General features: G+C 34.5%; 18 protein-coding genes, 3 non-coding genes and 1 pseudogene across 38 annotated transcripts; 9 read left to right on the plus strand and 13 right to left on the minus strand.

The window, feature by feature from the left end:
* The first annotated feature begins 5,551 nt into the window (after nucleotides 1-5,551).
* Nucleotides 5,552-11,735, plus strand: LOC8258519 (homeobox-leucine zipper protein ANTHOCYANINLESS 2). Of its 2 annotated transcripts, none has more exons than XM_015729014.2 (9): nucleotides 5,552-6,557; nucleotides 6,673-6,893; nucleotides 6,994-7,111; nucleotides 7,174-7,863; nucleotides 7,960-8,061; nucleotides 8,171-8,383; nucleotides 9,620-9,794; nucleotides 9,916-10,283; nucleotides 10,774-11,735. In XM_015729014.2, the coding sequence occupies exons 1-9, from the start codon at nucleotides 6,363-6,365 to the stop codon at nucleotides 11,164-11,166; spliced, it is 2,475 nt and encodes an 824-aa protein (XP_015584500.2). In that variant the 5' UTR covers nucleotides 5,552-6,362; the 3' UTR covers nucleotides 11,167-11,735. The 2 variants fall into 2 exon arrangements, with proteins under 2 accessions (XP_015584500.2, XP_002511801.2); XM_002511755.4 differs by having other exon boundaries at nucleotides 5,554-6,557; nucleotides 9,913-10,283.
* Nucleotides 11,736-19,143: 7,408 nt separating this feature from the next.
* LOC112536715 lies at nucleotides 19,144-37,299 on the minus strand (annotated as a pseudogene).
* A 149-nt stretch (nucleotides 37,300-37,448) lies between these two features.
* LOC8258521 (shaggy-related protein kinase epsilon) lies at nucleotides 37,449-43,241 on the plus strand. Of its 2 annotated transcripts, none has more exons than XM_002511757.4 (13): nucleotides 37,449-37,897; nucleotides 39,325-39,579; nucleotides 39,750-39,842; nucleotides 40,140-40,199; nucleotides 40,306-40,581; nucleotides 40,717-40,791; nucleotides 41,336-41,392; nucleotides 41,489-41,629; nucleotides 41,892-41,942; nucleotides 42,034-42,129; nucleotides 42,229-42,312; nucleotides 42,488-42,590; nucleotides 42,665-43,241. In XM_002511757.4, the coding sequence occupies exons 1-13, from the start codon at nucleotides 37,835-37,837 to the stop codon at nucleotides 42,733-42,735; spliced, it is 1,425 nt and encodes a 474-aa protein (XP_002511803.1). In that variant the 5' UTR covers nucleotides 37,449-37,834; the 3' UTR covers nucleotides 42,736-43,241. The 2 variants fall into 2 exon arrangements, with proteins under 2 accessions (XP_002511803.1, XP_048226435.1); XM_048370478.1 differs by lacking the exon at nucleotides 37,449-37,897 and adding an exon at nucleotides 38,951-39,100.
* A 319-nt stretch (nucleotides 43,242-43,560) lies between these two features.
* Nucleotides 43,561-47,106, minus strand: LOC8258522 (pentatricopeptide repeat-containing protein At2g03880, mitochondrial). The gene has a single exon (XM_015728835.3). It carries the CDS (start codon nucleotides 46,662-46,664, stop codon nucleotides 44,235-44,237), a length of 2,430 nt encoding a protein of 809 aa, XP_015584321.2. The 5' UTR covers nucleotides 46,665-47,106; the 3' UTR covers nucleotides 43,561-44,234.
* A 465-nt stretch (nucleotides 47,107-47,571) lies between these two features.
* Nucleotides 47,572-51,424, plus strand: LOC8258523 (E3 ubiquitin-protein ligase At1g63170). 2 transcript variants are annotated; one of them, XR_003081060.2, is made up of 6 exons: nucleotides 47,572-48,595; nucleotides 48,677-48,796; nucleotides 48,893-49,025; nucleotides 50,354-50,518; nucleotides 50,681-50,744; nucleotides 50,989-51,128. XR_003081060.2 is itself a non-coding variant. In XM_002511759.4 (5 exons), exons 1-5 carry the CDS (start codon nucleotides 48,063-48,065, stop codon nucleotides 51,163-51,165), a joined length of 1,128 nt encoding a protein of 375 aa, XP_002511805.1. In that variant the 5' UTR covers nucleotides 47,572-48,062; the 3' UTR covers nucleotides 51,166-51,424. The 2 variants fall into 2 exon arrangements, 1 of the variants encoding a protein (XP_002511805.1); XM_002511759.4 differs by lacking the exon at nucleotides 50,681-50,744 and having other exon boundaries at nucleotides 50,989-51,424.
* Nucleotides 51,425-51,605: 181 nt separating this feature from the next.
* On the minus strand, nucleotides 51,606-51,695 carry LOC112538419. The gene has a single exon (XR_003081619.1). It is a non-coding gene; the product is annotated as a small nucleolar RNA snoR114 (small nucleolar RNA).
* Nucleotides 51,696-52,304: 609 nt separating this feature from the next.
* On the minus strand, nucleotides 52,305-52,392 carry LOC112538418. The gene has a single exon (XR_003081618.1). It is a non-coding gene; the product is annotated as a small nucleolar RNA snoR114 (small nucleolar RNA).
* Nucleotides 52,393-52,400: 8 nt separating this feature from the next.
* On the minus strand, nucleotides 52,401-52,471 carry TRNAG-GCC. The gene has a single exon. It is a non-coding gene; the product is annotated as a tRNA-Gly (tRNA).
* Nucleotides 52,472-53,265: 794 nt separating this feature from the next.
* LOC8289170 (BON1-associated protein 2) lies at nucleotides 53,266-55,977 on the minus strand. 2 transcript variants are annotated; one of them, XM_002511760.4, is made up of 2 exons: nucleotides 55,164-55,929; nucleotides 53,266-53,607 (listed from the first exon to the last, which is right to left on the minus strand). In XM_002511760.4, exons 1-2 carry the CDS (start codon nucleotides 55,697-55,699, stop codon nucleotides 53,598-53,600), a joined length of 546 nt encoding a protein of 181 aa, XP_002511806.3. In that variant the 5' UTR covers nucleotides 55,700-55,929; the 3' UTR covers nucleotides 53,266-53,597. The 2 variants fall into 2 exon arrangements, with proteins under 2 accessions (XP_002511806.3, XP_048229385.1); XM_048373428.1 differs by lacking the exon at nucleotides 53,266-53,607 and adding an exon at nucleotides 53,818-54,010 and having other exon boundaries at nucleotides 55,164-55,977.
* A 6,641-nt stretch (nucleotides 55,978-62,618) lies between these two features.
* Nucleotides 62,619-64,087, minus strand: LOC8258525 (BON1-associated protein 2). Of its 2 annotated transcripts, XM_025160057.2 has the most exons (2): nucleotides 63,423-64,087; nucleotides 62,619-63,119 (listed from the first exon to the last, which is right to left on the minus strand). In XM_025160057.2, exons 1-2 carry the CDS (start codon nucleotides 63,992-63,994, stop codon nucleotides 63,083-63,085), a joined length of 609 nt encoding a protein of 202 aa, XP_025015825.2. In that variant the 5' UTR covers nucleotides 63,995-64,087; the 3' UTR covers nucleotides 62,619-63,082. The 2 variants fall into 2 exon arrangements, with proteins under 2 accessions (XP_025015825.2, XP_002511807.2); XM_002511761.4 differs by lacking the exon at nucleotides 62,619-63,119 and having other exon boundaries at nucleotides 63,244-64,087.
* Nucleotides 64,088-66,830: 2,743 nt separating this feature from the next.
* LOC8258526 (cell division protein FtsY homolog, chloroplastic) lies at nucleotides 66,831-69,941 on the plus strand. Its single transcript, XM_002511762.4, has 12 exons — nucleotides 66,831-67,181; nucleotides 67,269-67,373; nucleotides 67,457-67,530; nucleotides 67,623-67,681; nucleotides 67,789-67,826; nucleotides 67,997-68,117; nucleotides 68,221-68,289; nucleotides 68,383-68,465; nucleotides 68,866-68,934; nucleotides 69,200-69,262; nucleotides 69,332-69,458; nucleotides 69,580-69,941. The coding sequence occupies exons 1-11, from the start codon at nucleotides 66,888-66,890 to the stop codon at nucleotides 69,443-69,445; spliced, it is 1,089 nt and encodes a 362-aa protein (XP_002511808.1). The 5' UTR covers nucleotides 66,831-66,887; the 3' UTR covers nucleotides 69,446-69,458; nucleotides 69,580-69,941.
* Nucleotides 69,942-70,201: 260 nt separating this feature from the next.
* LOC8258527 lies at nucleotides 70,202-71,080 on the minus strand. The gene is made up of 3 exons (XM_002511763.4): nucleotides 70,734-71,080; nucleotides 70,507-70,653; nucleotides 70,202-70,388 (listed from the first exon to the last, which is right to left on the minus strand). The coding sequence occupies exons 1-3, from the start codon at nucleotides 70,989-70,991 to the stop codon at nucleotides 70,245-70,247; spliced, it is 549 nt and encodes a 182-aa protein (XP_002511809.1). The 5' UTR covers nucleotides 70,992-71,080; the 3' UTR covers nucleotides 70,202-70,244.
* A 149-nt stretch (nucleotides 71,081-71,229) lies between these two features.
* On the minus strand, nucleotides 71,230-74,380 carry LOC8258528. 2 transcript variants are annotated; one of them, XR_007215735.1, is made up of 5 exons: nucleotides 74,246-74,380; nucleotides 72,604-73,350; nucleotides 72,353-72,499; nucleotides 71,762-72,079; nucleotides 71,230-71,609 (listed from the first exon to the last, which is right to left on the minus strand). XR_007215735.1 is itself a non-coding variant. In XM_002511764.4 (5 exons), exons 2-4 carry the CDS (start codon nucleotides 72,865-72,867, stop codon nucleotides 71,936-71,938), a joined length of 555 nt encoding a protein of 184 aa, XP_002511810.1. In that variant the 5' UTR covers nucleotides 72,868-73,350; nucleotides 74,246-74,380; the 3' UTR covers nucleotides 71,230-71,609; nucleotides 71,915-71,935. The 2 variants fall into 2 exon arrangements, 1 of the variants encoding a protein (XP_002511810.1); XM_002511764.4 differs by having other exon boundaries at nucleotides 71,915-72,079.
* Nucleotides 74,189-76,394, minus strand: LOC8258529 (acyl-coenzyme A thioesterase 13). 4 transcript variants are annotated; one of them, XM_025159707.2, is made up of 5 exons: nucleotides 75,956-76,394; nucleotides 75,751-75,764; nucleotides 75,030-75,310; nucleotides 74,687-74,833; nucleotides 74,189-74,539 (listed from the first exon to the last, which is right to left on the minus strand). In XM_025159707.2, exons 2-5 carry the CDS (start codon nucleotides 75,758-75,760, stop codon nucleotides 74,396-74,398), a joined length of 582 nt encoding a protein of 193 aa, XP_025015475.2. In that variant the 5' UTR covers nucleotides 75,761-75,764; nucleotides 75,956-76,394; the 3' UTR covers nucleotides 74,189-74,395. The 4 variants fall into 4 exon arrangements, with proteins under 4 accessions (XP_025015475.2, XP_025015476.2, XP_048229627.1 ...); XM_025159708.2 differs by having other exon boundaries at nucleotides 75,702-75,764; XM_048373670.1 differs by having other exon boundaries at nucleotides 75,751-75,842.
* A 173-nt stretch (nucleotides 76,395-76,567) lies between these two features.
* LOC8258530 lies at nucleotides 76,568-77,574 on the minus strand. The gene is made up of 3 exons (XM_002511766.4): nucleotides 77,274-77,574; nucleotides 77,045-77,191; nucleotides 76,568-76,939 (listed from the first exon to the last, which is right to left on the minus strand). Exons 1-3 carry the CDS (start codon nucleotides 77,538-77,540, stop codon nucleotides 76,796-76,798), a joined length of 558 nt encoding a protein of 185 aa, XP_002511812.1. The 5' UTR covers nucleotides 77,541-77,574; the 3' UTR covers nucleotides 76,568-76,795.
* An 849-nt stretch (nucleotides 77,575-78,423) lies between these two features.
* Nucleotides 78,424-79,995, plus strand: LOC8258531 (elicitor-responsive protein 3). Its single transcript, XM_025160122.2, has 5 exons — nucleotides 78,424-78,764; nucleotides 78,867-78,932; nucleotides 79,081-79,207; nucleotides 79,310-79,415; nucleotides 79,590-79,995. The coding sequence occupies exons 1-5, from the start codon at nucleotides 78,698-78,700 to the stop codon at nucleotides 79,644-79,646; spliced, it is 423 nt and encodes a 140-aa protein (XP_025015890.2). The 5' UTR covers nucleotides 78,424-78,697; the 3' UTR covers nucleotides 79,647-79,995.
* A 189-nt stretch (nucleotides 79,996-80,184) lies between these two features.
* LOC8258532 (digalactosyldiacylglycerol synthase 2, chloroplastic) lies at nucleotides 80,185-83,695 on the minus strand. Of its 2 annotated transcripts, none has more exons than XM_015729108.3 (5): nucleotides 83,483-83,695; nucleotides 82,474-82,877; nucleotides 82,129-82,395; nucleotides 81,294-81,643; nucleotides 80,185-80,909 (listed from the first exon to the last, which is right to left on the minus strand). In XM_015729108.3, the coding sequence occupies exons 2-5, from the start codon at nucleotides 82,756-82,758 to the stop codon at nucleotides 80,399-80,401; spliced, it is 1,413 nt and encodes a 470-aa protein (XP_015584594.2). In that variant the 5' UTR covers nucleotides 82,759-82,877; nucleotides 83,483-83,695; the 3' UTR covers nucleotides 80,185-80,398. The 2 variants fall into 2 exon arrangements, with proteins under 2 accessions (XP_015584594.2, XP_002511814.2); XM_002511768.4 differs by having other exon boundaries at nucleotides 82,474-82,872; nucleotides 83,483-83,694.
* Nucleotides 83,696-88,879: 5,184 nt separating this feature from the next.
* LOC8258533 lies at nucleotides 88,880-92,627 on the plus strand. 8 transcript variants are annotated; one of them, XM_048377660.1, is made up of 7 exons: nucleotides 88,880-89,181; nucleotides 89,665-89,846; nucleotides 89,937-90,006; nucleotides 90,129-90,222; nucleotides 90,682-90,803; nucleotides 90,897-91,058; nucleotides 91,638-91,996. In XM_048377660.1, exons 2-7 carry the CDS (start codon nucleotides 89,680-89,682, stop codon nucleotides 91,863-91,865), a joined length of 843 nt encoding a protein of 280 aa, XP_048233617.1. In that variant the 5' UTR covers nucleotides 88,880-89,181; nucleotides 89,665-89,679; the 3' UTR covers nucleotides 91,866-91,996. The 8 variants fall into 8 exon arrangements, 7 of the variants coding, with proteins under 7 accessions (XP_048233617.1, XP_015584342.2, XP_048233619.1 ...); XR_001536454.3 differs by adding an exon at nucleotides 92,070-92,627 and having other exon boundaries at nucleotides 88,891-89,181; nucleotides 89,665-90,006; nucleotides 90,897-91,062; nucleotides 91,638-91,736; XM_015728865.3 differs by adding an exon at nucleotides 92,070-92,627 and having other exon boundaries at nucleotides 88,895-89,181; nucleotides 89,665-90,006; nucleotides 91,638-91,736.
* Nucleotides 92,628-92,869: 242 nt separating this feature from the next.
* Nucleotides 92,870-95,015, minus strand: LOC8258534 (pentatricopeptide repeat-containing protein At3g42630). Its single transcript, XM_002511770.4, has 2 exons — nucleotides 94,833-95,015; nucleotides 92,870-94,632 (listed from the first exon to the last, which is right to left on the minus strand). The coding sequence occupies exons 1-2, from the start codon at nucleotides 94,962-94,964 to the stop codon at nucleotides 93,481-93,483; spliced, it is 1,284 nt and encodes a 427-aa protein (XP_002511816.1). The 5' UTR covers nucleotides 94,965-95,015; the 3' UTR covers nucleotides 92,870-93,480.
* Nucleotides 95,016-95,258: 243 nt separating this feature from the next.
* On the plus strand, nucleotides 95,259-97,795 carry LOC8258535 (methionine adenosyltransferase 2 subunit beta). The gene is made up of 6 exons (XM_002511771.4): nucleotides 95,259-95,489; nucleotides 95,577-95,736; nucleotides 95,844-96,031; nucleotides 96,108-96,231; nucleotides 96,728-96,858; nucleotides 97,410-97,795. The coding sequence occupies exons 1-6, from the start codon at nucleotides 95,259-95,261 to the stop codon at nucleotides 97,530-97,532; spliced, it is 957 nt and encodes a 318-aa protein (XP_002511817.1). The 3' UTR covers nucleotides 97,533-97,795.
* A 171-nt stretch (nucleotides 97,796-97,966) lies between these two features.
* On the plus strand, nucleotides 97,967-100,286 carry LOC8258536. Its single transcript, XM_015728871.3, has 3 exons — nucleotides 97,967-98,125; nucleotides 98,288-98,516; nucleotides 100,028-100,286. Exons 2-3 carry the CDS (start codon nucleotides 98,337-98,339, stop codon nucleotides 100,112-100,114), a joined length of 267 nt encoding a protein of 88 aa, XP_015584357.1. The 5' UTR covers nucleotides 97,967-98,125; nucleotides 98,288-98,336; the 3' UTR covers nucleotides 100,115-100,286.
* Nucleotides 100,287-101,777: 1,491 nt separating this feature from the next.
* Nucleotides 101,778-109,932, plus strand: LOC8258537 (NAD-dependent malic enzyme 59 kDa isoform, mitochondrial). Its single transcript, XM_002511773.4, has 19 exons — nucleotides 101,778-102,277; nucleotides 102,465-102,561; nucleotides 103,160-103,278; nucleotides 103,364-103,531; nucleotides 104,177-104,305; nucleotides 104,676-104,736; nucleotides 104,883-104,986; nucleotides 105,073-105,156; nucleotides 105,265-105,371; nucleotides 105,477-105,579; nucleotides 105,931-106,038; nucleotides 106,217-106,282; nucleotides 106,796-106,868; nucleotides 106,957-107,043; nucleotides 107,416-107,470; nucleotides 107,552-107,623; nucleotides 108,207-108,269; nucleotides 109,232-109,346; nucleotides 109,653-109,932. Exons 1-19 carry the CDS (start codon nucleotides 102,152-102,154, stop codon nucleotides 109,722-109,724), a joined length of 1,809 nt encoding a protein of 602 aa, XP_002511819.1. The 5' UTR covers nucleotides 101,778-102,151; the 3' UTR covers nucleotides 109,725-109,932.
* The last annotated feature ends 287 nt before the right edge of the window (nucleotides 109,933-110,219 follow it).

The following is a 110,219-nucleotide window of genomic DNA, read 5'->3' on the forward strand; positions in this document are numbered from 1 at the left end:
GTTTGGAACTTTAGGTATGTTTGATTGTTGAGTTCAGTTTGGTTTTAATTTTAGTAATCAGAAAAAAACTACAAACCAATGATGAGATACATACATATAGGGAGATTGCTTATGAGATCAATTTCTACAATTAAAATTGAAAAAAGAAAATATATTTCTAATAAATTTTAGTTCTGTTTCGATTTTTCGATTTAGCACTGACCGATTGCTGGCCTGTAATAGGATGAGTAGGAGCAAGGCAAATTGAGTATTATCTAACTATTTTGACCTCACAACAGAGAATTTGAGAAAAACATAAAAATAATAAAGTTAAGAGGCAAGAAGCAGTCAAGTCTGGCGAGGAACTTCAGCAGATAAGATGGTTGTCAAATGGGAAAAAAGGTGAAGTCCCCCACCACCCTTTACTTTCACATCCATTTGGTTTGGGTCCTTCTGCCCTCGCAAAAACTATGGACCCACCATTGAGAAGGAGCATTTCAGCTTTTAAGACATCTAGTTTATGAACTCTGCCGATCCTCATTTCAATTCATTACTTCAACCCGCACTGCCTTCATGATCTCTTGTTCTACAACAAAGAAAGAAAGAAAGAAGACTTCACTTATATGGATCAATAATCTATTTTATTTTTACTCATTTCTTGATTTTATCGAATAACAGTACCAAAATATATTCACATCTACTGTGAAGTGGTTATTTAATTTTCATGCTTTAGATCTATAAAATAATTTTTGAATGCGATATTAACGTGCATATAAAGCTCATCAAAACTTCCAATTGGACCCAAATTAGCAAAAGGCCAAAAAAAAAAAAGAAGAAGAAGAATGAATGAATGAATTGAAATGAGAATGACGGGTTGAAAAACTATTTGTCCAAATTCATGGAGGTAGTGTAAACCAGCACCAATTGAAACTACAAATAGATATATATATATATATATATGTATATGAGTTGGAGATCAAAAGATACATTTCTTTCTTTTCCCATAATGCAGACTCGTCAAACAAAGAGGCGGCTCACCTTAATGTAAACAAGAGGAAGAAAGAGGTTATGGGCTGCAAAAAGAAGAAAAATAATGGCATTATTTTTTGTCTTTCTTTTTCTTTTTCTATATAATTAATTTGCTTCGGTTCTAAATTTTACAGTCTGACTTGAAGATCAACTAAGTTACGCTTATTAATGGAACAGCAAAAGAAATAGAAATGGTGGGCCTGAGTTTACCCTGTCGAAATTAATAAAAGAAAATTAATAAAATTGGCACTGTCAATATATCTTCTCTTCCTCTACCTGGAATCGTGGAATTAATTAAGGCTTTGTTGGCATTCATACATGGGAAGAAAAATTAAAGGAATTACGGTTTCTTGTTCAGATTACAACCTAATGAGAGTGAAAGGTCATGTGGGTTGTGGGCCTGTAAATCGGAACATAACCCTTTACCCACTCCTTCCTCTACTCATATGCCATTTTCATTGCTCTTTAGGAGCTTTACATTTGGACTTGTTTCTTAGCTCCCATTTTTCCTTACTTTTATTGCAATATGCCAGTTCTTATGACACTTTGGTTCCTCGTTTACATTTATATTTATACAAATAGCAACTTCTTGGTATTTTCTCAAAATCTGAAACATGCTTTTGCCTTGTCCAGCATCTACAAAAAAGTTACACCCTCTGCTTGCTCTTTTGTGCTTATAAAGAAGAGACAAATAGATAAGGTTCACAACTAAACAAGTGGCTCAGTATTTCAGTAAAGTTAATCAAGCAGATTGCCTAAACTTGAAAATGTCACAAGCAAGAATGACAGTTTTATTCAATATGATGCATTTTCTTTTCGTTTATTCTTTTTAATAGATAAATGGAATAACCAATCAAATAAATTTAAGAGCCTATAATATATAAACTCTTATGTGTATTCATTAAATTTCTTTTAATTATCATACATAAACCATCGACCAATCTAAATTTTCAATTTTGAGCAGTTGGGTTGTCTTATTAGATAAAATGAATTAGTGGTAAGCATATGATGACTAAAACTAGTAAATAATAAATTGCCCTAAATACACAGGACACAGTGAAAATAAGTAAACCAGGTTGTCAATAAGGCAATTGCAAGAACATTCATTGCTAATTTTGAGAAATAAAATTGCATAAATTACTTTATCTAGAAAAATCAAAAAATTTCATGAAAAAAAGCTCCATGACAGAAATATATGGAGTTGGTGTTTCTGTGTATATGCACATATAGCAAATTTCTCTTTCAATTTATGATGGTTGAATGATACAGCTAGCTACTTTTAATTTCCCAAAATTTGTTCTTTTTTTTTTCTTTTGGTTCCCATTAATGGTGACAGTTTTCAAGTTTCTACTGCTTAAAAATGAAGTAAGGTACTGTTTGATGGATAATGGGTGCTGTGTGCAGTTACAGAGAGCATTCAAGTTTCAATTCAGTTCTTCCAATCAAATTCTTGGTATCCAGTTGTGTAATACAAATTGAGATCATGTGTTTGGTTCATTCTCATTGTAAAAATAAATGAATCAGTTATGTGTTTTCTCAACAGTGCAATTTATTTTGCAATCAAAATGCCAGCAGCTAGTTGGCTTGTTGATCTTTCAGCTTTGTATTAAATAATTTGGTCTTACTTCATTGTTCAACATTTCTGTCAACTAATTAGACCACACTTAATTTGATTCTCCACTAACCCATCTTTTTTACCCCTTAAACTTTATTAACTTTAACAAAAATTTCACTAAAAACACAAAGAAGTAAATAATAATAATAATAAATTCCACACACACTTGTTTAACATCCACTAAAGAATCACAAAAGAAAAATACAAGTATAAGGGTTCAATTTAACCCAGTAGAATATTATAGGGACCCTGTAGAAAAACAACAAAATTCAAGGGCGATTTAGCCATTTGAACAATTACGTCGTCGCTTCAGTGAAATGCAAACTGAAATTCTCCTTTGTTTTATATTTTTTCAAAATGAGGAAAGACAGGGGTAAAGATTGTAATTTTCCACGCCCCAAAACTTGTATTTGGCTAATAATTTCACAAATTATTTATTAGTTTATTTGAGAGAGTGACTTACTTAGTTTCAAATTTTTAATTGATAAATCAAAATATTCACTTTTCACTTATTCTATTATATATGGGATAACAATTGTTATTCATTATATTATTATTGACTTGATATCAATACCCTTCCATCCTCCTGACCTATTGGATCGAAAGTCGTTGATATTTAATGGCACAGCATGCTTGTTTACAAATCACTTATTACTGTGAGAGACATTAACATATCTAATCTTACTTAATTAACCCTAATTCGTTGCATTCAGTAATTCCTAATTACAGCTTCTTTGAATCACTATCACCTTCTTCTTTTTTTCGAGAATAAATCACTATCTCTTTTTATTAAAAAAAAAGAAAAAAAGAAAATTGAAAATCGATTATGATCCGACAGTCAAATCTGTTAATCATATCATACTAATGCTCCAACTAAATTTTCTTTAATCATTTGTCATCATTGCTTATTTGTCTTAGAATATAAATACAATTTCTAATAGCAAAATGCTTCTGTCAGCCTATAATACTCTTTTTTAGGGTTTTCTAATCAAATTGCTACATAACACATTTCTATCTTTATTTATTTATTTATTTATTAATTGACTCAATTACTAATTAAATTATTATTTTTAGTAATTTTATTCAATAATTTTATAATTTTAGAATAAATATTCATATATTATCTATTTTTAAAATAATTTTTAATAATATTTTTAAAATTTCATAACAACAAAAAATAATCAAATAAATTGATTGTCCTTACTAAAAGAATAATAATTGTGAATCAATAAAAACGTTTGTCCTAAACTTAACATTCTAACCATTAAAGATTTTATGTGTTTGTATTCTTTTACACATCCTCCGTCTAAATGCAATAATTTTTGCTAACTCACTAATTTTTCTTCTTCTTAAGCATAATTGACTTAATTGTCATCTTTCTAATTATAAAATTTCAAAAGTTATTAGGGTGTTTTTAAAGATAAATAAAACAATAAATACTTGCATTTAAAATTTTGAAATGACTAGATAAAATTATTAAAAAATATATATTTCATAATTTAATTAATAATTAGACTTTATTAATTTGTTTTGGGTTAATCAAATTAGTGCCATAAACTGATAAATAGTACCAACAACTAATAATCCTCGCCATTATAAGTTTGTTCTTATGTTAAATATTCTGACATGTTTTGATATTTATTTTGAAGAAAAAGAATGTTATTAATGTTAAATGTTTTTACAAAAAATAAAATGCAAAATTTTAATTCAAAAGCAATTGAACATAAAAGGATATATTACTATCACTCTCGACAATTAGTCATTATATTCTTAACACTTTAATTATCGTTATAACACATAAATATTTATATACAATTCATAGTGGATTTAAATAAAAGAAAATTTAGTTGAATCAATTATTTTTATTTTTTTTTGAATTTCAATTGAGAAAATATTAATCCCTCTTATTACAAGCAAGTAGTATTTTATTAGTATTTTTTGTTTGCATTTGAAACGCAACACTTCAAATTTGTATTTGTTTTAAATATTATTTATTATTTGTTATTTTTAGAGGGTACGGATGTGAAACGAGTGTAAAAAAGTAAGTAAATATTTTGGTTTTTAACTGATGTACGGTCTGATTGGAAAAGGTGAATTCATGAATTTCTTGTACGCGAACGCGAACACGGCTGCACCAACTGTACGTCTTTCATATCAATTACCCATTTTCCTTAATTTGGATTCTGCCCAACCAAATCCTTCATTTTAAACTCAATAAACTTTAATTAAATATGTTCCAATTTTTTAATTTTTACAATACATTTCATGTGTTTCTTATTAGATTCAGTTAGCTTCATCTTTTATTCTTAGATTTCATTAAGGATCTTTAATTTTAATTTTAATATGCTCCTTCAACATATGACCTGTGATGACATATTTAATATATTTAAAATTAATGAGTTGAAGTAAAATAAAATGATAAAAGTGAAACTTAAAATTAAAAAAGATAAAATATATATTTTTTTCTAAATAAAATTAATAAATATAGACTAAAATAGGATGGAAGGAGTATAATAGGTAAACTCTAAAATGTCATAATTTATAATATTACATTTCTTTTAATGCATTTATATATTTATTCAATAAAGGTTTTACAAAATTTAAATTTTTAATATGTTTACGTACATAATGTTTTTCTCTGAATTGTTCAAATTTTTTAATATAAATTAAATTTAATAAATATATAAAAATATTAAAAAGAATTAAATCAGTATAAAGTAGAGCGTGGAAAAAATTACCAAATATTAAATATAAATAACTAAGTATGTGTTAGCAGGAGAATTCTTCTGCTTATTATTACTTTGAGAGAGAGAGAGTCAACCGATCCTTTTTGGAGGTATGTATTTGTAGGGCTTCGAAGAGTCCACCACACATTTCGTTTTATCTTCACCCTTTTCTTTTATCCTTTTTTTTTTTTTTTTTGTTTTCCTTTCCCATCTTCTTCTTCTTCTTCTTCTCTCTCTGCCTTTTCTTTTATTTTTTATTTCCCTATCTTTTTCTCTGCAAATCTTTCGTTTTCTTCCCTTTTATCATATTTTCCTGTTACATGCTAAAATCTTTTTGAAGCTCTCCCAGTATCGTAAAGCATGCACACAACTGAATATTATATTACTTTGCCTTTCTTTAGCTGCTAGGGCTCCTCATTTTTCTTTCTAGTACTGCTAACTTCTGTATAATTTTTCGGTCCCTTCTCTCTTTTACTATTTATTTTTCTTTTAAGGGAATAGAGTGACAAGCCTTTAGAGGAGGAAAACCAGGGTTTTGCTCTAGAGAGAGAAACAGAAGAAAGGAGAGAGATAGAGAGAGGGATAGAGAACGAAGTGCTAAGCAGGAGTTACAAGGGTGTTTTTTGCTTGCCTTCTTTCTCTTTCTTTCTCTCTGAAAAAAAATAGGTTTCCATAGAGAGGAAGTTGGAGACATTTGGACAGTATTTACCTTCTGTCTCCTCTACCTCTCTATACTTCTTTATTTCCCTTCTCTGTTAATTATTTCTGTTCTTCTAAAATACTGTTGGTGAAGTGTAGAGATATCCGTTTTTGGTGGTACTTTTTGATTTTGTAGTTGTGGGTTGGGTGCTACTTTCATGTGCCTCATTGTAAGAAAGATGGAAGCAAATCTGCTTGATGAGTGCCGTGGAATAATAAGAAGCAAGCAAATCTAGAGGGGGAATAATAAGTGCTGGTGATCTATTTACAAGGAGAAGATACAGGAAATTGAAAAGAAGGCAAGAATCAAGTTCATGAGTTTTGGGGGTTTCCTTGAAAACGGTAGTCCAGGTGGTGGAGGTGCAAGAATCGTGGCAGATATACCATTCAACAACAACAGCAGCAGCAGCAGTACCAATATGCCCACTGGTGCAATAGCTCAGCCACGCCTTCTCTCTCCATCTTTCACCAAATCCATGTTCAACTCTCCTGGCCTCTCCCTTGCTCTTGTACACACCCTTTCTTCTTCTTTTTCCTTCCTTTTCAGTAGGTATCCTTTTATGAGCACTCGGCCTCTCGAAGCTTAGCTTATGTATTCTTGTTTTATTTTTACTTTTCTCTCAGCAACAACCAAACATAGATGGCCAAGGTGATCATGTAGCAAGGATGGCCGAGAACTTCGAAACAATCGGTGGTAGAAGGAGCAGAGAAGAAGAACATGAGAGTAGATCTGGAAGTGATAATATGGATGGAGCTTCTGGTGATGATCAAGACGCAGCCGATAATCCTCCAAGAAAGAAAAGATATCACCGACACACTCCTCAACAAATTCAAGAACTTGAAGCGTACTGTTTGCTATTCTTTTTCTTTATATTTTCTAAACAAGTGAAATTATTGTACTGGATTACAGTGATGATTTTATTATTTCTTTGTTTTTCCTTTCAGTCTGTTCAAGGAGTGTCCTCATCCTGACGAAAAACAAAGATTGGAGCTTAGCAAAAGGCTTTGCTTGGAAACTAGGCAAGTCAAGTTCTGGTTTCAAAATCGGCGAACCCAAATGAAGGTACAATAATTATATGTCATTTGCAACCCATGGGTTGGGTTTTTACCTTTTAATTGCTTCAGACCCAACTGGAACGCCACGAGAACTCATTACTCAGGCAAGAGAACGACAAGCTTAGAGCAGAAAACATGACCATCAGAGATGCTATGAGAAACCCGATTTGTTCTAATTGTGGAGGTCCTGCAATAATCGGTGATATTTCACTTGAAGAGCAGCATTTAAGGATTGAGAATGCTCGATTGAAAGATGAGCTAGATCGCGTTTGTGCTCTAGCTGGCAAGTTCTTGGGTCGCCCCATTTCTTCATTAGCGAGTTCGATTGGTCCTCCGATGCCCAATTCAAGCTTGGAGCTTGGTGTTGGTAACAATGGTTTTGCTGGGTTAAGTACTGTGGCTACAACATTGCCTTTAGGGCCTGATTTTGGTGGTGGGATTTCAACTTTGAATGTAGTGACTCAAACTAGACCAGGAAACACTGGGGTCACTGGGCTTGATAGATCACTGGAGAGATCTATGTTCTTGGAGCTAGCTTTAGCTGCTATGGATGAGTTGGTTAAGATGGCACAAACTGATAACCCTCTTTGGATCAGAAGCTTAGAGGGTGGTAGAGAAATGTTGAACCATGAAGAGTACATGAGAACATTCACTCCTTGCATTGGGATGAAACCTAGTGGGTTTGTTTTTGAGGCTTCCAGAGAGACTGGCATGGTTATCATCAACAGCCTAGCGCTTGTTGAGACTCTGATGGACTCCGTAATCTCTCTAATCCCTAATCATTCACTTTAAAATTTTTGTTCCTAAAGAAAATTTAGGGAGTATTAATTTTTAATTTGGTTACTCTGTGTCAAGAATCGATGGGCAGAAATGTTTCCTTGCGTGATTGCCAGGACTTCTACCACTGATGTGATATCCAGTGGAATGGGGGGAACTAGAAATGGTTCACTACAATTGGTAAGCCGAGCCACTGTTTCAGTCCTCTGGTACTATTTAACCAACCTTTCCCATTATTAAAAATAGCTGCTAATTAACACTAATTGCATTCCGTAATCACTATCTTCAGATGCATGCTGAACTCCAAGTGCTATCTCCTTTGGTCCCCGTCCGCGAGGTCAATTTCCTCCGTTTCTGCAAGCAGCACGCGGAGGGTGTTTGGGCTGTTGTTGATGTGTCTATTGACACTATCCGGGAAACTTCCGGTGGACCTGCATTTGCTAACTGCAGGAGGCTTCCTTCTGGCTGTGTAGTTCAAGATATGCCTAATGGGTACTCAAAGGTAATCAGCACATTTTGGTCAGTAGACTGTTTCTATTTTACATTTATTGCATTTCTCCAGGTGGGTGTTCTTCCTCTTTAGTCATTAATGAGAGTTTGCTGAGTTACATAAGGTCAAAAATCATGAGCATTTTGCATTCCCAAGCCAACTTAGGGCTCATGCATCTAAGAGTTTTGTTTTTGTCTAGTGATTACTCACTGAATCCCCAAATTGTCATATGAGTCTCAAAATTGCTTACTTTATCAACGAATCTGAACTTTCCTACAGCCTTTATTTTATTGAATTGGATGCTTCTTTCGGTCTCAGAATTTTTATTGTTTACATTTCAAGTTTCAACAACTGGGGTTCCTTAATCAAATTAAAAAAGAACTATCAATTCGAGAATACCGCATTATTTTTATCCTTAGCAGCTTCCATCGCTCATATATTGGTGCCTTGAACACATTGATTTCATATACTTTGGAAGTAAATGCCTAGTTATCTTCAACTTCGATTGGATAAACAATTCATTTGATGTTTCTATTCCAATCTTTGATGCTGTCTTGGTTATCCCTATTACTCGTATTTATTGTTAAATATATATATATATATATATCTTGAAATGTGATCTGCTTCCAGCTTTATGCTGTGTTTCTCTTTTAATATTTTTTTTCTTAACTAATTACAGACCCATATAGTCAAACTTCAAGACTGGCTATTTTGTTTCCACGTGAATATCTAATCCATATATTACACTCTATGCACAACAGTACACATCTCGATGTCACCTTCTACGTATTGTACCTTGTTCTTTCAAATCTCGCATTCCTTCCTTTTTTTTAATCTATTTGATGCCAATCCTTTCATTGAGCCCAACCTCGAGCTATGCTATTTCCGAGATTTGCCTACATTTTTCTTGAGTTTTTATACATTTTGACATTGTAATGACCCAGAAGAAGGTTTATTAGTATTAATTTATATTGTTTTAATAATACTATGAACCTCTCCTTTCAACTTTTGTTTGTTTTTATATTCAATGTTTGACTAGCAGCTGCCCTCTAATGAAGCCACATTTCTCATCTTCTCTATCATGATTTTTAATCTCTAATCATTAGCTGACAAAATAAAAGAACATCAGATATAATAATAATATCTAGTAGCTATCAATAATCAATGATGATGCCTTTTTCTTCTTTACCAACTAAGAATAATCGGTCCGAGCATGGTATCTAACAAAAATTAATAACTAAATTGCAGGTTACTTGGGTTGAGCATGCAGAGTATGATGAAAGTCCAATCCACCAACTCTACCGGCCATTGATAAGTTCGGGTATGGGCTTCGGCGCGCAACGATGGGTGGCCACCCTTCAACGGCAGTGCGAGTGTCTGGCAATTCTCATGTCCTCAACAGTGCCGGCAAGAGATCACACAGGTTTACACATATAAAATCAAATTATCCCCGTTGATTTTGAGTAATTGGTTAATAGAGAAGACTTATTTACGTGAAAGAAAGAAAGAAAGAAGCATAATAAAAGAAAGTGTTAATGCAGCAGCGATTACTGCAAGCGGACGAAGAAGCATGCTGAAGCTGGCTCAAAGAATGACTGATAACTTCTGCGCTGGTGTGTGCGCTTCCACAGTCCATAAATGGAACAAACTGAATGCAGGAAACGTGGATGAAGATGTTAGGGTTATGACCAGAAAGAGCGTTGATGATCCAGGCGAACCACCGGGCATTGTATTGAGCGCTGCCACATCAGTTTGGCTACCTGTTTCTCCACAAAGACTCTTTGATTTTCTACGTGATGAACGCCTCCGAAGCGAGTGGGATATTCTATCCAACGGTGGACCTATGCAGGAGATGGCCCACATCGCCAAAGGCCAAGATCACGGCAATTGCGTTTCCCTTCTTCGTGCAAGCGTAAGTATATAATTTCTATTAATATTTTTGGAAAAGAAATATTGTCACATGGAGATAATATATATGCAAGTCTTTTGAAAAATGTCTGATGTAACCCTGGATGTGGGGTCAAAATGAAAGTTAAAAAAGGTGAATTAGAAAGGACGAGTTTGGAATTTTGGAAGTATCTAAATGGACAGGCATGAGGCAGATTTTAAGGGACAGTTGTTTTGTTTTGTTTAGCTTTTTTAAAAAGTCAAAATATAATAAAACACCTGTCACCTTTCTGAGATGAATCTGATCTCATTTTCATCTTTTCCTTTTTGATTGATTATTATGTAAAAAGAAAAAATAAAAATAAAAAAGTTGTTTGTCACAGAGTTTGACTCTGTCCTCTGACAACACATGAAATTGGCAAAAAAGATAGATGGCACCTCTTGTAATTTCCTAGCAAATGTAAGGCCACTGTCTTAATTTGCAATTCTTTTGATAATTTTGTGTTATTAAGCAGGCAATGAACGCCAACCAGAGCAGCATGCTGATATTGCAGGAGACATGCATCGATGCGGCGGGCTCGCTTGTAGTCTACGCTCCCGTTGACATTCCAGCCATGCACGTGGTGATGAACGGTGGAGATTCTGCTTACGTTGCATTATTACCATCGGGATTCGCTATTGTACCTGACGGTCCCGGGTCCCGTGGGTCACCTACTAACCAAAATGGAGGAGGTAACAACGGTGGTGGCCCTAACAGAGTTAGCGGGTCCCTCTTGACGGTAGCATTCCAAATATTAGTTAATAGTCTCCCTACGGCCAAGCTCACAGTAGAGTCGGTGGAGACAGTCAATAATCTGATCTCATGCACTGTCCAAAAGATCAAAGCAGCCCTTCAATGTGAAAGCTAGCTGATTGATGATAATCTTTTTGTTTTTTTCTTTTCTTTCTTTTCTCTTTCTTTTAACAAGAGCTGTGTGTTTACTTATGTATTGGGTGTTGAGTTGTGTGATTTGTGGCGGTGGCGGTGGCGAAGGATGTGTGAAAAAAGAGACAGAAAATGTTTTTTTGTGTGTGGGTGTTGAGTCAAGAACGAACCGCGCGTGAAGACTCCTTGCATGGTGGTGAAAAGGGTTTTAGGAGTGTGTCGGTGACTCGGTTGCATTTACATGCATGCAGAAGCTAGGTAGCAGCTAGAGTTTTCTTAACACAAAAGGCAAGGGTGGTGGTTCGGGTATTGACTCAGGTCGACCCCTCTTGATGAGTTATTGGCTCAGTTAGTAAAAGACTGAAAAACAAGAAGCCGGAAAGAAAAAACTTCTAAAACAGTGTCTTTTATTAATTATTCGATCCCCTCTTCTTGAATTTCATTAAGTTAATTTCTTTGAACTGGGAAAACTGTGAATTACTTGTCGGTTTTCAGGTTTTGTATTAATCTAATGTTTGAGCTTTACTAAGAATATATAACCCTTCTCCTTAATTACATCTTTCTTTATTTCATTGCAATTTTAGCAATAAAAATAATGTATAACACATCTAGTGTTACAACTTTATTGCATGTAATACACGCGCCACCTGTGCTCGGGATATGAAGTGATGTGAGAGAAGGGTTGCTTTTTTTTTTTGTGGTGGTGGTGGGAGCGAAAGGAAGAGCTGGGATCTGAATCTGATAGCAAGCTGAGAGCTGAAAGAGCATTAAATGAGAAGGCAGAAGTTGTTAGGAGAAAGCGTTGCTATCATTTAATGCTATGATTTTGGCTGTCTCTAGGCTACGTGTACAAACCAATCAGAGGCAGACACGTTTTCTTCTGTATACGAAGAGGTTAATAGCTGACGGACAATAGAGTGTGAAAGAAACGGTGCTGGTGTTGGTGTATTGATTGGTCATTTTGGATGAGTGCGTTTATGGATTGTGGGTAAGAGCTAAGATCCCTTCCCTTGTGATGATGATGGAGATGGACAGAGGCGGAGCTGTGGCTCTTAAAGATTTTCGGGTTGGAGAGGTTATGTCTTCTAATTGGAGCTCTTTGCTTCCATTCTATTGATATAAGATTATATGGCTGATTCATAAGATAGCAGCAGAATTACTTCGATTGATTAAGAGATCAGGTTAGACATTATGGATTTAATATCTAAGTTGTTTATCTTCAGAACTTTACGCAGGAAATTGTGAGCTCTCTTCAACAGAACATGCATTAGTGTAGCAATTAGACGTTAAACTGTAGATGATCACAAGTTTAAGGGAAGATTATGGATATACAATTTGTTCTTTTTAGAAACGTACATATACATATAAATATGGTCCCTGCTTTGTTATTACATAGGCAGCACGCAAGTTGTGTATTAAACTTGTGTAAGACAAAGCATATTGAGAAAAAGGACATTACCCATGTCCTTAGTAGCTGTTCAGTCTAGTCGTGTCTCTTAAAACAAATCAAATGGTCCACCTTAGATTTTGAATATCATCATATAACAACTGATATTTGTTGATTTTAAAAGAAAACTAACAGCTTCCACTTTCCAGGAATGTGTGATCTGATGTTATGAATTTGCTGCTTTTCCATTATCGCTAATGCAGAGATGAAGTTTGGTCCGAAAGAGAAACGGCTGGATTGATGCACCGCGTAGCTTATTATTTAATATAGGAGAGGATGGGAAATGGAAGCAGAGATAAAAGAGAAAAAGTAATTGCATGGAGACGCACGTGAGAAAGAAATGGCTTCCATAGAAGTAGGTGTGGACGAAGGCAATAAAGTCAAGACAGTGAAAGGGTATCCGAAAGTGGGAATAGGATAGAGGAGTGGGGAAGGTTAATAGTTAATGGTCCCCAAGAAAAGTGGTGGTTTAGGGACATTGTTTTGGGACCTTATAATGCTATTACAATACGAAACAATACACCCTTTTATAGTCCAAAAAGTCCTCCTGCGACAGATCTCTTCTCTTCACTTTTTCCCCGTCCTTCTCCCTCCCATCACCTGCATGTGAGTGGGTTCCACTCCTTCAATTCAAAGCTTGCTTGCTTTCTTTCTTTCATGGTGCCTGAGATGGATCTGTGGGTTTTAATCCTTGTAATTTTATATCTACAGTGCCTATTTTTGCATTATTATTCGTGGGTCCATTTCAATTCCAAAGTATGGGGTGGGGTGGGGACTAATCTTTCTGCAACACAGTACCCCTATCTTTCTCTATAACATCATCAACTAGCGGTCGGCTGCAATTATATACGAACACAAGTTTCATCTTTTACTTTTCTTTCTCTTTTTCATCCCCTCTATTCTCTGTGACCAGAGATGGATTTCTAATCTCTTCAATATGTATTTTAACACTTAAGACTTAGCATTGGACGCCAATTTGTTGCACCATCTTATTAAATGATTTGATAAGAAATAATAGGTAATTATACGAGTTAAAAAGAAAAAAGACAAATATTAGTTTATTTAAACTTAAAATTTAAATACAACTCATTTGGTTTAATACGACATGCTGACTCAAACTGTAGATAGTTTTTAATTCTGTAATTACTGTAATTTCATTATTCTCTTTCTCGTTCTCACTCTTAGATACGAATTTAGCATCATAAACAAATCCAAAGCTCCATTGGTTTATGTCAGAAAGATAAAAAAAAGTACAAATAGTACTCTAATATATATAATATTTATTTATTTATTATGTTAAAATAGCACAGTAAGGAGAGAGGGAAGAAAAATAAAAGGTTCCTTGAGAAAATGCACTGAATTTTCTCTATTTTTAAAAAGAAATTTTTTTTACGATTTTTTATATTTTATTTGTATAATTTCTTTTGAGACTAAATTATATTATCATTTAAAAATATTAATATTTTTTATTAATTCTAAAATATTTTTAAAAAGTTACCTAATATTTCTATGTTATACTCTGTCTGACCATGATCCAATTATGACCCACCAACTCGAATTGCCACTCTTAAGTTCAAGCTATAGACGGGACCCTCTTATTAATTGGTATCTCTTTACTCTTTTAAAAGAATATAAATCATGTGAAAATTTTAGAATTTATAAATTTACCTAAATCTGTAAATTTAAAAAATTTATATCATTTAAATTAAATAAATAAATATATTTTAAAATTAAAAATACATGTAAATGATACAAATTTAGTAAGAATAATATTTAAATAAAAAATAAAAAAACATTATAACAATTTATCATTTTTTAAATATATAGATTTTAGAATTTCCCTATTTAGTAGGTAAGATATTAAAACTCTCAAGACATTAAAAATTAAAAAGTGAAAGTTTTCTTAAAATTTATAAGTTTTTATTTTTTATTTACCTGTCAAAATGATAAATTTTTTGTAAAATTTTTCATTTAAAATCTGTTAATTCAAACCACCCTAAAGAAGTTTTTCAATATAATAAAAAATTATTTTCACTATAAATGAGAATTACTTAATAATTAGTCGTATATCTATACGTTCGATGATTATTTTTATTATTTAATTATAAAACTAAGTCGATAAATATAATTTAATATATTTTTAATATTTGACATTAATTTACAATATTTTAAAAAATAATAACAACCTAACTATTTTCTTAAATATTTTTTTTTAATTTTTTAAAATTTTATTAGTAAAATAATATAAAAATTATTTTAAAAATATTAATTAATTAATTTTATATCATATAAATTAATATTATCAATATAATTGATATTACTATTTTTAAAATTAAAAATTTAATTAAAAATTAATTTATTATCAAAATAATATTAAAAATATAGTTTAAGATATTATTTTTTAAAATTAGAATAATTATCTAATTAGAAAATTAATATATTAATTAATATAATATTAAAATAAAATCAATATACTATTTTTAGGGTAGAATTAATATCATTATCTTATTAGAAAATTATTTATTAGTTCTTATTTTTTAGGATTAGAGTCAATATTTAATTAAGAATAAAAATTATAAAATTATATATAAAATTAAATTTCATGTGTTAAAAATAGACATATATCAAAATAAAAATTCTATATATATATCAAAAAATTTAGATTTTAAAAATTAATATATAGAGTTATCGTATTACTACGGTCAAAATTAATACTCAAAGCTAAACCCTAAAAGAAAAACCATAAAAATGTGAAGCCTTAATCCAATCAAGTTTCTTGTTGCGTGCATATAACGTGTAAACGGAAAATTAAAAAAAAAAAAGTGCAAAGGAAATTGTAAAAATTAAGAGCCCTATTTTGAGGTGTTTAACGTTGGCATCGATAATAAAAATATAAAGATACAAATGCTTGAATTGGGAAAGTCATGGATGTCTTGTTTAGCGTGCCGTGGGCTTGATGTGATTTTGTAGTTTATAAGTTAGAAATGCCAAAGGAACACCTTTCTTTTTTCTCCTTGAATAATCAACTTTTCATAGGAACCCAAAAACAGCATTTGTTGATAAGTTGAAAAGGGCAAAACTTCCTCTATTAGACTAGACCAAAGCTTTCAGGAGCAATCAATGGGGAAATTCATTATATGGTGTCCCATTAAGCAAAGTTTATGATTTGATGCGCTAATCTTTGTGTTTATCAATCATATCTCTACTTAAATTGAAGGATTATGCTAAACTTTGCTATAAAAGGTCGATTTTGAAGTGGGTTTAGAGAAGCCCATGCACACTAATTACTGTAAAGCACATATCAAGGAAACACAAGGTTTATTTCCAAATCATGATTAACTAGGTTCTAGAAGTAAATAATTCTAGATAATTCTTACTTATACCAAATGTATAACCCGCAATGATTAAGATAGAAATGAATATTTTAAATTTTAAATTAAATAATTAACATATGTTGAATTATTTAAAATTAATAAATATATATTAAATTTAATGTTTAGATAAAAACATATAGATAAACTATACAACAATCCTTCAGAAACTCTGTGTATATCGCTTAACAATTGTCACGTGCAGCACACAAGATGTTGAAATTCAACTAGCAAATTTAGGTGCTAATGTGCCTCATGGATCACGTAAGAGACGTCTTCCATATTTAGAAAAATTACTTGGATATTACGGCAAGCTAAAAGTAGGGTAGACCTATTTTGTTCAACCTTCACTTGGTAATCGGTCATCCATTTATATGTCTAATTGTACCCTATTGCATATATATCCTGCCCAAACAATCTCGAAGATAATTTCAACTGGTGCACGCTAGCTAAGAGTGGACCCTTTTATTTAAAAAGTAACAAAATTCATGCATACCAAACAGCTAAGAACATCACATGTGTGTCAAGTGCAAATCTGGAGTTTCTCTCCATTTTATTTCGAGTTCCCTTAATTAGAAACTGGGGAGGCGCCAGTTCAGGTATCATGGTGGATTTGGCATTGCCGAGGGCATAGTATCCCATAGATTATTTGGACTTGGGTGATGGGTTAGATAGCTGTCATGCTTTCGTTTCAGAATCTCTTACAAGTTACACATGTATCAGGTATCTGCATTAGGATGAGACATGTTAGATAGAAGTGTTACATGCATGGCTACTACATGTTTCTAGTCTTGAAAACTACTGCCAAAGCCATACAAAAAGAGAGGGCAGAGTTATTCTTGTTGAAACTACAGAAACATTAATTGCCTTGATTTCAACGGAGTGACCCTTTTGGGCTTTGGGCATTTAACAACAGGATTCAAGAAAGAGATAGTTAAGTAGAGAATAGTGAGGAGAGACATTCACAGAAGCATAATAGAATGGGAAGAAGAGGAGATAGTACCACTTGGATGCATTAAATGAGTAGGACCGATACCTAATGGAAAATGGAGAGAATTTTGTCCGGCCAACAAGAAGGCTCTATTTCTTCAAAACAAAAGGCTAAAAATTGATCATGATGAAAAGCTCATTCATTAGTCGTGCCTATAGTTCCTTTCCAATACTGATATTAATGATTTTGTAATATAAACCTTTCTTTTTCAAAGAATTAATTTAAGAGTAAACAATATGTTGTAGGTGAAAAGATTCAAGCTAAGCAAATAGACCATCTATTTTTATTAGATAAAGATAATAAATTTAATATCATTTAATAAAATCATACAGTTATTGCAAAAAATACATTATTATATTCTTTTTGTTGATATTTTACAGCGTACGGATATGATTAAATATAAAAATAGTACAAAGAATATGCAATTTAAAGTGCATTAATGTATTCTCTTCCCTCCTTTTCCTTTATAAATAAAAACCAGATTTTGAATTTATTAACTCGAATGGAAACAAGAACAAAGGGACGTTGTCTGGATGTATTGCTGAGCTGAAAGAGCTGGTGTGAAACAAAAAATAAAAGGATCAAAAGTTTACTTCATTTTTGGGAATAACTTTCTTCATTTACTTTGATGGTACAGATGCTTTTAAAGTGGTGGACCATTGCCAATCAATCATGAACCCTTCATTGGAAATTGTGTATATTGTCAATAACTTTTAGTCTTTTTCTAGTACTAAAATATATTTAGATACAAAAGCAACATTAGATCTTTGCTTTATTTCTCTGCTTTTTTTGTTCTATTTTTCAAAAAGTGTTTTGAGCGAAAAATAAAATAATTTTGTTTTAATGAAAAATATGTTGAAGCAACCATGAAAGGTCGACGGGTTTCGGCTCTCCAAGGCTAAAAGGCCTAGTCGAAGCACCAAAAGGAAAAAGAAATAAATAATGCAAAATTAGGGTTACGCTTCGACTGGGTGAAAATTCTGATAAACATGTTGATTTCAATTTGTTTAGCAGCACAAGTTTTCCTTCCCGTGGCTAGTTTTTTGGTTGGGTACGTGAATATTGTACAAAATTGTGGTAAAGAAAAGGCATAAAATCACATTACAGCCCAAGTGCAAAGCCTGAAAATGGGTATGCGCCCAGCCCAGCAGATCATTCCACTCCTTGACACAAGTCCAATTATGATAGAACTAGGAAATGCGCTTTTAATCTCTGATTTAAGATTTGTGCTGGAGTTAACCCAATTTCTAAATTTGTCTTTATTTTAATTTTTCTAAGAAAAATAACAAAAATATCTATATGTTTTTGTTTCTTATTAAATTTACTGGGTTATCTTTTTTGTTTCTACTATATTAAAATATCAAAAATATATTTTTTTAATATTTTTCTAATATATAATTTCAATTTTTATAAATAAAATTAAAAAATAACTACAGAGTATTCTTAAAAAAAAAAAAATTAAACAGTAAAAAACGTTACTTTTATTGATTTTAAAATATTTTTAAGAAGTTGGCATTTTTTTAATTTATAAGGATGTCAAAACTCAATGCCTCGACTCAGTGTTCGTTATTGTCCCGAGCCTGAAAAAAATATTCCTGTTGTCTGTCTGTCCGTCTGTGGTCCGCGTGCAAGATTGAGTCGGCCCCTCCCGTCGCTATTTGCACAAAATTAAATGTGTTTTTTATTCTCACTATATTGTGTATGTATTGAAATACATTACTTTTCTCTTAAAATGTATTAATAAGTTTATATTTTTCAAATATTAATTAATAATATATAAAATATTTTGTCAAAATATATAAATCATGAATTTTTAGTATCAATAATACTGTAAAAGAATAATACAAGAATTCCTGTACTGGCAGTAATAATTATTTACCCATCCTTCTTAATCTTTTGTGGATTGATTGGATATGAGAGATCTCAAAACCAACCAGTCGTATTGCCATTCCTATTTTTAATAGCCTTATTTCAATAAGTTGGGATGAAGACTGCTTTATAAGTATTTATGTCATATATCTAACAGGGGATATTTTAAAATCTGTATAATTGGTTCACATTTTAGAATTGGACTTGGAAATCTCATGTCTCTTACGGATATAATTTTCCAGAAATGCAGGTGACTTCAGGTCAAATGGTCTTCCCCAACTTCTGGACAAAGATGCGCCAAGTATCAGCTTATGTAGTCTGCTCGCTCTTTTTTCTTTCGGCTCTTAAAAGTTTGTTCCGGCCTTTTGCGCTTCTCCGTTACATTTTCTGTTGGGCTTGACACTGACAATGCTAGGGGATTTTGCACTACATTTTGGAAGAGCTTGCTGAAATTCAGCATCTCTATCCCTGATGGAGTATTGTTGGAGCGATTCTGGATTCAGCATATTCATATTTTCCATTCTCATCTTCTCCTGCATTCATCGTCAAAGCTGCGTCCATTAATCATGATAGGCAAGTTTCTCTGAGACGAGCTGAAATACTTACCAGCACTTGCCGTGCTGTGCGCCATCATTTAGATCTTCATCAACTGACACATTATGAGGCTCCAACACAACCTAATTCCATATAATAGATCAAGATCACTAGTTCTTAGAAATGATAGGGCAACAGTAGGAAGATGCTCCCAGCTTACCTTCCTATCTTGAGGCAAGCTTGCACCCAATTCTTTGGTTCGAACAATCGTAAAAGTTTTTGTAAAATTTAACCATAACCTTGTGAAATATATGCAGGATTTGCTGCCTCTCGATCTTCATTTGATCCTGGATTGACATGATTTGACATGTGCACAAATGCACACAGTAGGAGTGAGACAGAGACATCAGCACAATGCAAGAAATATAAGGCATACATGCAATTAACTTTCTATAAACAGAAGAAACAAATGATTCATAATATAAGCTCTTGGAGGGGAAAAACTTCTACATACACATCTGAACATAAGCTATGTCATGATGCTGCAAGCCCATGCATAACAGAAGAGATACTTAGTGATATGAAAGTTGATGGTATATTCATGGAGAAATCTTTAGTACAAAAGGTGAACAAAAGTCACTGTTATTAGCAATAGTATCCTCAAATTGATTTAGAATAGCGCTATGACATGTTTCTTTTAGGCCATTTAATTGTCAAGCGTTGTTCTTCAAGTGCTTTTTATTCATTGCCTTGAAAATGTTCTCCTATTTTCTATATCTGACATCTATGCTCGTATCTATTAATAACAATAAAGCTGAATAAAAGTCACTGTTTTCAGCAATAGTACTTCCAAATTGCTATATAATAGTGCTGTGACATGTTCCTTTTCTTGCAACTATATGATTCATTGTCACAATATGAATGATTAAATAAGCAGAAGGCAACAAAGCAGATATAATAGAAATTAACACTCTACTTATGCTAATTTTCAAAGTCAATTGGCAAGTAAATTGTTCAAGAATAAAACTGAAAAGCTTATTGACATTGACTAGGAAAAGAGTTGAATAACTAAATGTAACACAAAAGGACCTAGGAGAAATTAAGATGGCAAATAGAAAATCATCATTGCTCTTGGAAGAACTAGTATCACATAATTATGATCAACGCAATTTCGCAATTACTCAGTGTCTCATTTTTCAGAAAGTCTCATAACAAGTAACACAAACTTCATATTTTCAGATTGTGACTATTGCTAGCTTAAATTTTTGGTGACTCAAAAGTGAAGCTCATATATCTAAAAGTCGTTGCAAATTATTATTTAGTTATATCATTACATGCAACGCATGGTGGCCTTTGGTCAGTAAAATACATGTCCAGACTTACCAAGAGGGTCATAAGACAAAAAAAAGCTAAACAACAAAATTTGACATGAATACCAAAATAAGATACAATACAGATATGTTCAGCCAGTTAATCTGACGTAAAATTATAAAAGCAAATACATACTGTGTTGTGCGTGTGCGTGCATATGCTCATCTTTACACACAGAAAGATAAAAAGGAATTGATCTACATGGTAAAAGCACTACGACTTGATAACAGTAAGAAGGGTTACACACCTCATAATTCAATGCATGCAGTCCCCTACAAATGAAGTCAAACAGTGATTTCAAGTTTTCTGGGGAAGGAGCGGTAACAAAAATACGAGAATACCTGCATAATGTTATAGTTGTTTAAAATTAATTGTATAGATAATATTTAATTATAGCAAACTCTTATGAAGTGTCTGACCCACCCTGAAGCTATAGCTCCTGCAATTGCCAAGCCCAAAGCTGCAGATTTACCTCGCCCGCGAGAAGAGATCAGTGCAATAGTACTTTGAAATGCCTTATCTAAAATGGCATCAAGGAAAGTCGAAACAGCTTTTCCCTAAATGACACCAAACACAAAACTAGCATACTACTAAAAATTCACTAGAACATGACCAGCATAAATTTATATTTAAGTATAAAGAGACATGACCAGCATGAGAGAACATACAAACCTGATCCAATGTTGTGCATATCGCTAATAAAGGACCAGGAGGTAAAACATCATGAAGTTGTTCCTTCAAACTCCTTAGTTCTTCTTGTGTTCTCATAGAATCATGACCCTTTCAAAGGCATTATATGGTGTGGTATGAAATTGAAGACATTGATTAAAGCAAATAAAATTGATAATTGAATTTAAATGTAAAAGTTTCCCTTAATCCAAAGACATTCACAATTATCTATAGCGGGCAATCAGGAGAATTTCCCATGGCTATTGAGCTCTCACAACCACATACAAGAACCTTTTTTCTGACAGCAAAGTTTCTCAAATATTTTTGAAGAAGAAAATTGATCAAGTTTATTTCTTTCATAAAGAAATGAAGATAAGAGATTACCTCAGAAACAGAAGGTGCAACAATGGACTTTACATGGGATGAGATTGGCAAGATGTTAAGCTCATCATCCATGACCATGCATGCTTTACACGATGCAAGAGATAACAGAAATCGTTCATTGAACCGAGAAACTACTTCAGAATGTGACTGTTCTAGACCTTGCATGAATATCCTGAGCATATCATCAAACAAAGGAAGTGCATGCAAGTGAATAAAGAGCAGGGACATAGGTGACAAAACATGTTTAAAACAAAGGTTGTTTACAGAAACACTCTAGATGAAAATGCTAAGTACGTAAATGGCCCCTGTGTACCTCTTTGTCTCTCACCACAAACCAGAGAAAATGGTCAAAGGGATCAAAGAATGATCTCCTCGCTTGTAAGATATACATACATACATACATATATATATATATATACACATATATCCCCTTTAAGCCCCTAATATTTCCACAGGCCAAGATATACCTAAAACTGAATCTATGCCAATTCACTATCTAGGTCACTCAAAGACCTTTCTTTATAGATTCCCCATCACTCTTGTAAAGAAACCATTGGATCAATAGCATATTTCCCTGATTTGAAAACTATTGATCATCCTAATATTCCTGGCCAAAAATAAAAAAGGAAAAAAAAAGAAAAGAAAAGCAATAATGGGGGGAGCCTTATTTTCAAAATACCCTTGACGGAAAGTTAATGCCATCTAGCATGTTCACTTGAATTAAAACAGAAATATTTAACCTCAAAGCATGAGTTTACCAAACTGAAATTTGATGCAAACATTAGTATGTCAAACTGTATCAACCCCACTTTTATGCCATAAATAAATATATCAACACAGCCAACCATTAGCAAATGCAAGTTTGAGGCTAAAAATCAGAGACACTAAGACACACAGAAGTGCATATCAAGTTGTTGTCTGGCATTGAGATATAAAACAGTGATAGATAGACAAACCATAACCATTGTGCACAGACTAGTAAGTGAAGAGAGTGTGCGAAGAAGCAAAACCACCAAACCACCACCTTGCCAGTCTCCATGGTTCTGGCAAGAATATTTGGTGTTGATGCTTCAAAAAAGTCCTAGACAATGACAAACATAGAAAAGAATAAGAACAGCTTAACAAAAGGTAGAGTAGGGAATTCAATTACAAGGAAAGAGAATGAAACTGAACCTGTAGAGTACACATGCCATGTATTCCCAAGTACTCTCTCTGTTCCCTATATAAGCAATAAGAAACTACTCCCCTTTCAACAAACAAAGAAAAAGGGTCAGCCTTTTCAGGATCAAGCAGTCCCCTTTGCATTAGCTTCTTGACCTGCTTTGCGCGTTTTTTGTTGTGGCTGAATTACACAAGCATCATAATTAAAACTTACATGAAAACCCAACTACTTCATAACCATATAAGTAGCCTCAAAAAATTTTGGAGATTAACTAGGAAAAAAAGGATAATTTGGTGTACATTATCAATCAAGGTCATCACCAGAATGATTTCAATTACACAACTGAATTTTCAAGCAAACAATGAAATTGCCTACTGACATTGTAATTAGTGAAAGAAATCATCCGTGTCTTTCTCATTCATTTTGTATCATAATATACAAGTGTTTAATGCTAATCATAAGGCTATAATTTAGGCTACAGATAAGATAACTACCTTAGGATATACATGACAGAAGATATATGCTAAATATAGAAGATAAGATAAATAATATTTACATAATCTAACACACCCCCGCAGTCGAAACGGGAGGTAGACGGACGCTGAGACTGTCCCGAAAATCATTAAAGAGTATGCGCAGAAGCCCTTTAGTGAAAATATCTGCAATTTAATAACGAGAGGGGACATGAAGAACTCTAACTTGTCCACGTGCTACTTTTTCGCGAACAAAACGTATATCCATCTCAATATGTTTAGTGCGCTGATGTTGTATGGGGTTACCAGAAAGGTAAATGGCACTAACATTATCACAGTAAACCAATGTAGCCTTTTGAACCGGACAATGTAATTCCAAGAGAAGGTTCCGAATCCAACAAGATTCAGAGACAACATTAGCTACCCTCACCGACGGCCCAAAGACTAGACCGAGAGAGTGGGTTGTCTCTTAGAAGACCAGGATACCAAGTTGTCTCCAAAAAATACACAATAACCAGAGGTGGATCTTCGGGTATCTGGGCATCCACCCCAATCAGCATCAGTATAAGAGATGAGATCAAAAACTGAGGAGTTACAGAGATGTAGACCATAATCAAGAGTGCCCTGAATATATCACAGAATTCGTTTGAGAGCAACCATATGTTTATCTTTTGGGTCATGCATATGTAAACAAACTTGTTGCACAGCATAGAATATATCCGGTCTTGTAAAAGTAAGATACTGCAATACTTCAGCTAGACTGCGATAATGGGTAGGATCTTTATAAGGGGAACCTGCTGATGTACTCAATTTAGCCTTGGTATCAACTGGTGTGGGAGCTGGTGATACGAACTCTAACCGGATACGTTCAAACACCAAGATAAGTAATGGTGAGAAAATCAAACTGATAAACGCTCTCCCTATTTAAGAGGAAGCACCCTTACCAATAAGTTCGAATTTGTCGCCCCAAGATCTAACTTGAAAGTTTGCAATTGATTATGAAACTAACAAACTTAGCAATAGAACTACTAAGCCCTTTAGTTATAAATAGATGAAGAATGTTCAAACAACTCAAGAAACTAATAAAAAGTTAATTGATTGATCAAACATGTAGATGTGAAACTAAATCAAACAAGTTAATTTAATCTCAAGAAATTCAATAAGGAACACCTTAAGGAATAAGAGTTAACAACTCAAATAAAACTTCATTCAGAAATGTATATTGATCTTGTGTATTTTAGCCGAAATACATAGCTCTATTTATAGAGTCTTGAAATGATTTTAACCCTAAAAAAAGGACTAAGAGATAAGCAATAAAGAATCAAACCCTAAAAGACTTCTAATGTCGCCTCCTTCTCTAAGCATAAGTGGTGGTACGCCCTAGGGTTAAAGTGAGACCTCCAATGCTTCTAGAAACCCTAATGTGCGCTTAGGTGCGGCCCAATGCTTAGAAACCCTAATGCGCCCAATGCAAGTTTAAGCTTCATTAATAGCAATTAATGTCACTATCTTTAAGGCTTTGTTATCTTCATTAAAAGCACCATCATTAGCCATCTTCAAACACATGCTCCAAGTAAGAATTTAAGGCTTGCTTGAACTTTTTACTCCTTGCTCGTGTCATTGGTCCTTCATAGGCTAGTGGATCCATGCTAGTTGACTTAGATGTATCCTTGATTGCATCATTCCCCCCCTCTTTGAAAGGATTCGACCTCGAATCAACGACTTCATCAAAATCAAAAGGAGACAAATTAGCAATATTAAAAGTAGCACTAACATTATACTCACCAGGTAAGTCAACTTTGTATGCATTATCGTTGATGCGCTCTATTACTTCAAATGGACCATCACCACGTGGCATCAACTTGGATTTTCTTTGATTAGGAAACCTTTCCTTCCTGAAGTGCACCCAAACCCAATCACCGACTTCAAATACCATCCTTTTGCGGCCCTTATTGCGTTGTTTGGTGATTTGTTCATTGCGTCTTTCCAAATTTGCACGCGCTTGCTCATGCAACTTCAACACAAATTCAGCCTTCTGTGCACCATCTAAATTCACTTGTTCACTCAAAGGTAAAGCAATCAAATCTAAAGGACTCAAAGGGATAAAGCCATAAACAATCTCAAATGGGAAAAATTGAGTAGAAGAATGCATACTACGATTATATGCAAATTCAACATACGGCAAACAATCTTCCCATGTTCTCAAGTTTCGTTTAACTATGGTCCTAAGTAATTGTGACAAAGTTCTATTTACTACCTCAGTTTGACCATCGGTTTGGGGATGACATGTAGTAGAAAAAAGTAATTTAGTTCCCAATTTACCCCATAAGGTCTTCCAAAAATAGCTCAAAAACTTGGTGTCCCTATCACTGACAATAGTTCTAGGCATACCATGTAAACGTACAATTTCCCTAAAGAACAATTCAGCAACATGTTGTGCATCATCGGTTTTCCTATATGCATTAAAGTGTGACATCTTTGAAAACCTATCCACCACAACAAAAATACTATCATGCCCATGCTTAGACCTAGGTAATCCAAGCACAAAATCCATAGATATGTCAATCCAAGGAGAATTAGGTATGGGCAAAGGCATGTATAACCCATTAGGTTGTGATTTAGACTTAGCTTGCTTGCATACAATACAGTTAGCACATAATCTATTCACATCAGATTTCATTTTAGGCCAAAAGAAATGATCATGCAAAACATCTAAAGTCTTTTGAACACCAAAGTGTCCCATCAAACCACCTTCATATGATTCTCTCACAAGCAATTCACGCATAGAACACATAGGAATGCATAGACGTTTTTCTTTGAACAAAAATCCATCATGTCTATAAAATTTATCAATAGCACCATGTTCACAAGCATGAAAAATAGAACCAAAATCGTGGTCATCAACATACAAGTCTTTGATATACTCAAAACCAAGCAATTTTGTTTTTAGAGAAGCAAGTAAAGCATACCTTCTAGATAATGCATCGGCAACTACATTTTCTTTACCTTGCTTGTACTTAATGACATAGGGAAATGCTTCAATGAATTCACTCCATTTAGCATGGCGCTTATTCAACTTGTTCTGTCCCTTCAAGTGCTTTAATGCTTCATGATCCGTGTGAATCACAAACTCCTTAGGTAGCAAATAATGTTGCCAAACATTGAGTGCACGCACAAGAGCATACAATTCCTTGTCATAAGTTGGATATTTCAAGCTAGCTCCATTCAACTTTTCACTAAAATAGGCTATTGGCTTCCCATCTTGCATTAAAACAGCTCCAATACCTACACCAGAAGCATCACAATCAATTTCAAAAGTTTTAAAAAAATTCGGAAGTGAAAGAATGGGAGATGAAGTAAGTTTGTCCTTTAGCATATTAAATGCGTTTTCTTGTTGTTCTCCCCAATGAAACTTCACGTTCTTCTTTACAAGCTCGTTAAGTGGTGCGGCAGGGCATCAAGTCCTTGACAAACCTCCCATAGAAGCTTGCAAGCCCATGAAAGCTCCTCACATCACTAACATTCTTTGGTGTTGGCCACTCCTTAATTGCTTTTACCTTATCTTCATCGACCTGAATTCTATTTTCACTAACAACAAAACCAAGAAACACAAGTTTGTTTGTGCAAAAATCACACTTAGCAAGGTTAGCATATAAAGAATTCTCACGCAAAACCATCAATACCATCCGAACATGTTCAACATGCTCACTAAAGCTCTTACTATAAATCAAAATATCATCAAAGTATACTACCACAAATTTACCAATATACGCACGCAAAACATGGTTCATTAGTCTCATAAAAGTACTTGGTGCGTTAGTTAAGCCAAAAGGCATGACCAACCACTCATACAAACCAAATTTAGTTTTGAATGCTGTTTTCCACTCATCACCTATATTCATTCTAATTTGGTGATAGCCACTTCTCAAATCAATTTTAGTAAAGATAACACTTCCATGCAATTCATCTAATATATCATCTAACCGAGGAATAGGATGACGATATTTAATGGTAATCTTGTTAATTGCACAACAATCAACACACATACGCCAAGACCCATATTTCTTAGGGACTAACAAAACAGGAACAACACATGGGCTAAGACTTTCCCTAACATAACCTTTACTTAGTAGTTCTTCAACTTGGCGTTGCAGGTCTTTGGTCTCCTCTGGATTGACTCTATAGGCTGGTCTATTTGGAATGGATGACCCCGGCACAAAGTCAATTTGGTGCTCTATCCCCCTTAGTGGTGGCAACCCACTAGGTAACTCCTTGGGAAACACATCGTCATATTCCTGCAAAACACTTACAAACACACTAGGAAGAGAAGAGTTAAGATTATTAGTGTTAAATAAAGTCTCCTTGTACATAAGTACAAGTACTTGCCTATTTTCACTCAAAGCCTTTCTCATGTCTCGCTCTCTAACTAAGAAACTCACTTTTTTCTCGCTTGCCTCCCCTTTTTCTTGCGCCTTACTCGTTCTTTTGCTCACATTCTTGCACAAACCCTCGCTAAACTCTCCTTTTACCACTCGTTGCTCTCCCCCCTCATTATTTTCCACACAACTCCCCTTTTGCTTGTGCACCTTTTCTTTTTCATATACACTCTCACACTTTCTTTTTTCTTTCTCATATGCTTCCATTCGGTCCTTTACAACTTTTTATAATTCACAAACTTCTTTAAGACTTAATGGTGCCAAAACATACGGTTTTCCATCCATTACAAGAGAATATGCATTGGTTCGACCATTATGAATTACAGATCTATCATATAACCATGGTCTACCTAGCAACATATGACATGCTTGCATGGGAACAACATCACATAATACCTCATCATTATACTTCTTTACACTAAATGCAATCCGTACTTGCTTAGTAACTCTAATCCCACTTTGATCATTAAGCCATTGCAAGGTGTATGGCTTAGGATGCTTAATAGTTGGAAGTCTAAGTTTATCAACCATCATAGCACTGGCTACATTAGTACAACTACCCCCATCAATGATTAAACTACAATTAGCATCATGGTTTTGTACTTTACATGTAGTATGAAATATGTTTTCCCTTTCGAGCGCCATCATTAATAGGTTGTAAATTAAGAGCTCTAAAAGTTATAAGTACATTACTAACCTCACCCAATTGCACATCATCACATTCTTCCAACTCGGGCATGTATAGGTAATCCTCCTCACTTGGTTCGGATTCTTCATCACTCTCAAAGACCACTTCACCACCTCGAATTGCCATGGTTCGCTTGTTTGGACATTGGGAAGATATATGTCCATACCCCAAACACTTGAAGCATTGCACTTTCTTTGATTTGAGGTCACTTTGCGTCGTTGGTTTAGTGTTAACATCAAATTTAGGGGCTGGCTTGATGTCCTTTGATGCCTCATGACCCTTGTTAGGGGGCTGGTTGCTCCCTTTCCATGCGTTACTCCATTTTGAGCTAGGGGCAGCACTTCTGCTCTTGGTTTTTAATTGCTTTTCCACCTTTATGGCCATGTGCAACATATCCTCCATCTCTACATAATGCTGCAATTCAATTATGTTAGCAATATCACGATTCAAACCATGCAAAAATCTTTCCATTGTGGCTTCCCTATCCTCATATATATTGGCTCTAATCATAGCTATCTCCATAGATTGCTAATACTCCTCAACACTCTTACTACCTTGTACTAGATTTTGTAACTTGTTGTACAAATCCCTTTGGTAGTGCGATGGCACAAACCTTTTACGCATAATGCGTTTAACCTCATCCCATGAACCAACTTCGTGTTGCCCATGACGCCTACGACCACTCACCAATTGATCCCACCAAATGGCAGCATAATCACAAAATTCAACAACAAGTTTAACCTTTTTAGACTCACTGTAGTTATGACATTCAAAAACCCTTTCAACCTTCTTTTCCCACTCCAAATAAACTTCAGGGTCACTCTTACCATGAAAAGATGGTATTTTCATCTTAATGCTACCTAAATTAGTGTCAATTTTGGGTTGGAGATTATGTCTAGACCCTTTAGACTCACTTTCTTGGTCATTATCAGAACCATCCCCTTTAGACGTTTTAGGCATATCATTCAATAACCTAGTTAATTTATCATCTTGTTTTTGAAATTGTTTTGTCATATGTTCTACTACATCTCTCAATGTATAAGCTAAATTTTCCAAAGTCAATGATGGTTCAGATGACATGGTTAAACCAAAAGACTAGGAAAGAAAAAAAAAAAGGACGTGATCAAGTGTTATACTCTGGAGGCTTCTTATAGTTAAAGGCAAAACAAGAAAAGATCACTCCCTCACGTGTTTCACTCACAAAGAATTGAATTCCTTATAGAAATTAAATCAAATTGTTCTAGTAATCACAAGAACAAGTTTTTCACAACCTCTTAACGTTTATTAATTCTGAAGTTCAATAGAACACTCGTGAATCAATAAAACGAATTATAAGCGTGTGAACAAAACAAGCTTACAACTAATCGAACAAGACTCAATTAACCCAAAAGAAAAGCTTTTTAAGAGAAAACAAACAAAATTACCCAAATCAGAATTATAAGAATGAAGAACAGCTCCAATTAATTAAAAGGAATTGCGGAATGAATTAATCAAGAGTCAATTCTTCGAGAACTACCCAACACAAATGGTTAGGGTTAGTTTTCCGTTCCTTCCCTTTTTTTTTTTTTGGAAATCTGCCTTGGTATGCAGGTAGAATGAAAATAGTATACTTTCTTTTTATTTATAATGATGCGGTGAAATTGAGATGAAATAGAAGAAAGACTCTTTAATTGAAAAAAAATGAACCAACTAACAAGTTTGGCTCCGATACCAAATGATACGAACTCGAACCGGATACGTTCAAACACCAAGATAAGTAATGGTGAGAAAATCAAACTGATAAACGCTCTCCCTATTTAAGAGGAAGCACCCTTACCAATAAGTTCGAATTTGTCGCCCCAAGATCTAACTTGAAAGTTTGTAATTGATTATGGAACTAACAAACTTAGCAATAGAACTACTAAGCCCTTTAGTTATAAATAGATGAAGAATGTTCAAACAACTCAAGAAACTAATAAAAAGTTAATTGATTGATCAAACATGTAGATGTGAAACTAAATCAAACAAGTAATTTAATCTCAAGAAATTCAATAAGGAACACCTTAAGGAATAAGAGTTAACAACTCAAATAAAACTTCATTCAGAAATGTATATTGATCTTGTGTGTTTTAGCCGAAATACATAGCTCTATTTATAGAGTCTTGAAATGATTTTAACCCTAAAAAAAGGACTAAGAGATAAGCAATAAAGAATCAAACCCTAAAAGACTTCTAATGCGGCCGCCTCCTTCTCTAAGCATAAGTGGTGGCCGCCCTAGGGTTAGGTGAGACCTCCAATGCTTCTAGAAACCCTAATGTGTTGCCCAATGCTTAGGGTGCGCCCAATGCTTCTAGAAACCCTAATGTGCGGCCCAATGCTTAGGGTGCGGCCCAATGCTTCTAGAAACCCTAATGTGCGGCCCAATGCAAGTTTAAGCTTCATTAATAGCAATTAATGTCACTATCTTTAAGGCGTTGTTATCTTCATTAAAAGCACCATCATTAGCCATCTTCAAAACATGCTCCAAGTAAGAATTTAAGGCTTGCTTGAACTTTTTACTCCTTGCTCGTGTCATTGGTCCTTCATAGGCTAGTGGATCCATGCTAGTTGACTTAGATGCATCCTTGGTTGCATCAGCTGGCTTACATGAGGTCATACCTACTCGGTTAATAATCTCGGCTGCATATTTTCTTTGATAGAGAAATATTCCTCCTGCATGTCTGGTGACTGCAATGCCCAAAAAATAGCTCAAAGGGCCCAAATCTTTCATAGCAAACTCATAAGCAAGGAGTGACATGATAGATAGTCGAAGAATGTCAGAGGATGCAGTGAGAATGATGTTGTCAACATAAAGTAGTATGTATGCCATGTCATTTCCCTTCCGATAAATAAATAAAGAATGATCACATTTGCTATGTGAGAAACCAATAGCAGAAGAGACAAAATCAGCAAACCATTAATACCAGGCACGATGAGCTTGTTTAAGGCCATATAAGGATTTTTGAAGCAAACATACATAATCTGGATGTACTGGATCTCAGAATCCCATAGGCTGATGCATGTAAACGGTCTTATGAAGCTGACCATGCAAAAAAATATTTTTGACATCGAGCTGATGAATGGGCCATGATTTTGACAGAGCAAGACTAAAAACAGTCTGAATAGTAGCAAGCTTTACCACCGGGCTGAATGTTTTATCACAATCGACACCAATCTGTTGAGACCTGCCATCACCAACAAGACAGGCTTTGTGCCTCTCAAAAGAACCATCAAAATTCATTTTATGAAAAAAAATCCATATAGAAAGAATTACATTCACATCAACAGGACGGGGTACCAAATCCCAGGTCTTATTTTGAATAAAAGCATTAAATTCATCGGTCATGGCTGCTTTCCAATTTGGGTCGGACAAAGCAACTTTGGGGTTATTTGGTAAATGGGAAGGTGTAGCTGTAACAGATAAATTAAATTGATGTTTAGGCTTAAATATCCCATGCATACTGCGAGTGGCTATGGACCGAGAATTATTTTGGACAGACGGGGTCTGATGTGAGCTTGGGGTTATATGGGTTGATCTGATGAGAGGAGAGTGTTGGTCAAGAGAGGGTTGGGGAGAGTTGTGAGTTGGTCTAGTACGTCGGGAGTAAACAAGGGATATTTTTTATGCGGAGGGAGGCTGTGGTGAGCTAGGCTCAGACGCTATAGGAGTGTGAGATGATATTGGGTCAGAAGAGGAGTGGAAAGTAGGAGAAGAAATAGGCTCCGGTTCATAGTGAAGTGGAACTATGTGATTTTGAAGATGATGGTGTAAGAGAGGATGCAGAGCATCATTTAAAAAATCATAGGTGTTGGAGGTGGGAGTATGTAATTTGGTAAACGGAAATTGTGATTCATCAAAGACGACATGTCGAGATACAATAATTTTTTCGCTAGATAAATCATAACACTTATATCCTCTATGGTTAGGTGGGTATCCCAAAAAGACACATGAAGTGGAACGAGCATGAAGCTTATGTATAGTAGTTGAAGGAAAAAGAGGATAGCATAAGCACCCGAAAACTCTTAGATGTGTGTATGAAGGATTCTGATGATAGAGAATTTGAGTGAGGGAGCACTGAGAGAGAATCTTGCTAGGTAGAATGTTTAGGAGATAAATTGCCATTTGGAGAGCATGATGCCAAAATGATGGTGGCAGAGAGGAGTGAGCAAGAAAAGTTCGAATTAAATTGTTGATGACTCGAATTTTACGTTCAGCTTTTCCATTTTGAGGAGAAGTACGAGGGTAAGAAAAATGGAAAACCATCCTATTGTTATAACAAAAAGACTTAAATTGGTTATTATCGTATTCCCTACCATTATCGCATTGAAAACATTTTATTTTATGCTCAAATTGAGTGCGGATAAATGCACTAAAGGACAAGAAAATAGAATAAACTTATGATTTCTTGCCAATAGGAAAAGTTTATAGAAAATTGGAGTAATCATCTAAAAATAGAATGTAATACTTATGACCTGCCGAACTTAAAATAGGAGATGTCCATAAATCACTATGCAAAATATCAAAAGACATTGTAGTACAAGAAGATGAGTCATAAAAAGGTAACCTGACTTGTTTCCAAAAAATACAAGACTGACAAACTAAGGTGCAAGAAAAATGCTTACAATCAATAAACTGATTATTCCGAAGAGAGCGTAAAACAGGTGGTCCTGGGTGTCCTAAGCGATTATGCCATAGAATCGGAGAAAAAACGGCAAAGGTGGATGGGGAGGTGGCACGATAGGTTGGGGTTGTAGTGATAGGATAGAGACCCCCAGTGCTATTACATCTCATTATTGGCATCCCCGTCTGAAAATCCTTCACAGAAAATCCAAAAGGATCAAAAGCAATAGATACATTATTGTCGATTGTGAAATGACGCACAGATATTAAGTTTTTAATGGGTTTAGGTGCATGAAGGACATTGTTTCAATGTAAAAGGGGTGAAGAGGAGGTAGGTTAGTTTGTCCATAACCACGAATTGGAATTTTCTGGCCACTACCAACAATAATATTTTTGGAATTGCTCATATTAAAATAAGATGAAAGGTTACCTGGAGAGGCCGTCATGTGTGAGGTTGCACTGGTGTCCATGTACCAATTCGTATCAGGAGTATTAAGAGTCATAGTATGCATTGCTTGTTCAATTTTAGTTGGATCATAACTTGAAGAAGTTGGTACAGAGCTGATAAACTTCTTCTGTGGACGATTGCAAGGATACCGGTGGTGGCTGAGTCCAAGAAGAAGTAGGGTACGGACATGGAGGGGCTGCCCAAGGCTGCGGTGCCCAACCCCATGGTGGATACTGTCCCCATTGCTGTGGTTGTTGTTGCCATGTTCGCTATTGCGACTACTGTGTGTGGTTGTTGCCACCATTAGCATGATTATTGCCACTACGACCACGCCCTCTATTGCCATTATTTTTGCCCCGATTGTTATTGTGATTATGTCCAAGTTTCCGAGTAGTGTTATGACGGTTTGGTGCATTGCCTGAGCTAGAATATGAACCCTTGGATTCATTAGCAGAATTATTGGCAGTGAAAAGGGTTGTACCTGCAGCGCTGGAAGAGGCTGCAGTTTATTTGGCCTTACGGGTTTCTTCGAGAATCAATCACGAACGAGCCTCATAGAAAGGAGGCAAAGGATTGCTTTGTTGAATGAATGTAGCAACACCATCATAATTTTCATTTAAACCCGTAATTAATTGGAGAACTAACCGTTGATTCGATACTAGTGCACCAACATTTGATAGTTGATTGACAAACATTTTGAGTTCTTGACAATAGGCAGAAACAGTTTGAAAATCATCTAGATGAACATGAGTGAATTGATTTTCCAGGTAGACAGCTCGAGAATTCTTGTTGTCTTGAAAAATATTCTGCAATCGCTCCCATGCTTGTTGAGCAGTAGAATCTGGTTCTAAGATGGTGCGCAATAGATCATGTGAGATCGTGCCGTAAATCCATTGAAGGACTATAGCATCCAGGCGTGACCAAAGTTCTTCATCACGTGCGACTGCCTTTTCCTTGGCTGCCTTAGAAGTCCGTTGAGTAGGAGGGATGATGTGGTCGATGACTTGGTATGCTCGGAAATGAATTTTAAATAACTCTGCCCAGGAAGAGTAGTGGCCTTTTTCCATCTCGAGAGTGATAGAAATGAAGTTCTTGACGTTGTTAACGGCAAGAGGATGAAATTTAGTTTCTGTCATTGGTATTGATAGAGAGGAAGAAAATAAAAAAGAAGGAGAGAAGAAAGTGGGAAAGAGGCAGAAATTATTTTACAGCAGAGGCACAGCTAGGGTTTGAGGCTCTAATACTATGAAAGAAATCATCCGTGTCTTTCTCATTGATTTTATATCATAATATACAAGTGTTTAATGCTAATCATAAGGCTATAATTTAGGCTACAAATAAGATAACTACCTTAAGATATACATGACAGAAGATAAGATAAATAATATTTACATAATCTAACAATTAGTTTTGTCAGAGGAACATGCAAATGCTATTATCAACTGCAGAAATGAATGCAAAAGTTTGGTTAATAAAAATTCACTGCGGGACTCCAGGCTCAAAATAATGTCCTTGACAAAGTAGCAAACGTTCCGTAATTCAAGCCAAAGTAGTGGTTTGAGTTTGTCATTATAAAATGAACATGATCCCACAGTCACCACATAACAGAGAATTATCCTATTCTTATTCCCTTTTCAAATTTCCAATTGCAAAATCTTGAAGAGTGATAAATGTATTTACTGTGGTTATCAGGCGGTATGGGCCCTTTAGATACCATGCTATTCCAGTTCAAATAGAAACATAATGCATATGTCAGAGTTAGTATACTTATGAGGAACAGGTCTCATTGTTTTGTGGCTTAACTTTATTACAGAGACAACTTTTACTCATAGAGTCAAATTTTAAGCAAAAGCATAGCGCCTCTGCCAGTTAGAATTCTTCTTGAGCACATGAAATTAAGTTTTCTTTACAAGCCCCATCGCACTACCAAATTTATTTATTTCATATACCAATACGCGTTTCACATCGTTTCAGAAATATCTACATCGTTTTGACTTTACATTTTTCTTTTTCGAGTAACGGAACTGTAATTGATTGCCAATATAATGATGACAAAAAAATCAAAAAAATTAAGCCAAGGATTACCTGCTGAGTTCCAGTTTTTCCTTATAGCACCACAAGACAGTTGGCCTGGCTCTGATGACAGCCTTGCTCAGCATGTAGTGTAGGTTCACTATCTGCAACATTTTAAGAAATTAAAAACGAGAATCATAATTATTTAAAAAAAAAAGAAAAGAACCGGATAGAATATCTAAAGCAAATAAAGACCTGGTCACGAGACTTGTCGCCAATAAGAACAAACATAGACCGATGCCTAGCTTTTACTCCATTCTCAATCAAACTCCTAATGCGATCATCAACTTTGATCTTTCATTGTGCACCTAACAACAAGAAAGCAGACAAATAAACATCTTGCAATTCTTTTTCTTTCTAAAAGTGTTGTACGCTTGAATTGCATTAGTAGTAATCTCCTCCCAAATACTCAAAACCGAAAAAAGAGATTTAAAAATTTATTAATAAGCAATTGGCATATATTACAGGCACACTCATGTAGGAGCAGGACTATTTTAGATCATGGGAAAGGAAACCAATATACACTGCTTAACTAGTTTTATGTTTGTAAAGCGTGCTTAGAGACTCCGTAATTCTTGGATACTGAGGAAGAATGGAGTTGCAGATTGTGCTCCCTTTCTAATAGGAATTGCAGAGTGGCAAAGCCCGCGCAAGCAAATTTTTCGATCTCAAACCTATAAGTACTCTTGCTTTTTATATAACTGGGATAATTTTTTATTCTTTTAATAAAGAATGGAGATAATCACTTTTAACTCCTTAAGTTTGTACGCTTTGCACTAATAAATCCCCATAGTTTCAATTCTAAATTACAGATGAACTTGAATGTGATAGTTAGTAGTGACATAATTTTTTCCTAACTAGTCATTTGTCCTTATTTTATATGGTGATTATTAATATTATTTTGATTATAAATATTAGTTTATAAATAAAAATTAATTTTTTTATTAAATATATTTTTAATTAAAATAAAATTAATATATACAATAAAAGTTCAATAAAGATGAAAAATCAGAATTAGTATATTAATTATACTTATATAATATAATATTAAATATACTTATATAATATAATATTAAATATATAATAATTACATTAATTTTATCATTCATAATTATTATTTAATTAACTTGTAATGTATTAATTACAATAATGATAAAGAGTTGTAAAAATTAAATTTATTTATTTTATATTTTAAAAATAAAAAATGTATTTAAATTTTATTTTATTAAATAGTTTTTTATAATAATAAGTTTCATCATTTAGAGATGCTTTCGGTGGTGCTGTTGAAAAAATAAAATAAAAAGAATTGATGTCTTTGTGAAGGGTGGCCGTGAGGAGTTGCCGATTCTATTTCTGAAAATTTCTTATAAGAGTTGCAGAGAGGCAAGCCAGCCCAGCCCAGTTTAAGAGAAGCCCAGACTCTGATCACTTGTTACTAGCAGTTATTATCAGCCTAGCCCAATTTATATAAGCTCAGCCCAACAGGGTCAATAATTGCGCAGTCCAGAACCGTCAATGACCAGTCAAATCCATCCGAATATTCTTCTCGCATGGCATCCATCTTTGTCTCAAAATCCCTTTCTCGTAAATACTCTAAAAAATTTCATCAAAAACATTACACAAAAGCATCACTAACCGTCCGATCACCATAATGGGAGATCAACGGTTATAAATCTCCATTTGACTAAAGTACAAAAAAAGTTGAAGCTTGGAATGATTGGCCTTTGGTCGAGCTTTGACCACGAGAAAAAATCAAAACCAGGAAAAAACGGAGAAAAAGAAAAAGAAAAGAAGAGAGAGAGAGAGAGAGAGAACGTAAAATCAAGGGAATTTGTTGTGCTTGCTTGAATTTTTCTTTTTGGGTTTCATAATTTTTTGTTTGTGTTTCAAAATTCCTTCTCTCTCACTCTGTTCAACGCGGAGGAGAGAGAAGGCTTTTGAGTTTGTAATTCTCTTCTGCATGTGAACCGGGTTTTAAAATTATTATTTTTTTGTTGAGAAATTTTGAGCTCTTTTTTCTTTTTTTCTGTTGTGTGTGTGTGTGGTTTGGGGATTGAAAGCGAAATTAGGGTTCGGGTTTTGGGGAGACAGAAAAGATGAATATGATGCGTCGGTTAAAGAGCATTGCCTCTGGTCGCACTTCTATATCCTCTGATCCTGTAAGTTCACATTTCTTTTCATTATCTTAATATTAGATTTGTTAGATTACTATTACTTTTCAATGTTGATTGATAGCTCAGAAACGGGCATATTGTTATTGAGATTTTTTCCTTTTCTTTAAAAAAATAATTTATTTAATACTTTTTTCTGGTTGGGGGAACTGATAGGATTCCTGATCGTGTAGCTCAATCGTGTTTTGTGTATTTTGATGGTTATCTTTCGTTCGGATTTGTAACTTATTATCAGTTTTTGGGAAAATTGTTCTTCTTTTACTGATTTATCTGTTAAGAATCAAGTTTTTGGCTTTATATATTTTTTTTTAAAATTTTTGAGCCTTTATCTGGGAGGCAAGAATTTAAATCAAGCCTGTTTCACGTTAATTTTGTTTGAAGTTGAAAAGCTCTTTAGTGGTGAAAACATGATAGTTGAAAAGCTTAGAATTAGTTTCTTTTCAGTTTTAATTTATGGGGTTACTTGCATCATATGTTGTCTGTTTCTTTCAACTGTTAAGGATTTTTATCGTTTGGACGGGAATTTTTGTCTGTAGTTCCTCAGGTGCACGGCGTACTTATGTTATCACAAGTGATACTCATATTGGTTTAATTTTGCTTGTAATTTTCTAGAATTGATGCATTATCTCTGTTTAAAAATTACTGTACTTAGGTAATTGATGTGGAAACCATAAATTAGTGGTTGGCTTTTCTGAAGAGTATTGTTGTTGCGGTTGTTGGTAGGTCTATTCACAATTATTGGTTCTTTCCTGAGAATGGTTCATATGTATCTTTATTATCTTTTTCCTTTTATAAATAAGCTGAAGGTGAGAGAAAGAGAAAGATTGATGCTAGCTTCAGGATTGAGAAAAGTGTTGGATAACTTATTTGTGTAAGGTGTTGTATCATCATGCGATGTTGACTATGAAATCTTATGATTAATTTGCACTTAAAGAGGAGAAGTTAGTGCAAAAAGAGAATCACATGTAATCTTACAAATCATTTGTGTTTGTTAAGTGTTGTATCTCTTAAGTGCCAAAACAGAATGACATTTGATCTTATAAATTAGCAGTGCCTTCTAAATGCTTATGGGAGCAAGTTAAATCATAGTGCAACTTGAACTATATCCTTGTCTTTATGGGTTTCTGGAATCAGCGTATAAGTCAGTTTTTGCTCCAGTATTATTGGTCCAACACTGAGGGAAAATTCCAAGTAATAACTTCAGATTCATGCATAAATATGTGAAAAAGTATATAGGCCTGAGCCTACAAACTCAGTAATGAGCTAGTTGTTTGTGCATATTAATGTGGTGTTTCGGACATTTCTCTGAATCTGATTACTGGGACTTTATTTTGTAATTGGATTTATCATGGTTAAAGAACATGTGATCAATTGCATGGTGAAAAGTCTGATTTTTGCTTTTATTTCCCTTACAGGGCGGTGACTCCTTGACAAAAAGAGTGAAAGTTGATCAAGAAACAGAGCAGAAGATCGATGGTGAGGTATATTCAGATGAGAGAAATGCCACGGGTTTGGAGCAGCATATGGCTTCTACATCATTGGAAAATCCTGCGAGCACATCCAACTCAGCTTCTGTGGTCAAAACAGAAAAATCAGGATTTGATCAACTTCCCAAAGAAATGCATGAAATGAGGATCAAGGATGACAAAACCACCAGCCATGATGAAAAGGTTTTCTTTTTTTCCTTTTATTTCTTTATGTTTAAGCCCCTCAACGTCAACAAGGTTGGAAGATACTTGCATGGATTATTTTAGTGATATACTATTATGGCAAGCATGAACACTAGAAATAGTTTCAATTGACATCTATAGTCATTAGATTTGTCACTTGTGCACTTCAGGACATGGAGGCTGCCATTGTGAGTGGTACTGGAACAGAAACTGGTCATATAATTGCAACTACATTGGGTGGTCGGAATGGACAACCAAAACAGGTAGTTATTTATTATTTTAAGTTGCTCTCATGTTTACTGAATTTCTGTTTTATTGCATGCTTTTTTCCTTGCTTGCAACTGTTTATTTACTTATTTTAAATGTTTTTGTTTTTAAACCTCATTTGCAGGGGTGGATTTGAGCAAATACTTTGCTTTTCTTTTATTTTATTCTTCTTTTTGCCTTACCATTACTTGCTTTACTTGAGGATATTTGACCTATATTTTAGATTATGTACTGTGTGAACTTTATGGGAGATTGCTGCTTACAATTTTATATTATTATTTCTTTTGTCCCAGACAATCTCATTTATGGCAGAGCGTGTGGTTGGCACAGGATCATTTGGCGTTGTCTATCAGGTATGTTGAATTGATCAGTGCATGGGTTCAGATTGATTTGCGGTTATGCCAATACTGATAACATGTTTTTTTTTTTCTTCTTTTGCATGTCATATTTATGCTATAGGCTAAGTGCTTAGAAACCGGTGAAGCAGTTGCAATAAAGAAGGTGCTTCAGGATAGGAGATACAAGAATAGAGAACTTCAGATCATGCGCTTACTCGGCCATCCAAATGTTGTTGAACTGAAGCATTGTTTCATCTCAACTACTGAAAAAGATGAATTGTATCTTAACCTTGTGCTGGAGTATATACCTGAGACTGTCTACCGAGTGTCTAGGCACTATAACAAGATGAATCACCAACATATGCCTATTATCTATGTGCAACTGTATGCATATCAGGTAATCTTTGCAATAGTTCTTGGGTTTGTATAATTTTTGGTTGGTTGTTATATTCTTATGATGTAGAGTCAATTCTTTTGACTAAATTGATATAGTTTTTGCATGATATAAGTATTTTGCTCTTTGTTTTTGTAGATATGCCGTGGTCTAAGTTACTTGCATCATGTGGTTGGTGTGTGTCATCGCGATATCAAGCCACAGAACTTACTGGTAAGATATTCTTGTAGTCTTTAACCTATCATTTTTCTTTTTGTATCTTGAAGAATTATCCTCAAATGCACAAATTTTATTTACCAGTTACCATTTGACATTTTAAATTATCATGAATGCTTTAATGGTGGCTATCTTAACCTCGTTATGTTGTAGAGTACCACATCTTATGTATTATTGATGTTTTCGTAACTTGAGGCAAAAAAATATTAGCCACTGCAATCAAAAAGGAGAAAGATTAGGCAGACTGGTTACTAGATTCTTTCTGGAGCAATTAAATTCTATTGGACTTGAAACAAATAAAGGGAACGGGAGCTTGTCGGTGCCTCACTATGTTCCTGTTACTAATGATTAATGTGATCCGTCTCATGGATTGATGCTTGTAGAAGTGAAAATGACTTTCCATCAAAGGGGAAGGCCTTGAAAGCAACTTGTCATCATCCCTCTTTTATGCCTGTTACTAATGATTAATGATATTTATCTTGTGAGATGGTTATGTCTTTTGTTAAAAAACATTGGCTTGAAGTTATGATGCATTCTGCAGGTCAATCCCCAAACACATGAGCTAAAAATTTGTGATTTTGGAAGCGCAAAGATGCTGGTAACTTTTTTTTTTTTTTTTTTCTTTTTCCTCAAGTTGGAGTTAAGGTATGCCATGTAATATGGAAAGCAATAACATTATTCATTGTTTCTTTAGGTGCCAGGTGAACCCAATATATCTTATATTTGCTCACGATATTATAGGGCACCAGAGCTCATATTTGGGGCTACTACATACACAAATGCTATAGATATGTGGTCTGCTGGTTGTGTTTTGGCTGAACTTCTTCTCGGTCAGGTGGGTGTTTCTCCCTCTTCACTGATGGTTCTTTCATTTTGTGAGTTTGATTACTCGACACAAATTGATGCCAAAAATTTCCATGTCGTTAATTTCCTTCCTGGTCATCATGATGTCCAGGGGGTGGACTTGCCCATTTGTAATAGTTGTCCAGCATTTTTGGCTTTTGTATTTTTCTTTTTCAGTATCAGACCCTTTAAGATATTTATTCATAACAGCTATTGATGCCAATCGGGTTTTACTTTTCTTATTTTTTTTTCAGCCACTGTTTCCTGGGGAAAGTGGTGTTGATCAGCTGGTGGAAATTATTAAGGTGTTTTATCTAGTAGCTTTTATGTTCTAGTTATACTTCATAATGCTTTCAGCAAATATCTGAGTTTTACCCTGTTTGCCCCTAAAACCAGGTATTGGGAACGCCAACCAGAGAAGAAATTAAGTGCATGAATCCAAATTACACAGAATTTAAGTTTCCTCAGATTAAAGCTCACCCTTGGCACAAGGTCTGATTACAAATTTATCTGGATCTGCTTTCTGTTTATCATAAATATTGGCATTAGTTTGTGTAATAGTGGATGACTTGTTAACATTTCAAAATGCAGTTATTTCACAAGCGAATGCCCCCAGAGGCAGTGGATCTTGTATCAAGGCTGCTGCAGTATTCACCTAATCTACGTTGCACTGCTGTAAGAACATACTATTAATCAGATGGAGTTTGGTTAACTAACATGTCACTGCTAATTGTTCTGTTGAATCACCACTTCCTTAACATTTAGTATTATTGTTTTGTAGATTATATACATGTTTAAAACTTGCTTTTGTCAGAAACCTAATAGCTACTTTGGATTTCCTGGCTTTCAGCTGGAGGCATGTGCTCACCCGTTCTTCGATGATTTAAGAGACCCCAATGCATGCTTGCCTAATGGACGGGCACTCCCTCCCTTGTTCAATTTTACAGCTCAAGGTATGCTAGTAGACCATTTTTATAAGCATTTTTTCTCTTTTCTATTTGTTTAGCTCATTCTAATTGCCCTGCAGAGCTGGCTGGTGCATCTGCTGAACTACGACAACGGCTCATTCCAGAGCATGCAAGAAAAGAAGATTATTGAATCTGAAAAGTTGAAATCTGTAGAGGTTGCAACATGAGTTTTTGTATGCTTAGACACCGAAGCACGCCATTCTGCCTGCACCATATCTTGAGGCTCGAGCATTTTTCGACCTTCACTTGGGTGGTTAAGTATAGATAATAGAGAGTTTTGACACATCATTGGCTGGTGGATAGAGATGTCCATAAGACATCGTGATGTAGCTGCAGATTGTAGTATCCAGTTGTGGATGGGGTTGCATGGCAATGAAGTTCCAACTTCTGAGATTTGATTTATTTAGAATATGGTGTGTTATAGGCCTCCGAGGAGTGTAAGATGAGTCACGATTACGTTTACCATGCTTCTCAAAAATAGTGTATGGGCATTCCTTAAGGATAACAGCTAATTAGATCATTTAGATGAATCAGGATGTCTTTGTACATCTTCCCCGTGTCCATTTTTTCTTTTCTAATTTTTATTTTGGTTGTATATTGAAATTCAAATGACTGGGTTCCATGCCGTTTTTCTAACCATTTCCACTTTATCAGTGCCTTCTTTAGGCTATTCAGATGTAGGAAAAATGAGAATGCACTTCTCAAGTGAAAGTTAGCGTCAATTTAAGGGGGTAGTATGCACTGCTGTCTGTTCAGCATAGACAAGTATCAAAAATGATGGATGGCTATATGTTTTATGGCCTCTCAGATTTAAGACAACCTGTGAAGTTCTTCAATGGTACAGCAATACTACATCTTACAATCCTGGTGATTGGAGGAAGTCATACATTTATCTGCTCTGGTTCAATTCCTTGTGTGCCCTTTTTCCTCTTAACTGACAATAAACTAAAAGAAGTCGAAGAACAAATTTTTATACTTAATATGCACATCTTGGAACTCAAAACAATGTCTCAGATTGAATTCTATTGTGGAACAAATATTGTCGAACAACAATCACTTTGGTCAGAAATATGAGTCTAATTACTATGATATAACCAAAGCTACAAGTTGGAAAGATGAGAGAGTTTCTCAAGCATGAACAAGAATCCCAGTCTTCGCCTTTTGTAGAGCAACAGTTGGAGAAATAATTGCAATAGAACAACAATTTGCTGAATCTTAGACGAGATGCGTTTATACTGGAGGCCAGTGAATTTAATATAAGAAAATTTCGAACCAGCTAGGGAGATTCTCCAAGCAGTAGCATCCAAGATTGCTGTCATTATCTTATCCAATCAGCTGTCCAGTGATCTGTCGGAGCACTAATTCTCCGGGAGGTTGTATTGGATTTTAATGAGTCGACGTTTGTTGGTTGTTGTTCAACCCTAACGCACTGAAATATATGTGAAGATGGCAGCTGCTTAAACCATTTGTGTGATGCACCTTACCAAATTATACATAATAGACAAACGGTTTTGAGAATGGCTGGAGGTGCAGGATTAAAGCGGCCTAAATAGCACCAGGAATCATCTTTTCGATTTCCAGTCCATAAAATGGCAGGCGGAGAGGAGAAAATAATAAAGGATCAACCTCCTACCAGTAATCTCCACATGAACATTTTCCTTCCCTGAAATGATGGAAACAATTCGAGTCCCTTAAAATGATATGGCGAAGATATGCCCTTGATATGTATTTCATGGCAGTATGGCAATCACCGCAAACCCTGAGATTCTTGAAAATACGAATTGGTGCTCCCTGTGGCACAGTGAGAAGCCCAAATGCAATAGCCAACTTCTCACTGTGATAAGCTAGACCGAGCTCTTTACCTTCTTTATCCAAGTCATGAAGTGCAAAATTCATGTCTGGCATATAACCAGCTTCCTTGATCAACATAATTATCTCATCTATCTTCAAATAGATCCGGGTCATCATTGGATGACTTCTATCTTCTGACATAAAGGTGTATACTTTGCTGTGCAACTCTATCCAACTGCACCCCGGTTCCTTACTAATCCCTTTGGATTTCATCAATCTCCTGACTTTTGCAGCCTCTTCCCATCTGCCAGCAAGGGCATACATATTAGATAACATTACATAAGGCATGGAATTCGTGGGTTCCAATTCAAAGAGGTTGTTTGCAGCCATCTCTCCCAGGTCAAGCTCCCCATGTACTCTGCACGCAGCAAGAATCGCCTTCCAAACAGTTGCGTCTGGTTCCACAACCATTTGATTAAGTAATTGCTTGGCCTCAGCAAGTTTTCCCGAGCGTCCATAAAGGTCAATCATACAAGCATAGTGTTGAGGACCCGGTTTGATACCATATTCTTTGTCCATAGATTCAAAATAGCGGCGACCATCTTCCACAAGACCAGTATGGCTGCAAGCAAATAGTAAACCAATAAATGTAATGAAGTCTGGTTTTGTGCCAGTTGCAATCATTTGATCATAAAAATGTAGAGAATCCTTTCCTCTACCATTCTGTGCATATCCAACTATTAGAGCAGTCCAACTGATGACGTCCCGTATTTGCATGGAGTCAAAGACATAATTGGCATCTTCTATGCCTCCGCACTTTGCATACATTGTCACAAGAGAGTTATCTATTGATAAGGAAGAACAAAGACCAGATTTAAGAATAGTTGCATGAACCTGCTGACCAAATTCCGTAACTGTCAGTTCCGCACAAGCACTTAAAACACTGGCAAGGACAATTTGGTCAGGACAGACACCTGCAATTCTCATGTCACAAAACAGCTTGATAGCGTCTTCATAAGAGCCATTATATGAGTATCCTGTAACCAGGGAGGTCCAAGAGACAACATCCTTGTCTGGCATCTGGTTAAATACCGTAAATGCATAATCTAAGTTTCCTTGCTTAGCATACATGTCAACAAGGGCATTGTTCACAAGCGTGTATGCCCCGAATCCGGTTTTGATAATCAAACAATGGGCAGACTTTGCACTTTGTATATCCTTCATCGACGCAAAAGAATTTAACACTGATGGATATGTGTAGTCATCAATCTTTATATCTCTTGCATGCATCTCGTTAAACAAAGATAAAGCTTCCGCTTCAAATCCCTCCCTCACACACCCCACTATCATCGAGTTCCAGGAAACCACATCATTAACCTCCATATTCTCCAATACTCTGTTTGCGCTATTCAAGTCTCGACATTTTGCATACATATCAACCAATGCACTTTGGACAAAAATATTAGCACCGAAACCACTTCTAACTATGCAACCATGCACTTGAACCCCAAAAACATGATCCGAAACTGCCCCACAAGCTGTCAAAATGCTAGGAAATGTAAATTGGTTGGACTCAACCCCTTCAGCTCTCATGTCCCGAAAACACTTGATTGCTCTGAATCCATCTCCATTATGAGAATACCCAGTAAGCATAGCTGTCCATGTTGCATGATTCTTGCTATCAGCCACCATTTCAAAAATATATTCAGCTTCTGAAATGCATTCACACTTAGCATACAAATCAACAAGACTGGTGACAACAAAAACATTCGCATCAAGTCGAGTTTTTATAGCATAGCCATGTATCCGCTCCCCTTTTTGAAGAAATCCCGTTCTTGAGCACAATCTAAGAATACTCCCTAACGTGTAGTGGTTAGGTCTTTGTCCTTCAAACTGCATTTGCAAATATAACTCAAAAGCTTCAATATCAAACTCATATTTACAGAACCCAGATATAAGACTAGACCATGTAATTGAACTCTTCAATGGGGCCTCACAAAAAAGTTGTTTAGCATCAGTTAATCTTCCTGAATTGGCATAAGCAGCAATCATTGTATTCCAGGAAAACTCGTCTCTCTCGGGCAATTTGTCGAATATGTGGCGTGCTTCATCGATTCGACCACTTTTTGACAAATCATTCAATTGTTGGTTTGATTTAATTGCGGAATAAGAAAATCCTGTTTGGCGTGCAATGATGTATGAGTGACGGGTAAGCTTTATTTCCATGAATTGGCGCCTATACAAGTTTAAATTTCGCACTCTCTGCATACCCAAAAAAAAAAATGAAAGAAGCTTGGCAGCTCAATTTATGCTCATGAGAGATTATGAATTCTTTTTGTTAATTAATTAAGTAAGAAATCTGAATAAAAAAATTGAGGTTTGAGAAGCAGAAGAAGCTTGAAAGTCTTTGGACGTGGAGAAGTGTCGATCGCTCAAGTACGAGCAACCTGTCGTCTTTTCTCATGAGAAGAGAAGGAAATTATTAGTTGTGGTAGTGAGCAATCAGCCCATAGGCTACTCAATAACGAGGTTTAGTCCAATAGGTTACACCTATTCATATTCATGGGTATAAAATCTGGACACTGCGGTGTGGGGGGCTTACCAGTCGCATATTTTTCAGATTTGAACATATATATTTTATCTTTAAAACTCGATCGTCATCTGAAAAGTCTTAATCTTAATTTAATGAAAATTTAATATCTCTCTTAATTGAGCAATTCTCGTGTCAAAGTTATTACAACCATCAAAACAGTAGTTCGGACAGCATAAGAAAACAAACCAAAAAGTGCTCTTTAATAATTCACCGTTTGAAAATATAGGTCCACTGAGAGCTGTTCAAAGGAGATAATGAGGGGAATGCACTTTCAGACTTAGCGGGAACACAAGTGACAAGTAAAATTTGTAAAATATCCAGCGTCGGCGTCAGGTAGAGATGAAGATACACGTGTCTTTTGTCGAACGAGGGTTTTCCCGTTTAAGCACGGTCGTCGTACGTCGGTTTCTTCTCTAACTTTGTCCATTGTCACAGCCAAATCAGTCACTGCTCTTTCTTCTACGGTTCCCACTTGCTGTCTCTAGTCTAACTCAGTACTAGTGTTTAATAGTGTGGCAAAGCGAGGGGCATTTGGAGCAGTGTTTGTTTACAAGAAGGGTATTTTTGGACAACAATTTGTCAATGAAACGTGGTCCTCTAAAGACGCGAGCAGTAATAAATCCAGATATCAAATCTCTTTCACTTGCTGTCCCCAACCCAACCATCATCAGATCATAAATGCTTTTTCTCCCTACCCATTCTACTTTGCTATTGCTTTCTTCTTTTCAAAATCCTCCTCACTCTTTATCCGCTAAATCTAAATCCAAATAAAAGAAAAAAGTGCCCGAATCCAAACAAAACAAATAACTATACATCTAAACTATTTGTTCGTACCAAATTATTATCCCCTTCAGATTCAGATTCAGATTCAGACACTTGCATCCAAATTCCAAAAACATATCCTAAATTATCAAACACTGTTCATGCCTACGCTCCTTCAAATTCAAATTTTGTTCTTCTTGCCTTTAAAACTAAAAAACCTAAATCAGATGAGTTCTTAACATCAAAACCTTTGTTAATTAATCACTAGGCTTTCTCCGATTGGGAAAATTCTTTGAAAAGAAAAAAAGAATATGGCATCTCCGCAATCTGACTCCGTGGACATGTCACCCCTCCTAACCCACTCAATTGCCGACCACCTCCTCCGTAGCCGCCGTATTTTACGGCGTCAGCCACCGCCTTTCCGTGGAGCTGCAGCTCGGCTTCTCCGGCGAGCAAGCAGCCGTCGCATGATGTTACGTGAACCCTCAGTTCGCGTTCGTGAAAATGCCGCTGAGCAATTAGAAGAGCGTCAAACCGACTGGGCCTATTCAAAGCCCATAATATTTCTTGATGTGTTGTGGAATTTAGCGTTTGTAGGAATTGGAGTCGTGGTGTTGGGATTGAGCGTTAAAGAAGAGCCTCAACTGCCATTAAGAGTGTGGATAATTGGGTATAGTTTGCAGTGTTTGTTCCATATTGGGTGTGTTATTTTTGAGTATAAAAGGCGGCTTTTTGGAACTAGTGCCAGATTAGAAGCTAGTGATTCTACTTCTGTATCAGAGAGTGATGGTGGTGATTCTGTTGATGATGGAGTTGAACAGCGTGGCAATGATGGTGATACTTGGTAATTACCTAGTATATGCTTTTTTACCATTCGTTCGTTTAGATAAAACTGAATCTCTGATCTTTTGCTGTGTTTTCTCAGTGTTGTAAAGCAACTGGAGTCAGCAAATACAATGTTTTCATTTATCTGGTGGATAGTTGGATTTTACTGGGTCACCGCGGGTGGTCAAAATCTTACAAATGATTCACCACAGCTATACTGGTCCGGTTTCTTTTTTTTTTTTTTGGTCATTTTAAGAGTTGGTTGTGTTATGTATATGTCTATGCATTAACTTGTTTACTGGACCCTCTGTTGCAGGCTTTGTATTACATTTCTTGCTTTCGATGTGATCTTTGTGATCATCTGTATTGCTGTTGCTTGCCTAATCGGTCTTGCTATTTGCTGCTGCCTTCCTTGTATAATTGGAATCTTATATGCCATGACAGATCGGGTAATTATGATAACTCCCCTTGTTGGCTCATTGCAGTGTATTCTTTCTTTTTCTTTCCACGTGCATAACATACATATGTGCATGCATGGATATTAACAGAAATTGAAGTCATACTGTACCTATTGTTTAGGCATTTGCGAATATCAAGTGAATGTTGAGGCAGTAATGGAAACAAGTTGGTGAATATCTACATTTATTTTATGGGATATGTTTATTGAGCAATACATTTGATTTTAGGTGTATATTTGTGCATGGATGTGAAGTTTCTGATTTGAAGGCGAGTGAGGAACAATTATAGTACTATAAGGACCCAGGATCACTGAAAATTTGTCTTTGCAGGCCTAGTCTTCTCATATTTTGATTGAAATTTAGAAATAGATCCAGGCCTCTGCATGTAGTATTGTCTTTTCTTCTCTTCATGAAGATATTGAACTGAACCGATATTCAGTTCACATACGATTGTATGATAACCCAACTGCTGAACAACTGTCCAACTACACCCTGGTAGCAGATAAAGCAATTAACTTGACATTCTGCTCAAATTCCTCTACCTTTGTTCAAGACCTCCCAGTCCTGCGTCATGTTTTTGATGAAAGCTCCACAAGTTCAGATCCTGCAGGGTTAGAAACCTTCTTCCTCCTTGTATATACTGGTCAACACGAAACTAAAAGGCTTTGAGATGCAATAATTGAGATTTAAGAAGCAGTTGCCTAATATACAACTCAATTGAATGATTAAGGTTGAGATATTCTGGGTGAAATTTTTTCAATTGAATGATTAAGATTAGAGATTCTGCATGAATTTTCTCACTAATATGCATGTTTATTGTGTTGGAGGCAAATGCCAATTCAGTTGTTCCTTTGTCCTAGATCACCATTAGTCCTTATTCAGGCATTCAGTTGTTTGGAACTGTTGAAATAGTTATTAAGAATAATTTATATTTAGCTCTCGTTTTGGATGAATTTTTAAGACCAAATTTATGTGAAGACCGCATGACCAGGAAACATTAAGGTAATTTTTGTGTTTCTTGTACCTTTGGATGCTGTCAGCTTGTTTAGTTCTGGTGGATATATCATTTTTAGATGGGGCATTCATCTTTTATTTGGAGGCTTAAGAATTGGGTCTTGGTTAGAGTCTTTGGTTACTTAATTTGTGAACATTTTTATGGCACTTTGCTCCATGCATAGCAAGAATGCTTTTTAGTTTATGTTATGGGGTCATAGGATTTCTTAGTACATAAACATCCAGGCTACTGCTATTATTACTTTTGCTCCATGTTTTCAGTAAGTATACTGGCGCTGGTTTCATATTGCCCTTGATTGAAACAGGAAGGAGCAACTCAGGAAGAGATTGAACAGTTGCCAATGTACAAGTTCCGCAGGATAGGGGATTTTGAGAAAGTTAATGCTGATTTCCAAGCAACTTTTGGAGGGATGATGACCGAATGCGAAATTGATACTCCCACAGAACGGAGGCTCTCCCATGAGGATGCTGTAAGTATTCCAGAAACAGAAGTTTTATCTTGCCACTTCTAAATTATCCATCACTCTTGAAAGCAACAGCTCACAATTCGACCATATTTACTTTCACTCAAATGGCTACAAACTAATTGATGAAGTGAAAGAAATTAACTGGTTCATAATTACTGCATACAGGTATGACTACAGCCAGTCTTTAGACAATGAAAGAAATTAACTGGTTCCTAAATGCTACAAATGGGTATGACTGCAGCTCGGCAGAAGTTCCATCACTGGGCACAGAACACCTTTTTCTTTTTCTATTTCCTTTAGGTTCCTATTAACAAAGCTGTGGTTGTTGAACTATATTTCCAAGCCCCTGCCTATTACTTTTCTAATAGTTATGTTGCTTGAGTTTAAGTCAGTCATTCTGAATTTAAATTCTATATATTGGGAAAGAGCTCTCTTGTTTCTTCTTTTCTAAAAGGATATGTTACAAATTGCAGGAATGCTGCATTTGTCTCTCTGCCTATGAAGATGGAACTGAGCTTCGTCAACTTCCTTGTCAGCACCATTTCCACAGCACATGCATAGATAAGTGGCTTTACATCAATGCAACCTGTCCTCTGTGCAAGCTCAACATTCTAAAGGCAAGCAACCATATTGCTGGTGGAGAAGTATAGAAACTAGATTTTCCACAGGAGTATTGGATAGAGCTTCTCCAGTTGTGTTGCAATATGCACATCTGACCTTGTTGGCAGTGAAAACGTTTTTATGCTGGAGAAAGCATATCATCTCAGTGCAACTGTCAGTGGTTTTCGTGGTCTTTGTGCCTTTATGTATATGATCTCTTAGACCAACTATTAGATCGCATTCTCACAACCTGAGATGCGTAAACGGATTCTAGATTGTATAAATTTGGCTATTTTAGCATTTCTTTCATTGGTAGAAAAAGGTGGATAGTCAAATGACAGAGAGGAAAAAAGAAAATTTAGATTTCTGCTGCACCTATTTTCATCTTTAGATCAACATTCTAAAGGCAAGCAACCATATTGCTGGTAAACAAGAAACAAAAAGAGGGCAGTCATATGATCGCTGGTGAACAAGTAACAAAAGAAATTCAGAGCTCAGTTAAACCTGCTGCTTTCATCTCCATATCAGATGAGAGTGATAGACCCAACCATCACAAAGGTGCAAAATATCCTCATAGCTCAATTGAAATGCGCCAACCGGGAATCGAACCCAGGTCTGTAAAACGTGGTAGGGTACTATTCTACCACTGGAGCGCGGGTGCTTGGCACACTGAACGAGTTTGGACCTTTAATAACTAGTAGATTCTAATTTTAATTTGGCGCAGCATCTTTGAGTTACACTTCAAATTCTTCATCATCTCTTATACAATAAACGTCATTTTAATAAATATGTAAAAAAAATTATATTCGTTAACTAAAATCAAAAGAATCTCTTAATTCCAATTTCTTAAAAGTTCATTTAGTTATTCTTAAAAGATAATTCATTGCTGCTGTGAAATAGTTGATTTTTAGTTTAATTAACTCTACAGCGTTATATAAATATAATCTAGTAAGCAACTTGTGAAATAGATTTTAGAGAAATTCAAATACAATTTTAATATTTATAACTAAAATTTATGAAAAATATTATAACTCTCTGTAAAAAATAGAATTTGCACTTTATTTTTCTGCTTCTCATTTTCAAGTAGCGTGTAATTTATTTTTGAAAAGATAGAAGAAAACCAATTAGAAGTAAAAAGAAAAGAAAAAAAAAAAGGAGATTTACTCGAGAGATAGGTTTGAAAAATGTAGAGCTCAGATGCGCGTCATATCACTCCTAAGATCAGGCGAGTGTGACAGACCCAACAGTCACAAAGAGCGCATTTTTCTTCATAGCTTCCACCCAATGCACCAGCTGGGAATCGAACCCGGGTCTGTACCGTGGCAGGGTACTATTCTACCACTAGACCACTGGTGCTTCTTGTAGAACCCGCGAAACCATAACCTTATATAGAAGAATAGGAGAGGCTTTTTTAATAAATCAAAATAAATAGGTTATCATGTTTGGAAGTTATGGACTGAACCTTTGATATTAAAAATCTAGCCATTAGAAGACTTGACGGACATGATGTCTGTTGTGATTATTAATTTGCTTCGAAATTCTTTATGCACATTTACATATGTTATATTTTAAATTTTATAAATTCATACAGGTGAGGCTTATATATGATCTATTTACGTTTAATGTTAAAAAATAATATTTTTTTTAATAATCAACTGAGATTACAATGATATAGTACTTGATTTATTAAAATTAATCATCAAAATTGAAGCGATACTAATGCTCATTTATCTCGCAAAAGATAATTTTTAGGATATATTTTAAAACAGAAAATGTGCTTTAATTTATAAAAATAATAAAAATGTATAGAAAAACTGATTAAATATATAACAATTAATACATCAAATATTGTCAATAACTTCTAGCAACTATATATTAATGACCCGTACCCATCACTTAGATGCTAATTCTCTGCGACTCCGGTCACGACGAGGCCCAATCTCGATATGGATGAATGCGCGACGCCTTAGGCTTTACTTTTGCGGTGGTGTTGTCACCCATGGTGATTTATTAGGAAAATAGAAATTTAGAGAAATTCAGTTGTTCCATTGGCATCTTACTAAGGTAAAAACAAAACGCACCTCTTTGATACCATGGCGACAGATCAAGCAATCCAAAAACAAGAACGACAAATGCATGGAGATGCAGCGTGTCAAAATCATGGATACGATTAGGTTTAATCAGACAAAACAAGAAGCATCCTATTTGGAAGCCGAAAATACAGACACTGGCAAAACCTAAAGCCCCTCTTATTACTTTCAAGTTTCAACAGCGCACGGACATGCAACCACCAGGAAACAACAAAGTGACCCAACAGACTTTAAAGGCTTAATAATAGATTCGAAGTTTCCTTCATGCTTAACAAAGCAAGAACATGATGCATTAGGTATTACTCCCGATCAAATATAGCAGCAAAAAGCATTAATTGCTAAGAGGTGCTTTTTAGTTGTCTCCACTCCAGCAATTCTTAGTTGTTCCCCTTTCATGTACCGCTATAAAAACAACCAAATCAGATACGTATTAAGCAACATAACATAATTAGTAATTTAATTACTCACTTCATTCGTGAAAATGATTGAAAAAAGAAACAAATTTAGTATTCTATAATTGAGATTTAATAGTTCTTTCAATTATAATTCTCTTAACCGAATAAAATAAAATTAATGTTGCATTGAATATATAAAATTAAAATTATTTAAGTATAAAATATAAGAATTATTATATTTATTTAATTTTAAATTATTACAAAAGCAAACCCCAATGGTTAAGAAAAAAGATAGACAACAGCTTTCTTTTCCCTTTGCTGCGGTTTCGTGGAACTGTCACGGTTTTGTGAATAGACAATTCAATTTTGGATAGATGTCAGAGGAGAGTTTCCTTGACGATGCTTAGAATCTGTAAGTTGAACAAGTCAATTGAGTTTCAAACTTCCCAAGTATACAGGCCCTGATATTCTAATTTCTAAACTTGAACGTTATATCCCTCCCCCTTAATATTAATTGCATTATGAAAAACCCATCAATTTCAATTAATGAGATAGCATGCACATTATTAGTATAAATTTTTATTCCACATCAAATCTAAACCATGCATAATTAAATTCCACAAGCATGGGCTACACTAATTAAAATGGTTTGTTTAAAATAAAGTAAACATATTTTGTTTTGATCTATCAATAAAATAATAACAATTTCCATAACTTTTTTTTTAACAAAATTAGTAACCTTTAATTATAAGTTATCAATTAAAACAGAATTTGCTAAAGTAATTTAAGATAGTTTTAAAGATTCATACACTCTTAAGATATACGAAAAATTAATTTAATTCATAAAAAAATATAAAAGTAATTCTTATTTTTCGTAATTCAGCAATAAATTACACAATTATGAAAAGATTTAATATTTTTTATAAATTTATAATTTTTTTTATAAATTATTAAATTTTATAAAAATTATCATTTTTTGTAATACTATTTATTTTTTTACAGTTAATTTTATTTACAAAAAATTAGTGTAATTTATAAAAAGAATATGAAAGTGATTATTATTTTTTATTAATTTAGTAATATAATTTACAATTACGAAAAATTTAATATTTTTATAAATTTACCATTTTTTTAGTAAATTATTAGATTTTATAAATATTATTAGTTTTTGTAACTAGTAACACGAAAATTTAGTATAATTTATGAAATAATACGAAAAAAACTATTAGTTTATGTAATCTAGTAATAAATTATAAAAATCTAATATTTTTAAAAATTTATCAATATTTTTATAAATCATTAAATTTTATAAAAAATAATTACTTTTCATAATATATCTTTATATTTAATAACATTTATTAAAAATTAATATAATTTATAAAAAATATTAATTATTTTTTTAATTATAAAATGATAGATGGTTAAACAGATCGCCCGTCATTTTTACTTATAAAACTTAAAATACATAACTTAAACTAATTAAGAATTATCAGTATTTTAAAAAAAAATATTTTATTTTAAAACAAAAGCACCAAATAAAATTGTTAAACATGATTAACTTACAGATGACTCGCGCCCCAAACAGGAATGCCAGTTACAACGTCCAAATTCTTCTCACCACCGTTATTCTGGATTGGGTACCCCGAGGAACAAGTATTTCCGGGCAAGCGCTTCTTTTTAGTAGACAAATAATAATCCGCCGCAGCTGCTTTCACTTTCAACGAAAGATTGATAATGCCGTTTCTCTCACCTCTGGTATCCCTTAACCTGTAACTCAATATATTCAAGTAATTGTCCGGTAAATATCCCCCCATGAAATCCGTTACCGGCATTCTTGCAGAGGCGATTATTCTATCAGCCGACGCCGTTTTGCAGCGAGCTTCTAGCGTTATAAATCTTTCATGCAAAGGCATGTCGACTATGAGTTTTTCGTTCCAAGAAGGGTAGCTTCCTCCTTGTGTATCTATCTTTGTAGCAGTCGAATTTAGATGATCGGTTCGAACGACGACGTATGTGTTCTTCTTGACAGATCTTCTATCAATACGTAAATCTTCACATGAAAAGATGGTGATTTCAAGAGTACGCGATGTGCTTTGCATATTGGCAGAGACCAGTACTCAAGTTTCTTTAGGATATGGTTGGAAGCCTTATATACGTAAACTGAAGTTGAAGGAAGAGAGGAAGAGGAAGACAGATGTTGTGACGGAGTTGTGGTTTCAGCTTTTGAGTAGTGGGAATATGCCTTCTACTTGTGGCTTTTCATTAGCGGTAAATAAGAATTTCTTTTTTCTCACATCGAGTCGGTATAAGATAAGATAAGATTAAGATTTAAATAAGGAAAAAAAGGATTTACTTAGTAATCAAATTAGAATTTGATAGACCATGAAATTTTCTTTTGCCTTTTCTATTAGGGAAACTTTTGCCTGTCTTTAATAAATAAATAAAAAACAATAGGCGTTGGCAGAAAGCATAACCCAAGTTGAGCACTTACTTCAATTTTCAAAAGTGACAATCTTTTCATTTTTCTTATACTAATGGTATTAATAAAAAAGAATTGGCAGAACAAAAAAATAAAAAACCCTCTTCCTCTCCTCGCACATACTTCACGTCATCGTTATTGAAAAACTTAAAAGTATATAAATAAAATATAATAAACTAAAATAAAAATAAAAGTGGCAACTTAACTTTATCTTTAATTCCACAAAATTACGTTGAAGTTGATAGAAATTCGTAGTACGAGTCATCATTCATCTTGTTAATGAATGTATTACTCATTCGTAATTTGGAAATAGATTATGATTATAGTGTAGTTTTAGACTGGAGGTGATAGAGCTAAGGAGTTTCTTCTAAAAATAATTGTAAAACACAATTTGGCTGAGGAAGTTTAGAGAGTTAGTTAAATGCTTAATGGATAATTGGAGATAAAAGAAAAAAAATTGTGTAAAGTATTAAGGATCCTACAATAAAACAGGACATTTTTTTGGAGGAAAAACTGCAACTAAAATCATTATTTTGCTACTACAGCGCCAAAATTGAAATAAAGAATTAAAAGGCCTAATATATTACGATGCATAATTTAATCGAAATTCTGATCTTACAGTTTTGAAATAAATTCTATTTATTTTGCGACCTATTTGCACGAATACCTCGACAATTCCCGCTTATTAATACATACAGCCCAATAAGTATATCTTGATACTAGACATCACAAATCATTACCACCCATTTGTTAAGTCTAATTAATAAAAGTGTAAATATTGATAATAATTATATAAAAATACGACATATGCATCCACTTATCCAATATATAAAGCAAAATCTATCAAATCCTTGAACGTTTGAAATTTATTTTGTTAAGGTTTTTAGAATTTAATTTTTAAAACAAACCTCAACAATTTTGAAAACTTAAAGATGGGGTTTTCCTATAAATAATCCTCATGGATATTGACATCAATCTTAAGAATTAATGTTTAAAGTAAAAAAAGAAAAAAGCGAAAGAGAAAAATAATGAACTTCATCCATCTTAAAACCGTTGGAAGAAATTAACGAAGAGTTTCCAAGGATTTGTTGGAGAATTTTCTATGGATTTGAGATCTATTGTGCATTAGTTCACATGGATTTTGTCATTCACGTAACGTAATCTCAAGTTCGTCATCAGCAGGGAGGAAAAGTCTTTCTTTATTACATATGGAACATCACAATTAATAATTCCATAATCTAACTTGTCCATGTTGTTCAACTCTTGGGGGACAAACAATGGGATGAACTGAATCTCCAATTTCATTTTAAAATTCAACAGAAATTAACTAATAATTTTCCAACTGAATCTCCAATTTTATACAGAATTGAAATTCCATTAGTGGGTGGTGGGTAAGCAATCTTTCACCAAACATTTCCTTTTTCTCCTATGGATAATAATTAAATTGTAGGGTTTACAATTATAATATATATGTTTGCTGAAATTCTAGGTACCAACTCCATTAATGTAAGAAATGTATCTGGTAGCTACCTGGTACATAAGTTATAATTAAACTCTTGACTTGGTGAATTGTAAGCACAATATGATATTATTAATTTCATCTTTAGTTTCATTCTTTAAATGTAGTTATTATATCTCAAATTCAAATCCAAGAGTTCAACAAGAAACTAGAAACATCAAACTATATTAATGATGGATGATATTCATGAATATTATAACTGCATAAATATTGTGTTAGAGGTTTTATATCACTAAAATATAAAAGACACAAATAATTTATAAAAGTTAAATTCGAGCAAATGAGTAACTAAATCTAGTCATTTTAGTATTTATTTAGTCAAAACTCAATTCTATTAGTGAATTTTATACTTTCATCAATTCATGTTACGTATCATAACATATATAGCAAAATTTCTTAATATTTTAACTTTCTGTCTGGATGTTTAGTCCAGCAGCTCAAACGGGCGTTATCGTCAAAATCAAATCTTAATTACTATTATTCATATTGGCAAAGATAATATTATAAATTAGTATTTAGTAAGGGTTTAGTTTGCCTTATTTTAATACAATATGCGATTCTGTTTTAGGCTGTTTGAATGTTAAAAGAAATTAAAAAGGAGACTAAAATTTGTAGATTGAACAGGGAAGATATAGATTAAGAAGGAAGAAAGTTATAGGTCTTTTCTTTTTTGATTTCGATGCAAAATCAGATTTTCTTTTTCTTTTTTAGTTAATTCAATATATATATTAATAAGTGATAATGTCCAGGATGGAGTCTTCAAGATGCCAAATAGTCTACAAAGACGAAGAAGAAGTTTTAAAGGACTTGGACTTGGACTTGGACTTGGTATTCAGTGTCCAATGCTTAGATCATCAATGACATAGTAATTCTCAGGTTGAGAACAAAATCAATTATAGCTAAAGTGTAATTAGAAGCATATTTCACAAATGACAAATATGTTGTATATATAATAGGAAAATGATTGCCTCTTGGTGTTTTTTAGCTGTTCCATTATTATTATATATAATAATTATTAACACTATGCATGTACGGAGATAATTTAAAGAGAAAAGAAAAGAGAATAGATGGAAAATGAATTATTATTATATTTGGTTATTTAGTCTTTTAAGGATGAGAGGGGAATAATTGAAAAGGATAAAATTGATTTCATTCCAATTTGAGGTATAAAAAGCTCTAATTCATTGAAAAGAATTAAGAAATATATATAAAGTATTTTTCATTTTTTTACTTTTAATAATATTTCAAAAAGGGTTATTTTATATAAATTTTAAGTTATCTTTCATTAGGTATGTCTCTCTCTCTCTTTTTTTTTACGTAAAAATAATATATTTCATAGTTATTATTTATATAATATCATCACTTCTCATGTTTCATAGTTAGTTATTTCTTGATTTTATTAAAATAAAAAAAATTATTATATAATGACATATAAAATTATGTAATAACCCTTTAATTTGTATGCATTTCATTTTAAAATTATTTAAAGTTAAATATTATAATTAATTAAAAATTATAAAATTTGTATGTATTTTATTATATAATGATATATTTTTTTTGAGACTTAAATATCAACTTAAGGGTCTCTGTGTGTTTTAATAATTATTATTTCTTTTCTCTACCATTCATCCAAATAAATTTTATATATTTGTCTTTCTTTTTCTTTAATGATTATTATTTTTATATAACTAAACACAATAAAATAATAATTTTTTCCTCTCTTTTCTTTAACTCCCTTCCCTTCACTTTAAATTACCTTTTCTTTCTTTCCTTCTCTTTTCGTTGCCATGCATAGTATATTCGTTTCATATTCAAATAGTTAAGAATTAATAAAACTAGTTTTCTTTTTTAATTAAATAGTTTTATAAGTTTCCGATTTGGGTACAACTGATTTATACTTGATTAAAGTATACCGATGGGCTGTGATGGAGTAATACCGGAACGAGTATTGGCAATTTGGAATGGTGAGAATAATATTTAAAGGTGAAATTATTTTTAGGCATTGACATGCTGATTACGTTTATAGTTTAGATAGAACACAAGTTTTGCCCTTTCCGTTTTAGTCAAATAACATAGGCATCATTGGTGGTGCTGTTTTCCTGTCTCTGTCTCTGGCAGCTGCCTCCGGTTCAATCTATATATTATTCAGATTAACTTATTAATTTTCATACTCTTTTTTGTATTTAGTTTGAATATAAATTATAAATTATGTGAGCGCGCATTGAAATGTCCATATCGGTAGTGATTGCTTTTTCGTTTGTTGAATATTCATAGGATCAACTCTAATCACCATCAATTAGAGAATTGATATCAAGAGAAATAGAGGCTATTGAGCATTCAAATCAGAAAAGTGATCTTTTTTTTAACAAACATGCTAGTTGAGAAGAAGAAGAAAAAGAAAAAAATACTTGATGAAGTTAAAATGGAGTTGGGGCGGAAACGTGCATGGAGAAATTACAACCCGTGAGTATAAATATTGGAAGTGGGGGATTGGGTGGACCACTCACAATGAAAGTGGAGAAAGTGGGGAGTTATACATCATGAGCAATAGTTAGCCCTTCCCAAGCATTTGTGCATGCAAGGAGTTATCTAATGAAGAGACGACAACTTTATACAATAATCATTTAAAAAAATTAATTCATTCTAAATTAACTTCATCAAATTTTAGTAATGGATCAGTCTGGAGCTTGAAATGCTTAATATTTATGTTTCTTTCTAAAAGAGTCAGAGGGTCAAATTAGTGATCGAAGTCATGGATCTTGATATCAATCTTAAGTTGACTATTAAATAATAACCAGTTGATTACTCGTAAGTTGCACTACCATTATTATTATTTTGATTATAAAATTAAATTTATACATACAATTTAATTAATTATTTAATATTTAGTTTCTAATAATTTTAAAAATAATAATAAATTAACTATTTTCAAAATTTTATCATATTATTAGATTAATAAAATATTTGTTTATTAATATTATTTTTAAATTAATACTATCGATAAATTATTTTTAAAATAGTTATTTATTAACTCTAATAATTAAAAATTTATTTATTAGTAAAAATAAATTTTTTTTTATAATTAGAATCATTATCTAATTAGAAAACCAGTTTCTAGTTAATATAATATGAAAATATAATTAATACGTTATTGTTTAGATTAATTATTATCTAATTAAAAACTATTTATTATCTAATTAAAAATTAATTTATTAATAATATTATTATTTTTTAGGATTAGAATAACTATTTAATTAGAAAGGTAACTTATTAATTAATAAATTAAAAAAAATTATAAATTAACATAAAATTAATTTTATATATCAAAGATTTGAAAAAAAAAAAAGCATATTAAATAAATAACAAAACACCTTTATCCAAAAACAATATAGCATTATTCTATAAGAAATTGACAGAGAATTTGCAGCGGTTTTGTTGGAGAATTTTCTATGGTATTGCGTTTGACGTGATCTCACGTTGGTCTGCTGGGACCAAAATCTTAAAACTTAAATCTTAATTTATTTAGATGTAAAACAAACAGATCCTCTTATGATGCAGAAGGCATATTCCAATACTGGAGGAGCAATCTCTCCCCAAACTTTTATCTTGTGGATAATGCTAGAAATCCCCCACTCTTTATTCATAAATTTAAATTTAGTAAATTTAATACTTTATGATTTCATGCTTTTATATTCATACTGTTTTTTTATATCTTAAATGAAAAAACGATAAAATATATAGTAATTTTACTCTATAGATTTTAAATAAATATGTTTACACTTTAAGATTAAATTATTAATATATATTCTATTATTTAAAATTTATAAATATATCGATTTGTTTGTCAGTTTAATATATAAATATATTAATTATTTATCTTAGTATATAAATAATGATATACAGTAAATTTAAAAAGAAATTTAATTTTTTTTTAAATTTGGTTTCTCCAATTAGATTTGACTTATGTTTATTAATATATTAATTTTACTTATTTCTCTCACCTCTCACAACCTTTACAACTCAACAAATGAAAGTAATTACCCGTTAAGTATCCTCTACTAATATCTCTCCCTGGAGTTCTCTGTAGCAGTTATTCTATCCTGCGCCCCATTTTGCAGTGCCTTTATACATGCAATGCAAAGGTATTCTGAATGTAATTTCTTTGGAAGAACGGTTATGGTTTCGATGACAAATCTATCGGCGACATACTTGTCGTTCTTGATGGGTTTTCCAAGTAGTTGTGTAAGACTGGCTTCACACGATCATAAGCCTATAGAGAGTACGCACGATACGTGGTTTGCGCCTGTTGGAAATTGGGAGAGACAATTAAGAAAAAGTAGGGTTTTGTCCTTTTTATTTTTCTAATGATAATATACTGATTATGTGTCGGGCGGCTTATATATGAAAAAAGGGAACTAAGAAGAAGAGTAGTAGAATTTGTAGACGAAAAATGGAAGACATAATAAGAGTAAGGAGCGAGGAAGAAAGTGATAAGGTGTTTCTGTTGTCGTGTTTGTTGGAATCCTTTTGTTGAATTGACAGTAAATAAATATGGATTAAGGAGACCGTCTTTGTTTATTTTTAAATTATAAACCGGCGGCCTGTGCTTTGATGGAATGATATTGGAGGTTACCGGTTAGAATTAATCAGAGTCAAAATCAATAAAAGTTAAATTTAGAATAAGAACGCTTTGACCTGCTTACTGCTTATAACTGAAGTTTGCCTTTTTGCGTTACTATTAGAAACTTAAAAAAGGAAAATCAGATAAAGTCAAATCCTATGGTGTTTTTATTGGTGGTACTATTTTCCGGTCTTTGGCGGCGCCTCCTTTCAATCTACATATGAACGGCCAAACATGAACCCCTTTTTTCCTGCTGTCAATGGATACATATTAAGATCAAACATCTTTCTACTTCTTTTAACTTTTCTTTTTTCTTTTTAAACTTTGTTCTTGAGAAATACTGTGTATGTGGTTTTTAATACTAATTAAAGTATTTAGATTCGTTCATATTCACGCAGGTACAATAGGCAAACTTGAAATTAGGTTTCATCTGGAATAGAAACAAGAGCTACAGAATAATGATGTTCTTAAATCTTGAGGAATGATTAATCTTCTCATTTTTACTAATGCTTATGACTATTCCTTAACACCTCAATGACTGTTGTATAATCTCTAGGATTATTTGATCTCAGCAATCTTCATCCATAATTCTTACAGTGTCCTTTTAAGAACACCCGTTTAATTCTTTAAATCTTTAATCTTGGCTCTCTTGGAGTAATCCAAAGATTCTCAGGCTTAAATTAAATATTTGGCAGGAGCAGTCAGAATCTATCTAAAATATAGTAGCAATCATCTGTAAGTGTTGTACATTCAACGGAACTCAATCTTACTTTCCGCAATAAATTTCCAAACTTTACGTCGTTTTATTGTTTTGTTTGGGAGCTGTACTCGAATGGTACTGAAATCTCACACCTTCTCATTGTTTACTTGATTCGGAATTGCTGGCTTTCTTTCTGTCTCCTGTAGAGTTTGTTACGTGGTTATTGCACTGTTCTTGAGGTAGGTAATTAAATGAACATTAAAATTAAAATTGAAGGCATAAAAAACAAAGGTAACATCAAAGAAAATAATTAAGAGAAAAATATGAAATTATTAACATATTGGTTTTGAATATTATATTTACTACGCGTTCAACACAATCAATCTAAGAACCAAATTGCGGTTCCCAGGTGAGAAGAAATCAGCAGTCAGAGTTAGCAGTCAAATATACTAGAATATGACAAAAAATAGAAAAAAAAAAAAAATTAAGCACGAGATGCACACCAAACAGGAACAGGAACAGGAACACCAGTCACAACTCCTCCGTCGTAAAAATTATTCTGACGCGCAGGCACTCCCCAAGTTGGTTGTGACAATCCAAACCCTGAAGACGAAGGCGACGATGTATATCCAGCCGGTAAATCCTTTCTCCCAGCTGGAATTACAATATGCGCTGCCCCCTTAACTTTTACGGAAACATTAATGATACCGTTCTTTTCACCCCTCAAATCCCTCAACCGATAACTCAGGAAGTGCAAATAATTTTCTGGTGCATAACCACCCATAAAATCAGAAACAGGAATGCTAGCAATGCCGATGACTCTATTCCCTGACCCAACCTTGCATTGTACTTCTAGGGTAATAAAGTGAACGTGCATTGACATGTCTATCTCTAGTTTCTCATTCCAGGAAGGATTGCTTCCTCCTTGATGATCAGCCTTTGTTGATTTGTAATTCACAGGATCAACTCTAACCACCACGAACGTGTCCTTTTTCACTGATTTTCCATCTAACCGTAGCTTTTCTGCAGACAAGACATCGATTTCAAGACTGCGGAATGTACCAGTAGAACCCATATATAATGATCAAGATTCAAGAATAATTTGCAGGTGAGAATATTTGTTGTACCGGGAAACTGAAAGAATTTGATTTGTGTAAAAATTAGGGGGCACCAATATGGTTATATATGTGGCGCGATTGATGCATAGACGAAGTGGGGGAGAAGGGAGAGAGAAAGACAGCGGATGTTTCAATAAGAAGTCAGGTTCGTTACGGGTTCGGGTTTACTTCGCGGAACGCGAAGGTTTATGGCTTTGTGAAACGGGCCAATAGCCATTCTTTGTAAAAATGACGAATATGTTGACCGAGTGGTTGGGGTTAGTTGATTGGACCATTATGTGTTTTAGAGCTGGACTAGACAATTTCAATTTTGGCGAGGGTGCGGGTTGCAAATTTAATTGACACAAATTATTTGAATTTTGAAATCTCAAGAGGAAATATGATCCCTTCCTCACGATTCACAGCCACAGGATTTAAATTCCTTCTTCTTCTTCTTTTCTTAAATATGGGGGATTAACTTATATTTATTTTTTCTCAATGCCCATTCTTTAAAATATATTTTCTTAAAAATTTGATTTTTCAAAAATTTTACTTTCTATAAAATAAATTATTTAAAATTTTTTGTAAGAAGATCAAGTCAATTCTTATAGAAAATATTTTTTAGTACTTATTAGTGTCTCTTTCCCCTTTCTATGTATCCAGTCTAAGAATCTAACCTACTTTTTTATTTTTATTTTTTTCTCTATATAAATATAATCAGAAATTGTAAATTATGTGTTTTTACACATCTAACTAGCTTTAGTAATTGTAAGGCAAAAGGCCAAGAAACACTATTCTTGAACAACTTGGAATTGGATTTTCTTTTCAAATACCAAATAAGATTTTAAAGTGAAGGTCACACGATAAGAGCAAAAAAGAAAAAGTCAATATTATTTTTTAAAAATCATACTGTTTGAAATATATATATATATATTCGTATCTAAAATGGATAAGTACAAAATTGATGAAATTTTGATGCATAATATATTAATCTATATTCTATTTATATTTCAGTAAGCGTTGAAATCTAAGATTAGTATAATTTTGAACAAAAAATTAAAGTGTAAATTTAAAAGAGGAAAATAATGTTGGAAAAAGAAAACTGAAGAGGAAAGTTCCAACACGTGTTTGAGTAAAAGTTTAAAAGCCAGCACAAGATACTTGGCAAGACAAACGCAATATACCAGAACTGGAAGCAGAGTGGACTCGTCGGGTTGGGTTGACCTGTTAAAGAATTTTCTTCCACTGTAAAATGTATTGCCCCTGAAATCTCACGTGTTTTGCATATGAATGAAGTCTTCACGTGTTTATCACTTTGGCATGAAATGAAAGTATAGTAACCTTTCCAGGATAACGGGGAATACAAGCCCACGATATCCTTTTCTAGCAATCCAATTCACGGTTTAACAATCTATATAATAACCACTGCCAATCACAAACAACGTGTCGGATGGCTTCCCTTTCCGATGATTAACGACAACATAAATTAACGACGCTTCACTATTCCTTTTATTCCTATAGTATTGTTATAAGAAGTTACATTATTTTTAGAATTTAATATTATTTTCAGTACGGAGACTAAATATTAAATTTATTAATTCACATTAAATATTTAATTTCAAGATTTAAGACTTCACCTAAAATTTTAAATTTTAAAACTTCATTGGATTTACAATCCAATCTCTTATGTGAATTAAAAGTGGAGGTTTAGTTTGGCAAAAAGAAAAGAAATAAAAAGAGGGTTTATATTTATATCTTAATATAAAAAATGATTGCCACTGTTATTCTTGAAGAATTACACAAATCATTCTTTGTGGATAAAAGAGAAATATATTAATCAAAGAAACAAGTAGAAGAAAGTTTCTGGGTCATACAGAGGAAAGGAAACCCAAGCAAAAGGGAACTCCCAGAAAAAAGGGCAGCATTGATTCTCTTGTCTTTACAACAAAGGAGACATCAAATAGAATAAAGGAGTCTCTCCCTTGGTTGGGCTTATAAAATATCAATTAAGAATCAAAGAAACTGAGCAGAATAAACAAACATTATCCACAGCAAGCTGAAGAGCAACCGATAAGGCCAAAGCATCTGCAGCTTACTGAGACAAAAATCATTAAGTTAAAAATGATGTCGGTTTCATGGAATCTGAAAGGGTTTTCATGAAATCCAGATGACAATTTGTTTGGTCTAAGAAAACGGCTTCTTTGACAGCTTAAATTACCTTCCTGTGTGATTTCCCCTCCACTAACTTCCCTTCAGAGTTTTTACAAGTAGAATCATTGAAGCTTCATTGGAATAGTTTTTGAAAAAGAGATGTTTGAAAAACATTTCAGTTTATTAAGGCTTTATATATTTAAAAAGTTATAAACTATATTATTTGTAAAATCAATTTCTTTAAAACTAATTAATTATAATAATTTCAGAATAAATAAATAAATAAATTTTGATTTTTTCTTTCTTTCTTTAAATGTGTACAACTCTGACAAATATTGGCTAAAAGAATATAAACTAAAAGGATCATCTTTTACATTTTAATTTATTTTAGAAATAAAATAAATAATAGATTATATATTAATTTAATATTTATATTATTATAGATGATATCTATTTCTGTATTTACATAAATTTATAAACATCAACTAAAGTATATTTAACTTATTTAATAGAATCACAAAATATCATATATATCCAGACAGAGCTTTCAATTATTGTGCGTAATGCTAATGGGATGAGGATGAGCGAAAACAGTGGGCTTTTGCTTGGAAGAAATCGGAGCCCAGCCCATTTAAATAGAAACGACATCGTGGAAAGGAAATTTATCCACAATTTAGTAGGACAAGTATCTCTGTCTTCGTCCTAGGAACTGGAGGAGAAATGGCGACTCCAACTCAGCTCTCACTTCTCTCCAAACCTTCAACTCCGCACCTATTCGTAAAGTTGCCTAGAACCGGGTTCAATCCAAAGAAAACCGGTCGGTTCAAATGTCAGGCCAGTCAGAGCGGGTTCTTTACTAAACTAGGAAGACTGATAAAAGAGAAAGCGAAGAGTGACGTGGAGAAAATCTTCTCAGGATTCTCAAAAACCAGAGACAACCTCGCCGCGTTTGATGAACTTCTCCTTTACTGGAACCTTTCCGACACCGACAAAATCCTAGACGAACTCGAAGAGGTTTCACTTTTTTCTTTTTTTACTAAAAGATAAAAGATGCACATTACTAAAAATGTAATAAAATTTTGCGTGATTCATGGCGTGTAGATTTTGTTGGTGTCTGATTTTGGACCAAGAATCACTATTAATATAGTGGAGAGCTTGCGGAAGGACATACTATCTGGAAAGCTTAAATCAGGCAGCGAAATTAAGGTATTTTATTAATGACACGATAGTTAGCTAAGGATATTTTAGTCAAATACGAGATACTTTTTTTTGGTGTTAACTGTTTGTAGGATGCTTTGAAGAAGAGTGTGCTTCAATTGTTAATTAATAAAGGGAATAAGACTGATCTTCAGCTTGGATTCAGGTTCTGGGTATTTAATTATTTCTGTTTTATTTAAATCTCCTTTACCAATGTTGATCATTAAATTGGAGTTGTTATTGCGATGATGATTTCAGGAAGCCAGCTGTTATTATGATAGTTGGTGTGAACGGAGGTGGGAAAACAACATCTCTAGGTAAGTAATACGCATGTTCTTGAGAATTATCTTTCGTTTAAGCAACAGTGTACCTATGTTTTTCCACTGGCAAGAAGAAAGAAATATGAAGTTACCTGCTTTTACAGGAAAGCTGGCCTATAGATTGAAGAATGAGGGGGCAAAGGTATAATGTTTCTCACTTTTTTCTTGAAATGTGTACAACAGGAACTGGATTGATCATGTTATATTAGTGTTGAATAAAAGATGCTATGATTTTAACAATTTTTGACTGTTGAATTTGACTTCTATGAATATAATGATGAATTTCATTTGATGGTTTTGATATTGTGCCAGATATTGATGGCCGCGGGTGATACATTTAGGGCAGCTGCCAGTGATCAGTTGGAGATATGGGCTGAAAGGACCGGATGCGAGATTGTTGTTGCTGAAAAGGAGAAGGCCAAGGCATCATCAGGTAGATGACTAAAGTAGCTGTGCTTTTAGCTTTTATCATCTGTCACAGTTTAATTGACTTTGTGTAACTACTAACATATCATTTTAAAGTGCTTTCTGAATAGTTCTTTCACAGGCTATAAAAAGAGGGAAAGAACAAGGCTTTGATGTTGTTCTGTGTGACACATCTGGACGTAAGTATATAGAGCTTTGAATCCTGGTCGTTACTATTTTTTGTAGTTTCTGGCCAGTTATATTATAACAGAAGTTATTACATATCTTTTCAGGTCTTCATACTAACTACAGCCTTATGGAAGAGTTGATAGCATGTAAGAAAGCTATAGGCAAAGTTGTTCCTGGTGCTCCTAATGTAAGCTCAACTATTTGAAATGCATAGCATCTTTATAATCTTTGAAGCATTTAACCATTTCCTATCCATTTCAATAGGTTTTGAGAAAAATGCAGCATTCTATTTTCCAATTTTGTTATTTTCATTCTGTATTAATTGGCTAGCATCTTTTACAGGTGAATTAGAAGTTGCTGATATACTTAAGGTTTTAGGTGTAATCTTGATCTTCTTATGAATCTTTTGCTGTCGGGTTATTATAGTTCTATCACTACTCTTAAGGCCTTAGACCGGAAATATGATTCTATAGTTGATCAGGAGATTACATATAATCAAGTTGAATATTTTCAGTTTTTTCAAGTATTTGATTTGGACTATAAACATTTTTGTATAAATGTGTAATGCCATTTTGCGCTGTTTGCAGGAGATCCTTTTGGTGCTAGATGGCAACACTGGTTTGAATATGCTTCCTCAAGCAAGAGAATTCAATGAAGTAATATCTCTATTCTTGCTTTTCTATAAAAGAAAGATAGCTTGCTGTTAAGTTTCGGTATGAACAACTATTAATTTTTCCAAGTTTTAATTGTTTTAATATAAGTCCGCAAGAGTTGTGAATATACATGTGCTGGACAAAAGCATGCCATAGTTATTTTCTTATATCCTGCCTCATCAATGTAATTTCGCCTTGCTCAGCTTGGCTTTGGTGCTATTGTTCCTTCTGCTATCCTGCATCTAACAACTTGCAACTTTCCTCATAGGTGGTTGGAATAACTGGTTTGATTTTGACAAAACTTGATGGTTCTGCTAGAGGTGGCTGTGTGGTATGTACCTGTTTCATTGATGTTTTTATTGTTTCATAATTTGCAATTGAGATTAATTTGCTATTGCAGGTCAGTGTTGTAGATGAGCTTGGCATTCCTGTAAAGTTTGTGGGTGTTGGAGAAGGTGTTGAAGACCTCCAACCCTTTGACGCTGAGGCTTTTGTCAATGCCATATTTCCGTGAGATCTCTTATGCGGTCGGTATACATAATGAAATGGCACAGTAGTTGTGACATGAAATCATTTTACGGAAACATAAGGACAGGTGATAATATGATCTTTCTTGAAGTGGGCTCTCCTTCTAATTTTATTTTGCAGAGTAATTAGTCTTGCGAGTTGCTGAAAGGTCCTTGGTAAATGGCAAAAGGTAACAGTGAGAGACACTACTTCTCTAATGAGGGCCGGAACCAGCATGGAGTGGCTCCAATTGCACATTAGTTATTTAGATCCTGCTTCAATGTTCTGCCATTTTTGCCTGACAGAGATTACTGCAGTTGGAAAATAGATCTTCCTTCTTCACTTGAATCAAAGGGCTATTCAAATGTTATCTCGGTTAAAATCATACTATTTGAATGTAAGTCAATGTTGTGTTTAAAAGTGCTGACTGATAAAACCATTTCGATTTTAAAATGCTTGAATATTGAATTGTAGGAATCGAGGAACATTAGCGATTTTGCACATATTTGCTTGAGACTCCTGAAATTCAAATCTGAGTAAGGGTTCCCCTTTTCTCCACGCCTCGGCGGGCAACACATTAACCAAAGGGCAAATTCAGCCCAAAAGATTGAAGTAATATCAACCTTATTTCCTTTTTTAATTTTTCAAAGGATATCCTCTTCATAATCATGAACCAAGTTTTACAAAAACACAGCGCGTAAACAACTAAGCACAGGAAGCAGAAGGACAGCTGATAAATTTGATGCACGGAAGCCCGTGGATATATTCAGAGACGGAATAGAGAGTTCTATAAAAACTGAGGAATTTCATAACTTGGCAATGGGCAAGTGATAGAGGGTGACATCAGCAGTGTAGAGCAGCTTCAAGCTTTTCTTGATTCTGAACTCAATCACAACTGCACTTAAGTTTCTTCCACTCCTCACTACAGACCCATCCACCACCACCACGTCCTGATAAGATACATTAACCACTTTACAATCCTCGATTACCGCAAATTTTCTTTCTTTTCTTTTCTTTCAAAAAGAAAAAAAGAAAAACTTAATAAAGGAACAGTAGAGAAAAACTGACGTTTTGGCGTGCGGCAGAGAGATACGAAATGCTCAATTCACCAAGAAAGAGTTCCTTTTCTTGGCCCACGACAGTTCTAGCACAGGCAATTGCAACTCGCTCTGCTATACCTCCAATTGCTCCTCCAAATAATCCGTTAAAAATGTTCTATAAATTGGATAACAAACAAACAAGACCTTAACATATAAAATAATTTCTAAATGGAAAATAAGAGTGGAAAATACTACAATGATGAATGGCAAGACGGTGAAGACGCAGGAGACGTGGCCACGTTGGACGATATCAGTACTGAGAAGATGGCGAATGAGATGAGAATACGAATCCTTGGAACTGTACTTGTCGGAAAGGGAGGAGTAAATCCCTGTGTCTATGAGGAAATCACGGGTGGCCGCCACATACTGAGGAGGCAAGTCTTTGGAGAGTGATGTTGCTGATGCAGAAGAGGACAATGTCAGTGAAGTGCAGGTCTTGGAAGGTTTCGCCATCAGCTGCAATCATAAAATGTTAACTAATGGAGTCAATTCATAGTGGCAAGACGAGACAAGGCGTTCCACTTCACGTAATTATTAAACCCCCGTTATAAATTGGATGAAACCTGAAATTAGGTCTGTCGATTGTGCGTTTTGAATTCAAATTTCAAGTGGGAGTGCATTAATAATAGTAACAATTGAACCCCTTCGACCTAAAATTCTTTGCATTGTGTTCTCGGCTCAAGAAAAAAAGAAGAAGAAGAAATTACCATTTTACTATTGAAGCAGGAATAATAATTAATAATAACAATAGTTACTCATGTTTGTCCTCTGCGTTACAAGGAAAGAAAGGATTAGGTTCCTATGTAAACTTGGGCTCCGCTAGAAACTGCAGCGATGTGCAAAACGCTTAACAGCCATTTATGGTTGAGGCCTTAACACCCATTTAAAGAAAGCATTAATAATGGATGTTAACAGCACACGCATCTTTGTGGTAATTAATTACAGCCATTATACGACCAAGAATGATCAGTAAGTTTTTCTTGACATTTTTCATCAGCTACTCCTCTCAATGAACTTCACAGCTCTGCTGAATTGTCTGGTTGAGTGATAATTTCCTCCACTTCTCAAAGTCTGGAAAAAAGAAAAGACAGCAGGAATCAGTTTATTCCATACCTTATCCAGGACCCATTAAAGCATAAGTTGCATTGTCCAGTGAAAATACCAGTTCTAAGGAACAGGGGATGCATATAAAGCATCAATTAACACTTTGAGAAACCTCTTACCTGATTATGTTTTCAAGTTTAAACCACATGCTTAAGTAGAGAGCTCAAATGCATACGAAAAATTAACTTCAATTATGAGCAAGGATCGACAAGGTTAATGAACAAAAGAAATTCTCATTGCATTCTCATGGAATTAATGAGATGAGCTCATACATTGTCAAAACCATGGATATTTCATAGCTTGGCAATGGGCATATGGTACAAGGTAGCACGAGCAGTGTAAACCAACTTCCCTGTCTTTTTGATTCTGAATTCCATTGCAACTACAGTTAAATTTCTTCCGCTCCTTACAGTGGACCCATCAACTACACACTCCTCCTGAGAAGAATTAGTTAATAGTGTAAGAGCCGCAGAAGTATATCTCAATGCACAAGCAAGTCAAAACAGTGCTACAGCATAGCTCTGTCTTGCCTATCTATCTCCTACACTACAAATAACCACTATGCTTATCTGATTTGCAAATTTGCAAACACATATACACAAAATTGAAAGTCCCCCATTTTCTTCTGTTTTAGAATAAAGAAATGGGACTGACAAATTAAAAGAGAGAGAGAGAGAGAGAGAGAGAGAGAGAGAGAAAGAGAGACTCACGTTCAATGGAGCCGCAGAAAGATAAGACATACTCAATTCGCCAAGAAAAAGCTCTTTGTCCTCAGATACAATGGTTCTAGCACAAGCAATTGCCACTCTCTCTGCTATGCCTCCAATTACCCCTCCATGTAATCCATTGAAAATATTCTAGAAAAACCCAGCAACGGAAATCAAAGCCTTAGCAAACGAAAGGACGCATGTCCGTTGAAAGTAATAGTTAGAAAAGAAGAAAAGAAAGAGGAAATGATTACAGCGAAAGCAGATAGGACGGAGAACAAGCAGGAGACACGGCCACGCTGGACATAATTAGCTCTGAGGAGATGCCGAAAGAGATGAGAATAGAAATCCTTTGATTTATGGTTTTCAGGGAGATGGGCTGAGCTTCCTTTCCGAATGAAAAAACTTTCAATCTCACGCACATACTCTGCAGGCAAGGATTTGGCGACGGTTACTTCTGAAGAAGATTGTGCTTCTCCTGCTATACTAGCTGTGGTTGAAACAGAATTCTTCTCCATTTGAACCCACAAACAGTCTGCTCCAAATCTTCTTTGGAAGCCAGACCAATTTATTATTTATTACAGCTGGATGGATTAAGCCCATTTTAGTTATGTCTGAATATCTATTCCTGCGTTCTAAGAGCAAGCCCATTTGATCCAATTTCTTCCTCAGCAAGCAGATTCGATTTTTTAATATTTTCTTTTAAAATTAGTAACTACAGTTGGATCTTTGTTCAAATCTTTGGAGACATATAGTAGATATTCAGAGATCAAACAGTGGGAATACTTGAATTAAAGTAGACAATTCACTATGAAAACTTATATACGTTATTGAATCGGCTTGTTCTTTAAAGCAAAAGCTTTGCTAGAAGGGTGAACGTCTATACAAGAAGAATTAACTTTTTGCCAGCCTATTTGGTGGAGTAAACTATATCTCGGTTGTCTTAAAATCTGGAATTGAACGCAAGGCAGTAATGATAACTGTTTTCTCCATGCCTGGACCTGCATGTACAAAGGGCAATTACGCAAGAAAAACAAAACGAACAAACAGCAATGTCACGGGAGCATAGTATTGAAGAGAATGAAAAGTGTTTGCATATCAAATTCAACTCTACTCTCTAGTGACCCTTTCTGTTCAAGTTTCTCTTATTTATTTATTTTTTTTATCCATAATTCTCCTTCACCTTGAAGTCTTTTCATCCCAAAAGTTTTTTATAGATACAGCTTAGCCCTCTTCAGTCCTCACTAATAAAGACACTTTGTGCTTATCAAAGTTTTAAACAAAGGACTGTTATAATCTGCTCTACGACTGCTTAGACAAACTGGTACCTAGTTTCACAGCCTCACAGAAAACTATAAAGCAACAAATGCAGGTATTTAACTTTGGTACTGTTTACGGTGATTTTGTTTGTTTTACATACTTATTTTCATTTTGTTTCTATCACACACCATAGTATGGGATTTTGCACTTCCACGTCCAATAACGGTTATTTACAGTCACCATAGAATACCCCTTTAACTTTGTAGTGGAAACATTTACCACGCAACGATAAGGGCTTGACAACCATTATCACTTCCTACATCAAGAAACATCCTTTTTGTTCCTTGAACCAGCGACTTATTCAGTTGCAAAAACATCAGGGAGTGCCAACTTATATATATGAAAAGTCAGTTGTTCAGTGACAAAGACAGCATCAAACTTTCTTGATTTGGCATAGATTATAACCCAATTCAAACCTCTGTCCTTCAAGTAAGAAAATTTATCTTTAGCACCATGAACTAGTGGTGTCAATGCAAAAGAATTAAAGGTCATTACTTATTTAAGGCCATGCTCGTTTCATTCTGGAAATGGGTGATTTTATTTCTTTCACTTTTTTGGTATACATGTGTTACTTACCCTATTCCCAACTATCATGCAAGCACTGAGAATCACCAAGCTATCAGAATGCAGCAACAAGGATTATATCCTTAATCAAACAAATGAAAAGAGTTTCCGCATAGGAGGCTACAGGCAAGGCATAGGATATAATCACAAACCAAGAGAACTTCATAACTTGGCGACAGGCATGTTATAGAATGTAGCACGAGCTGTGAAGGCTAACTTCCCAGTTTTCTTGATTTTAAACTCCATTGCAACTACAGTCAAATTTTTCCCACTCCTCAGTACTGATGAATCAACCACCAACTCCTCCTGAAAAAACACAATTTAATAAAGAATCAATCAGTCAATTGATCAATTCCATTACAGAGCACATGCATATAAAAAAAAATTGGCAATCTCTTTAAGCAGTCATTACTGAGGCTTAAACAATAACACAAAACAAAAAAGGAAGCTCACATTTTTTGGGGCAGCAGAGAGATAAGAGAGACTCAATTCGCCGAGAAATATTTCCTTATCCTCAGCTACAACAGTTCTGGCACAAGCTATTGCCACTCTCTCAGCTATAGCCGCAAGAGCCCCTCCATGCAGTCCACCAAAATAATTCTTCACCACATTATCACATAACAAACGATTAATTATATGTTATATTTTTACCAAATTTACATTGATGCATTTAAATTTAGATCCTACATTTCACCAAAAGCTTTCATGTCAAATTCAAAGCATTCGTTCCAAATTCCATGTAATTTTGTTTTTAACCAAACAAGGTATTAAACTAAGAGAAGAGTGAAAGAATTACTGCAACAAAGGGTAAAACAGAGAAACTGCACGAAATTCGGCCGCTCTGGACGTGATCCGCCTTGAGAAGATTACTCAATATATTGGAATAGAAATCCTCTGATTGCTTGTTTTTTGGGATACAGGAAGTGACTCCTACGTCAGTGAAAAAGCCGTGAATTTTATCAACAACGCCTTTGGAGACCGTTAGGGAAGAAGACGACGATGGTGAATCTTCTGACGGAGAAGTGACGGTGACGAAGCTTTTCGCCATATGTTCTCTTGAATCTTGACCACTGGAATCTGTTGGAAGAAATTCTAACTGAACTTTGTCAATGGTTCACGCACGGGTAGGCCAAGCCCATTAACAAAGGGCTATCTATCATTCCAACTCTTCTTTTTAATTTATTTAATTTTTTCAATTTTGAGGTGGAAAATTTCACACACTACCAATTCATAACTTCGCTGTCCTAATTTTTTTTAAAAGAATTACGATATAATTACTTCATTTCTTTTGATTACATTCTTTAAATTGTCTATTTACTAAAATCTTTGATTGTCTTGCAAATTTAAATTAGTAGTTATATTTAACGAATTATATTTACTTAACTATATATGCCTCAAATATAGTTTAAAATAAATTAAAATTAAAATCAACGAGAAATAACTATATGAGTATTCAAAATTAACTCACTTCTACACCAACTATAACAGCTAGTATTGGCTTTACAAACTCTCAATACCTTCTGCCATACGACTGCTGAGAAATTGCAACAGGAAAGCAAATGATTAGAGCTCTCATTGGCAAACAGCTTGCAGAAACTTGACAACCTCTCTGTTAAATCCTATCTTTAGTTAACAATATTTTTTCGCATTGCTAATTAATCCAGCGGCTGAAGTTGTGTCTAACGATAAAGGAGTACCTCAAACTAGCCCATATCAGAATACCTTTAAATCTCCTGCATGAAGATGGTTCCAAGCAGGCTTTACAGAAAAACTACAGGAATAAGAAATCTGTCGCGCAAATTGATCAGTCAGGCTATTATGATGAAATCCCAAGTTTAGAGAGTGATCCACACAGCATCAAGTTGGAACCAAAGCAATAATCCATGGGGCTGTTTTTCAAATATTCAGATAGAGACGGAATGCTGTGATCCCTTTCCTGCAGACTCTTGACAAAAAAAAATCGCCTGCACTTGCAGCAAAACAGAAAAACTAGATTCCCACAATAATAGGTGTTCAGCTATGAAGTGGACCTAAGAAGTCTCATTGCTATAGTGACCGCGTGCATTCTAGAGGCAGAATTTAGCCTTCTCCTTTCTTTTTCCTTGTAGAAAATACTAACTATTAGGTTCATCAGTTGGCTTAGTGGTTAAGATGGAAGTTGGTATTTTTTGGCTTTAGCTTCTAATCATAGTCGGAACGGATCTTGTATGTGTCTACGAACAATATCAGTTCACAAGTGGAAATGCAGCAGAAAATATTTCCAATTTCAACATCTAACGCTCTAGTAAAGGGGAAAAAGAAAAGAATTAAGAAACCCTCTTTAAACACCATGAATGAGCAGTTTGAAAAACATCCAATATCATTGCATTGCAATTTGCAGCCAAAGACAGAGCCAGCCACACATGATAGACACGCTAGCAAATGCACATAAGACATTAAATAATCAGAATTACACAAGATACCCGAATATGGCAACTAACGAAACCATTGATACATGTCTAATAGGCAAGCAAGAGATGTAGTACGTAAAACCAAGATGATAGGCCAAAAGCACAGGAAAATTCATAGCTTGGAAGCCGGCATGTGATATAAGGTAGCACGAGCCAGGTAGACCGGCTTTTGGGTCTTCTTGATTCTAAACTCAATGGCAACTACAGTCAAATTTCTTCCGCTCCTCACTACAGAACCATCAACTGCCAAAACTTCCTGATAAGGCAAACACATAGATCACAGCTCTCCCAATATGTAAAGAAAATATATATGATTTTTCAAAGACAGTTGTTAAAAAAGAAAACCAAAAGAGACACTCACATTCTGTGCAGCGACAGAGAGGTAAGACATGCTCAATTCACCAAGAAAGAGTTGTTTATCGAGGGCCACGACAGTTCTAGCACAAGCAATGGCTAACCTCTCAGCTATTGATGCAATGGCCCCACCATGTAGTCCATTGTAATCATTCTACAATTCCATGAACAAATAACAACCAATTCAAAACAAAGAAACAGTTATCTTCTAGTTTAGTTAGAGAGAAAGAGATTACAGTGACAGAAGGTTGGACTGTAACGGTGCAGGATATACGGCCATGTTGGACAAGGTCGGCTTTGAGGACATCGCAAATGAGATGAGAATAGAAGTCGTTGCAATTGTAATTTAGAGAAGTGTCGGGAGTCGCCGTGTCAGAGAAAAACTCTACGACGATGTTGGCAGATTCTGGAGGCAGGTTCTTATGAATTATAGTTGTTGTTGAAGCTGATGATGTCTTTTCTGAAGAAGTATTGGGGGCCGCGGCAGCGGGGGTTCTCGCCATGTCTGTATTATTTTGATTTTGACTATTATCAGTTTGGCCAATCTCTTGGGAATCACCCTTGTCGTTTGGTAGTTGACCGCGTCTTACGTGGCTGTTTCCTAGTGGTTATCACAATCTCTTTCAATTTTTTTATCCACTCACTAGCTACTTTTATAAAAGGCAATTATTATATATCTAAATTTTTTATATTCCTAATATTTAAATATGGTAACCTTTTATCTTTTTATTTTATAATTTTATAAAATTTATTTACTATATTTTTAATTAAATAACTATTAATAAGATTTAATTTTATATTGTCTGCTCACTAATTTCTAATGTAATATATAAATTCACTTTTAGAATTTATTTATTATACTAAATCCTTTTATTTAATTTTTAAATATATACAAAAATAATGAAATAATATTTTTTAATCACTCTAATCTCTAGTAAAATTTAAATATTTTAAAAGTATTTATATTATTAAAATATTAAAAATTCATATAATTTAATTTAAATTATCAAAATAAAAACTAATGAAAGCTAAACAATTAAAATAACGAAGAAATGAAGTGAGTGACCAACGCTTCGCTTCATATATTTATAAGTGTCTTTTTTCTTCTTTTCAACAAAGGCTCTTATAAAATGTAACCTCTTGTTTATAAAAAATTAAAAATTTTAATTTATAATCTTTCATACAATTGGAATTTATCATCTTATTAGTACACCCCAACTACCGGCTATACATAAATAATATAGATGTTCTTTTATTTAATCCATATAAATATTTATTTATTTAATTGCAAAACCATTATAAATTGAAGAACTAAGTTCAAACAAATAATATAAACAACAGATTTGATTAATTTTTAATTGAGATAGTATTACCGTAGTGATATTAATAGTAATTATAGAAGAAATACAAAACTGAATACCACATAAGATGAAATTAAAAGAATTATACAGCCAAACAAACATATATTTTGAGAAAAGATTGATGTTGAATTGAGCTGAAGACAGATCAGAGTGGTAAACCGATAACCCGAAATCAAACTGGCAACTAAAATAAAGTGGTGGTAATGGTACATTTATAATTATAAGGAACTGACTTCTCGTGTTTTTTCCAATTCAATCATCAGAGATTTCCAAACCATTTGTCTGATTCGCAATTAAAAATGCCCCAAGGAACGCTCGAAGTTCTTCTTGTCGCAGCCAAAGCTCTTCCAGACACCGATTTCATCAGTAATTTTCTATCTCTATCCTATTTAAGATTGCTGTCTTATTGTCATGATATTGAATTATATACATGCAGTTACATTGTGTGTCGTATATGTATATGAGCAGCCAAGATGGATCCTTACGTTAGACTGATTTGCCGGAGTCAGGAGCAGAAAAGCAGTGTTGCTTCAGGTTCATTTGTTTGTCTATTCTTCTTTTGGTGGTTCCATCAGGGCCAGCTTTTGTTTTTTCTACTCAGTCTTCTACATGATTACATTCGTTCGTTCTGAATTCTGCAAAAGGCGACGCTGTGTTTACATAAGATGTAATTATCCTGCAGGCAAAGGATCCGAACCAGAATGGAATGAAACCTTTGTTTTCACAATTTCTGAAGGTGCCTCTGAACTCATTCTCAAGATAATGGACGGTGATAGATTCACAAATGATGATTTTGTTGGAGAAGCAATGTGAGTTCTAAATTTCATCACAGATAAATTGATAAAGAATTTCATTGAAAAATAACCATAGGAAGTATGTAAGAAATCTCTGAATCAGAACTGTTGGTGTAGAATTCCTTTAGAGCCAGTGTTCACGGAGGGTAGCCTCGCCTACAATGTTGTGAAGGACCAGGAATTCTGCGGAGAGATAAAAATTGGCCTTGCTTTTACTCCGGAGGTATTTTTATAAAAGCTGCACACTTTTTTATTGTCGACTGTCTAGTTGATAGGATTGGATTTAACATTCAGATAGTTTCAGATTATAATATAGTTTGGTATCTGCGACAACTGTTGTTTTTAAAACTGTGCCTTTTCTTGTGCAATATTTCCATTAATATTAATATTGTTGCAGAGAGTTGGAAGAGTTCATACGGAGGAGAGCTACGGTGTATGGGAAGAAAATGCTTAGCGATGACATTGACATTATCATTTGCAAAGTCAAATCTATACTCTTATTTTGGAAATTCCAACTCTCTTTCATATATATATGATTTCTTTTTTCTGAAAATGATATTATATATATATTGACTCACTTTTAGACTTTTGGACGTGGTTACTTCTCATTTACATTTTACACCATTGCCTATATGAATTGGCTAGCTTTAACGGAAATTTCCATTATAACACGTTGATATTATAAACAAAATAACAAATTAGTGCTCCATTTGAAAATTTTATTAATCTCTAGTAACATTTCTTGACACACTAGTGGAACTTCTTCTCATCAATATCTGCTAACGAATCAAAATTAGCAGCAGGTTACCAGATTCCTTGATATCCATTCCCTTTGAAAGGACCTCGCCACTGGCATGACAACCGTCTGTTAGGATTCCATATGCTGCAATCCCGCAATCTGGCATCCCTATGCAGTTAACTGAACACATCCCTTGCTACATTAATACTCATAGCAAGCATGGAAGAATGACTATTGGGTAAACAAGCAAAGATACATCAGAGAAGCATATAAAATGATCAACATAAAACAGTTACTGTACGAATATGGATTTTTATGGCAGCTCGAGCAACTCTAGGCAGTAGAAACATATTCCATATACATTATCCATGTTTAAGCTGCAGCAATAATGGGGAAACAATCACAGTACATTTATATGTACCTCTTTGCCCTTTGTTAATACATTAGTCAGCCACAAGATTATTATATCAATGTCTTGATCCTCCTTCCCCTGCGGAAATAGCCAGCCCAAGCTCTTTGCATTGCTGCTCATCTGGTTGCAAACTCCCTGGAATTGCACCAAAAGCTCTTCTTGACACTTCAAACCCAGAAACCACATGATGAACATATGCTGATGCATCCTCTATGTTCTGTCTTAGATTCAAAGATGTGGAAGCAAAGTTCTTTGATGGAACTCTTTCCACTTTCCATGCAGATGGTAGGTTCAACTCAGCAACTTTCAGAAACCTTTCTGTGGCAGCCTCCCATGACAGTGCATACCTTTCTTCATCAGTCAGCTCAGCAGGCTGTTCAGCTAAAGCCTTACACACGGCCTCAACAAAGCCCTTGCGGTTATCATAAGTTTGGCAATTTGAGAACTGCTTGAAGAAGTCATTCGAGGGGTGGTTGGCACATACAACGATTTTTCCCATTGCTAATGCTTCAGCAGTGGTCGTGCATACCACATCTGTGGTGCTTGGATTCAGGAACACTTTATAGCTGGGACAAGAACAAAAAAATGAAAATTAGACAACAGATACCAGTTGGAGGTTAAATAAAGGACAAAAGAATTGGAGCAAAAAATAGAAAATTCGCTGAATATGCCAGAATCAGTTAAAACCTGTACTTGGTTTGGTTGCATAAACCATATTCATAGAGTTGTTTCTTAACACAACCAGTTACAATCAGATTCTTCATCATGTTTATAATGGAATGGAGGAAATGGATCTACATATCAACTCCCAACTACTTCGAATTAAGGCTTTCACTTAGCCGGGTTGCTTTGTTTTTAAAATGCATTATGAGCCGGATATCTGGGTAAAAATTTTAGAGTTAATAAATAAATTTATACCAAGAAGGAAGCACATACAGCAGGATGCTTACTCATGGAATACAGGATCAGCGTGGTCACGCCCAGGGTTTACTCTAACTACCAGTTCCAACTTTTTAGCAGCTTCCTGAACTTGATCAGAGTCTTCTCCACTGCCATATAAATCAACTTCAAGCCCAGTCAACTCCTTTTGGTGATCATCAAGAAGTTTAAGAAGCTCCTTGTAACCTTTGCTCCACACCATTTTTCCAATGTAGTAAGCACCTTTTGTGAAGGGCTGGTCCCCATTTTTCTGTTGCTCTAACTTTTTCTTTCCAATCTCAAGAAACTTGGGATTCACTCCATGAACATTGCAAATGATGGATTTAGTATAATCCTGGGTGGCAGCAGATAATCTAATTACCTGGATTTACATCAGAGTAATCTGGTCAGCAAGCAAAAATAAGAAATTTCAACTATCTGAAAATCTCATGAAGCTGAATGATGAGCATGTCATAAACAACCTGACCAACCAGATGATGCTTTCTTTTCTTGATGTCTTATTAAATTTTTCCATGTTATGTCGCATTAAACTCCTATCTATTTCTATAAACCTTGTCCACCATCTAAGTGGGTTGACCTTGAGATTTGTTCATTAAATTCCCAAGTCTCTACCTCAACAAACCTCTAATATATCAGTTGCCATCTATCTATGATAGATAAAAGAGCCTGCTGCATGTACAAGAAAGGTCATTTATGTAAAATTCCCTAATTTGCTTTCTTATGAAATAAATTCCCCAGTAAATTGACAGACCTAAACTAGCAAGTTAGATACTTGAATGACACTAATTATATCCATCTGAATCTTAAATGGTTTGACGAAATGTATAATCATATGAAGCAACATACCTTGTGGCAGTATATGCTGACTACCCAGCTGTTAACATATTTAAGAAGTAATGCTTTCAATCGTCCATTCTTCTCTCTCTTCACATATTCCAAATAATTGGTGTGCACAATTCCTATCACAAGGCGGAATTTAGTTTTCCATCTCTTCCCATGATGGAACCATGTTAGATGTTCAGGCTCTTCAAGTATGGCAACATCGGCCACTTCATCAGAGATGAAATCAGAGATATCTCCTACAGGAAGAATGCTTCCTTTATCTTTAGCAAACTGTGCCATGAATTGATGTCAAGAAATATAAACAAAATTATCACTACTTGTTCAACTGATATAATTGCGTATGATTACCTTCCCAGGATAAAAGCATAATTTGAAGTCACATAGAAATGCAATTCGGTCCTCAAGCCACCTACGGACATATGCTTCTTGCTCTGACGGCAAACTGAATGTAATGTTTTTCGGATATACTAACTTTTGATGTTTCAAAGACAACCACGGAATCACTAAAGTGACCTTTCTGTCTCCGTCCTTTGCAAGATATGCAGCACGGAACAAAGGGTTGACAGCAGTTCCAGTCAACCACGGAAGGCTTGCAGTGGTAAATATTGCAATATGCTGCTGTTTTTGATCCATTCAGTCATCAGGTCTTAAGTGCTAGGCACGGACAACCCCTTAGAGAATTCAAGTAAAAACCACCGGAATTGGAGAAGTAGGGGTTCACAAGTTCTAGAACTTATTATGTTTTAACTGCACTAATAGAAAAATAAAAGTAAGATATATAGTATGTAGCAGTTTCAACTAACACTAACACACCTCTACAATTCTAAAGCAATAAATGAAAGGACGGCTGCTCTAAAGCTAGGTGCACAATTCCAGCTAGCAATGAACGAATTCGGTGTAGCTAACAACTGTTAAACTACAGTATAACTGCCTATATATCTCATGCATATAGACTTAAGTAATTATTTGGCAAGAAAGAAATGAATACTTAAACAAAATAACGGCTTTGGCCATAAAGAGGCATCTTAAATATTAGTACACAGAATTGCAACTAGAATTCGCAAGAAAAGAAAGACCTAAAGTGCAACATTTATAGACTTATAACACATTGATCCATCCATAAAGACGTGGAAATCTTACATCATTTCAAGCAAGAAGATTACCATCTATAACCGAGTGAATATACAATAAATGATGCGTAGAACAAAACAACTATAATATTTCCATGAATTTCAAAAAAACCAGCTACGCCGATTCTAAGAACTGAGAAATCCACAAGAAATTAAAAATCGTGCAAATTATAAACACGGAATAGCAGAAGAAACAGATCGAAGTAAACGACTCGAACAGAAAATACCTGTAATTTGTCTGAGTAATGATGATCCTCTGTTGTAGACAACTTTCAAGAAAAAGGAAAAGATTCCTGGTGGCGTGAAAGTTATGAAATGCTTGATATTGGATTTGGTCAAGTAGTTGCCTTCAGCTTAGGCAACGAAAGGTGGAGGGAATATCCTCTGTCCTAGCTTTGCAACAGTTGAACGATGTCGTTTTTATTTTATTTATTTTATTTGCTTTCTCCAGCTGGCTTCTCTACTTCCCCCAATACAGGGCAGTTACAAGTGTTGCCCATTCTATCATTCTTGTGATCAGTCTTGATGTACGTAAGTCCGAGTTTCCGCGCATTATTTTTCCGATTAAAAGAAAATAGGGAGAAGTTACAATTTTTACTCCTAATATTTGCCCGGCCTCAACTAATTTTTAGAATTATAAAAAAATATATGTTTTTATTGTTATTTTGACCCCTCCTGAAACGTGGGATATAACACCGTTAATAAATAATATATAATTTTTATTTTAATATATATATATATATATATATTATTTTTGACACATAAAATTTAAATTTATATATAATTTTATAATTTTTTTATTAATTTATAGATTAATAAATTATATTTCTAATTACAATCCTAAGAGATAGATATTAATTATATTTTAATATTATATTAACTAATAATTAACTTCTTAATCGGGATAACGATACTAATTCTATTATAAAAAATAATAGCACATTATTTATATTCTAATATTTTATTAACTAATAATAGTTTTCTAACTATATAATAATATTAAATCTATTTTAAAATAGTATATTAACTAATAAATTAGTTTTGTAATTAGATAATAATTATAATATAGAAAACAACATTTTAAATTATATTTTTAATATTATATTTAATAACAAGTTAAATATTTAATTATATAATAATTTTTTAGTTTTAAAAAATAATAATATTAATTATATTGATATATTAATTTATAATATTAAATTAATTAATAAATAATTTTTATATTATTATATTAATAAAATTTTACAATTTAAAAAAAATAAAATATATAAAAGTAGTTAGTTTGTTATTATTTTTTAAAATTTTACAAAGCAATATTAAATATTATAAATTTTATTATATTATATTTATCAATTTGATTTTATAATCAAAATAATAATTACGGTCGTGCAACGTACGGGTAAACGACTTGCCATGACCCCACCTGTGGGCCCGTGACCGGCACTAGGGAATGGGTAGGCGTAAGGCTAACGAATCTCGTAGTAAGCCTGACTCTCACTAACTCAATTAAATCTCATATCAAATTAATATTATGTAAGCCACAAATTATCTTAACATTAAATCTTACACAATTGAATCGGTCTGCCAGAAGAATTAGGCGATACTCGAAACTACAGAAAGTTACCACTGATACCTCTACTATTACTACTGCAGAGAATCTAAGATTTTTACAATTTGACATACCAAATCAAACACCACCCGATGATGAAGAAGTCGGGTTACTGAGTAAGAGTCGCGGGAAGACTAACAATCACGAATCTGAAAAACAGTAAATGGAGATTGTCAGTCTCAAGAGTGAGTTAAAATCATATATCTAAAACAGTTTCAAACATCTCAATATCACATTATTTAATTTTAAAATAATTAATAAATCATGCAAACCATACGTGTCATGCCATGCTTATACAAAAATAATTCCACATGCAACGGGACAGAGTACTTCATTAGAACCCTAATCCCAACTCTAACATCTCGATTTAATTCAATACTTACATCTTGACTAACCTCAACTCTAACATCTCAATCTCTCATTCCAACCGAACTGGCGCCCAGAGAGCAAAGCTCGACCAAGGACCTTACTTCCAGTCTGGTGACTTAACTTTCAGCCTTGGCCTTTCGACTCTCTTATCCAATAAGACTAGCGCTCAGAGAGCAAAGCTCGACCAGGGACCTTACTTCCAGTCTGGTCACTTAACTCTCAGCCTTGGCCTTTCGGCTCTCTTATCCAATAAGACTGGCGCCCAGAGAGCAGAGCTCGACCAGGGACCTTACTTCCAGTCTGGTCACTTAACTCTCAGCCTTGGCCTTTCGGCTCTCTTATCCAATAAGACTGGCGCCCAGAGAGCAAAGCTCAACCAGGGACCTTTACTCCCAAGAACTACACTCAACTAAGCCCAAAGATGCTCGACTGTAAGGTAGTCCTAATCTTTCTTTCTTAAAATTTTACCTATTTATCATTTCTCTATCTCTCTCAGATTTATACTGGAACCCTCATGCAACTCCTATGTTCTACTATCGTCCCATTCCGAGTCATCATGTAATATTAAAATTGGTGATAAAGGAAGAACATATTTAAATAGTAATTAAAAAGTATCATGCATATAATAATAATTAAATGAATAATTGGAATTGCAAATGAACAATCATAGTAGCAAATCAAATTTTATGCATGACACGTGCATAAGCGATATATGACTTTAACTCATTGGTTTGGTGACCTCCTAACTCTGCTCCGGTGCCTCGGTTGGAGCGAGCTGAACAGACAGATCTCTAATCACGAAAAACAATTTATCAAAACGCTGAAATAATCGATCATCCCTACAACACGGACATTTATCTCCTGTAAAAACGGGTCCATGACCTGCCAGAAAAACACTTCAAATATCCAACAATTCAAACAACGGGAGTCGGGTCCCCAGACTTCATTATTTTTCCCGACTCCGCCACACAGCACAAAACACGAGGCAGGCAAACCGACAAATAATTATTTTTGACTTACAAATATCAAATACTCAACACAAAACAATAAGCACAAACTAAATCAAAGAATTTCCAAAAACTAATGAGCCAGAGAAAATTACCGAGACGCTCGCCTCTAGCCGCCGGAGTCCGATCGACGATCCGAACTCACCATCAGACTCGAAATGACGCGTGATGATGATCCCCGCTTCCGATTTTTCGATCTGACCCCCGATCATCCCGAGAAATTTGCGAACAATCTCGGCCGTAGATTCGCAAACGGAGTCCGATCGCCACAAAACCGATGCCAAGTGGATACGCCCTCCGATCGTCCATCCTCAAGCTTGCCGGAAAAAGCCGAAATGCGAATGCCACCTACTTCACGGAACTCTCCTCCCGGCCACTAAAACCGGCCGCCAAAAGGAAGCTCTCTTCGGCGGGAGCCGATCGCCACCAAGATCGTACCGAAAACGACCGAACGGCCTTCAAAGTCGCCGCCTTCTTTTTTTTTCTCGCTAACTCATGTCATTGTTGACTGGGCGGCCACAGATGCCTCGACGGGCTTTTCTCCGACTGCCACGGGAGGCAGCAAGCCACCTACTTCTCTCTCTCGATTTTTTTTTCTTCTCTCTCCTCAACACTCTCTTCTCTTTTCTTCTTCTTCATATCGACTTTAGGCCCCAAAACTTTCCTTTCTTACAATTAAGCCCCTAGCTAATTAATTTGGACCAAATTAGAATTATTGAAAATACATAATTACATAAATACCCATGCCGACACATTTATTTACAAAAATACCAAACATCCAAATTTCTATTAAAACCCCATATTAATGAAATTACACTTTTAATCCTCATCCAAAAATAAATTTTCAATTTAGTATTAAAAACACCCTTTACAATTTTCCCACAATTTTTCAATATATAATTTTATTTATATAAATATGCATTTGGGGAAAATTTGAATAACCAAAATATAATTATTTCTCAAATAATTTACTTAATTAATTTCTTAAAAATTCAAACTAATAGGATATAGAAAGAATGACTCCTTTATTAGTCTAATATTAAAATTCAAAACTTGCATTTAAATTATTCCAACTAGACCAAGTAAAAATTAAATTAAATTAATTTAAAATAAAAACTCATTATTAAATATATAAAAATTCCGGATATTACACGACTAGTTTAAAGCAATTGTTGATTGAAAATTATATTTTAATATTAAACTAATTAATTAAATAAGAAAAAAATCGAATGAAGAATATAAACTTTTCTTTTTCACGCTTCTTCTAATTTTATATTTTTCTCTCGTTTCACTATTTTTTCATTATTTATCTCTCATTCCAATTAAGGGTTATTTCGCCCCCATTGTTCACTTGACACTAGAATGGCTTACATATTATTTTTGGTTGAATTTATTAAAAATTTATTTATTTAGAAAGATAAAATTAAAAAATATTTATATATTATAAAATATATCGATAAACTAATAAAAACGATGCTTAAAATAATAATATGGAAAAATAGAAGACCCATCTAAAGGTAAATTTCTTCTTTGGTTGATGTATATTTGCTTGTTTGTTTCTTAATATATAAAAAAAATAGAAATAGAATAAACTTTAAAATTCGACACTACGTGTGTGGAATTGATATTTTATAAAGATTACAAGTTTATCTAATTTATAATGTTACTATTATATTTTTCAATTCTTATCCACGAGAGAAGCTCAAAACACTATAATTAACATAATCTTCTAAAGCAGATACTAAAATATATTTACGTTAAACAAAAGACAATAGTGACACATAATATTAATAAAAATATAATTTTTTAGATTTTTTAATTCTTAAATCATCAATATCCAAGTGACTAATTTTCGTTCCTGTTGATTTTGATGGAATTTAAATTTCATCCAATAGGATTAAAACAGAAAAGTAAAAGCAATAAAAGAAGGAAGCAAATCTATATGATTATAACAAAAAAACGAATGAGTAAGAAAGAAAAAAGAGACAATGTTGTATTAACCTGAGCAATTGAATCTCAAAAATCCAAAGGGGATCAGTCTTGAACTGGAACCATAAAGCATGGAATCAATCAAAGAATTCTAATCTTCACGTTGTGGAGAGTCTTAGAAAAATTTGTATATACATAATTAAAAAATATTTCTTTTGGTAAAATTCTGAGATAAATTATTATTGATATGCGTAAAATCTATAATGTTTGGTTTAAATATATAAAATCATTTATTTTATTTAAAAAAATATAAAAAAATAAAAATGATCTTTAATTTTATATAATGTATTAATTTGCTAATATGAAATTTATTTAAAAAATATTATCTATTTCATTACAATTTAGTTTAGTTATAACTAATTGCACGTAAATTTAATTATATAGAATACTAAATTTACTTTCATTATATATAAAATATATAAATTTTAAATTCTTAAATAAAATTAAAAATACTATCTATTTCAATGAAATACTTTTTCCAAGTTGAATGTTTCAAAAATTAGTTAAAAGAACGTATTTGCTCTACCGGACAAATGTCAGGGGCAAGTTTGTAACTTCTCCCAAAAAATAATTAAGCCCGTGTATTTTAGTCCATTTCTCCATTTAAGTTATTGATTTAACTTAAAGAAAGGGAAATAACTTTGAACAGCCTTGTCTACCGTAGGCAGGGCCTCTCTGCCGCTGGATTAGAATATTATTGCCGATCGGTCATTCTCATGCGCTCATCATTGGTGCTGGAGGTTTGCGTACTATACGATCGACCTCTCCAGATAACTCACTATTTTCTCCTCCCTTTGGATTTTATGTGTTGCCAACACTGTACTAGAGCATGGACTGGTAGATAGAATACAACCCTAAATTTAACATCAGAACCCTAACATCAACTTCCTTAATTTTACTTACCTTAAATCCCCAATTGATATCTCGAAGATTTATAACGTTAATTAATTAGGTAATGAAGCTTTAATTCACACTCTGTTTTTTGGTTTGACAGTCTGTTTTATTCATTTCTTTTCTTTTTTTTTACTAAAATCTTTCTAAAGACTAGTTGATTGTTTACGGATGAGTTTTCTTGATAAAGTTTAGTACTTTAAGCTTGTGAAGTAAAATTGCATGTTTGGTCTGGTAGTCTGATTCTTTTATTGCTGATTATTTTGTGAAAAATCTATATATATATAGATATATATTCTTTTAGCATTAGACGCATATTTTTTGAGGATGCTTCAAGAATCAGGTTTCAGTGCGTTTATATCATATCCATATCCTGCTTTTGATCCATTTCAATCAGTGAATATTAACATGTTTGGGAATTTGAACGGAGAAGCAAATAAATGGCAATGTTTTGTTGTCAAGAAACAATTCATGTATCCTTATGAACTTTGTATATCTTTTAGAACACAGATTCAGCATTTATGTTTTATGCATTGAGTTTCAGTTCTGAACCTGGAGAATGTTGACGGGATACACAGAGGGTCTGTCAGAGATTGGATCATCGAAGGATCACTTACTTTCCGATCCTGAAGCCGCGTTGGACGACGACGACGACGACGATGAAGTGGAGTCTGAACAGATACTGTACACGGCCTCCTTTGAGGAGCTTGGGAAAAGTACCTTGAAGTATGATACCGTTATATGGGTTTCTATATCATTGTTGCTGGTTTTAGCTTGGGGAGTAGGTATTCTTATGTTGCTATATTTGCCCATCAGAAGATACGTGTTTAGACAGGAGATTTCATCACGCAAACTCTATGTTACGCCCAACGAAATTGTGTATAAGGTACATATTTATGTCTTGTTGTGGTGCTCTCTCTCTTTGGGGTTGGCATATTGAATTCGTTCCTCTTGTCGTTCATAGTGAACTAGATGCAACTATAGTTATCATTTTTTCCTTGTGTCAAGGTTTCAAGGCCTTCATTCATACCCTTTTGGGGAGTCACGGTAATTGACAAGCGTGTTCCTCTTTCCTTTGTGATTGATATCATCATTGAACAAGGTAAGATGCAACTTGGTCTTTCTATTGCCTCTTCCCATTGGTTATTTTTCTTTTATAATTCTATTTACCAGATAAATTATATTGGTTATATCTATGTACATGTTTCTCTTCCATTACTTGTTGTCCATGCAAATGGCCCAAAGGAAGAAGAAGTGATTTTGTACTGCCCTCTTTTCTGTTAGCCATCCTATGTGTTATACAGCTAAGAATTCCTAAACTATGGATCAATTATTGGTTGATATTGATTTTCTTCTAATAAAATTTTGGGCAGTTAGAGTCGAAACTCTATTTGGCTTATCGTGTAACAGTAAATTGTATATCTTTTTTTTAATGTGATGGATATGGTAAGCTACTTAATCGAGCTAAACTAATGCAACTGTTTATTTAATAACCTTTGTGTGGAAACAGATTCTTTTTATGTTTACTAGGGAGATATTTAAATGCTGTTGATATTTGTAGGCTGGCTACAGTCTATTTATGGAATCCATACATTTAGAGTTGAAAGTATAGCACATGGAAAAGCTGCACCTGTTGATGAACTGCAAGTTCAAGGTGTTGTTAGCCCTTCATTTCTGAGAAAGGTAACGCAAAGTTGATCCTTGAAATTATCTGATTGTGCCGTTATTATCAAACAAAAATGAACAGTAAATATTAGCTACACTAGATGAGTTTAGAATTTCTTACAGGTCATAATAACAGAAGCTGCAAAGAATATACGGGATGATGGAAGAGGTTGGAGACCTGCTGCTCTCACAGGGGAAGGAGACAGTATGTCTAGAATGGGATCATTGGGTGAGGGACCAGCTGCTTTTAAATCACCATCCAAAACCTGGAAGGCATGTGAGATTCTTTTTTCCATATTCTCTGAAAGTTGTGTTTGATCCAAATGCAGGAATTGGTAATGCTCCTTGGTCCACCTTTACAATCTAATAGAGATTTATAGACCCTTTGAATATTATTATTTTGGTGACTTCAATATCACTTATGTGGCATGAGTGAGCTTTTGCTTCATAGTGTGTTAATAGCAAGCCTGCCTTAACTGCGAGTTTAGTCATTTTCCTTTTGTACTCTACTTTACATGCTTATCTGAATGTCCCTAGTTTCTACTTATACTTTGGAGTGGCACTCATTGTCGGCAGCTTTCTTTTGCTACCAAAACCATACCTCATTACATGCTGAGCCTCTTTTAGTACTTGGAGAATATACTTTAGAATTATAGGAAGCATCCTTCTCCTTTCCAAGTTTTCTGAGAATCTAATTGAATGTGCCACTTCCTAAAGGCTCGGGATACATAATAGGAAGTTTAGAACACAATGGAGTTCATAGAGATGGCTAGTTCTATTCTATCTCTACTGCTCTTTTAAGTAGAATGGATACTTAGCTATTACCTTTATTAGTATATCTACGTCATGCAGGTGATGAATTCTCCACGCTATGCATCATTGGAGCCTAGAAGTGCAATCCCTGGTGAAGTGCTGCTAAATAAGCTTGAAGAAGTCAGTAAATCAGTTAAGGTGTGGAATGTTGCATTTTTATGGAATGTAGTGGAACTGCATGGAAATAAATTAGTTCGGAGATTATTTCAGTCTGAAAAATATTTTCATATGTTCCCTCCTGAAGCTAGCAGCAACAGTTTCATTTAATGTGGTGGCAAACCTTATTTTTTAACACTTTCAATTTTTGATATTATTATCCACACTCTTTCACAGTACATATGTGATTGGATAACAGTAACTTCTCCATAACAGAAAGCGTGCCCTTTTTCACTTTGGTTTCTTGTTGAGAGTTTTTTGTATGCGTTCTTTTTTTAAGGATATTTAATGTGCCTTTATTTTCTTCATGAGCAGAAAATTGAGCTGCTCATTGAGAAGTCCCAAACTGACCCAGAAAGCAGTCAGAACTAACTTGAAAAATAAGGTCTTTCGAGGCTCCAATCTGTAAGGCAGGAGCTTTTCTGGTTAGCTGAAGAACAATCCCGCAGAACCCAAATCGTGGTAAGCAGCTAATGCTATGCAGGGTTGCTTCGTATTGTATAGGATCCAAGTGGGACGTTTTTCTACCCAGCATATTTGAAACCTCAGTTGGTAATTGGTTTTTTTTTCTTTTCTTTTTTCTTTTCTTCTTGGTGGAAGCAGATTTTAATACTGGATTTCTGCAATATTCTTCTTAAACTTTTGATGTTGTAGAGAATTCCACCAAGTGATTGGTTTTCATTTGTTTGTATAAAGTTAGTTTCGATCCCTTATTTGTTTTAAAAATCTTAATGCAAGGCCAGACTGATTTTTGTGAAGTTTGGTCTTATTTCAGTCTTTTCCATCTAATCTTCTTGTTCACTTTTCATTTCCTGTTGTATCTCCGGCTTCCAGGGGTTGATCTTTATAGTACAAAATATTACACTTTTGTCATTGTCTCTGCCCCTTCTGCTTACTATGGCTGTGCAATACCCAAGTCTTGGAAGTGAGCGGACAATTTGTATATTTTACAAGGTATCTCGAGATGCACTTCCTTTTTTTTTTTTTTATATATAACAAGCACAAGAAGGAAATATCCTTTCTTTTCATCCAAAATTTTGTACATTCTGTATCTGTTAATTTCATCAAGCATATTATGCTAGGAAATAAACAGAAACCTCTGAAAGAGCAAGTTAGATTTCAAATTCTAATTATATCAGAAGCTCAGCAATGTATATCTATCTCAAATATATTACATACACGATGAGGAGATTTAAGTAATCTATACTGGTACACTTCCTGTCTTACCATCTCCCCTTCTGGTCCCCAAGACCTTCTGTGCCCTTTTTACAATATAAATAATGTCTTGCATTTTCATTATTCATTTTCATGCACTCAGCAAGCAGAAAACGAAAAGTCATTGACACTACATTTATTTGCTTTCCAACCTTTATATCAACTGTTAATAGAAGTTCAGAAAAGGAAAAGAAAAACCTTAACTACAAACAAATTTCGGCTATGCATGATGAAAAATGGCATGGCATTTACAGCTTCTCCATCTCAACCTCTATATTTTTATTTTCAGCCTCACAGCTGAAAATCCATCGTGGCATCTAAAAATTATAAAAATCATTCTTGAATTGGATCAAGCTTGAGTGACAGCATCACATCACCATGCACATCTTGGGCGATATTCTCACACAGAAAACTATGATTCGAACAGCAGCATTCTAGGGAATCAAGCCCCAGCACCTTTCAGTTTGATGACAGGTCGGGGAATTTCATTATTCTGACATGACATCACAGGTCAGTAGTTCCAAAAGATCTGGTTACTTCGATACTGTTTTCTGAGGTATATCGAAACTAGTTCCCTGTATGTCCATTTCCTCTGCCTCTTAAACTCTAAAAATGCCTCTGCACTGGAATGGAAATCCCCTTTACCCAAAACCTCAAACACAAAAGGGTCTGTTAATAGAACTGGAGAACCATCCAAATTCATTTTTTTGATGGCAAAATCCAAGTTTTTACCTAGTCGTCTATCCAAGTATGCATCAACAATACAACCATAAGTCACAATATCAGGAGATACCTTTTCATGTTTCATATGCTCAAGGGTAAGATGGAGATCCCATAACAAAGACATTCTTGAAAAAGCCAGAGCTCGTATATTAAATGTAGTGACATCAGGGTGGAAACCAGCTTCCAACATTCTCAGAAATTCCCTTTGCAAACTTTTCATTTTGAAATTGGCAGCAAAAGATAGCAACAGAAAGTTCCATATAAGATTTCCCACATCTTTCCTACCAAGCCCCACATCCCTCAAGAACTCCCCTAGCCTGTAAAATTTTCTCTCCTTTACATATGCAAGTGATACTGCTCTGATTCCTTCTCTGTCTACGAGATGTCTAGACCTTTTAAGGCGACTATAAGCAGATTCCATGTCAGTCAAAGAACCATGAATACTGTAATATCTGATAAAAGCATTCCCGGTGGCATAGTCTACTGGGAAGCCCCTCAATACCATATCCTTCAACGCGTTTTCCATCAGCTGAAGCTGTCCTCCCTTTCCAAAGCACGAGATAGCAAGAGAGTAAGCCTCATGTAACAAGCTGAAATTACTATAACTTAACTGGTCCAGGATATTCATAACTTCATTAAAATGTCCCTTCTTACTATAAGCATCAATCAACCTAGAAACTATTTGTATACTAGGCGTAAAAGAACCATTCAGCATGTGCTTCCATATAGCCTGAGCTTGAGGGAGAAGTCCATTGTCAGCATAACAAAGCAGAATAGCTGAAAGGGTAGGGTTGTTGAGTACATAGCCTTGGGATTTCATCTCCAGTAGAATTTCTTGAGCTAGATGAGGCGTTCTTTTGCTATGTAAATTTTGTACTAATGATGCACAATCTACTTCTTTGCAAGAAAAACTTTGATCCTGCTTCCACTGGTAAATTATCTGGAATAGTCGCACATTTATCACAATTGTATCAACAATAAAAAGCCCACCCACAAATGAACGTATTTCCAGGTGAGAATTCTTGAAACTCTAAAGTCTAAAGGCAAAAACGAACCAAATACAAAATAACATCAAACAGATATGTTATGGTTTTTGGTGGATATTAATTGAAAAAAAGATTGTGGAAGAAGAACAGTAACCTTGCGCGCTAATGGCCGATTTGTTGGGTCTCTTTGGGAAGAGAAAAGTCTGAAACGCCCCATTTTCCTTTTGAGAGACCCTCCAAGGTAGTCTGGAAGTGAACTTCCGACGATAACTGACTGTGCGTCCATTTCTCTTCTTCATTAAAACCATATAGCCATCCCGACCGTAGTTTCTCGTCTAAACTGCCGTTGAGCTTGTTCAACTTTTTCATTCTGGGAGTTGAACAGATGTTCGGTGCATAAACACAGATATCGGATTGGAGTAGCATGGCCCACACTGGCTGGGGTCCATATTCTTTCTTTTTTTCTTTTTTCTTTTTTTAAATCGTAATTTCCTGTTAAAATCCAAAAGTTCTTCACACAAAAAAAAAAAAAAAGGAAAGAAAAGAAAAGAAAAGCTGCACTAGTAACAAGCAGAGAGATATGGAAACGAAGAAGAAAGTGTTGGTAGTAGGAGGAACTGGGTACTTAGGGCAACACTTATTGCAAGGCCTTTCAGAGATCGAAGACAGTCCATACGATCTTGCATTTACTCATCATTCCAATTCCACTCCTCCTCAGCCCTTGCTTGATGCCGTTCGTCACTCCCCCTCTTTCCACGTCGATTTGCAAACTGGAGATGGATTTCAAGCCATTACACATGAATTTGGGCAGGTGAGCTTTCCTACTGCTAATATAACTCGTTCCTTCAATATTTCCTTAGTCTCACTTTGTTTTTTTTTTTTTTTTTTGAAATGGCAGCCTGATGTTGTTGTAAATTGTGCTGCAATTTCTTTACCTCGTGCCTGTGAAAAGGATCCTGCCACTGCTATGTCTATAAATATACCTTCCTCTCTTGTCAATTGGTTATCTACCTTTGAAGGCCGAGATACTCTTCTTATACATCTATCTACTGATCAAGGTTAGTCAAAGATACTTTATTTCTGCTAATTGTGTATGCTTAATTACCTTTTAGGTCTTCAATTATGCTCTGATTCTACGTGTGTTAATTACTTCTCGACGCATTAGTTTATGAAGGGGTAAAATCCTTCTACAAAGAAGAAGACGAAGCTGTTCCTGTGAACGTATATGGAAAATCAAAACTGGAAGCAGAGAAATTTATTTCTGAAAGATGCCTTAACTTTGTAATTTTGAGAAGCAGCATCATCTTTGGCCCGCAGACTATCTCACCCGTTCCCAAATCTCTTCCAATTCAGGTGCAGCAATTAATGGTTTGCTTTCCAATCCATTACTACATTGACTCTAACAAATGCTTCTTCTCTAATTATGCAGTGGATTGATAGTGTTCTCTCCAAAGGAGAACAGATTGAGTTTTTCCATGACGAGTTCCGCTGCCCCGTCTATGTCAAGGATGTTGTTGCTGTTATACTTTCTTTGACTAATAGATGGATATCAGGTATTTACTTGCTTGTATTCACTGTTCCATATTGAAAAGAAACGGCAAAATCCCCTTCATTTTGTAGTTTTATTAAGCGCATAATAGTTGCACATTGATCTTTAGTTAAAATGAAGAAATTCTTCCTTTTGAGGCTTGACATCTGTTTTGTGAAAGAAAGGTCCATAGAAAGACTTTATGTTTTTCATGAACACCTCTATTATATTATGTCGTCATAAATTCGTCTTTGACACCCCTTTTTTAGTCATTTCTAGCCTTGATCTCTGTTTTGCAGAATGCAAAACCAAAATGGTGTTAAATTTGCCCTTTCTTATCTCAACTGTGGGCTATTGCAGTTTGCAGTTTTACAGTTTCTCAATACAACAAGGAGTGAATACGTTCAGTTTAATTTAGTAGTAGATCTTTCTATCTGTGTGCTAATTCTTGCTCTCAGTGCCTGTATATCTCCTGCTTTACATCTGAACTGATCAATGTGATACTTGTGATGCTTGCCTAGAAAGCAAGCAAATGCAGCTGCTTCTGAATGTTGGTGGACCGGACAGGGTGTCCCGTGTTCAAATGGCTGAGGCTGTGGCAGATATTAGAGGATACAACAGTGCCTTGATTAAGTCAGTATCTGCAGCATCGGTGAGTAGTCCCTATAATTTCTGTTCTAAATTTTAGCTAGTTATGAGATGTTGAAGTCTCAAAGCACCCTCTATCGGTGGTTGTGATCATACTCCTTTTTACCCTCTGCATAAGTGGCCACAACGTGAGGGATAGGGGGATTTCAATCAATGATATACATACTCAATTAGCTGTTGGGGCTTTCTATTTGATTATATGCATGCTCTTAGGGATTGTGAGACCATTAAACCTATATGGCTGCGCATGGTGAATCCGCATAAATGGAGTGTGTTCTTTTCCATGGGATATACTTGCTCGCCTGGTTGAAATTGATAGAAACATAGTTTCTCTTCATCTTGCCTTCAAAATATTAGACGCCGCACTTTCTGTTAACCATATGCCTTCAATCATTTATCTTATCATGGAATTATTAATTTCCTTTCTCAACAGTATATTTGGAAAGTAAACACTGCCCTTTTAAGGGGCAGCTTTTTTCAGTTCTGTTGGCACTTCTTCCTAGAGTTAGTTTCTTCTATATTCTTGGTAGTTATGTCAGTGGACTGATTTTGCAGGTTGATCGTGGTGTCTTATCCCCAGCTGACATATCGATGAATATTTCAAGAATAGTTCGAGAACTGCACTTTTCGCCTACTCCATTCAGGCATGGTGTCAAATTGACACTAGAAACTGCTTAAATGGATGAAAAATTTGTGGAAAATTGCATTCTTATTCTGTATGAGAGCTTTTGCCAAGGCTAGTATGAGATCGAATTTCCATTAAGTTTAAAAAAGAAAAAGTGTTCTGTACGTCCATTCACTGTGGAACTCTTTTTCTCCTCGTTTCAAATTGTATGAAAAGAATAATGTATATTTATAATTCTTTGTTTCGAGAACTGAAAATTCTAGGAATGTAGATTGTGCAATTTGGTCCTGGATGTTGTCACCAGGCTTCCGTTTCATTCTGTTTCTATCAATTTCTCCTGGCTTGCAAATTTAACACCAGCTTATAATGTGAAGGAATGAGGGCCCCTTATTTTATTGGGAAGTTGAACAGGACCAAGCCCAATATTAACTAAATCTGAAATGAAGCCTCTCTATTAAAACCCGATAAGTTTTGAGGATCAGGCCCAGAAATAGAAGTAAACGAATGCATTTGCCACGTGCGAGAAGCTGAAAAGACAAAACTGTCCTTTACTCACTCTCTCCAAACAACGAACACGATTACCAGACCTCCGCTGGAACCACTAACTGAAAATACAATTTCGTCACTCTATTCAGTCATCTCTCAGGTAATTACCGCCCATTCTCTCCCCTCTCTCTCTCTCTCTCTCTCTTTATCTACCCTTAATCTAATCTACGTTTCCCTTTACGCAATTCTTTTTAAGCTTTATTCTAATAAGGGTATTTAGGGTTTCTGATTGTGTATTTTGATTGTGATCCATTTCGCACAGTTGAAGGAGAGAGATAGAAGGATCAAAGAAATAATAAAGTAAATTGAAAATGGGAGGAGACCATGGACACGGAGCTGAGGGAGCTCATGGAGATTTCAGAGCGAAGGTGTGGAGCATGCCTGGAGGCCCATATTGCAGACCCAAACACTGGCGCCGCAACACTGCTATCGCCATGGCTGGCCTCTTCCTCGTCTGCATCCCTATCGCCATGAAATCTGCAGAGCTCGAGGTACTCCTCTCTTTCTCTTTACTCCACTGATTGTCGATTAACTGCACATGATGTGGAAACACATGAGTTGATTTGATCGATGCGTCAATATATAATGGGCCAACAATATGACGCATTTTGCTTATTTTAGTTAAGACTACCACGTTAAATGGGTTAATTTTATTTTTTTGCCACTGCTCAAATATAGTATAATTAATTGACTGTTTGCCTGAATAACTTAAATTATGATTTTACTAATTTCGGTTATTTGGTTGGGAGATTCTTATTTGGTGAGTAATGATAGTATATTCCATTTCGATCTCCATTCAATTGCTTAAGCCAAAGTAGCATTAGCAATGCAGTCAAAGTGTTGGGTAAATTACTCTTATAGATAAATATAACTTATAGCCAATTTTCTAAGCTATTTCTATGATCTATACTACTAAATGAAATGTTGGTGATTAAATGATGAGTGTTCTTTTTCCTTCCTTCTACGAGCTGCTCTTTGAAAGAGAGAGTAACAAATTGATCACTTGATGTGTTGATGACTTTATCTTTTCTGTAATGTTAGACAACTTTTTAAATGTCTATATTTAGCTTTGCTCTAAGTGGTGCACCTTTAAAGCTCTCCCTTAAGGGGGCAAATTAGCTATGTGATCATTAGGTTGATGTTGTAGTATGATATGGTATTATTGGTTCTTTTCTGGATTCTCCTCAGATAGTGCATGATAAATGTAAAATGAAGTTTTCCAATCTGATAAAGATCAGACAATAGTTAAGGGTGTTCTTACAGCATGTGTGCATAGCATGGACCTTGTGATGTATACCCATATTTTCTAAAGTATTCATATATGATATCTGCTGCCGGGTTAAGTAATTCAATAATATTGGTCCTCATGGTATATTTTGTCAGGTGCACACTCTTGAATTGATGCACTTACTAGCAAGATTTGTATTTTTTTTTTTTCCATTGAGCGTTAAGTTATTTTGATGATAAATTCATTTTGGAGCAGTTACTATGAGGAGAGAACCAAGAGATTAATGTCTAGTGAGCTTCTCCCCTGTAAACAAATCTTTTTTATGTTAAATTGAGATTTGGATTCCACTTTTAGTCACTTTCCTTTCGCTATGCTTCACTGAAGTTGGTGATGATGGAGGATAAGAAGATATATTCTGTTTTGTTTTATATCAGTGACTTGGAAACTTGGATGGGATGCCTGATAATGTTTAGTAATTAGTTGGACATTTGCATCCTTTAACCTTTTCTTACTCACAAACAGAATCATATGCTTTGTTCATTCTTATTGCATGTACTTGGGCTCTGCTCTCTCTATCTCTATCTCTCTCTCTCTCCCCAAATCAATTGCCTTCACAAAATCATGCTGTTTTATCTTATGATTGAGCTTTGCCTGAATTGGTGGAGGACTAGTTCAGTTGATTTAAATTGACTTTTCTTAATTTGTAAGTTTATGCATCATTTATACTTGTGAGAATAATATGCTGGGGCATAATTAAATTGATATTTATTGTAGCAACGGCCGCATCATCCTGTTCGCCCAATTCCATCGCAGCTTTGGTGCAAGAACTTTGGGAGTAAAGATTACAACGAAGTGAAGTGACAGTAGAAAATAAATTTGATATATGTTGCAGTTTGGCAAAACATTTCTTGGATGTTTTCATTGCAGATTTGAGCAAGAGTTTGGCCCAAAAATGCCAGAATAAGATTTGAATGTAGAACTTAAGGAGTGGGTTGTTATCTCGATTATTATACTATTGTTAAGTTGCTTTTTATATCTGTCCTCAACAAAATGTCCTAGTGTATGTTCAAAGTTTTAGTATTGATGCTGTTTTGGTCATGGTGTTACTGTAGCTTAAAACTTTTAGTGGCTGAATTTTTCTAGAAAAGAATCAGCAAGGAGAACTAAAACTAGCAGAGGGTGGCTAGAGTATTAAATATATGCGGTTCACCTTTAGTCAGTATGTGTGAACAGCAAGAGGATTAAAAAGTGAAAAAGCAAAGAGTATATTAATAAACGGCTTCTGTTTGCCGCAAATGGGAAATGAGCAGCACAAAACAGAACAGAAGTGTTCAAGTCTGGCAGACTATGGCAAAAGTGTTCCTGGCTTCAAAAGCACCTGAATGGAAAATGGAATCACATTCCGTTTGGTTAAGTTAGAACTTTGCCGACACTAATTTTAAGTGAATTATTAAGCCGGTATCAGGTTCTCGTAAATTGTATTGCGTAACTAGTTAACTGTATACTTATTATTGTCTTATTAATTCAGTCATTTTTTCTTCAGCTGCTTAAAGTTCTCTTTTCTCTCTTAAAAAAAGAAAAGGAAAAGAAGAAAAAATTCTGTGAACCAATACTTTCCGAAGAACAATTTTGTCCGTGCTGTGTGGTAAGAGTATTGGAGATTTGAATTTTTTTGCAGCGGAGTAAAAGAGGGAAAATTCAGATGGGAGGAATCCTGGAAAGGGAACATATTCGGGGCTTGTTCAGGAATGAATAGTAAGTATCTAATAATGCAATGGCCTATGATCATTCTCTGAGTTATATTTTATTATGTACATTAGTTTTGGAAGAGACGAAGAACAATTAACCCCCATCAAACGTCTTTCAGTGGGATCCACACGGTAACCTACCCCAGTTGTGCCTGTGTGAGAACTTTATGTTATATTTATTCTTCGAACAATATCATCAACCTCTCCTTTGAACTTTCAACCCGGTCGTATTCCAAGCTATCACCTTCTTACTAAATCTCAGCCTTTCCACACGTTGACACCCCCAATAAGCCATTAAAATTAAAATTAAAATTAAAATTCAAATTCGTCCCTTTTCTTAAAAAAGATTATATACTCATTTTCATTGTGCTTACTTTTCTCAAACACTTAAAAAATGAATTTCTTTTTCAAATATTACTGAAATTAAAATCATACCAAGAAATCCTTTATTACAACTTTTTTACTGTTTCAACAATGACAAATACAACTCCAATTTACCTTCAAGTCACAATATAGTATAAAAAGCCCACTGAAATCTTTTGTGTTTATATTTTTTAAAAAAATGTGTTGAGTAAATTTGGTAAAAATTAACATTGGAACAGATTGCACCTTGCTTAAAAATTCAGGGGGCAAAATAAAACTTTAACTCAATTTAGTAAAAACCAATTTGCAGAGTCACGAGTCATGCAATTCACCGAGTCAGTACTTTTCACATATATTCCATTACATACCCTTTCCTACCCGTAATTCATCCGGGCAGCTTAGACTCTGAGCTAATGACCATCCGGTTACATAGATTTGGCTGCATCCCTGACTGACCGGAAATCCCGGGCAGTCCTGCCTTTCTCGTCTCAGCAGCAACAGTTTCCACTGTTTCTACTTTCAGAGACAAAAGACCACAGAGCAAGAAAGTCGCGAATTTGTTATTCTCCTAAATAAAATACATAAATATCAAAAATTAAAGTCTCCTTTCACTATAAATAAGCTCAAAGCGCGGACTGTTTTTTACACAAATTTATAATAACTTCAGTTCACTATCTGATCTCTGTATTGAAGAGAGCTAGAACAAATATGATGATTTGAAGTTGGATATTCTTTTCAGAGCTTTGAGTTTCTTTTTAGTTAGATCTTGGATTTCTTGGGAGACAAAATGTGGAAACTTGCGCGATTTGCTACTTCTCGTTGCCGATCACGGAGGTTTTCGACGGCGATACCTGGTCCTTGTATTGTTCATAAGCGTGGCGCTGATATTCTCCACGATCCTTGGTTCAATAAGGTCAATTGCTAGCTAGCCATTATCATTCCATTTGTTGCTTATTCATTGTCGTCTTCGCTACCAAAAATTGGTGATGTGCTAAGAGCACTAGAAAGATTTTTAGAGCTAATGATTGTTATTATTTGATTTTTGGAGATATTTTTAAATGATGCGTATGCTGATCATTTATAGCTTTGTCTTCTCTTAGGACACTGGGTTTCCTTTGACTGAAAGAGATCGACTGGGGCTGCGTGGCCTCCTTCCCCCTCGTGTTATATCATTTGAGCATCAATATGATCGTTTTAGTAAGTTGCATTCTTAATTTCTTCAAGTTGTTGTTTACTTATTCTCAAACAGTATTTATTTTCTTTTGGCCATGCATCAAACTTGAATGTGTCTCTGCAATTCCTTTTATTTTTGTGTGTGTGTTTTTGTAGCATCCTGTTGGGCTTATAGAGCAACTATTTAGATTGAAGTATGTTTTCTCTTTGCGATAGGCTGAGGATATGACCAAGCTTAGTAAGGACATAATATTGCAAAATATCACTTTGCTTGAAGTGATACTGAAGTTTCAAGTGTTTCATATGTCATAAATCCTTGACAAGTATGAATAGCGTGATAGGCAGCAATTACTGGTTAGGATGCACTTGACCTCCTTTTCTTTCAGGTGGAGGTTAGAGCATCACAATATTTGCTCCAATTCCCAATGGAATGTTTTTGATACTAATGCCTCATTATTTGGCGAATGACTGTCAATGTTTTTCACTTAGGGCTAGCTTGATTTCTTTTTAACACTTGTTAAGATGGCTGGCACGTTCTGCTTTGTTATTGCTATTATGAGTGTGAGTTTCTGGCTATTCGGTATTTAAATGACATTTTTGTGCTTTGAATTTGGTGTATCAGTGGAGTCATATCGATCGCTGGAGAAAAATACTCAGGGACAACCAGATAGTGTTGTATCATTGGCCAAATGGAGGATCTTAAATAGACTTCATGATAGAAATGAGACACTATACTATCGAGTAAGTTCCTCGCTAACCTGAATATACTAAATTACTGGTGAAATTTATTGTAATTAAAAGTGAATTTAGCATGTTTTGTCTCCAGGTCCTTATTGATAATATCAAGGACTTTGCTCCTATAATATACACTCCAACAGTAGGGTTGGTATGCCAAAATTATTCAGGTCTATTTAGACGTCCACGTGGAATGTATTTTAGCGCAAAGGATAAAGGAGAGATGATGTCAATGATCTATAACTGGCCTGCTGAACAGGTACTATATGAATCTTGTATGAGTGCTGCAGAAAATGCATCATTGCCCTTTTACTTCTTTCCCCATTGAAAGATATAAGCATGTTATATCACTATGACTAACTTTGTACCTCTTTAATGCATATGAAGTAGCTGAAAATTTTAAAATGAACAAAATTAGTAGATATTTTGAATCATAGAAGCAGAGTTACTTAATTTTTGTTTACATTTTACATTAGCATATAACATCTTCCAGAATAGCAACTTAGAACAGCCTCAAGGTCAGTAACCAATATGCTTTTCTCTCATGCTGTACTTTGATAAATCTAATTCCTAGTTTAGTGGAAAATATAGGGATTAGATTTTCATTACTTGAGTTTTATTAGAAGTTATAACTAAAATCTACTATTTTCACTTCATATACATCTTTCATCGTTCCAAAATGTTCAGTATTTTATCCCCTGAATTTACTGTAGATTTAGGTACATTATGCATGCGGGGTTGTAAGCAGTTGCCAATGTGAGCATAACTCACAAGCACTTCCAAGTAATTTTTGAATGTTTTGCCTTGCTAATACTTTTGTAACAAAAGTTATTTATAATGTTGCAGAAATGGTGCTATTATTAACTTATGATGCCTTGGGTTTAAATATCTTCTTTACATGCAGGTGGACATGATAGTCCTGACAGATGGTAGTCGTATTCTTGGGTTAGGTGACCTTGGTGTTCAAGGAATAGGTATACCCATTGGAAAGCTTGATATGTATGTTGCTGCTGCTGGCATCAATCCACAGAGAGTATGTCTCTCTCTTTGATTTTTTTTTTTGCTTGTGTATGAAATGCAGTTGTACATGTTGGATGTCACAAGGAAATTAATATGCTTTAGGGAATGTATGGCAATGGTTGACACCTCATAAGGATAGTTCCCTATGGCTGTATCTTAGCTATAGCTAAACTTCTGAAGTTTACTAGTTTTCCTTCTGTGGCTGCAACATAAATATGCATTTTGAATGAGCTGACAGTGTCCATAAGTCCCTGGAAATCTGCAGTCTATTCATGCTTGGAGATTATACAACTCCTCAGTATTTTCTCTTTTTGAAATGTTCTTGGTTTAGTTAATTATTATGTTATCATTAACCTTTTTCATGCTATTTCCATGCATAACAGATACTCCCAGTCATGCTGGATGTTGGCACAAACAATCAAAAGCTACTTGAAGATCGTCTTTGTGAGTAAAATGTTACACATAATTTTTCCCTTTCTGAATTTTTATCATTTTGTTAGAGAATAAGTAGGTTACACCAATTGCTTTCAGAAATTTCTTTTTATCAAAAGTTATGAGGTTATTGTTTTAATATTTCTTCGCTTTGACAGATCTAGGACTTCGACAACCTAGGCTCGAAGGGGAAGAGTACCTATCAATTGTTGATGAGTTCATGGAAGCTGTTTTCACACGGTGGCCAAAGGCCATTGTACAGGTTGATTCTATTCAAAAAAGAAATTGCCACTGTTTGTATTAAGAGAAGTTTTGCCATAACTTGGTGGTTTTGATAATATTTTTCAGTTTGAGGATTTTCAAATGAAGTGGGCATTTGAAACACTGCAAAGATATCGTAAAAGGTTCTGCATGTTTAACGATGATATACAGGTAAGCATAGCTGTGTTGTATTGCTACTTTGTATGTATTGTAATGCAGTGGGCCAGAAACTCTCATAGCTGCAGTTATGGCAGTTAGCACTCACTTCATTACATATAGGGAACTGCTGGTGTTGCACTCGCGGGACTGCTTGGAACTGTAAGAGCCCAAGGACGACCATTGTCTGACTTTGTGAAACAAAAGATTGTTGTTGTGGGTGCTGGGAGGTACTTTCAAACTATGAGCTTTGATGATTTTAAGTACTAGAGTTGCAAACATTTTTTCTTTTATTTGCATGTGCTAATTCTTTGCATTAATTTTAACACTTACAGTGCAGGGCTTGGTGTCCTGAATATGGCTATACAGGCTGTTTCAAGGATGTCTGGAAACAATGAAGCATCTGTAAATAATAACTTTTTCCTACTCGATAAAGATGTAAAGTTCTGCACTTGTCATTTTTTTATAGCATTCTTATCATTAACCACTTCTGTTTTCTTTAATTTCTACTATGATGGCTGATTCTTTTATAAATGATTATATGAATTGAAGCTATGATGACTTTCTAGATCACATTCTTTGCTAGATCTCCTGCTATCGTAATTGTATTTTTGTACTTTATTAAGGGATTGGAATGATGAAAAACATATTAGGGAAAATCTATATTGGCATTTTTTACCTCATCAGAAAAAGATATTTTTGATGCTTGAGATCCTCTTTTGTATCATTTGGTTTAGTTTTTTCCTTCCCATATTTATTTTCTCATTATTATTATTTGCTTTGGTGAAGGGTCTCATCACAAAAGAGAGGAAAAATATTGATCCCGCAGCAGCACCATTTGCTAAAGACTTAAAAGATGTCGAGGGGCTTAGAGAGGGAGCTACTCTTGTTGAAGTGGTAAAACTCCCAGCCTACTTTAGACAGCCTTAATGAGTACAAGGCTGATCTTTAATAACGTGAAATATTTAGTTTTCTTACCCGTTAACTTTAGAGTTGTACTTCTTATCTGTAAAGTTATTTATACTGTTTTTATTTTTCCAAGCGTTAGGGTCGCTGATAGCTAAATCTTTTGCAGGTTAAAAAGTTAAAGCCCCATGTGCTTCTTGGTTTGTCTGGAGTTGGTGGGATCTTTAATGATGAGGTAAAATCTTTATTTATGGTTTATGATTATTTCTTCATCCGTAAGCATAAACCTGTGTAAGTGGTTAAAAAATGTAAATTACCATGACTAATTGCAGCTCTTCGCCATTTCTACCATGACTAGTTGCAGCTCTTCGCCATTTCATAAGCTCTTTTTGTCTAATATTGTAGTAATATTATGTGGTTATTAACGTTTTCTTTTCCAGGTTTATTTTCAGTAAATTTTTCGTTGCTCTTCAGAGATCTTCTCTTTTCCTTTTATTATATGGCATTGATGCAATCACCTGAAAATTTGTGCTACAGAAGTGCAATAAATTTGTTTTTGAGAGAGACATGAATTAGCAATCGACATTTAATAAGTTTGTTTCTAAGATTAGAATAAAGATGCGTTAGTTGGAATTATTTCTGATTGGTATCATCTATTATCTATTAACTTCTATTTTCATTTTTGTATTTTATAGTTGTATGTTTCCTGATTTGTTTTTTAAATAAGTTTGGTTGGTTCATGTATCAGGTGCTCAAGGCCATGCGAGACTCGGATTGTATTAAACCTGCTATTTTTGCTATGTCGAACCCCACAATGAATGGTTTGTTTTGGCAACTCCCACAAGCTTTATGATGTACGGGGCACCTATTTCTTTCTTTCTGACATATTCTTTTTGTTCTCTGTAACAGCTGAGTGTACTGCTACTGATGCTTTCAAACATGCTGGGGAAAATATAGTTTTTGCAAGCGGAAGCCCATTTGAAAATGTTGATCTTGGTATTTCATGTTCTCACTGGTGTCTATCTTGTTTGGAAATATTTTGATACCATTGGGAAAATTACAAAGGGTCTAAGCTTTGGTACACTTTGCCTTCCGTAACTGATAGAGACCTTACCTTTTCATATAGCTTGACACTTAGATTCATTGGACAAAAATTATCCAGATCTTTATAGTTGCAGCGGCTGCAGCAGACAATCAAGGAGGGGCCAATTCCCCCATATTTCTTTTTTCTTTTCCATTATCAATGTCATAGCAACCTAATTTTCTCTTTAATGATTTGCTCTTATTGTTAAAAGGATTGAGTTGGATTTGTCATTTTTGGCCTTGATGATCTGGATTGTATCACGTCAACATTATGCTTGTTTGCAGGGAATGGAAAAGTAGGACATGTAAATCAAGCAAATAACATGTACCTGTTTCCTGGGTTCGTATTTTCTTCATATTCATTTTTATGAACTTTTGTCAACTATGCTTAATTGCTGACGTTCTATGTGTATTTTATCAGGATTGGTTTGGGAGCTCTGGTCTCGGGCGCACGTTTTATAACTGATGGAATGTTGCAAGCAGCTGCTGAATGGTATTGACATTTAATGATTTGCCCTCGGTTTCATTGCTCTGTTTTAAATATGCTTTATTATTAGAACTAGGGTCACCGAAGCAAGCTTTTCATGATGAAAGTGGTTTGGAGTCCCATCATTTTATAGAATCATAAGTTTCGTGCCTAGAAAATGAGAGGAATATATGAAATTCGAGTGCGAACATTCTGTTTTTCCTTGTGGTTTCTCTTTTATCCAATGTTAGTAATGCATTTCTCATATTTCTGGGTTGACACCACATCTAAAGATTGGTTATGGATGTTATTTCCTACACTTGAGCATTGTGATATTTGTACCTTGATCTTTTAGAAAATTGTTGGTAATGCATGGGAAGTTTGATGGTTTGTTGCATTTGGTTCTCAACCACGTTTCCAACCTGTATGTAGTGATACCTTACCTAGATTTTCGAAAACAATATGTTGCAAGTGTCAGATTTTTTAAGTGGCACTGCAATAGTCTCTAGATGAAGAAAGTAGATTTGTGTTTTTTTTTCTTTTGAGAAAATGTAGCTCTAGTTCTTTTTTCACCCAGCCATGAAGCGCTGACATGATTTTACTCTTACAGCCTTGCTTCTTACATGACGGATGAGGAAATCCAGAAAGGCATATTATATCCATCCATTAACAGGTAATATTTCCAGCACTCAGCGATCAGGGTTAGGTGGGGAGGGGTGGCTTTTATGCCAGTTTTTTCCCATTTCAATAGGCATAGACTATGAAGCTTTCAATTGGCATCTTTCTGCAGGGGGATTATCCATGGTGGAAACTGAGGCCATTTTTAAGAAATATTTTCATATAAAAACAAAATTGAAGTATTATTCAATATTATATGTTTCTAATCTTCCAAATTTAGATGGCAAAGAAATTTGTTTTATGTTGTTTTCCTCATAAAATTTCACTTATTTTTCTCAAGATTTCAATTTGAAAGACTGCATATATTTTTCCCCCGTACCACCAAGTAACACCATCTTAATGCATGCTACGTTACTATCACTTTTACCCCCTGCACCACACTAATCTTTTCCGTGGAACTGGTACTGGAGTCACTACTATCACCTACCACCTTCAACAACACCACCACCATTGACGCAACCATCTAGACCACCGGCCCTGTTACAATGTTCTTTGATGCATTTGAGTTTGTTGTGATATAAGACCACCATCATGCAAGTTACAATTATGATCCACTGGCTACTTTCACTTCAACCTGCAGCAGCGCCACTGCCACTGGTACCAGACAATTGCATCATGCTATAGATCACCAGAGTTTGAGCACCTAATATCTTTTGGACCATTTCATGATGATTGATTTAGATAGGGTATGCCCTGATAGCACCAGTAGGATCCAGATCATGATGGCATAAATTAGATGTGCCAGGTAGAGGACAATAGATAATGCTTACAGAAGTTGCAACTCATTTTATGACATTGCAACTTGTAATTGGTTGGTGTATTTTGCCTTGGCTTGTTGGTAACTTGTCAACATCACACAGGTAAAATGTGGGTCCCACCCTAGATTCTCTCTATATGCAGATATACATTATGGTTTTTCCTTATGTCTATTGATATGAAATTTGTGCATGAATGCAGTATTCGACACATTACGGCCGAGGTTGGTGCTGCTGTTCTACGAGCAGCTGTCGCAGAACATCTGGCAGAAGGACATGGTGATGTTGGCCCCAGAGAACTGAAGCACATGTCAAAAGTATGTTACTTCACTATGGGATAAAACATAATAATGATAACATGCAGTAGCTTCCTTCATAGGAAAAAATGGCAAGAGCTTTGCATATGCCCTAGGGATCATTGATACTAAGTGCTCGTCTCGTCTCTAAATAAGTAAAATGAGAATGACCCCGGAAATTACTTGTCCTTCAAGCAGAATTTTCTTTTCTCCAAAACAAGCAGAACGTAGTTGATTATTTGCAAGTCTGTTTGCATAGAGGACCTCAGTGAAAATAATGTCATGTTTCAAAGAAAATATAATTTTTTATTTTGATCGCGGATGCAGGAGGAGACGGTGGAATACGTCACACGCAATATGTGGTTCCCGATTTACAGCCCACTTGTTCATGAGAAATGAGGCTGTTTTTTTCTGCAAACTGACCGTGATTCTCTGCGTCTAGCTATAATATTCTTTTTATGTTTTCCTGAATTCAGAATTTGCCAACTTGAAGTAGAAAGGCAAATAATGAAAACAGGAGCAAACCCTCCCATTTCTGTTGTAGTTCATTTGCCTGAACTCTGATCTACATTTAACTTAATTAATTCATGTATATTTTGTGGAGGTAGTACTGCAGTCACGATTAATTTTTTTCTCGAATTTTGTTTCTGATGAGTCCCATAGTGGTTGCATCATCAAACAATCGCTAGCCATCTCTTTTCACTGTCATTCTATTTATGGGGATAATTGCAATCAAGTGCCTCAACATTTTTCAAATGACGGGAAGTGCTAGTAATAATTCATTATAATGTCAAAGTTGTCCTTATTTTTCGTATTAGTAAAGTAGACACGTTGTTGGTTAGTTAACTTTGTAATGAAAACGACAAAATGAGAATTATAAAAGGTCAACGTTAT

This window comes from Ricinus communis, chromosome 1 (assembly GCF_019578655.1).
Source record: "Ricinus communis isolate WT05 ecotype wild-type chromosome 1, ASM1957865v1, whole genome shotgun sequence".
NCBI lineage: Eukaryota > Viridiplantae > Streptophyta > Magnoliopsida > Malpighiales > Euphorbiaceae > Ricinus > Ricinus communis.

Excerpts from the sequence above, each read along its gene's own strand:
- LOC8258519 (XM_002511755.4), top strand. The coding sequence starts at position 6,363 with ATGAGTTTTGGGGGTTTCCTTGAAAACGGTAGTCCAGGTGGTGGAGGT. Across the intron at positions 8,384-9,619 it reads TGCCTAATGGGTACTCAAAG|GTTACTTGGGTTGAGCATGC; the intron begins GTAATCAGCACA and ends ACTAAATTGCAG. Across the intron at positions 9,795-9,912 it reads GCCGGCAAGAGATCACACAG|CAGCGATTACTGCAAGCGGA; the intron begins GTTTACACATAT and ends GTGTTAATGCAG.
- LOC8258521 (XM_048370478.1), top strand. The coding sequence starts at position 39,026 with ATGGGTTTCTGGAATCAGCGTATAAGTCAGTTTTTGCTCCAGTATTAT. Across the intron at positions 42,130-42,228 it reads AAGCTCACCCTTGGCACAAG|TTATTTCACAAGCGAATGCC; the intron begins GTCTGATTACAA and ends TTCAAAATGCAG. Across the intron at positions 42,591-42,664 it reads GTTCAATTTTACAGCTCAAG|AGCTGGCTGGTGCATCTGCT; the intron begins GTATGCTAGTAG and ends ATTGCCCTGCAG.
- LOC8258522 (XM_015728835.3), bottom strand. The coding sequence starts at position 46,664 with ATGCAGAGAGTGCGAAATTTAAACTTGTATAGGCGCCAATTCATGGAA.
- LOC8258523 (XM_002511759.4), top strand. The coding sequence starts at position 48,063 with ATGGCATCTCCGCAATCTGACTCCGTGGACATGTCACCCCTCCTAACC. Across the intron at positions 48,797-48,892 it reads GATTCACCACAGCTATACTG|GCTTTGTATTACATTTCTTG; the intron begins GTCCGGTTTCTT and ends CCTCTGTTGCAG. Across the intron at positions 50,519-50,988 it reads GGCTCTCCCATGAGGATGCT|GAATGCTGCATTTGTCTCTC; the intron begins GTAAGTATTCCA and ends TACAAATTGCAG.
- LOC8289170 (XM_002511760.4), bottom strand. The coding sequence starts at position 55,699 with ATGCAAAGCACATCGCGTACTCTTGAAATCACCATCTTTTCATGTGAA.
- LOC8258525 (XM_025160057.2), bottom strand. The coding sequence starts at position 63,994 with ATGGGTTCTACTGGTACATTCCGCAGTCTTGAAATCGATGTCTTGTCT. Across the intron at positions 63,120-63,422 it reads CCTGTTCCTGTTCCTGTTTG|GAGACAGAAAGAAAGCCAGC; the intron begins GTGTGCATCTCG and ends CAAACTCTACAG.
- LOC8258526 (XM_002511762.4), top strand. The coding sequence starts at position 66,888 with ATGGCGACTCCAACTCAGCTCTCACTTCTCTCCAAACCTTCAACTCCG. Across the intron at positions 67,374-67,456 it reads AATCAGGCAGCGAAATTAAG|GATGCTTTGAAGAAGAGTGT; the intron begins GTATTTTATTAA and ends AACTGTTTGTAG. Across the intron at positions 68,290-68,382 it reads TCTGTGTGACACATCTGGAC|GTCTTCATACTAACTACAGC; the intron begins GTAAGTATATAG and ends ATATCTTTTCAG.
- LOC8258527 (XM_002511763.4), bottom strand. The coding sequence starts at position 70,991 with ATGGCGAAACCTTCCAAGACCTGCACTTCACTGACATTGTCCTCTTCT. Across the intron at positions 70,654-70,733 it reads CCGTCTTGCCATTCATCATT|AACATTTTTAACGGATTATT; the intron begins GTAGTATTTTCC and ends TCCAATTTATAG. Across the intron at positions 70,389-70,506 it reads TCTCTGCCGCACGCCAAAAC|GACGTGGTGGTGGTGGATGG; the intron begins GTCAGTTTTTCT and ends GTATCTTATCAG.
- LOC8258528 (XM_002511764.4), bottom strand. The coding sequence starts at position 72,867 with ATGGAGAAGAATTCTGTTTCAACCACAGCTAGTATAGCAGGAGAAGCA. Across the intron at positions 72,500-72,603 it reads CCGTCCTATCTGCTTTCGCT|AATATTTTCAATGGATTACA; the intron begins GTAATCATTTCC and ends GGGTTTTTCTAG. Across the intron at positions 72,080-72,352 it reads TTTCTGCGGCTCCATTGAAC|GAGGAGTGTGTAGTTGATGG; the intron begins GTGAGTCTCTCT and ends AATTCTTCTCAG.
- LOC8258529 (XM_025159707.2), bottom strand. Across the intron at positions 74,834-75,029 it reads CTGTTTTACCCTTTGTTGCA|AATTATTTTGGTGGACTGCA; the intron begins GTAATTCTTTCA and ends AATGTGGTGAAG. Across the intron at positions 74,540-74,686 it reads TCTCTGCTGCCCCAAAAAAT|GAGGAGTTGGTGGTTGATTC; the intron begins GTGAGCTTCCTT and ends GTGTTTTTTCAG.
- LOC8258530 (XM_002511766.4), bottom strand. The coding sequence starts at position 77,540 with ATGGCGAGAACCCCCGCTGCCGCGGCCCCCAATACTTCTTCAGAAAAG. Across the intron at positions 77,192-77,273 it reads CAGTCCAACCTTCTGTCACT|AATGATTACAATGGACTACA; the intron begins GTAATCTCTTTC and ends ATGGAATTGTAG. Across the intron at positions 76,940-77,044 it reads TCTCTGTCGCTGCACAGAAT|GAAGTTTTGGCAGTTGATGG; the intron begins GTGAGTGTCTCT and ends TTGCCTTATCAG.
- LOC8258531 (XM_025160122.2), top strand. The coding sequence starts at position 78,698 with ATGCCCCAAGGAACGCTCGAAGTTCTTCTTGTCGCAGCCAAAGCTCTT. Across the intron at positions 79,208-79,309 it reads GATTTTGTTGGAGAAGCAAT|AATTCCTTTAGAGCCAGTGT; the intron begins GTGAGTTCTAAA and ends CTGTTGGTGTAG. Across the intron at positions 79,416-79,589 it reads GCCTTGCTTTTACTCCGGAG|AGAGTTGGAAGAGTTCATAC; the intron begins GTATTTTTATAA and ends ATATTGTTGCAG.
- LOC8258532 (XM_015729108.3), bottom strand. The coding sequence starts at position 82,758 with ATGGATCAAAAACAGCAGCATATTGCAATATTTACCACTGCAAGCCTT. Across the intron at positions 82,396-82,473 it reads TATGCTTTTATCCTGGGAAG|TTTGCTAAAGATAAAGGAAG; the intron begins GTAATCATACGC and ends TTCATGGCACAG. Across the intron at positions 81,644-82,128 it reads TCAGCATATACTGCCACAAG|GTAATTAGATTATCTGCTGC; the intron begins GTATGTTGCTTC and ends ATGTAAATCCAG.
- LOC8258533 (XM_015728856.3), top strand. The coding sequence starts at position 89,680 with ATGTTGACGGGATACACAGAGGGTCTGTCAGAGATTGGATCATCGAAG. Across the intron at positions 90,223-90,681 it reads TGATATCATCATTGAACAAG|GCTGGCTACAGTCTATTTAT; the intron begins GTAAGATGCAAC and ends TGATATTTGTAG. Across the intron at positions 91,059-91,637 it reads CACCATCCAAAACCTGGAAG|GTGATGAATTCTCCACGCTA; the intron begins GCATGTGAGATT and ends TACGTCATGCAG.
- LOC8258534 (XM_002511770.4), bottom strand. The coding sequence starts at position 94,964 with ATGGACGCACAGTCAGTTATCGTCGGAAGTTCACTTCCAGACTACCTT. Across the intron at positions 94,633-94,832 it reads ATCGGCCATTAGCGCGCAAG|ATAATTTACCAGTGGAAGCA; the intron begins GTTACTGTTCTT and ends CGACTATTCCAG.
- LOC8258535 (XM_002511771.4), top strand. The coding sequence starts at position 95,259 with ATGGAAACGAAGAAGAAAGTGTTGGTAGTAGGAGGAACTGGGTACTTA. Across the intron at positions 95,490-95,576 it reads TTACACATGAATTTGGGCAG|CCTGATGTTGTTGTAAATTG; the intron begins GTGAGCTTTCCT and ends TTGAAATGGCAG. Across the intron at positions 95,737-95,843 it reads ACATCTATCTACTGATCAAG|TTTATGAAGGGGTAAAATCC; the intron begins GTTAGTCAAAGA and ends TCGACGCATTAG.
- LOC8258536 (XM_015728871.3), top strand. The coding sequence starts at position 98,337 with ATGGGAGGAGACCATGGACACGGAGCTGAGGGAGCTCATGGAGATTTC. Across the intron at positions 98,517-100,027 it reads TGAAATCTGCAGAGCTCGAG|CAACGGCCGCATCATCCTGT; the intron begins GTACTCCTCTCT and ends TATTTATTGTAG.
- LOC8258537 (XM_002511773.4), top strand. The coding sequence starts at position 102,152 with ATGTGGAAACTTGCGCGATTTGCTACTTCTCGTTGCCGATCACGGAGG. Across the intron at positions 104,987-105,072 it reads GGCCAAAGGCCATTGTACAG|TTTGAGGATTTTCAAATGAA; the intron begins GTTGATTCTATT and ends AATATTTTTCAG. Across the intron at positions 106,039-106,216 it reads GAGCTACTCTTGTTGAAGTG|GTTAAAAAGTTAAAGCCCCA; the intron begins GTAAAACTCCCA and ends AATCTTTTGCAG.